Source organism: Pistacia vera, unplaced genomic scaffold (assembly GCF_008641045.1).
Source record: "Pistacia vera cultivar Batoury unplaced genomic scaffold, PisVer_v2 Contig11, whole genome shotgun sequence".
Lineage (NCBI taxonomy): Eukaryota > Viridiplantae > Streptophyta > Magnoliopsida > Sapindales > Anacardiaceae > Pistacia > Pistacia vera.
This window is the reverse complement of record NW_022195137.1, coordinates 696,571-834,802: the sequence shown is the minus strand read 5'-3', so window position 1 is coordinate 834,802 and position 138,232 is coordinate 696,571. Positions and strand designations below refer to the sequence as shown.

Genomic DNA, 138,232 nt, shown 5'->3' with positions numbered 1-138,232 from the left:
CATCGCTTAAGCGATTTTATTTTTTATTTTTTAATTTATATGGATTATTTGACAAACCCATATTAAGTAACGTTAATGTTAACTTGGGACGTTCACAACATCACAAGATTCCAGAGAAAAGAAGCAAATTAGCCTTAATTGCTTAAGTGACATCGGTTATTAACACATATTAAAGCCAATTAAGAAGGATTATTTGACAACCTAATTCCATCAACACATAAGCCGTGATTGCTTATGAGATAGTCTATGTTGCTACCAATTTTCTTTATACTTGACTATTCCTTCTCAAATTCAAGATCGCTTAAGCGATGTCAGTTCTCTCTTAAGCAGTCTTGTACAGATAAGCCTTGATCACTTAAGCGATAGCCCACATTGCTTAAGCGATAAGGTTAATTTTTGTCTAAATAATCCTCAAATACACGATCATTTAAGCGATATAGCTTTCTCTTAAGCAATCCAACATATATAAGCCTTGATAGCTTAAGCAATAGCCCACATTGTTTAAGCGATTAAGGCTAATTTGTGTCTAAATAATCCTCAAGTACACGATCGCTTAAGCGATGTCAGCTCTTGCTTAAGCAATCCAATATAGATAAGCCTTAATTACTTAAGCAATAGCCCATATTGCTTAAGCGACCAAAGCTAATTTGATAATCTCATATAAAATACTCATCAAAACCATTAAAATTGTTTTCTAATTCACTAGTAAGTGTTGAACAAATTAAGGGGAAAACTGATAAAAGAATAGCCTAAAAATCTGTCAACCAAAATCCTCACTCACCAAACAATCAATTAAGAGAAAAAGTGCGAAAATTATATTGATTATCAGGAAGCAAATTCAATAAAGAAATATGGAAAATGATAGTTCCAGCAGTTCCCAAAATAACAACGGATCAAAACATGCATTTTGTCTCAACTAAATACACTTTCAGTCCCTACTCTAAAGATTCTATGGATCGTGCCAACCCTTTCTAACTAAATACACTTTCTGCTAAAAAAACACAGCTAAATCTATTCCATGCTTTTGTATCTCCATTAGCTTCAGATGCCTTCTTTTCTTTCTACCTTCGTTGCTTCAAAGTTGGTTCTGATTACTGATAAATTATTTACACTTTTAACTCATTAATCATTCAAGCAATCAGTCACCACTGCATCATGGAATGACTTTACATTACTAAATGCTGGTTTCATCTACTAAGTAAAACATAAATCGGTAAAACCTCTCTCCCAGGGGAAACTAGTGCCCCAAAACCTAAACTGGGTACATTTGCTTGTTTCTTCTGTTTCAACACCTACATAACAAAATGAATGTGAATGTAATGAAATTTGAAAACACATAATATTCATGATTTAACACATGCAAATAGTAGAGATACTACAGCAACGTCAGTTCATGATGAATAAGGATGCCTTTGCAATGAATCAGAGAGAAAGAGGGGTACCTTATGAGCTGAAAACATAACACATGAAGATTCCCCATAAGGCGTTGTTTCCTCAATAACATCAGGAACTTGGTGCTGCAACTCAGCTGACCTATTAGAGAAATGGGGAGGTGAAGATGTGGGCAAAGATGAACCTGAAGAGAATGCCACAAGCTGTAGAGTTGCAGGAGATGTCCAAAAAGGCACAGCAGCAGGCCTAACTGGTGAAGTAAAGACAGGAGGGCCAGGAGAGAAGGAGGAGCATGTCGCCTATGCATCCCACCATGATCTTCATTAATTATCTGTCAAAACCGCAATCCCTTTAACTATGGCCTTACCAATGTAATATGTAAAAACATTCTTTGGAAAAGAACAAACTATATACCCTTTGCATGACCGTATCAAAGGATGAAAATAAGCGACGGGATCGCTCTGGGCAAGTCTTTGCAAAAAAGTGTGTAGCACATTGTTGCAATTGATTGTACCTGTTAAGATTCAAGAATAAAATTGATAACAAAGTAACTAACGAGGCTTCAACCGATATTACTGGCAATGTAGAGAAAAAGGAAAAAGAACATGATATGAAGTATTTTAGTCAATTATATAGACAGTATAAGAAAGCACGCAGAGACCAGATGCAGGTCTCCAAACATTTTGGGAAAAAAAAAGAAGGAAAATGAAATTTCCAACCAAAACACCTCACTCATTGCATCAGCAACACAACACCTAATAAAATCTTCGTATAGATCAGCAGATCGCTTTATTTCTGGAGCATCAGGCCAATGTTCTAATATCAACAGGGCATATTCACAACACCTGCAATCCAAAAAAAGATGATTTGAACAATAGCATAAAATTGCATCATCAATTCAAAGAAGAGTAGTCATACCTTGCACGGAGCACTGCATTACGATCATTCTTTGCACAATCAGCTATGCGAGGAAGTACATGAGCAACTTTGCAATTATGTAACATCTGGAAGAGAGAGAGAGTTTCAAAACATTTCAAATAGGAAAAATCAAAAGACTTGTATAAAAGGGACAAACTGTTTGAGTATTAAAGAAAAAAATTTACTGTCTTTATGCAATTATCTGCAGACTCTACAATTACAAGTACAGTAATCACAACCAACTTGAAAAGAAAACACAATTAAACTGAAAAAGAAGGGTGGAGGAAGAAGAAGATGTAGAGGAGAAGGAGAAGCTTCGGTTTTGCTAAGAACAAACAGCAACATGGGGCGCTGTTCCGATGGTAATGGCAGGAGGGAGGGGAGCAATTTCTTTGATTTGGGTTTGTGTTAAAATGCATCAATTTTAGGTTTTTTTGGGACCAAATTAATTTTTGAAATATTACTCAATCCCTTCATTAATCCAAATTAAGTAATGATTATTGTTTAATTGTTATTAATTTGTCTTAATAAAAAATAAAACTATTTAATAAAGACTGAAAAACTTATGACCTTCTGTTTAAATTCAAGGCCATTATACCTTTTAATCATTTACCCCAGAGTTTGAAATGATTATAATTGTTATAACTTGTTCATTAGTATGTCTCCAGCGTAGAACCTTTCTCTCTATATATATATATATATTAATTATTTTTAATTAAATTTTCTTAAAATATATTAAATAATTTTTAAATTTAGAATTTTAATAATTTTGAATATTTATTTGAATCACTTTTAAATTCCAAAAGACAAAATAAATCATTTTCAAATTTCAAAAACATTATCAATAACAATATTGGAATGTAAAATTACTTTTTGATCCCAAAGTGACAGATATTCTCAAATCTCAAACATAATTAATTTGGGGGAAGTTATTAAAAAGACATTTGAAGTTTACATTTAATTAAAAGGCTATCAAGTTTTNAGCATTTCTAAGATAATGGATTGTCAGAATTATTTCAAAATAGTCTTTGGGGGGTGTTTGATTCAGGAATGTTAGATTTCTGGGAATGTTGGATTATTAGAAAGGTAGATTACTTTGGAAGTTTATTGGGAATTTTTAGGAAAATGTGTTTGGTTAGTTGGTGGATATGTTATATTAATATGTTTGGTTATGAGGAATAAATTGGTGGGTATGTTATTTAAATTACTAAATTGTTCCCTTTTCAAATATTAATATAATATTATTTTTATTATTAATTTTTGAATAATTTCTTTTAACCTCCAATATTTCAGATTTAGTTAAAACACCCCCCGCTTATATAAAACTTTAATTTATTACAAAATCACCTCCACCTCCTGCCGCCATCGCAAACCACCGCCAGAAGTCTCCGAAAGTCCCCGTGAGAAGCTCACCGTGACCAAGCAGCTCCGATATGGCCCTGGATATATTGATGGTCGAAATCGGTCATATCAAGCCAGATCTGGCCGGAAATGGCCAGATCTGGCCCAGAATAGATCTGGTCGTGAATGGCCAGGGATCTAGCCGTTAACGGCCAGATCTGGCCTTTTTCGACCATAAATATGGCCGGAAAAGGCCATATCGAAGCCTCCCGGAGCCTCCCACCGAATCTCGTTCCTTTTAGGGACTCCGACGACTTTTCAGCGGCAATCCGTGGTGGTTGGCCGCTGTTGGCAGTGGTCGCTGGGTGGCATTGGTGGTGGTGGCTGAGTAACAATGGTGGTCTGTAAATTATTTTAAATATAAAAACATTATTGTCCAAAATTTTAGTTAAATATGGGTAAAATTGAAACAGGATATTAATGTAAATTTATTTTAAAATGAGGGCATTATTGTCCAAAACTTTTATTAATAAGGGATAAAATTGTAACAAAAAAAGATAACTCTGGTAATCTTAAAATACCTAAGAAAATGGAGATAATCAGATTACCTCCAATATTACCAATAGTAACTACTATGGTATTTGAAGATTACCGAAATCTTATATTACTTGACAACCAAACGTGGTAATCAAGTAATATAAGATGACATTACCCCAATAATCTCACATTACTGCCAACCAAACGCCCCCTTAAAGAATTTGATATCTAAACAGATGAATACGTACTTTGATATTTTGCTGAATATTTTAAATAAATAATTCGTGAATATTTCTCAAACTTTTTTATTTGGGTCATTCAATGGAGCTTGTAGGGCCTTTAATAGATCTTAAAAATTAGTTAAAATGCACGTAAGTTAGTCAGAATACTCCAATTTTCAAAAAAAAAAAAATAATAATAATAAATAAAGCACTTTTTAACTTACTAATTGCTAGGGAAGAAGTAATTTTAGAAGGTTAACAAAATGAGGAAATTAGATTTCACTTATGTTACTACTATTACAAACTTGTTTTGTGTGTTGCTCGGAGGAACAAAACAATTCACGATGTTGTCTTCTTGGTGTACTCAGCGTCCAAATTGGTTAATTGGATGTCATAGCCTTGATATTACAATACTGAGTGAGGTAACATTACCTCATAAGATAGAGAAACCCATTTTCGTATCGACTAATTTTCATTAATGTTACTCAACGCTAAACAAACTTAGGCTCCAAAAATTTAGACTCATATAACTTTGCATAAGGTATAGGGAATTGGGTTATAAACAACCACTGAAAGCAATCAATGACATCCTGCTCAAAATTTCCAATTTAAAAATACGGGGGAACGACTTACACCTACTCAGAGTTTGCTTTAAGGACAAATTAATACCCAAAAGGTTTTGAAATGACAAATGTCCACTTTCCGTCCAAATCAGTTAGTAAATCTGTTAACTAAAATGGTATTATCGATATTCTATTATTTTTGTGGGGGTAATTTTGACTTTTTGTGTTTTAAGGTTTGTGAATAAAAAAAAGTTAAAAAAACTGCATTAATAAAAATATTAAAAAAATTTGCCCAAATCTCTTATCCTTCGTCTTCTTCTCCCCTTTCTCTCTCTTATCTTTCTCTGATTATCTCCCTTCTCTTTCTTCCCTTCATTCTCCCTCTTTTCCTCCAGTCACTAAGCAAGAACCCGACACCGGAATATGGGTAGATTGAAAGCCTCTCTCCTCTCTCTCTTCCCGTCTTCATCTTCTTCACCTCTCTCATAAAAGGGCAAAAAAATGGGGTCATTTGCAAAGCTGTCGCACTTCCCCACCCATTTTCTGGAAGCCCCGTCACCGAAAACCTTTCCTCTCCCCGCCAATCGTCTTTTCGGTGTGCCCTCTCCAAAACCCCCATTTTCACCGTCGTCGTTTGCTCACATTTCAGCTCCCATTGAATTCCTAGGGTTTTTGTTGTTTATTGAATTGGGATTGATTGATGTTTTTCGGAGTTTTTAATAGATGGTCGGAGATTAATTGGGAGTGTTTTTTTTGTGTTTTTGTTTGATTTTTGGGGATTTCTGATCAATTTTGGCATTGATGATTGATTTTCCAAGTTTTGGCATAGCACTTGTTTGAGGTTTTGCCCCAAACCTTCTACGCCTTGCGTGTTTTGGTTCTTTTGAGTGTTTGAGAGTGATTCTTTAGGATTTTTTGCGTTGAATCTTTTGGTGATTTGAGTGAGGTTTTTTTGGGGCTTTGGTCGTTTTTGCTGTTGGTTGTCCTGTGGTTTTGGCGAGAGATGAAGAAGATGAAGACAAGATTTTAATTAAAATTAATTATAAAAATAAAATAATTAAAATTAAGAAGAATTATTTTTATAAAATTTATATTAAAGAGAGAAATTGGGCAGAATGATATATTTTTTTGTTGGATATAAAATTACCATATTATCCTTTTTTTAACTAACTTTACTAACAGAGTTGGACGGAAGGTAGGTAATTGACGTTTTCAAACTGTTTGGGTACCACATTGTCTTTATAGCAAACTATGGGTGGGTGCATGTCGTTCGGCCTAAAATACAGGAACAATTATTAAACATTGAGTAAACAACATATTCCCACCCAAGGTTTAGCTAAAACCTAAGTTAATACTCCCTGTTTCATTTATTCCAAACACCCACCCTTAAATTAACATAGTTAGTGACTATTGGGTCCTGATGAATGTTATTATTAAACTGCCCTTCACCCCATTCCAAACCACCATTGCACCACTATAGCCAGCCAAACCGCCACCAGAACCCATTCCAAACCAACCCATCCCAAACCACCACCATAGCCATCCAAACTACCCCATTCCAAATCCCACAGCCGGCCAAACCACCACCACCACATCGCATTCCAAACCACCCCATCCCAAAACCACCACAGCGTCCAAACCACCACCACAATCGGCCAAATCATCCCATTCCAAACCCAATAGCAACCACAAAAAATAACACCATTTCAACAAGAAAAACAAAATACAAAAGAAAAAGCAAAAGCAAAAAACAAAATAGAAACCCTAGGGAGAGGGGGTTTAAATCGGTGTTGAAAGGTGAGAAATCGAGGATGGAAATCATGGGGTTATTGGAGAGGGCTCTTTGATGAGTTAAATGGTGGGTTTGATGAAGATTTTTGGTGATGGGGCTGCCGGAAAGAAGTCGGCAGAATGCGACACTTGAGGTGAAGGGTGACGGCGAAAAGGGGAGTCAAGGTGGTTGAGGGTGTGGTGGGTTGGGATGGTGAGGCGCCGGGGAGGAGGAGGTGTGGAGGGAAAAAGAAGAAGATGGGAGGAGGAGGCGTGCTGGGGAAGACATGGGAAGGGGAGAGGGGTAAAATGAAAAAAAAAAAAAAAGAGAAAGACCAATTTGCCCCTTCACTGTTAAAATAAAGGAAATGGTGTTAATTTAAGGGTGGGTATGTGGAATAAATGAAACCAATGGTATTACATTAGGATTTCGCTCAACCTTGGGTGGGAACATGTTGTTTAGTCTTAAACATTATATGGAGTTTGAAGGTGCAACGAGAGCCACGGGGAGCTTAACATTTAATGAAGGTGGTACTATATTTCCAAGAACAATACCCATTTACCATACAATATAATGCCAATTCTTGCCGTTGGTGGAATTGATTCAACAAATGCATGCAAAGAGCTCTGTAGATGCTGGAGGTGATGTTCTCTAAGCATTCATCTATTACAAGAATAATGGGTGCAGACATTCTGGAATCAGAAACAGGAACAAACTGGGCCTATTGTCCCAGTTTGAACATAATCAACCATAGGCGATGACAGTTCGGAAAATTACGAAGTTCTTCCTGCTAGAAGCCCAATTCACCTTCACTTCCATTCAGATTATGGCAAACTACACACTGCCACTGGCCCGATCCAAGTATTATTTGCAATAGATGTTTGCATATGCTCCGCAATTATGGCAGCGATGAGGATCACGTTGTATTATTGAGGACCTGGAGAAACCTTCTCCCAGGAGAAACTAGTGCCCCAAAACCTAAACTGGGTACATTTGCTTGTCTTTCTGTTTCAACACCTACATAAACAAAATGAATGTGAATGTAATGAAATATGAAAACACGTAACATTCATGATTTAACACATGCAAATGGTAGAGATACTACAGCAACGTCAGTTCATGATGAATAAGGGTGCCTTTGCAATGAATCAGAGGAAAGAGGGTACCTTACGAGCTGAAAACAGAACACATGAAGATTCCCATAAGGTGATGTCTCCTCAATAACATCTGGAACTTGTGTGCTGCAACTCAGCTGACCCATTAGAGAAATGGGGAGGTGAAGATGTGGGCAAAGATGAACCTGAAGAGAAAGCGACAGGCTGCGGAGTTGCAGGAGATGTCGGAAAGGACAGCAGCGGGCCTAACTGGTGAAGTAAAGACAGGAGGGCCAGGAGGAGTGCTTAAATGAGGAATTGGGCTTCCACTGTTGACCCCATTTGCAGGTGACAACATATTTGGGGTTCTAATTGAAGGGGAAGCGATTGGGTCATGTTGTAATTTTGGTGGAGGAAATCTGGGGGTGCAGATGAAATTGGAGGACGAGGGATAGGGGTTTTTCTCTGTTTGAGGTGATGTGTATCTGGGTTTGGCGATGTGGCAGTAAAAGAGTATCCAACGGAAGGTTGAGTTGGATTGCCATTAAAATTCAAATCTTTCTTTATTAAGTAACAACAATCTCAAAACTGAGAATCGAGTACCAGAATTAAAGAATGATTTAAATCTAAAAGGGAAATTCGGTACGAATTTAATTTAGATATGATGATAAACACAAATTCCTGAAGAACAGAATTGCAGAGAGAGTAAGATATCTTATGTCTTTGATTAACAACCTTAACAAATCTAAACCCCAGAGACAACAAATAAAAAGAGGCTTTTGATTGAAACAAAGTTCAAGAAGTGCCCGGATAATCAAGACATAAAGAGCACCAAAAAATCAGCTTCCAAGATCAAATAGTCCAGTTGACGACATTTAAAGTCTACTATTCCCCATCTCCACACAATTGTGGCGTTGGTAAAAACTCCTTCTCTAACAATTAAATCTAAGAAAAAGAAAGAAAAAGAATAGCCCTTAGAGGAAATAAGGATCTGTGATTAGAATGAAATAATAAAAATTTGGGTAGAATTGAAAGATCACATACCTGAAAGAGACGGAAACGGATGATGAGAAACAGGGGAATTTTCAGACCCAAAATGAGTGTCATGCGACTCTTTTAACGAGTTTTCTCTCGACTCTTAACTCTGTAATTTTGGCGATCTATGGACCGTAAGTTGCACATGCGGTAACCATCAGTTTTGCGGTTTCGTCTTTTTTTCACTCAGTTGGACCTGCTTTGCTGGCACGCTCTCCACTTTTGATTGGCAATTTATGATGTTGCCAACACAATATTTCTGACGTGGACAGCTGATCAATCACACTGCCAGTGCCAAAGTTTTTTTTCCTTCTTCTTCTAACTATTCATAGATTTTTCATTTTTCCATTTCAGGAATAGAGGATTTTAACTCCATCAATAATAATAATAGCATTTCTAAGATAATGGATTGTCAGAATTATTTCAAAATAGTCTTTGGGGGGTGTTGATTCAGGAATGTTAGATTTCTGGGAATGTTGGATTTTAGAAAGGTAGATTACTTTGGAAGTTTATTGGGAATTTTTAGGAAAATGTGTTGGTTAGTTGGTGGATATGTATATTAATATGTTTGGTTATGAGGAAAATTGGGGGTTGTTATTTAAATTACTAAATTGTTCCCTTTTCAAATATTAATATAATTATTTTTATTATTTTTTGAATATTTCTTTTAACCTCCAATATTTCAGATTAGTTAAAAACACCCCCCCCGTTATATAAAACTTTAATTTATTACAAAATCACCTCCACCTCCTGCCGCCATCGCAAACCACCGCCAGAAGTCTCCGAAGTCCCCGTGAGAAGCTCACCGTGACCAAGCAGCTCCGATATGGCCCTGGATATATTGATGGTCGAAATCGGTCATATCAAGCAGATCTGGCCGGAAATGGCCAGATCTGGCCCAGAATAGACTGGTCGTGAATGGCCAGGGATCTAGACCGTTAACGGCCAGATCTGGCCTTTTTCGACCTAATATGGCCGGAAAAGGCCATATCGAAGCCTCCCGGAGCCTCCCACCGAATCTCGTTCCTTTTAGGGACTCCGACGACTTTTCAGCGGCAATCCGTGGTGGTTGGCCGCTGTTGGCAGTGGTCGCTGGTGGCATTGTGGTGGTGGCTGAGTAACAATGGTGGTCTGTAATTATTTTAAATATAAAAACATTATTGTCCAAAATTTTAGTTAAATATGGGTAAAATGAAACAGGATATAATGTAAATTTATTTAAAATGAGGGCATTATTGTCCAAAACTTTTATTAATAGGGATAAAATTGAACAAAAAAAGATAACCTCGTAATCTTAAAATACCTAAGAAATGGAGTAATCAGATTACCTCCAATATTACCAATAGTAACTACTATGGTATTTGAAGATTACCGAAATCTTATATTACTGACAACCAAACGTGGTAATCAAGTAATATAAGTGACATTACCCCAATAATCTCAATTACTCGCAACCAAACGCCCCCTTAAGAATTTGATATCTAAACGATGAATACGTACTTTAATTTTGCTGAATATTTAAATAAATAATTCGTGAATATTCTCAAACTTTTTTATTTGGGTCATTCAATGGAGCTTGTAGGGCCTTTAATAGATCTTAAAATTAGTTAAAATGCACGTAAGTTAGTCAGAATACTCCAATTTTCAAAAAAAAAAAATAATAATAATAAATAAAGCACTTTTTAACTTACTAATTGCTAGGGAAGAAGTAATTTAGAAGGTAACAAAATGAGGAATTAGATCACTTATGTTACTACTATTACAAACTTGTTTTGTGTGTTGCTCGGAGGAACAAAACAATTCACGATGTTGTTCTTCTTGTGTACTCAGCGTCCAATTGGTTAATGGGAATGTCCCTAGCTTGCTATATAAAATTGAACTAGAGCCACTTCTGCTATTTTACAATTACACCCTCGATTGCATTTGCACCAATCTGACTAGATAAGGAGAAGAAAACAATTCACTGACGCTGGGCTTGGAAGATCTTATTGCTGTGCTAAAGCACTTCAACTAAGAAACAATATGTGATGAACCAATTTCAAACTTTTTGAGTTATGGTCAGTATATAAATGTTCTTTAAAAAAATCGAAGAGAAAGAAAAAGGTGAGATGATATCCATAGACGTCATCAAAATTACATTCTCTTTACCAGGGGACAAAAAAAAGGAAAGAACAGGAGACAACAGATTTGCATCGTCATTGTAATGCAGCTCCCACAATTCCTTCTTGCAGGAACATCAGCCACTAAAATTTACACCCTTAGCTTGGTTCTGGTGGCACCAGTCTCAAACTTCGCATCCACTCACAGAAGCTAGGATCATCAAAAAAAAGAAAACTGCTTTTCAGCTTTGTCCGCTGTTCCGTCGTTAAAGATCGAAGCTGTGGAAACCTTGCCTCCTACAATGAAGTAATGTGTTTTGTGTTGAGCAAACAGCTAATGTAGCCAGCAAGTAACAACTGAAATTAAAATCAGAGTACAAAACAAGATGTCCCTATTATCAATACTTTTAAGTTTTTCCCCTACTCACCTGCTCATACGGAGGATCCTTGTGTGCTGGAATCAGCCGAGATACAAAATACCGAGCCTGGGAACTCCCTTCCTGCTCAAAATCCAGACCATTAATCTCTCTAATAACCTTTGATGACAACCAAATGATGGAGGAAAATTCATAGTAATAGGACTGTGAAGGAAAAAAACCTTGAATGCAAGGATTCGAGGAGCTGGAAACCTAGATTCAGTTAGTTCTTCAGCCAATGTTCTGCAAGCTGCTAAAGCGGCTGCACTTCTTCCCTCATCAGCAGCAAGTTCTGCACCCTGAATCACCAATAAATGGGTCGATGTTCATTAGAAAGTGAAAGTAGTAAAGAGAAAAGCAAGGAAAAAGATAAAGAGAAACTTTTCCAACCAGGGAGACGCACAACCAGGAAACACAGGAAATTGAGGATTTTGATAAACAAATAGCAGATATAAAGAAAAAATGATTCTAAGAAAGCAAGAAAATTGAGTTAAGCGACATACCAACCAAATAAAGACATCTGTGCCATGGTCAAGAACTACTGCTTTGTCAGATTGCATAGCTAGGTCATGAGCCGGAAGCTCCTCAAAAGTGCCTCCTTCCCGGTGCATTAAACAGCGAGGTGCGACCATACGAAGTGACAGCTCAAAAGATGCATTCAGAAACAAACTTCGTAATACAGACCTCTCATCTTCATGTCCAATAATGCTTCCTAAAAGTGGGCCCCTTCTTAGATGAAATAAGATCTCTGATAGAGCAGAAAGTTCTTTTGGGAACCGATAAAGCTTTGACTTTGGTACTTGGGATCCAAATTTTAGAGCTACGTCTTTAACTCTTTCATCAATTGTCGTTCGCATATCAATTGCATCAGAGTGATTTTTGGCTCGCAAGAGGGTCCTCTTGGCAATGAGGACCGCAACCACTTCATCTTGAACACTCTCAAGATATGCTGAAACATTATCCACAGTGGGTAATCTGACAGTAACAACTCTTGAAATATCAGCTTGATAAACATTTGAATATTGAATAGCAAACTGGAAAAATACATGATCACTCTTGATGTCTCCTTTATTTTCCATGGATACAGCAAAGCTTTGCGTTTCTTCAACACTTAGCATTTGAATAGAAAGAGCAGTATCATTTTTAAAGGTTTCATGAGTGTCTAAATGTGCCTCTTCACCAGGACCCACAACTTGAGTTACGAGAATATCATCAGAACAACGAATCTCCAGCAAACCATGAGAACCTGCAGCCCTTGTGGATGCCCTTTGCAAGTTCACACCAAAGGCTTCTCCAAAGTCATCATGAAGAACCAACACACCCCCTGAAGCTTTTGCAAGAGGCTGCAACACAGGAACTCTAACAGGGCAAGTTCCAGCACATAGAATGTCAATCACTGTATTGTGTCGATGAGCCTCACGACCCAGAAGCTCCATCCATTTCAATGCTGTCTTTTCCATATGAGGATAATTTGGGTGAGTAAAAGAATGAGGAACTGATCCAGGGCCATATGTATTAGGTCCACCAGCACACACAATAATTCTGCTGTTACCTCCTGCCCTTTTAACTACCCCCCGAGACATTTCTGCTGTTGGCCCCTGAATAATAGAAAGGGCAACCTCAACTGCTGTACCCAGGCAACGATCTCTTGAAGCTTCTGGGATGTTTAACTTGTATGGCCTTAGTGATGAGAATATGTCATGTGCTACCTGTTTTGAAGCATGCATTGGTGATAGATAAACACCAGCTCCATAAAGCAATGCTTTCAACGACTCCTGAGTTGGTGATTTGTCACCAGGAAGCACATCAGCAGATGCTATTGAATCCTCTGAATAATCATAAACTGATACTGTCCTACCATACAATATAATGCCAATTCTTGCCGTTGGTGGAATTGATTCAACAAATGCGTGCAAAGAGCTCTGTAGATGCTGGAGGTGAGGTTCGTCTAAGCATTCATCTATTACAAGAATAATGGGTGCAGACATTCTGGAATCAGAAACAGGAACATAACTGGGCCTATTGTTCCCAGTTTGAACATAATCAACCATAGGCGATGACAATTCCGGAAAATTACGAAGTTCTTCCTTGCTAGAAGCCACATATTCACCTTCACTTCCATTCAGATTATGGCAAACTACACACTGCCACTGGCCAGATCCAAGTATTATCTTGCAATAGATGTTTGCATATGCTCCGCAATTATGGCAGCGATGAGGATCACGTTGTATTATTTGAGGACCTGGAGAAACCTCTCTCCCAGGAGAAACTAGTGCCCCAAAACCTAAACTGGGTACATTTGCTTGTTTCTTCTGTTTCAACACCTACATAACAAAATGAATGTGAATGTAATGAAATATGAAAACACGTAACATTCATGATTTAACACATGCAAATGGTAGAGATACTACAGCAACGTCAGTTCATGATGAATAAGGGTGCCTTTGCAATGAATCAGAGAGAAAGAGGGGTACCTTACGAGCTGAAATCAGAACACATGAAGATTTCCCATAAGGTGATGTCTCCTCAATAACATCTGGAACTTGGTGCTGCAACTCAGCTGACCCATTAGAGAAATGGGGAGGTGAAGATGTGGGCAAAGATGAACCTGAAGAGAAAGCGACAGGCTGCGGAGTTGCAGGAGATGTCCGGAAAGGCACAGCAGCGGGCCTAACTGGTGAAGTAAAGACAGGAGGGCCAGGAGGAGTGCTTAAATGAGGAATTGGGCTTCCACTGTTGACCCCATTTGCAGGTGACAACATATTTGGGGTTCTAATTGAAGGGGAAGCGATTGGGTCATGTTGTAATTTTGGTGGAGGAAATCTGGGGGGTGCAGATGAAATTGGAGGACGAGGGATAGGGGTTTTCTCTGTTTGAGGTGATGGTGTATCTGGGTTTGGCGATGTGGCAGTAAAAGAGTATCCAACGGAAGGTTGAGTTGGATTGGCCATTAAAATTCAAATCTTTCTTTATTAAGTAATAACAATTCTCAAGAACTGAGAATCGAGTACCAGAATTAAAGAATGAGTTTAAATCTAAAAGGGAAATTTCGGTACGAATTTAATTTAGTTATGATGATAAACAACAAATTCCTGAAGAACAAGAATTGCAGAGAGAGTAAGATATCTTACGTCTTTGATTAACCAAACCCTTAACAAACTCTAAACGCCAGAGACAACAAAATAAAAGGAATGGCTTTTGATTGAAACAAAGTTCAAGAAGTGCCCGGAATAATCAAGAACTCCATAAAGAGCACCAAAAAATCAGCTTCTAAGATCAAATTTAGTCCCAGTTGACGACATTTAAAGTCTCACCTATCTCTCCATCTCCACACAATTGTGGCGTTGGTAAAAACTCCTTCTCTAACAATTAAATCTAAGAAAAAGAAAAGGAAAAAGAATAGCACTTAGGAATGAATAAAGGATCTGTGATTAGAATGAATAAATAATAAAAATTTGGGTAGAATTGAAAGATCACATACCTGAAAGAGACGGAAACGGATGATTGAGAAACAGGGGAATTTTCAGACCCAAAATGAGTGTCATGCGACTCTTTTAACGAGGTTTCTCTCTTGACTCTTAACTCTGTAATTTTGGACCTTTGGTGTCTATGGACCGTAAGTTGCACATGCGGTAACACCTCAAGTTTTGCGGTTCGTCTTTTGTTTCACTCAGTTGGACCTGCTTTGCTGGCACGCTCTCCACTTTTGATTGGCAATTTATGATGTTGCCAACACAATATTTCTGACGTGGACAGCTGAATCAATCACACTGCCAGTGCCAAAGTTTTTTTTTTTCCTTCTTCTTCTAACTATTCATAGATTTTTCATTTTTCCATTTCAGGAATAAGAGGATTTTAACTCCATCAATAATAAATAATAGCATTTCTAAGATAATGGATTGTCAGAATTATTTCAAAATAGTCTTAAAGAATTTGATATCTAAACAGATAAATACCTAATTTGATATTTTGCTGAATATTTTAAATAAATAATTCATGAATATTTCTCAAACTTTTTTATTTGGGTCATTCAATGGAGTTTGTAGAGTTTTTAATGGGTTTCGAAAATTAATTGAAATACACGTAAATTAGTCGAAACGTTCTAATTATAAAAAAAAAACTAATAATAATAAATAAAGCACTTTTAACTTACTAATTACTGGGGAAGAAGTAATTTTAGAAGGTTAACAAAATGAGGAAATTAGATTTCACTTATGTTACTACTATTACAAACTTTTTTGTGTGCAGCTCGGAGGAGCAAAACAATTCACGATGTTGTCTTCTTGGTGTACTCAGTGTCCAAATTGGTTAATTGGATGTCATAGCCTTGATATTACAATACTGAGTGAGGTAACATTACCTCATAAGATAGAGAAACCCATTTTCGTAGCGACTAATTTTCATAAATGTTACTCAACGCTGAACAAACTTAAGCTCCAAAAATTTGGACTCATATAACTTTGCATAAGGTATAGGGAATTGGGTTATAAACAACTACTGAAAGCGATCAATGACATCCTGCTCAAAATTTCCAACTTAAAAATACAGGAACAATTATTAAACATTATATGGAGTTTGAAGGTGCAACGAGAGCCACGGGGAGCTTAACGTTTTATTAATGGTGGTATTATATTTCCAAGAACAATACCCATTGCTAGTGCTATCTTCAACTCACATGAGATGCAGGTAATGCTTTTCGCAGCCTGATGATACAGAAAAAAACTAGTAATTAACCATATCTGCATGCAAGTTACAGAAGAACAGAGTTTTTTTCATTCACTTTAAAATTCAAACATAAATATCATAGTTTTTAGTGTCAAAATCATACATCAATTAAGAGACGGGGGGTTTTGATCATTTATATATCACAAAGATACCCTCACCGCTTAGAAATATTTTTTCAAGATAAAATCGTGCAAACTCCAAACCTAAAACATGAGTGCATTTCTATTTCAAATAGTCATATAAAAAACTCCACTTATAAAGCCATCATAAGTGCATTTCTATTTCAAATAGTCATATAAAACTCCACTTATAAAGCTATAACATTCACACGCTAACAAGAGACTGATCTTTTGATGTAGTGTAAATAGTGTTAAATTAGGATTTAATTTTGTTTCTCTTTCTTTATTTGATTAGGGTTTCATATTAGAAATACAAGTGGTTTTTTATTTTAATTAGGAGTTTAGTTGATTTAGGAAGTTTTAATTTAGTTAAATTTTACTTTCTTATTTTATAATTAGTCAACAGTTGAGATTTCTTGTTTTAATTAGTTTTGGTGTTTAAGTAAAATTTTATTCCTTGTTTAATTAGAGTCTTGTTAGGGTTGACGGTAACCACCATATATAAATATATCATTCATTTCTTTTGAAGATATAAAATATAAAATGAATCATTCAGATTTTATTTCGGATTTTAAGGTTTAAGTTTTTGTAATTTAGACTTATTATCAATTCTAAAGGTGTAGTTGAGTGCTAGCCTTGTTTATTTACGCTAACTCGCTGCGTCAGTTGATATCAGAGTAGGCAAAATTAGTCTGACTAATGGCATGTGATGAAGTTGTAGGTGGTGCCAGTTCTCATGGTGAAGATCAGGGAACTTAGACATCGCAAGGGGTGGCGTTGACAACTTTGGAGCAATGAATGGATCTCAAATTCTAGCATTTGGCACGACGCTTTGAAGAAATTGCAGATCGACTTGATGCTTTGAGCGAAGATGCCAACAGAAATCGAAATGACGAGAGGCAACATACCGGAGATGATGTGGCTCATGGACAACCTGTCGGCAGACTAGTTTTTGCAAATAGGCATAGATAGCAAGTCTACGTGAAAAATTCGGATGAAAAAGATGATTACTTTGTAGGTTTTGGGAGGCACGCTGGATATGGACGAAATGATTGTGGGGATAGAGATACCAATGAATTCAAATTAAACGTAGATATTCTTTGCTTTAATGGTAATTTAAATATTGAAGATTTTCTGGATTGGGTTACGGAAATAGACAGGTTTTTCGAATATATGGAGATTCCAGAAGGAAGAAGGGTGAGACTCGTTGCGTGCAAATTGAAGGGTGGAGCTTCTGTATGGTGGGAAAGATTACAATCCATAAGATTTCGCAAGGGGAAAACACCAATTAAAACCTGGTACAGGATGACACAGTTGTTACAAAAGGATTTTCTTCCTCTTGATTATGAGCGGATCTTGTTCCAATAGTATTAGGTCAGAGATCTGTCTGAAAATATATTGCTGAATATCGATGGTTGTTACTCCACCTTTGACTATAATGAACATCTATATAGAGTTGCTTTAAGATTCTTTAATGGGTTGAATGTAAACATAAAGCTCACATTGATTTACGACCTGACCATACATTTCTTGATGTTCTTCAATTAGCCTTTGACATAGAATCATAATTAAGAATTAAAAAAAAAAAAAATCTTTTTCAGAGAATACATGCGTCACCAATTATGGAAGAAAACAAGAAGCATAAAGCACTTCCTAAAGAAATTCTTAATGCCAACGAAGACCATGAGATGTTACAAATTAAGGATCACACATCAAAGGAGATTGAACATGAAGTAAACGTTGAAGTTGAACGAGTTCTCCAAGAAGAGAAGATTGAAGCTTGAGCAAAAACAGATTGTCCTAAAGGATAAGCCGGAGCAAAAGCAAGTTGTCCTAAAGGAGAAACTTGAGCAAAGAATAACACATTTAAGTTAAGGATCAAAAGGATGAAACATCGACGACATTCGATTTCAACTCGAAGACTATAGTGTGTGACAACTTTCCTAGGAAGATCAATGACAAAGGATATTTATTTGCTCCGAATGAGGACTTATTACTCAACTTCACGTATCACCCACTAGATTGAAACTCGAGTGCGAGTTTATTTTTAAGAGGGGGCGTATAATGTAGGGAAAATAGTGTTAAATTAAAAAGTTTAGTTGATTTAGGAAGTTTTAATTTAGTTAAATTTTATTTTCTTATTTTATAATTAGTAAACAGTTGAGATTTCTTATTTTAATTAGTTTTCATGTTTAAGTAAGATTTTATTTTATTGTTTAATTACAGTTATATTAGGTTGACTGTAACCACCCTATACAAACATATTATTTGTTTTTTTCGAAGATATAAAATACTCAATAAATTATTCAAATTTTATTTTAGATTTTAAGGTTTAAGTTTCGGTGAAACTTGATATCAGTTTTAAAGTATAGTCTGAGTGTTAATTTTGTTTTATTGTGTTAACCGCTGTATCATCTTTAATTATCCCGAGGAGATGGAGCCTTAGCAATCAATTAGATTGAAGTAATACACAATAAGAAGTGGCATGACCATCAAAAGCAATCAAATAGTTCCTTAAAGTCAATTCATACACTGTCCACTGTAAACTAAACATTAACTGAATTTTCAAATCAAACCATACAAAAACATTAAAGAAAATTTCTCAATTAGGGTTTTGTTGAGAAAATTTGAGTTTAGTGACAGAGGTAGACAATAATTTTTCAATAAAATGTAAAATACATATCTATGATTCTCTTGATTTTTTTATTTTTTAGAAAATCCAAAACCATTATAATTTTTTTTTTTTTAAATCATCAAAATATTTAGATGTCACGAACGCTATATAAACTCTTAACAATCTAAACACACAGTTTAATAATTGGTAGTTTTATATTTAATGGGAAAAACACATTCAGTATAAAGACGTCACTTTGTCTAAAGTAATCACGATACACGGTGTAATTTTATCCCTCCTACTAAATCCGACGTTTGTAATAAAATGATGTATACAAGTACCATCTCCAGCCAACGATAACGATGCATTTCACTCACTCCAACACACACGCACAGCGCCACTGCAGATAATTATCCCTAGACTGTGAAATCATGCTTTCCTGGTTTCAAAAACCCTAACTGGTTACAATTCAGATATGGACCAAGAAGAATCTCGAAACGGTGATTTCGCTCACTACAACGACCACCACGTCTCCAAGAAACCCAAACTCACCCGCTTCATATCCGAACCCGAAATCCGCGACGAATTCTCGCACCACCGGTCCGGCATCGCCCGTATTAACAACGGCAGCTTCGGGAGCTGTCCCAAGTCCGTGCTAGCCGCGCAGCAAAATTGGCAACTGAAGTTCCTCCAACAGCCTGATGATTTCTACTTCAACACTCTCCGCAAGGGAATATTACACTCCCGTACCCTCATCAAAGACCTCGTTAACGCTGATGACGTGGATGAAATCTCCCTTGTCGATAATGCTACTACCGCTGCCGCCATCGTCCTCCAACAAATTGGACGCGGCTTTGGTGAAGGGAAGTTCAATGGAAACGACACCGTTGTAATGCTCCACTGCGCATTCCAGGCCGTCAAGAAATCTATCCAAGCTTATGTCACGCGTGCTGGTGGCTCAGTTATCGAAGTTCAGTTACCATTTCCGCTGATTTCGGAGGAAGAAATTATCAGAGAATTTAAGAAAGGGTTAGAAAAGGGTAAAGAGAACGGTAAAAAAGTTCGGTTAGCGATAATTGATCATATTACGTCAATGCCATGTGTTGTGATTCCTGTTAGTAAATTGGTTAAAATTTGTAGAGAGGAAGGTGTTGAACAGGTTTTTGTAGATGCGGCACATGCTATAGGTAGTGTTAAAATTGATGTTAAAGAAATTGGAGCTGACTTTTATGTTAGTAACTTGCACAAATGGTTTTTCTGCCCACCATCGGTTGCTTTTTTGTATTGTAGAAAATCGAATGTATCCCCTGATATGCACCACCCTGTGGTTTCTCATGAGTTTGGCAATGGGTTGCCAATAGAGAGCGCATGGATTGGTACTAGAGATTACAGTGCCCAGCTTTTAGTACCTTCAGTTATGGAGTTTGTGAGTAGGTTTGAAGGGGGAATTGATGGAATTATGACAAGAAACCACGAGCAAGTACTGAAGATGGGGAGAATGTTGGCAGAGTCATGGGGAACAAATATTGGCTCGCCGCCTGAACTCTGTGCAGGGATGATAATGGTTGGCTTACCTTCAAGGTTAAGAGTTTGGAGTGAGGAGGATGCTTTGAGGTTGAGGGAGCATTTGAGGGTCCATTTTGGGGTTGAGGTCCCGATTTATTATCAGCCACCGAAGGATGATAGTGAGGGTCATGCTAGGGATAAGGATGGGGTTATAACGGGGTATGCCAGGATTTCTTATCAGGTTTATAATGCATTGGAGGATTATGAGAAGTTTATGAATGCAATAAATATCCTTGTCGACAAGAAAAAAATTTGCAAAATGCTTATTTCAGAGTAAAATGATGAGGTATGATCTTCATCCTACCATGGAGTTGTGTGTAAAATATATAAGCATAATCAGTTAGTATGCTCTGATTTTTTCATTGGTTCCACTCTTCTTGTGTAGATTTAAATTTATGTCTCTCGGGACTTATCTAGTTGCAAATAATTTCTTGGCGAAATTGCATTAGAGGTTAATGAAGCAACATTGAATACTTTAGTTCTCGTTTGTTCTGCATTTTTACAAAGAAATCTCTGCTTTTCATATTTGATATAGCCAATAAACTTGACACATTGTTGTGCAAACCTACTCTACATGCCATATTGTTACTAACTCAAATAGCTTGGACTTCATTGAACTGAAGTCCATCTCAAATATACTGGACTTCATTGAGCTGAATACCATTTCCAGTAGCTAGGACTTCTTTTTTCTTATTGGATGCAGAATAAGTCATATGAGATTTATCTTGATTCATGACAAGAGGTATAAATGGTTAAGAACCATTTAATATTTTAAATCCATTATGCCCTTTCTTGGTTTTGAACAAATTAGAAGAATTCTATAAACAATCAAACCTCAAGTTATGTTGTGGAGGATCTTTGAATAATCGTCTTATGAGAGTGTTTGACTGCATTTGTCATGTGTGTAGATTTGTATGTGTGTCTAAGGTGCAATTTACTGACTGTATGTGGTAATCGATCTAAAGTATCTTTCCTGATTTTCTATATTTTTTGGCAGTTGGATGTAAACAGATGGGCAGCATATTGGGGACTAACATCTGTTTCACCAGTTATTTTGCCCTGTCTTGGTTTTCTAGTGACAGAACTTTGAACCCTCCACAGTCCACACCCTGGCTAAGTGAGGCTGTTTTATGTGCTCATCCTAAACTTAGAAGTTATCCTGCAAACCTTCCTACACTGATCCAATGTGCAACTTGGTGTAGCTTTGTTATTCCGTCTCTGTATTTCATGACAATAAATGTACGCAGGCTGGCATTTTAAGTAGTTCAGTTGCCTTTGCACGAATTTATTATTATATGGACATCTATCAGAGAGCTCCGTTCTGTGTTATTTGGTTGTTTTTGCAGGGTTGCTTCATGGGCATTTTAGAAGGTGTTTCAACGTAATTTTTTATCAATTTATAATAATTGTTCCATAGTTTTCAGCAAGGAATTGCTTTTGAGAAACTGTATTTATGAGATAAATTTATATGACCTGCACTGATGGTAACATCGTAAAATTGATATAAATCTTGTCAATATGACCGCAAATCAGGGGTATTGTTTGTAATATGATGCTACTAAGTTCTCCTTTTCACCCCCAAAATGATAGATGTGAAGATAAATAAGGCAAAAAAAGAAAAGTAATTGTTCACACCAATATTTTGACTAACAGATCAGTGAAATTTGAAATCCCTTCATAGATATAAATTACCATTGGGACAGTGAACTAACCTACAAAGGAGGAAAATCTTAACTGCGATACTTCTAAGTGAATATTCGAATTTAATATTGTATTACTAAATCTAAATGTACAAAGAGCATTCAACTCAGAGTTGACATTTTTGGCCAACTAAAAAATTTTAAAAAAAATCAAAATAGTGAATTCTTCTTATGCAAAGGACAAAATTTGAATGTTAGAAGCATTATACATCAACAATCCGGAGACAGTAAAACTATTCTGAAAGCTTATATGAACAGCTCCGATTCAGTGAAAAGGTATTGTCAAGAAAGAGCCATCCCATACTTGTTACTCTTGTCTTTGCCCAGAATATCTGCAAGAATAATGTCCACATCTTCCAAACCAACGCCAATGCATAAAGAATTGATTGAAGGTATAAGCATCCTCGTAGCTTGATCTCCATTGGGAGTATCTACAACTCTTAGATTAGGACCATCCTTGCATTTTCCCATGCATTTGCACCCGGACACAGCAAACTCTGCGCCAAGCTTACCTCCAAATTCTTGCAACAAAGCCTCAGCTCCTAACTTTTTGCATTTGCCACCCATACAAATCTCTATTTTCTTGGCCGATGTTCCCTCTGCAATGCTTTCTGTTTGCTCCTTATTGCAGCCATTAGAGCTGCTGCATTCACCCCCACTTCTATAATTTTGAGAACTCATATCTCCAATTCCCAGCGTTTCCTCTGATTTCTCTTGTTGAACCAGTGAGGCACGTGTACCTGACGTTGCTACTTTTATCTTTTGTTCTGCTTCACTGTTTTTTGATTGTTCGAGAACATTACTTCTCAAGCGGATCATGTCAATAACCTCTCCATTTTCACTGCCGCTGGACTCGGATGATGAACTCGATGATGAGCTAGATGATGACTCAGATTTTTGCTTTCCTTTTTTTTGTCTCAAGGTATTCTTAATTTGGGCTTTCTTCTCTTTCATCGTTCTCTTCAATTCCTTTTGCTCTGTTCTCAATTGTTGCACCTGTGCTTGCAGAACCTCTACCGCTCCCTGCATTGAAGATAGATGATTACATTATTTATTTGTATGTTGTACATATTATTGGTCGAGCACAAAGTAGATTTGATCTAGTAGGTGATTCTCCCATTGAGCAGATACGAAAGATTATACTCCCAAAAAAATACAATACTAGACTTTATATTTGCTACAGATGAGCATAATAATACGTTATCTACTATAATCAAAACTTAATCCCATAGATTTAGGTATAGTCGATGAAAAATATGCCCAAAAAAATAAAGAATAACGAAGAAGCTAAAGCACCAAAACTCAAAAGGAAGCAAGTTCACTTTCGTACCGAAATCTTTTCTTCATTCACCAAACTATTTCCATTCTCAATGCCGGAGGTCTCAAGCGAAAACAAGGACAAGTCTTTTGACATTTTTTTTATAAACTTCAATTTCTTCTTGACTAGCTTAATTTCAGAATTGTTTTCCTTCTCTTTCTTCTTGAATTGTTTGATCGGCGACACATAGTACTGTTGATGTTCAGAATCAGAAAACTGAGTATTCAATCGTGCCAAAAGTTTTCTGGGTCTCTCTGAAACTTTGAAATCTCCAATACCCACGTGGCACTTGGTCGTAAACCGGTTACTGATATCGGAAGGAAAACGTAGAAGCGAGTGTTGAACAGTCCTCGTCGTCTCCATTGCTTGGTTCAAAAGCCGTCCACCCCGTGTCGACATGACGTAATATTAGTAGCAGTTCCTTACTTCCTTAACCGATTCGGAACGAAAGAGAGGGAGATTGAAACTAACTGAAAGATTAACGTGGCAATAGCTTATTGGTGCAAGAAGAGGTAAGGCTGACGTGTAACTGCTTTTGTCTAGAACCTGCGCACTCGTGATAGTTTCAGTTCGCCACACTCCTTTCCGGTTTTGACATGCTTTTTAATATAATATAAGCGGTACGATTATCACCCTTAATATGGACGGTTCAGATTGACCCACCGTGGCTGCCAGCTGGCGGATCATTTTAATTTCAAAAAGATCAAAGCATTAAATTTCGGGGTTAATTAAATTGAAGCGACTTAACCAATTGTAGATTTGTAGGCCCTTAATTTGAAGGAGCCCGGCCCGCGCATGGTCTGAAAGCACGCATCTTCGACCACGTGGCAAAGAAACTCTCAGCTACCAAATCAGACGGACATCATTCATGGAGGTGTATTCACCTGATACAGCTTGAAGCGCATGCAGCACCGAATGCATACTCTACTTGTTAATTCTGAACCTTGAAGCTTCGAAGCTGTTATTGATCGGGAGCTAGTTAATTGAATTAATCTGATTTTCAAAATGGCCGAAGAATCGACCCCTCCGATCAGGTTGATGAATTTTGTATCCGAGGATCAGGTACTTCGGATTTTAATTAAATTAATTTATTACTCCTCTGTAAACCCTAATTATCATTTTTCTCGATTGTTAATCATGCGTTTGGTGGATTAACTGTGACAGTTGGATCAAGCAAAAAAAGCAAGGGGTGAACGAGTCGAGGATGGTACTGCCCAGAGAGATAGACCTCTCTTCGAGGTTTGTTCACTTCATTTTTGCATAAAAACTTCCTCTTTCATGCTAATATGTTTTATTTTGATTCTGTTTAAGCACTTTTGTTCTTCAATATATGTCAGTTTGCTACACTTGCTCAATATTTTATCATTTTAGACAAGTGTTAATTATTGGGGATTTTTGGATTCTAAAGAATTGCTGATTGCATTACAACATTGACTCATTAATTTTCATTGGAGAAATGCGCCTTTTGATTTATAATGGTATTTTTTTTTTTTTTTTTTCACTTGATATAGATTTTGAAGGAGAACAAAGACAAAAAGGATGCAGAATTTAATGAACGCTTCAAGCATAGTAAGTGTTAAAGAGTCTATCATTTGAGCTACAGTTGGTCTTCTTTGTTAATGGTCAATTAAATAGAGTGTGCAAGTTTTTACTTGGAGGGATACCTCTGTGTGTGTTATATTGCTAGTCAAAGTCAGTTTTTGCATGTCTTTATATATTGTTCTACATGTCATTTCTGTGCTCAGGTGTGTTGAGGGTGCTTGTTTGTAAGGAACATGTAATTTGAAGACCATGTTTTTGGATAACCCTATGAATGGGTTGTGGTTGAGTAGTCTAGCTACATTACTGCTAAGCAAATAGAATTATGCATGGTTTACAGATCTCGAACATTAACTTGCAAGATGGAATGAAGACTAATCACTTAACTTATTGCAGGACCACCCAAAGCCTTGGATGAAGACGAAACTGAGTTCCTTGATAAATGGGAGATGGTGAGACTATTTTAAGATAATTGGTTATATAATTCTTCTAGAAATGCAACGAGTGTTTTTCCTTTCAGAGAGTTTTTGCTGTTCACCATGTCTGCTAATACCCAGTAAGACATGTTGTCATGTTTGGTTGACATTTGGACCATAATTGTTCATTATTTTAGGTTCTTACAAGTGATATGCCAAGCTGAATGTTTTAAAAGATATAAAGTTAGAAGTAATTTTCTTTCTTGCTCAACAATTTCTTGTTAGACAAACATCCAAACTCATCTATGCTTCTTTAACTTTAGTATTTATATTTTTATCTTGCAGTCTAGGAGGGAATACGAGCAACAAGTGGCAGATGAAGAGACCCAACAACTGCGGAGTTTCCAAGTAATTTTCTAACAAATCTGAATTCTTAGCAATTAGTGATTTAAACTGATATTGCTAAGAATTTTATGATGCATTCTGCTATATGTTCCTATGTGGATGCATAATTTGTTAGGTTGGGTATTGTATGTTCAATCCATAAAAAATTAGAACTGGCTAATATATGTAGCCTTGGTCTCTGTTTATTGTGTACTGGATTAAAACCATCCTGTTTGTCTTCCAATATAAATGTGCTCTTCAGCAGTGTGTGAATACTAATCCTAATATTTTCAATGGCCACAAGCAGCTGCATGATTTATGTCCAGGATTAATGTTCACCTGATCCTTCATTTTAGACAGTTTTCCGATTGTTTCTTTTTCAGGCAGCAGTTGCAGCACAGTCTACTATTGTACAGGAACTGAAGGAAACAGCCCCTGCTCCTGTGGTCCAGGTTTGTATTCTAATGTTTGTGTTATTTTTCTTGACAACTTCTTAGTGTGCTTGTTCATGTAATGATTGACTTACCTTCCAGGAAATGTAGCAATTAATAACTGAGGCAGAATTAGCTTCTACAAGTTAAATAATTTGGTAGAGCCTTATGTTTGTCGGGATGACTTGGTCCTGTGATGTAGAATTGTTTAGCTACTGACCTGGATACATATCTATCTGATGGTATTGTCAGAGGTTTAGTGTTGATTCTTTTCTCATTGCATCTTAATTCTGATTCCAGGAACAGAAACCAACTGGGAGGAAAAATCCGCCCACTCGTCCGTTAGGCATGATAATAAAAGTCAAGCCACAAGCAAAGAAAGCGAAGATAGATCATGGAAGTGTTGAAGAACATTCAGATATGGTGAAAAAACCTGATGTTAATACAGAAAAATCACCAGATCCTATGAAAACATCTAATGGTGATACTGCTAACTCTAACGATGTAGCAAAAACATGTCTAGTTACATACAGTGATGAAAGTGAAGATGATGATTAGTAGTTCAGTTTTCCTATATGAGGACAGTAGTGAGTTCTTTAGTTAATTTTTTCAAAATCATATACCTTAGGTATTGAACCATTCAAAGTTGGAAACATCTAGCATTCTTGGTAATCCAACTTCCACGGTTCAAGCAGTCAGTTCATAACCTCACAAGAGCCATTAAAATGAAGGATATATGCAAGCGATATGGTGTATTTTGCAGATTCAGGTAAAGAAATTCATAGGAAAAACTCGTAGTTGAAGTGCTACTGCCTTGAACTGTTGCTTAGGAGGTATAAACCCATGTTTAGTGTTGGTCAAAATATCATGCTTTCATTTCTCTTCTAGGCAATCACGTCTGCTTCCTTGATTGTGTATAAACGATGAGATACCACCGCTGTAATTCGGGGATTTATCACTTGGTCTAGTTTATTCAAGAAAAATGCTACGAACATCGACATTTTGCACATAATTTTTACATTGAACGACGTGTCCATTGAATCAGACAAACCACTTATCACGTTAACAAATATTTTGCGAATGAACGGCCGTCCATTAAATATAGATGACTGTCCATTGTTATTGGACGATCGTCCATATTTTATGGACGGCCGTCCATCTAGAATGGATGCTTGTTCATAGTTTAAACTAAAAAAAAATTGGCATAAATTGTTTATAGACGCCCGTCCTCTTATGAGGACGATCGTCCATAATTATGGACGGGCGTCCACACTGTAAAGTTCAAAAAAAAAATTAAAAAAATTTATGGATGCCCGTCCATTGGACAGTGGATGGGCGTCCCTCACTGCTTAAATGGACTACAAAATCTGCTTAAATGGTCCCTCACTGCTTAAATGGACTACAAAATCTGCTTAAATGGTCATTGCATAAACATGTTTGTTCAGTTTGGAATCTGCTTATGACCCACCTACTAAATGGACTACAGAATTTGCACTGCAATTAATCAATTTTCATCTTTCTTCTAACCATTTTCATTAATTCTGCTACAATTACATATCCAATAATGTTTATCCTATGCATATATAACATACATGGCGATAAAATTTGCAGCATGAACTTTTAATACACATGACACTGCCATTGAGAGTGTCTTGTAACAACTGAGAAATCTTCATATATAATTTTGAGCTACTTTTGAAAATCAAGAAGCTCAAAAATCATTGATCCAGTTAAGGCTGTGGACATAAGTTATGAGCCATATGGAGCTGATGTTGCTACCTTCTGTGACCTAGAAATGTCATGATTGCCAGCAGGTTTGTTGGCCAATCAACGTTTGTAGCGTTTGAGAACATATGCCAGATTCTCTTTTCCCTTTGGGAAAGCCACATCACCAACAGCAGTGCCTGTTCGTCCCTTTCAACAAGATATAGCAGTTTCTACGTCCTTAATGATGTCTAGAAGCATCGTTGCAGTTGTGCATTTCCCTCTTCCTGGTTTTGCAGTAAGAGGCAACATGTTTGTTCAGTTTGGAACAAACGAGCTCCCATCCCTCATTGCAGTGCAGATCCTCTTGAGGTACTCTGTTTTAATCAGTTTTGTTTGCTTTTGAATATATTTGTGTGGAAACTTATAAAGCAATGAACATGTTTGTTTAAATGTTTGACTGAATTCTTTTAGGTGCATAGATACGTTATTTGGATTATTTATTTTAAAAAACTGTCATAAATTTAATGAAATTTTAATAATGGACGCCCGTCCATTGAACACCTGTCCATACAATATGAATGAGAATCTATTAAATATGGATAAGCGTCCATAAATGTTGAACGATCGTTCATTCACTAAAGACTTTAGTGTGGTCGCGTCTGACTGGTTGCCATATCCTCCGATATAAAAATTCGGTGTAAAATTTTGGTGTCCGTAGTATTACTCTATTTTCAATCGCCTGATCGGCTTCACGCATATCTTTGGATTTTGAAGTTTGAACAACAGCTTCTAATGCTGATACAGTGATACTGATAAGCTCCGCCTGTAGGGTTGGGAGTTGGGACATAACAATGCAGCCCTTTATGATTCTGGCAATTGGGCTGGACCTGTAGTCACTACACACACAGCCCACAATATCCTCATTCGGCATTGCATTGTGGTAATTGGTAAAGATGGAAGAAAAGTAAGTTACTATTAAGCCCACCTACAATTGGTGGGGAAGGTAATCAGAATAAATATTAATCTTAACATCTCCGAATTTTCTCCACATATTAATGTTTCAAAGCCGGACACTTTGAAGCACTTTTGGACATGTTTATCAAATCGTGTATCGTATTATATATCAAAAACTTAATTTTTTAAATTATGTATCGCGTATCGTATCGTAAGATACACTTTTTTCAAAAAAAATCAATAAAATAATAAAATTTTCTAAAAATTAATATTATCCCCAAACTTAATTAAAGAATTGTGTGATATTATTGGCTTTAAATTATAGTATTACATAATCAAAATTAATCTCAAAATTAATAATCTATATCATTTTCTCTCAACCATTCATATCATTTCTAAAATCAATGTCAATATTTATATCTCTACTTGTATTATTATCATCATGCAAAATGGGTAAAACATGTTCCTCTTCACTTTCTTTATGCAAAATAGGTAAATTTAGGTAGGTTTTAGTGAACCAAGTTGGGTGACTTGGATCCGACCCGGTTTTTTTTTAGACCTCAGGCCCAATTTAATAAAGTCGTATAGATTTGTATCAATATTTTTAAGAATACGAATGGATATGTATCATAAGATACATATTAACATATTGAAAAGTTTATGATACACTCTCTAATACATATTATTAGCGACTCGTATCGAATCATATCGGAAGATACTAATAACTATGTTTTTGGTAACTCAACAATCGCCAATAAGCACTCTTAACATTAATACACGCCTTGACAGAAAGGATCCATTAGCCATTAGGTTGAAGTCTTGAAGGTTAATATTTTATACAAGTTACTTGGGAATATTTTAGAATTTATTTTCATTGACTTCTTGCAAAACCAAATTGTAGGTCTCCAACAATAATCTTACCTGAAGGTGTAAGAAATTGATATTTATTAGCCGTTTTGACTAGATATGCAATGCCATATTTGTTAAGTATCATCAATAAAAAATAAAAACAAATGAGAGTACACGGTTTTGCTCATCATTCCATTGGATAAACCGAATTATAAAGAGAGAGAAATAAGAAAACTTTCGAGTAGTGAAAGTGAAACAAATTAAAAATTAGGACAAGGAGAAGTTTCCCCTTAACCAAGATCAATGATATTCATTATTTTAGTAATTTCATGAATTTGTAACTTAAATTAAAAATTAGGACAAGGAGAAGTTTCCCCTTAACCAAGATCAATGATATTCATTATTTTAGTAATTTCATGAATTTGTAACTTAAATACGTATCTTATTGTCTGCACGCAGGAAGATACATTGGGATTCAGACAGGTGAGGTGGTTGTAATTATTGAATATTTCATTATAGTTGTGGAGGGAAACTTGTGCCGAAATCTATTCTGTTATCGTCATCCGTGACGTTTCTTCCCTACCAATCGCCCTTTAATTATTCGCTTCTTGATATTGTAAATGCAAATCCTACGTCCCACCCATACTGAATACCACTAGAATTTCTAGAAAACACGCCACCGTCACTGCTACGAAGAAGAGTTAATAATACGTACACTAACTAATTTTGAAAAGAAAAACTTTTAAATTTTTAATATTAATATTTAGATTAATATAAATTGGTTAGTATACATAATATTATTTTATTAAGAATGACTCCTTATTTAATAGTGCAACCCAATTTGTTTGTATGCTAACAAATACGAAAAAGAGAGAAATTATGTTAGGTAACTTTCTTGGCCTTTTTATTCAATTCATTTCCAATAAAATACATTGGATATAATAAGACCCTAGAACAACAATATAGGAAACAGAAGATAATTTTAAGCTATACAGTCCCTTCAAAGTGGAAAACAGAAGACAGTAAATGTCCACCAAAATTGTAAATATTAGAAGAGACTTATATGTAAAGCTTATGAAGTTGAAGCACTAGTGTGAAGTGCTACTAAAGAGGCATAACATCCATCTTCAATANACTCAGCTCAAGCTGCATATTTTTACCTTTGAAACCGCATCAACCACGTTGCCGTTATTCTGGTTTTGTCCAAAAGAATCAGTCAAGTCACCAACTAGTATTGCCATTACGGGCGTACATAGGCCATTTCCTATAGCTCCAATTGAGCCAATGCTCATCAGCATTATATCAGTAAAATCTGCAAATGCGAACAACTTGGGAAATGGAACCTTGTTAGCTTTCTCTTTTTCCTTGCTCTTCTCCAACTCTTGTTGGTCGCCATTCATGTTGGAGCCTTTATTCGTCTCTCCTTTGCTTCTTGACGTGGTGGCCTCATTAGAGCTGGTATCACCATTCTCAAAGGCCATTCTACCGGCTCCAAGACACTAGCTCAGTCGACGACTACTATAAGAATATTTTAACTTCAAGCAAGCTGCATCACACCATTAATACTCGAGTATCAGCAACATGAAACCCAAATAGCTGGAAAAATGGTCAGATTTGGACTATTGATAATCAAGGACTAGATAATTAGAAAAAGACGAAAATATGATGGACACATTTTGAGTTCGAAAGGGTTGAAACATATTGGCAGCGAAAAAATCCAGAAGAACAATTTTGACAAAATATTCCTTAAATTCTACAGAAGTATTAACATATAAAAATTTGAAAGTAAAGCAGACAACAGTAATCAACCGTAGTTAATATATGACAAAAGGGAGAAAAAAAAAATGATCTTTTTCCAACAAAAAAGGCAGCACATAAACAAGAAGATCCAATTCCAATAATAATTTACAAAGTTAACAATTTTAGTATGTTAATTAGTTTAAAAAGTAAAAACACACTATTGATCAAATCCAAAATATAAGAAAACTGATCTTGCAAGTATTTTAACAAACTAGTAATAAGAACAGGGATCTCAAAAACAGCATGTTTGTTTCATTATTTGATTTTCCTTGATAGAATTTGAGATGGGCCTGACTCCTCACCCAATAAGACCTTATTGAATGGGAGGATTACCCTCTCTTATAAACTAGTAGGCTTGAGCGTGCCTAGTTGGTGTGGAGCTCCAACACTCCCCCTCACAGACAAGTCCATATGTTGGGTTATGCCTGTTATTGGAGGTAATTGTCGGCTCTAATTCCTCATCCACTGGTCAAACACTCAGTTCAACTGAACCTGACTCTGATATCATGGTAGAATTTGAGATGGGTCTGACTCCTCATCCAATAAAGCCTTATTGAATTGGAGGATTACCCTCTCTTATAAACAAGTAGGTTTGAGCGTGTTTAGTGGTATGGGACTCCAACATTCCTCTCTCCAGTAACACTTGAGTCTCGGAAAATAAGGAAAGAAGAGAGAGAATGTAAAACCTGAAATCTAAAACAAGGTTTGCCCATCATAATATTACACAATGCGTAAATTAAAAAAAAAAAAAAAAAAAAAAGTACGATGCACTGAAAGTTCTGTTCTACTTTCGACAGGAAAAAATCTCTGCAACCTGCGGCACATGTGTAAATACGAACATGTACAGTTGAACTTTTGCTTGACAACCATCATCATTATAATCATAAAAATATAGTAGATGACCTTAGTATCAAAGACATTACATGAACACAAGGCCATCTGGCCAAAAAACGTGGAAAGAAGAAGAAAAGCCAGATTAGCTTTACCTACTACCAAAAGATGACAAATGTTAGTTGAAATGAGCAGTTTCGAGCCGTTTCTTGAACTTAAAACACTTCGAAACTTTTGTGGGTGCTTTGCGTTATGACAGTTCATTACACGTTTATAGATAAATGCCATTTGCTTTTGCTTGAATAACACAGCATATGCATGGGCACTGTCCAAAATTCACCAAAAATATTATTGCACAGCTTGGTGTCAAAGAGTGGGGTTCCATTTTATTTGTCACTATACTATTTTTTTTATTCAATACCGCTGTTGTATTTCATTCGTCTCTGCAAACGTAAAAAGGCATATTAGTTTATTATAATTTATATATACATATATAGAACTTGAGCATATATATTCAGGTTTCAGTTAAGAGAATGAGTACAAATTTATTTTATTTTTGGCCTTTTGTTAATTAATTTCTACTGGTGCAGGTGATTTCAAAAACTTGGTTTCATTTTTTTTTTTTTTTTTTTTTGTTATTTTTTTTTTTTTTTTTTTTTCTTTTGTTGTTCATACTTCTGTTTGTTGGTGTGGTTGGAGAGTGAAAAGAAGACGACAAGTGCTGTAAAAAAACATATTCCCATGAATCACGATAAGTAATTTAGCTAAGCTAAAAACCCTTCTCTCTAGTCTCTATAAACCATATTTAAACGAAAACCAATAAAGGATGAAGGCGTTTATTTGCTTAAGCATAATTCAGAAAAAACAAGTATCACACCCTTTGAATATACCATAAGTACATAATGTGTTTATGAAGAAAATGAAATTAATAATTAAATAGTTGTTAGAAGATTTAACGTTTTCATATATTCAATTGTATTTCAATTTAACATACATTGTTATATTTTTTTAATAGTTTCTAAATTTTCAATCAGCAAGACGCAACGTAAATCTCAGATATCAAATTTTCATCCTTGAAAAAAAACTAGTTTCTGTGATAAACACCGACCACAGTCATACTATAAGAAGGCTACGTATTTATAGTGACCCGTTTGTTTTGTTGCTAACAAATAGGAAAGAAAAGAAAGAGATAAATGTGAAGGTAATCAAAAAGTATAAATTATTTCTTGGATCCTTTTCTATGCTATTAATTCTCAATAAAATACAGTGGATGTATATAGATAATTAAAACCCTATAGAACAACATATAGGAAAGAAGAAGATAATTTTAAGCTATACATTCCTGTTAATGGAAGATTAGGGAATAAACAGAAGACAGTAAATGTCCACCAAATTGTAAATATTAGAAGAGACTGAGAAAGGAGAACATATGTAAGCTTATAGTGGAAATGTGGGAAGCAATAGTGTGAGAGTGCTACTAAAGAGGCATACATCCAAGCTTTCAATATTAATAAAGTATTGTGAAAATTCGAGAGAGACTTATATGTAAAGCTTATGAACGTTGAAAGCACTAGTGTGAAGTGTACATAAAGAGCAAGTAAATCCACCTTCAATATTAATCAAAGTATCAATGCTTTCCTTTCTTATATTACTCATTTTTAACACTGGCTATCAATCTGCATTCTTAATTGTGAAATAATTTTAAAAAAATAAACGATGAGCCACCACACACTGGTGTTCGTTCTTCAGACTCGGGTCTAATGCATCTGGAACTACACGTTCGATTCAGCATCCAGGTGCACTAGTAGTCTAAAAGTAATATCTTTGGGATCTTTACCAAGGCAACGTCAGAATGTTATATGGTGAACCCTCGATGTATGATATCGTGGCTCACCCTTGGCAATGGATCCTCGACTCTCCCAACCACGTATCATAGCCCTGTGTTTTGCAGTGATAATAATAAAATATCCGACTGAATGAAGCATGTTTACACAATTTGATCAAACACGGATTAATGGGTTTAATGATTGCTTTAACCTTTTGTAAACTGCTGTATGAATTGTGGGCATTGGCCAATTGCTGAGGCAGCGTTAAAAATTTCGTCTTCAGTTGCGATCCCCCTTTCCGTATGCCAAACAATGTTGGCACGGGTTCATTAAACAAAGCTGGTTATTGGCTCAACTAGTCCTCATCTGCTGTCTTAGCCATTTGTCAAATTGAGCTTTTGGAATTTCAACCCACATCAGTGTTAATGTCCTGCATCACGGTCATAGACAACTTGGTAACAAGGACGATCATGTGGATCCCACATCCACTCTCTACAACCCGAGACAAACATGTCTGAGGAAATTAATGAACAAAATTACATACCAATATATAATTGGATGTTTTTTAAAAGGGGGTGGTTTGCCCCCGCTGTTCAGTTCTAGAGAAAGCCGGTTGGATTTGGCCACATTACGCCATGAGAAGTGAAATTTATAAAAATATAAATATTATTCTGAGTACCTGGCACAGAGAATGGCCATAGTGAGTGACTTATTCGGAGAATCTGAACATCTGGCCTTAAAGTTGATATAAAGCCTGATGAGAGCTCTAATATCCCCTTGACGTTTCTATGTGTATGTCCAGACAATAACTAGAGTCATTTTGGACTGGTCGGTCTATAATGCAATATATTGAGCGCGCAGCCCTAGCTAGCTTGTGGTGGGACTCCGGGAAGCAAAGGAGCTGGGGTTGAGAACATTCCCAAGACTGCCATGGTCAAAGCAAAAAAAAGACCTGCAACACGGACATAGCTAAGCTTCGTATGTTGGAAAAAAACTCGGTGGTTACAAATGGAGTTGTAGCTTTGGAAAATAGGCGTTTATTATGAATGTATACATACTCTAAACACAGCTAGAAATGTTGTTTTGCCAGCCAACAAGTCGACCCCAGCGAATCTAGAAATGGTGCATAGGACAGAAAAAAGCAAGAAGAAAGATAGTCCAAATCTTGTCTCCAGTGGTCAACCCTTCGCCTATTATTCCCAGTTCCCGCCATATGGACGCCGACAGTTCTTGTTAATAGTTGCATCCTTCTCCCCAGCACAGAAAGGAAGCGCAACTGGTTTCTTATATGTCCAACTGCATATGGACAACTTGGCTTGTGCTTCCTCGTACTTCTTCTGCAAATGAATTACATTAAAAGGACCTAATATTAATAAAACTATAGTATATTAGTTTACATTAACCATATAGGTAATTTAGCAGTGCTGCCACAATAAAAATATTTAAATTAGAAAGGATACCTTGCATCTGCCGACTGAATCCTTGTCAGGGAAACTTCCCTGACAAGTACCAGGTGATCTCTATTAGAGGATTGATGGCAAGGATGATAAAGGCTAACTGCCAACGTTGCAGTAAAAGCAATGACCAAACCTGCCAGCTGAGATGCCACGTTTTGAACAAGCTGAGACAGTGACTCCAAATAGACGCGCGCACTGAGTGCTGCATCTGCTGATAGCACTTGCCCCAATGGTTCCATTGAGTGCTCAGCTGACAAAACGAACATTACCTCCATTGTGAACCAAGTTACAAAACCTTTGACTTCGATCCGTTGGACTTAAATGATCCAGCAACAGAAAAGAAGTATGTTTGGGTGGCGGATTGGCTGATTAATGCGCGACTCCCGCAAACCACAACCGACTATTATTGACGACAGAAGATTGTATCCTTTATCAGTTCATCACGGTGGTTTGTAAAAGTTTCAATTAATACGGAGAAAAATTAGTATACCAAAAAGTGATTATCATTAAACATGACATGCAATAGAAGATATGGATCCAAGTAGAAGAAAGGATAATGGGATTATCGGCTTTGAGATGGCAAGCAACATGGCGTCGAATATGGAGTCGGAGGTTCTGTTGGCCTTAGTGGACGGATCTTCGGATCTGCCATGGCCAGTATCAGCCACATGTGTCCAAACGGAGGTTAGTACCAAGATGACGAGGACCGAAGTGAGTGGCGACTGATTCCAATGCGAGGAACCGAGATTATGGAACGTCCCAGGGACATCTTTGACTAGACACTCCTAAAGGTATCCGTTCGAATTGTCTAATTTGGTTGTGCCACATCTATAACCTGTCGCTGCATCCTTTTACTTGCCTGTACGTTAAGCAGTAAAGCTTAGAGCCTATCCAGGATCTCGGTGAGTAGCTGGAATGTGGGGCCTGAATAATGATGAAAATATAAGGACTTTGGGTCTTACACGGTGGAGTCAAACTTCAAAAGCCCAGATGAATTAGCTTCTGCATAATTCTGCCTGCCAACAGGAATAGAAACACACTACTATTCACGTATTATTAAAAAATGTTCAAAATAAGCAGTGATATATACTGTGAAGTTCATACGGAAATCATAGGCATATGGCTATAAGGTGGATAGTTTGAAAAAGAAAAGAGAAATGAATTATGTGACAATAATAGTCATATAGCTTCCTGTGTAAATGAGTTAAATAGGTAATAAGCTACAGCTACATTTTAAGTTACTTTTTCAACCCATTTTCTCGATGAATGCAGCAAATCGTATCAGCATTGCTCACAGTCCTAAAGACGGCTGGGCAACTATGAAGTAGTCACGATTGACCATTATCCTGGGTTCTAGTGCCTCTTTGACCACATCGGCCTCTCAGGATCGCATCAAGTGCACTCGTAGCTTCATCTAACAGTAACATCGAGGATCTTTAGAATTGCTATGCTATTGCAACTTCTCTGTGTCGTCCCCAGACAACTTGCGTTACATGCTCACACAACATAGTAGTTGTGAGTCCACTGTATATAAAGTGGAAAACTAGGGTATCAGGAGGGAAATCAAGTCCACTAAAGCTACGACGATTTCATTGAAAACAATAACTCAGTAAGTAAAACCTGAGGTAGTTATCAAATGAACTGGACAGATCAGTTGCGAGTTTTCAGGTGCTGTTGTTATCTTTCAATGTGTTGCACAGTCCTTCAATACGCAGATGTATACTTAATGCTCCCGTAAACAAACCACGGGCTTCATGGCTGACAAGACCAATTTCTCCCTAATCATTGAAGGGAAATTCTCTAAGGTAAGACATCTATAAGAATCTTCACCAGCTTGGGAGTCATAAAATCTTCCTATCAGATAACAACTGTGTGACTTCCCATTCCACTTTGTACCAACGAAGAGCAGCAGTAGTCCCACTTGCGGAATATAAAAGGGAGAATCCACTAAAATTGGCTCATTGGTGTGGCAGGAGAACGAAAATAAACATCCCGCAGTAGATATCTACGAATGTATCATATACTTTCACTTGTGCATAGCATATATCTCGTTCTATTTTTATGCTCAAACTCTTAAATGCTGCAGCTTGAACAGCAGCAAACGCACTCAGACTGGATTGATAGAGCCCCCTGCCCTGAGGGACATGGATTATCATAATTGTCAATCACAACAAGCAAACATAGCCCAAAGCCGCAAACAAGTGTATTAGATACGGCCAGGAGTGGAAAATCATAGCGAAAACGGAAGAAGAAGCTCACACAGTTGAATCGGGACCATGACATTGAACCAGTCAAGTACAACATATCAATAAAGTTAGTACTCGCCACCCTGATCCTCAGTCGGTTCAATATAGCACACCTGCCACCCATAACAGACCAAAAGCCAAAGCATAACTGCCAGTACTATTGCTTATAGAGACCAAAGCGAGACCTAGTCTGCAGCAGACGTCGTCATGAAACAACTTGATCTTGAATAAAGAGGTAAACAAGAAACTCTGTGTAATTAGCTTTATGGGCTTGTTTGCTCACCAGTAGAATGTCAACACTGAAAAAAATCAAAAATTATTAGATATCTTGTAAACCAAATACAAAACAAAAGTTTATTGAAAAAACGAGGAAGTTACCAAGTTGAAAACAATATATCGGTTGTTTCGGCTAATACATACAATGTAGGATGGAGCCAATTGTCGTCGACTACACTTGCTGCTTGCATAGGCATTTTGTCCACGGGATGACATTTGGATACCATGACTGCCATGATGTCCACCAGTTATTAACAAGAGGAGAATAGCGCTCAACATTACAGGGGTGAGAACCAGCACCTTTTATAATGCTATCGTAAAACCTCAATAAATGTGATAAGAGCTGTAGGAATTACAACCTGAAAAAATAAGAAGACTTAGCTTTGGAGATATCACGTGAATAAAACTCAATGTGCTTTTTCTTGCTCAATGCAGCACCATACCTTCCACCCATTGCATCTTGTAGTAAGAACAGTGTCACCAGAACTCCTCGGACATACCTCGCCTGTGTTGGTTCCTTATCAAAGAAGAAATATCTTGTCTCAGTATATTTTCAGATACAAGCTATTATTCTTGCAGACGTCTTTCCCCTGTAACATCCAGCAAGCCACCTCTGACAAACAAATAAACGGAGCTTTTAGTTCTCGTCTCATATAGATTAATACTTCTCAATGAATTTAAAATTGGTACTGATCTCGAGTATGTGGTCACTTACGCATGAATGCCGTATTCCAGCACCATTGCCAAGTACACAAACTTTAGAGAGACCTAAGAGTTTGCAGGAGATTAATAGTAAATGTGCTCATAAAAATTAGGCTTTCAGAATAACAAAGACAGAGTTCAAAACATCCCCATTAATACATGTTGCGGCCTAACTCGTCATTTATATCCATATTTAGAACAAACAAAGTTTACTGGGGGAAAGTAAGTGAAAGTGACAAATAAGTTCAAAAATCATTAACTCCACTCAAGCTGCATATTTTACCTTTGAAACCGCATCAACCACGTCGCCGTTATTATGGTTTTGTCCAAAAGAATCAGTCAAGGACACCAAATCGTATTGCCATTAGGGCATCACACGCCATTTCCTATAGCTCCAATTGAGCCAATGTCCAAGCATTATATCAGTAAAATCTGCAAATGCGAACAACTTGCAATGGAACCTTGTAGCTTTCTCTTTCCTGCTCTTCTCCAACTCTTGGGTCGCATTCAGTTGGCGCCTTATTCGCCTCTTCTTTTGCTTGTTGAAGTGGTGGCCTCATTAGAACTGGTATCACCATCTCAGAAGGCCATTCTACTGGATCCAAGACACTAGCTCAGTCAGACGACTACTATCAGAATATTTAACTTCAAGCAAGCGCATCCACACCATTAATACTCGGGGTAGCGACATGAAACCCAAATAGCTGGAAAAATGGTCAGATTGGACTATATAATATTCAGACTAGATTAATAGAAAAAGACGAAAATTATTGGATACATTTTGAGTTTGAAGGGGGTTGAAACATATTGGCAGCGAAAAAATCCAGACGAGAACAATTTTGACAAAATATTCCTTAAATTTAAGAAGTATAACATAAAAATTCGAAAGTAAAGAAGAAACCACAGTAATCAACCGTATTAATATTGACAAAAGGAGAAAAAAAAATGATCTTTTTCCAACAAAAAAGCAGCACATAAAACAAGAAGATCCAATTCCAATAATAATTACAAAGTTAACAATTTTAGTATGTTAATTAGTTTAAAAGAAAAAACACACTATTGATCAAATCCCAAATATAGAAAAACTGATCTTGCAAGTATTTCAAAAACTGGTAATAAAAACAGAGATCTCAAAACAGAGTGTTGTGTTTTCCTCTCTCCAGTAACATTGAACGTCGGACAATAAGGAAATAGACAGAGAATGTAAAACCAGAAATCAACAGGTTGCCCATCATATATACACAATGCGAAAATTAAAAAAAAAAATAAAAGAAGACGATGCACTGAAAGTTCTGTCTACTTTCGACAGAAAAATCCTCTGCAACCGCGGCCATGTGTAAATACGAACGTGTTAGTTGAACTTTTTTCGGATGCAAACCAGCATAGTTATAATCATCAACATATAAGTAGATGACCCTATATATCAAAGACATTACATGAACACAAGCATCTGCCAAAAAGTGGAAACAGAGAAGAAAAGCCATTGATTAGCTTACCTATACCAAAAGATGAACAATGTTAGTTGAAATGAGCAGTTTCAGAGCTCTGCTTTTATGAACTTAAAACACTTGAAACTTTTGTGGGTGCTTGCGTTTATGACAGTTCATTACCGTTTATATACAAATGCCATTTGCTTTTGCTTGAATAAAAAGCATTAGCTTGGGCAACATGCTCCGATTATTCACCAATAATATTATTGCACAAGTTGGTCAAAGCGGGGTTCCATTTTATTTGTCAACTATACTTATTTTTATTTCAATACGCACTGTTGATTTTCATACGTCTCTGCAAAACGTAAAAAGGCCATAGTTTATATAATTTTAATACCTATATAGACCTTGAGAACAATATTTAGTTTCAGTTAAAGAGACTGAGTACCAAATTTTTTTTTTTTTTTTTTGTTTTTTGCCTTTTGTAATTTAACTTTCTATGGTGCAGGTATTTCAAAACAAAAGAATGTATTAACATTATTGTTTCAAAACTCATGACGTGACATATGTTACATAACATAAATTTTTAATATTTTAAATTTTTAATAATATATAAAATTATTATTAGTAAAATAGATATGATGTGATGAAATTGGTTTAATGATGGTGTAAATGTAACATTATTGATTTCAAAACTTGGTTTTTTTTTTTTTTTTCGGGTATCCTCCATTTTTTTATTTTGGTTGTTCATCTCTTATTTGGTTTGGTGTGAGAGTGAAAAAGAAGACGACAAAGTGCTGTAAAAAAAATATATTCCCACGGAATCACGATAATATTGTATTAGCTAAGCTAAATCAACCTTTCTCTCTAGTCTCTGCCAACAATATTGAAAACGAAAACCAATAAAGGATGAAAGGCTTTTTGTTTGCTTAAGCAATAATTCAGAAAAACAAGTAATCACAACCCTTTTGAATATACATACCAGTAAAAGTAATGTGTTTATGAATGAAAATGAAATTACTTAATTAATTAGCTGTTAGGAGATTTTAACGTTTTCATATATTCAATTAGTATTTCAATTTACAATCATTTGTTACATTTTTAAGATAAGTTCTAAATTTTCACATCAGCAAGCCTTAAATCCTGAATAATCAAATTTTCATCCTTGAAAAAAGACAGGTTTATTGGGTACAGATAGAGCTGAGATGTTTCAAAAAGATCAATTAAAAAAAAAAAAAAATCCTCTACAAGCTGACGAAGTCTTAGTCTGGCTACAGCCTACGGTATTAATGGGACAGGATAACATTATATAAGAAAATAATAATTTAAAATCTGACGTTATATTACCATATTTATAAGTAGAAAATCAGCTGGATTTTGTCTCGATGGTTTGAAAATTGAGGGTTTTAAAAAAAAGAGGAGCTTATAGTTATATGATACTCGCTCTAGGATTGGTCAGGTAATATGTATAAAAGGCCTAGGCTGGGACAGCGTGTGGAATGCCTTCAAACACAATATAAAAGTTGGGTTCTGGATTCTCAGGTCCTCAAATGGAAGTAAAATAGAAAAATAATATTTGATTATTTAAAAGGCAAAAGAGAGAAAATTTGGGAGGGGTAGGGCCGTGGGGCTATGACCGTGATCATGATCATGATCGGAGTCTCTCATGGTTGTTTCCACGAGGTTGCTTTGGCCCTTGAAGGCTTAGCTATTAAGTTTTAATTTGTTTAATTTAAGAGTAAACAACATGTTCCCACCCAAGGTTTGCCGAATCTGCAACTCTCACCTTGATTTCATAAATTCCAAAATTTCATCCTAAAATTAACAAAAAATGGTTTAATATAATGGTCAAAGGATAAATTGGTCATTTTCATTGTATTAAATTTGAAATAAAAATAAAAAATTTAAAATAACCCACCACATCTCAAGTTCAAAATATGACAATCGCACCCCTATGATGGAAACACGACTTGGCAACTTGTGGTTGGCAAATGGCGAGTGGGAAAGGCCAGCGGAGGTGTGGGTTTTGTTGAGGAGAAAATAGGGGTTTGAATGGTTGTGAAAAGTAGTATTTTCGGTGTCAAAAACCACTTGGAATCTGATCGTAAACTTGGAGAATCGTGCGAGATTGCAAGAGCTATCGGCCAATGATTTGTGGGTGCATCAGGGTGGGAGTGTGAGAGGTTTTGGTGATTGTGGCATGGGGGTTCTAATGGTGGTGATTTAGGGGGGTGGGGGTGTGATCAAGCGAGGGTGAGAGGTGTCGCTTCTTTGGTCGATCTATAGTGGCTGGGGTTTGCCCAACTTGTAGGGGTGTGAAGGACAAGCTTCCATCTTTCAGGAAGGTTTTTGATATTTAGCCGTCACAATTAAAAATAAAAGTTAAAGGGTAATTTAGTAACAACATATTTTATACTGTGTCAAACCCTAACATGTTAATCTAAGAGTGGGAACATGGAATTTAAATAGCAGAAACTTGTAGATTTACCAAATCTTGGGTGGGAACACGTCCTTTACACTTAATGTAATGCCCACGGCCACGAGGCTGTGGGTCTTGCTCGCTCGGTAGTCAAACGAATTTTTCTTTACATTACAATAGAAAATTCCCCCGGAAATTACGTGGATTGTGAGTATCATTTTCGGAATAGTAACTGTTGATTTTTTCTTCTTCTTCTTCCCTTTTAAAAAAAAAAAAAAAAAAAGGAATTTATCGGATGCTTCTTTATGTCCCCATCCACTGAGAAATTCCACCACTCCCATTGCTTAAATATTAAAATACGTGGTATATATAAACTCCATTAAATAGGGACAAAACCAAAAGCTTAATTGATAAANAGTCTCTCATGGTTGTTTCCACGAGGTTGCTTTGGCCCTTGAAGGCTTGGCTATTAAGTTTTAGTTTGTTTAATTTAAGAGTAAACAACATGTTCCCATCCAAGGTTTGTCGAATCTGCAACTCTCATTGATTTCATAAATTCCAGATTTTCGTCCTTAAATTAACAAAAAATAGTTTAATATAATGGTTAAAAGGTAAATTGATCATTTTTATTGTATTAAATTTGAAATAAAAATAAAAATTTTAAAATAACCCACCCAATCTCAAGTTTAAAATATGACGATCGCACCCCTATGATAGAAACACGACTTGGCAACTCATTGTTGGCAAACAGCGAGTGGGAGAGGCCATTGGAGGTGTGGGTTTTTGTTGAGGAGAAGATAGAGGTTTGAATGGTTTTGAAAAGTGGTATTTTCGGTGTCAAAAACCACCTGGAATCTGGTCGTAAACTTGGAGAATCATGCGAGATTGCAAGGGCTATCAGCTAGTGATTTGTGGGTGCATCGGGGTGGGATTGTGAGGGGTTTTGGTGATTGTGGCATGAGAGTTCTAATGGTGTTTGGGGGGGGTGTGCGCACCCCAAGCAAGGGTGAGAGGTGTCGCTTCTGGTCTCTTTCGTGCCTCTGCTGTCGTAGCTTTGGTCGATCTATGGTGGCTAGGGTTTGCAGAACTTGTAAGGGTGCGAAGGACAAGCTTCCATCTTTCAGGAAAGTTTTCGATATTTAGCCGTCTCAATTAAAAGTAAAAGTTAAAGGGTAATTTGGTAATAACATATTATATATTGTGTCAAACCCTAAAATGTTAATCTAAGAGTGGGAACATGAAATTTATAAAACCAATGACAGAAACTTGTAGATTCACCAAATCTTGGGTGGGTACATGTCATTTACTCTAAATTTAATGCCCACAAGGCTGTGGGTCTTGCTCGCTCGGTAGTCAAACGAATTGTTCTTTACATTACAATAGAAAATTCCCCCGGAAATTACGTGGATTGTGAGTAGTCATTTTCGGAATAGTAACTGTGATTTTTTCTCTTCTTCTTCCCTTTAAAAAAAAAAAAAAAAAGGAATTATCGGATGCTTCTTTATGTCCCATCCACTAAGAAATTCCACACTCCCATTGCTTAATTATTAAATACGTGGTATATATAAACTCCATTAAATAGGGACAAAACCAAAAGCTTAATTGATAAATAAGCTACAGTTGGCCATATAAATGCAAAAATTTACATATATCTAGTATTGGTTGATTTAATTAACTAAATGTTAGGAAAATAAAACATGAAAGCCTAGGAAAAAAAAGAAAAAAAAAAAAAAAAAAAAACACTGCGTTTTCTAAACGGAGCAGTCGGCCGGCGGGGCCAGCGCAGCCCTTCACTTGAGTAAATTTCTAGCACAACGGAAAAAGGGGACGAAGATGTACAACTTTTTGTGACTGCTGAAGATTTAAATGGTCAATGTTGGGATCATGAATCTGTTAAGTGTAAGCCACAATAATGTAGAAAAGCAGATAGGTTGTGGATATTCATTTATAACCTAAAATAATTTTTCACAAGCATTCTCAGTGCCAATCACAAATTCACAATTGCAATACTGCATCTTCCCAAAAGGTCAAAAACCAGAGTTAAATTCTTTTATTGTTATTATCATTAATATTATTATTATTAACATACTGTACACTAGGAGTGTCCGGACCAACTTAATTCACGTAAACTAATCTATCGGGATCCTAGAACTGTCGATCGGATAAAAACCTCAGTAGTTATCCCTATTAGTGCTTAGGGGATCTCAAACACAAGAGCTCATAAAATCTCTTATTGTTTTTTCATTATCAGGTCACCCAATAGTAGTTTTGTTAGGAAATTTTACACAAACCTAACCAAGTATCTGTCCCGCCAAAAAAGAAAAATGACTCTTTGTTTGACTACCGAATCAACATTAAATCCACTGAGCTGTTGCTTGCTAATTTGGAGCAATCAAAGTTATATAATTCTCCTGAAGCAATGGAGTTGGAGGATGACTTTGTACCTAAATATTGTGTTTCATTATAATTCAATTATTATTTATTTTGTCTCATCTCAGTCCATCTTGTTTTACCCTTTTGGTGTTGGTGAGGTGTGGGAAGTATGGGAGGCACCGACCTTAACATCTGTTCATGCGTCCAATTGTCATCCCTATAATTCAACTCGCTTCCAGTGCGTTTCTATAATGAATTCAAAGCTCTGCTCCTCCAGCCAAGCAGCAGTGTTTTGATCAATTCTTATCTATTATTTAAACATGTTCATTCTTGTCATTTTCTCCCAATAACTCATCAACAGATTCCTGTATGACTAAACACGCCTGACGAATAATTTTTCTTCTTGTTTGTATGCTTCTTTCACGAATTAAATTTATGACAATTATGTTCTAACTCCTCGTTGTCTCTGAGCTTTTCAGCTGTAATTACCCAACTTTGTCTTCTAGAAGGGTAATTAATGCTGATTTTCTGTCTTCCCAATTAATACAAAAGACGTGTAAATACAAAATATAAACGGAGGAGCAGACCCACTGAGGATATTTGCCTACCCACCGTTGTCCACATCTTAATTAAGGGCTTCTACTTAGGCCCAAAAACTAGAACAAAGAACCAGAGTAACCACAAACTGGGCTCAGCTATAACGGACCCAAAATTTGGGCTGTTCCATAGGACCATATTCATAGGTGACTTATTTGATCCAAGATCATGTCTTATCGGCTCGGCCTGATTGTTGTGCCTCCACCGGACTGCTGCAACCACTAGTTGATAAACTAAACGCCTCAAAACTCGAGTAAAAATATTGAAGCTCCGGTCTTGAACCTCGAACAATGTTTTTGAACTATGAAAGTGACTGAGCTTTTAATAGTTTCTCATAGTTTTAAAGACTGATAAAAAATTTAATTAAAAAAAAAAAAGTGATATTAAAAAAGGACGGAATGTGAATGCCTCCACTTTTGGTCCAATATTTTTTGGCGGTGAAACTCTATGACTGTAGGCGAAAGTCCCGAAATTATCGCTAAAGCTGCTTCATGGGAATGCGAAATGTTCCCTTCTATTTATTAATCAGATTCAGACAGCATTCATCCAATCATCTCTGATTTATTTTTGGGCCTGTATGAACCAGTCAGAAAAACTCAGAAATTATTTGTTAATTGGCACTTGTTTATTACATTTCGACTCTCTTGATGAAGATGGTAGTTATTGTAATTCATAATATCAAACCAACAATTAAAAAGAAAGTAAATTAAAAATACAATCAAATCGGTGTGGTCATGAGGTGGATGAAGGGCTGGAGATGGGCCTCTTCAACGCTCCACGTCATCAAACGGATGCCCATATCAGGCAAAGGCAGTGACCCCACTATCCCAACAGGTATGACGCTAGAGCCTTGAATTGGTACCACGTGTACAGGTGGTCCCCATCCATAGTCAATCTGATTGAATCCAAGTCGACCCCACTCTGATATAAACAATGTGGTGTAACTTAGTGGTGGTGCAAATGGGTCCTCACCGTTCCTTGTATAATCTCCATTCATATTTTTAACAAACTCAAAAGGTAGCTTAGTCTTTGCTTCTTGAATCAGTTTTACCACATCAACATTTGTTGCTTGTGCAAGCCATTCACTTGAATTTGTAATAGTCACGGGGAAGAAACAATTGCCGTAGAAACCTCTAGGCAAAGGAGGGTCCAAGAGTTGGCGGCAATTTGCAAAGAAAACAAGCTTCACTTCAGTTTTCTTCTCAAAGTTTATTGCTCGTGTTCTATGTCTCCAAAAAGTGGCAGCTACAACTTCGAAGGCAGAGCAAGTTAGGCCTGTTGACTCATGAAATTGACGCTTCAGCTGGTTGATGTGATTCATGGAAATGTCTATGTTGGCATGCTCTAGCCGGTAACTTGGCATTGGTGGTGGTAAATTTGGCAATTGAGTGGCATCTTCTAGCTGAGGTTGTGATGGAGAAAAATCCCTGTGCCACACGGGTGCTATGCTGGGATGCTCAAGGCCTCTTGCCATCTCCCCAACAGCATTTAGGAATTGTGCAGCTCCTAGGCCATCACATATAGCATGGCAGAATGTGAGACCAATCACAAACCCACCACATGCGAATTGTGTCACCTGAAAAGAGAATCGAGTTTAAAAATATTTTTCTAAGATACTGTTCTTATGCTAATGGTTGTTAGTTGCTTTTAGAAAAACCATTCGTGAATATTTTATTGAGGTCTTCACATTGAGTTAATAAATAGGAATAAATTAAATTTGTTTTATAGTAGTAAATTATTATGAATTGGTTGTTCATATGGTACCTGCATTTGAACAAGTGGTTCCATGCCCTCGGTTTTTGGAACAGAATCAGAAAGTAGTTCATCATACGGGATGGATGAAACATCATTGTAGTAATTGACAGAATCCAGGGTACAACTAGCAGATGCCTCAACAAACCATGCTCCTTCTCCACAACATTCAATTTGAAGTAGACCTTGGCTCGACTCCTTTAGCCTTCCTGCAAGCGGATAGTAAGGAACCAATGCCCTGGACAAAGCTCCTCTTATCACTTGAGCTGCTTCAGGGCCATGTCTAAACACATGTAACGTTCGAGCATTGCATCTTAGAACTGGAATTCTATCGATGGCTGATAGTTCTAATATTCCAAATGGTGTTTTTTCAGCCGGCTTAACGAGGCTTCGATTTGATCTGATTACACACAGAGTCATGGTGTGGATAGAGTATAATAAGAAAAGCTAGGATGGAAGCACATTGTTATAACATGACTTGAATCATCTTTTATATACATAAGACTAGGAAGTTTATATTTTAAAACAAGTTGGAACTTTGCTTGGAAGTCTAACTTTGGTTTGGTAACCCGGACTGGATAACTTAGTCTTGCTTTCTGTATATTATATTCGTTAGTTACTTTTTTTTACGACTTGATATAGAAATTATTGTTGAGGAATAACATCACATTTTCGTATGGCTGGGTCTTGCTTTCTGTATATTATGTGTTAGTTGCTTTTTTATGACTTGATATAGTTAGGAGTTGAGATATTACATAATTCAGTTGAAATAGTTATAGTTGTAGAATGTAGTTCAGGGACTCCCAACTTTTTGAAATTTCAATATGGTGCCTGTAATTTGTTTGGAGAAACTTTAGAAGTTTCTTCAACTTAGTGAATAATTAATGTTTAAAGTGGAGCGTCTATAGAAACATGGCGCATCCTGACGGGAATGGAACTGCTAGGTTTTTGTGTGTATTGCAGCAATTGTTACTCAATTAGCGTGATTGCCTTCTAAGGAAAGTGCGGAGAAGGGGTTGTTTGAGACATCAGAGTTTCAAGTTAATTGATTCATAATGCCTCAATCAATAGCCCAGCCCGTGTGCTAAAAGGATCTGTGAAATGCAATAAAACGTAGACATTAATTAATTTAAATGAGTTTGCAGTTTGCCATCGCACTTTGACCTGACTCACCTCTTCCAGTATTTACTCAAAAACTTTTATAATAGTGTTTGCATAGAAAAAATTGATGTATTTGAGGTGGAGACAATGGTATAGGGGGCTCATAACATGTGTTATGCCTAAATAATGCTGATGTCATCTCCACCCATCAAGGTTCAAAAAACTTCTCCATCAATGAGCACTCCATCAATCAACTCTCAGCATGTATCTCCACCAACCGGGATTCCAAGCGCTTGAAGGCAAAAAATAATACTTGTTTGATCCTTAAATCGACTCAAAGGGATATTTTGTGGAGCTATTTGCCAGAATTTCAAAATTTAAGGGTGTGGATAGCTCTCAATGAATAGAATGAAGGAAGATCTTTACTAAATCAAGGTAACTTGTAAAAGCATTTATTACTTTGAGCTGAAAATAGTATAAATAGGTAACTTTACTCTTCAAAACGGGATTGAAGGGATCGATTTTATATACGTACTTTACAAAAAAAATAACAAAGACACACTACTAGAAAGAGACTAGCTAATTATTCTCTTAGAACACTTCAAACACTTGTAACTACCAAAGATCGCTCTCTTTGTAATCATCACTAACAATCACAAAAGAAACTATAATATAATTACAATGGACGTTCTACTTGCTCATAACATCTGAATCACTTTAAAAATCTCTCTTATCAATTTGTTATTTACATATTAATAAACAAACATCATCATTACATTATAAACACATCTCACAATTATCTCACGTGTAATTTTATAATACTTTATATTATATAATTATTGGTATCAAAATCACACATTAATAATATAAAATTAATAAAATATTTTTTCCCTTGTTTTAGGTGGATTGTATATACCTTCTAAGATGTCTTGCTATCCACAACGTGGTTTTGTTTTTTCTTTCTTTCTTGGGTTGCCATATGAACACAATCACAGGACCAGAATCAATTAATCGATGTGTATCGATTTTCGCCAAGAGAAAATATGAAGTAAATAAAAATAATTTGGAAGGGGGAAATAAAAGGAAGGATCCAGATCGCAGAGTACACACAATTATTTCTCCAGCGCTGTCCTATGTTACACTTTATAGATCGAGTTATTGAATCCCTGCTTGCTTTTGTTTTAGGACACTTGTCGGTTGGTCCCTCTTCCGTACAACATACTAATCTCATGTTTAGTGTGGCCACCAACAGCCGAATGGCTGCTTTTATCTAATTAATTGCCATCGAAATATTATCTTTAACATAGCTTAATTTGGCGACAACCTACAGCGAATGTTTTGAGTTTTTCTGTAATAAAAAATTTAACCATTTAAATAAGACATACTTATTTAATACCTTTTGACTTTACACGTGGATTTAGCCCATTCTCCTCCTCCTCTTTTTTACGTCACAAAGTGATCACCATCACCATGGATTCATTATTATTGCGAAGGAAATAACACTAATTAGAGTTTAAGGTCTCTAATCTCTATCAGTGGGTCCAAGCTAGCCTATGATAGGCTGGCCACTGGAGTATGTGAACAGGCAAAACAGCCAATCAGACACAACACTCCAACAACCGCAGGTCCAGAAGCATAAGCCATCTCGTTCCACAAATCCAAAATATTTTCTTTTCTTTCCTATGCATTTTCTTTTCCGCAGATGGAGAAAGAGCCTTTTCTTGACTCCCAAACAAAACCCCAACATCTCGGTGTTATTCTAGAAGAACATGACCGTGACTTCTCATTCCCAATTCAACAATCTCTCTCTAGTCCTTATATCTTCAATGAAATCCAAGACCATCCACAACAACAAATGCCGCAGTCTTCAACAACTGATCTTGAGAACCGAACCAAGAAACCGGGTTCACTTCACAGATGCAAAACTGCTCCAGCCATGGTCGTCTTTTGTGATACTAAACATAAAACACACCAAGTTCCTAAACCACAATCAGAGTCCAGCTCCATAATCAGACAAGCTGTGTTTTTGCTTACTTTATACCTTTTACTTGGTGTTACCATATATTCTTTTAACACGGAAAATTTCTCAGGTGTAGAAACTCACCCAGTTGTTGATGCTCTCTACTTCTGTATTGTCACCATGTGCACTATTGGCTACGGTGACATCGCTCCTTTAACGCCAGCAACAAAAGTTTTTGCTTGTGTTTTCGTCTTGGTGGGCTTTGGATTTATAGATATTTTACTAAGTGGGCTGGTGAATTATGTTCTTGATCTTCAAGAAAACATGATATTAACTGGCATACAAATGGGTAAAGCAGAACAAGGATTTTCTGCAAGAAATTACATTGTTGACGTGGCCAAAGGAAGGATGAGGATAAGATTGAAAGTTGGTTTGGCACTTGGTGTAGTGGTTTTGTGTATTGGTGTCGGAGCTTTAATCTTGTTCTTCGTGGAGGATCTTGATTTGCTTGATTCGGTTTATTTATCGGTTATGTCGGTGACTACGGTTGGATATGGAGACAAGGCATTTAAGACCTTGCCTGGACGGTTATTCGCGGCAGTTTGGCTTTTGTTTTCGACCTTGATGGTGGCGCGGGCGTTTTTGTACTTGACTGAGGCAAGAATTGATAAGAGGCACAGGAGGATTGCTAAGTGGGTGTTGCACAGAGATATCACTGTTGAGGATTTGCTTGCTGCTGATATCAACAACAATGGCTTCATTAGGTGAGGTTCTATATCTTCTTTGCTCAGATTTGACTCTTGATTTGCTGTTGGAGTTACTTTATTCGATTTTTATCGGGGAAAGTAGTGGATTTATGGTGAATATTGAATATAACTTGTTCATTTCAGTAGATTTATGCTTAGTTTTTCAACAATGAATGCATGCAGATTGAACTAGGTGAGAATTGTTAATAGTTTGAAATACATCTACAGGTTGACGAGTTGTTAGATTAATGAGTTTTCAAGCTTTAGTTATTATGTCAAAATTAGGTTAATAGTAAAACAATAATTGATGGGATTCCTTTTGATTAACTAAGGGTGAGAATTGTTTTAATTGAGATGTTAGCACTTCTTATATATCTTAAAAGGAGATTGTGCAACACATTTGATTCATTTTAGAGCAAGTAAAAATCGCAGAACTAATATCAGGATCAGGAAGACTCTGCTATTGTTAGGTACTCTGAGCCTGAGGTGTAAAATTTCCATGATGTCTTGTCAGTTGTCAATGATAACATAAATATCAATTCTTTGTTTTTTAGAACAAATTAAATCAAATGCAATCTCAGGTCCATTGTTTTTAAACCTTTTGTTTTCAGCAAATCAGAATATGTTATCTACAAGCTAAAGGAGATGGGAAAGATTGGAGAGAAAGATATAATGCAGATTTGCAACCAGTTTAGCAAGCTTGATCCTAGCAACTTTGGGAAAATAACATTGCCTCGTCTTTTGGAGGATAGCTTTTGACAGTAAAAGAATGATTTATATTCATGTTATTTCAATAGAGGATTCAGGGTTTATCATCTTATTACGGAAGTGACATAAATACACAGAGAAATATTTGGTAATCTGAGGCTCTGAGCATTTTCATGCCAAGGAAAATGAAAAATATAAGTGTGGAGTCTTAAGAAATACCGTAGTTGGTCGATGATGAATTGCAAATTTGCATGCATCATTCACTTAAGTGCATAAACTGTATTATATTAGTTTTAGATGGTACATTCTTGGAAGAAAAAAGGAAGTGGTAGAAAGAGGAGATGATGAGATGGTTGTTCTCTTGAGAACCCAAACTAGAGAGTTTTAATCTCATAGAGGCTCTTAAATATGATTTTATGATGTATATATGTATTGACTTTGCTGAGAAATGTAATGAAAAAATTTTAACTTTATGCATTCTTTTCTTTTGTGTGGGTCTGTAGATCAGTTAGGATTAGGTCATTCAATATTTAAAATTTCCAGGCGGAGAAGTCACACCCTAATCGATTATTTATCTTCAAAATGATTTTGCCAAGTATGATTTTTTTATTAATGATTTGCATATAGGAATGTCCAGGAGGATGAGATAAGAGACCTTTATGTATTTTAATTTTTATCCGCTTCTTAAATGATATTCTGGTAAGAAATTTGATTGGTTATAGAAAAGTAATGCTTGCCTTCGTTTGTCAACTGGTTAATCAGCCTATACATCATTATCTGACCTCTAACAATGATAAAACGTCTTTATTTTAGTATTATTTTAGTATTAACCAATTGAGGGTGAGGAGGGTATTTTTGTGATAATGGGGAGGGTTGTCGACGTCGGCGGTTGTAAGATCTGGTTGAAATTGATCTACGCTGGTGTTGGTTAGATCTAGATAGATTTTCTAGGAGATGGGTTAAGAGATGATTGAGATTGTATTTGGTGTGTCATCATAACCAACCAATTGACGATCCATTTATATTTGGAGTGTGTTTGTTAAATTTTAAAATTTTTGATACTTTGTCTGATGGGCCAATTAAACCAGTCAACCCGGATCTGACAACTTTTATGGGTTTCTCCCCATGTTGGATATTAAAACATTGCCTATGATAATACCTCCCTGTGTATGATAAGTTTTGGGCCCTTACTACAAACCCAGCTAATTAAGACGAGAAGACAGCCTACCAAATTGCAGTAATGAATAGATTATTGACAACACAATGACAATGATGGATGATTTGCAAGATTAGAATGTAAGAGATGTGATATTTGCCAAAATTGCAAGGATAGCATGTGATGTGCTTTAGCAATTTGCATGATGAGTCAAGAGAGGGCCCAATCTCCTTTTTGAATGGTTTGCTTCTCAACCAAACTCGGCCCGTTTCTTTAGGCGGAGTGAGAGCATCACATGTAATCCACATGTAAATGGCCCAGTTCTGATTCTACTAATGGGCATATCTGCCTAATCATATTAGCTGAACAAAGCAATAATTTCGGAATCTTTACTTTGAACGGTTAAAATACAATTGAAAGAGTTCCCTCAGAGCTGCTCTCTTTTATCGATAATTCCACATGGAACCCCACAAGATTTGGTAAGGAACAAGACACCCCCTTTTTCCTTTTTGGTGATGTGTGAATCAATGATTCAATTGGTTATAATTATGAGCTATTGAATGCTATTTCCTTATCACTTGCATTGCCCTGCCGCACAACTAGCCCAGAAACTATTATTGTTTACTACTTGTGATAAAGTATGCGTCTTTATCCATCAAACTGTTGTCCTTGTCCATATGTGATGTGAAAATGAAGTTGAAAGAATTGTTTGTTTTGAGAAGAAGATGTGGAACGAAACGTTTTGGCATGTAAAGTCAGGGAAACCATCATAAAATGAAGACTTGGCGTATAAAGAACAAAATAGATTTCACAATGATGGTTGCAGGTTTGATAGATCTCCTAACTGAACCTACTCTCCATCCATTGATTGATATTTTAATGCAAGTCCAAAGGACACGGCTTCATTTATTGAAAATTTTCAGATTTAAGAGAAAAAAAAAATGTGATTAAGTATAACAGATTCACTTTGAATCTTGACATTGGCTATGGAACAAAAAAGTAATTAAAAATATTCAATTCACTTTAGTATCTTTCTTCTTGGTATTCTTTGTTAGTTGAGAGAACCTTTCTTTGGTCAATTTATTACTAACACACACAACAATTCAAAAGAAGATGAGTCTGAAAACAACGCGCAATGTTTCAAGTTTAAAAAATTTGAGATATTCCCGGTTATCTACTTCATAGAGGGGGAAGTGGAAACTGTTAAAGAATACAAAACGGATGAGGCAATGAGTCGGGGTTGCAACAGTGAACACCATTTTTTATAGAAGTCAGTGTCTGTAAGCATGTGTCAGCCAAGCTTCTTTTTTGAGTACCTAATACGTAACACCAGTTCCTTTCATCCCCAATAGATGATCCATTCTCGCCTCATTTATATATATACATATATCTTCATTAGTTAGTTTGTGCTTTTCAATTATGTGCATGCATGACAAGTGGATTAAGTGAATAATTAGTTGACAAAACCCACCAATTAGTTGCCCACGTCATTTTTTTATATAAATAAATTCACAAGGAGAGTAAAGAAGCATTAAGCACCATCACCATGGATTCATTATTATTGCGAAGGAAATAACACTAATTAGAGTTTAAGGTCTCTAATCTCTATCAGTGGGTCCAAGCTAGCCTATGATAGGCTGGCCACTGGAGTATGTGAACAGGCAAAACAGCCAATCAGACACAACACTCCAACAACCGCAGGTCCAGAAGCATAAGCCATCTCGTTCCACAAATCCAAAATATTTTCTTTTCTTTCCTATGCATTTTCTTTTCCGCAGATGGAGAAAGAGCCTTTTCTTGACTCCCAAACAAAACCCCAACATCTCGGTGTTATTCTAGAAGAACATGACCGTGACTTCTCATTCCCAATTCAACAATCTCTCTCTAGTCCTTATATCTTCAATGAAATCCAAGACCATCCACAACAACAAATGCCGCAGTCTTCAACAACTGATCTTGAGAACCGAACCAAGAAACCGGGTTCACTTCACAGATGCAAAACTGCTCCAGCCATGGTCGTCTTTTGTGATACTAAACATAAAACACACCAAGTTCCTAAACCACAATCAGAGTCCAGCTCCATAATCAGACAAGCTGTGTTTTTGCTTACTTTATACCTTTTACTTGGTGTTACCATATATTCTTTTAACACGGAAAATTTCTCAGGTGTAGAAACTCACCCAGTTGTTGATGCTCTCTACTTCTGTATTGTCACCATGTGCACTATTGGCTACGGTGACATCGCTCCTTTAACGCCAGCAACAAAAGTTTTTGCTTGTGTTTTCGTCTTGGTGGGCTTTGGATTTATAGATATTTTACTAAGTGGGCTGGTGAATTATGTTCTTGATCTTCAAGAAAACATGATATTAACTGGCATACAAATGGGTAAAGCAGAACAAGGATTTTCTGCAAGAAATTACATTGTTGACGTGGCCAAAGGAAGGATGAGGATAAGATTGAAAGTTGGTTTGGCACTTGGTGTAGTGGTTTTGTGTATTGGTGTCGGAGCTTTAATCTTGTTCTTCGTGGAGGATCTTGATTTGCTTGATTCGGTTTATTTATCGGTTATGTCGGTGACTACGGTTGGATATGGAGACAAGGCATTTAAGACCTTGCCTGGACGGTTATTCGCGGCAGTTTGGCTTTTGTTTTCGACCTTGATGGTGGCGCGGGCGTTTTTGTACTTGACTGAGGCAAGAATTGATAAGAGGCACAGGAGGATTGCTAAGTGGGTGTTGCACAGAGATATCACTGTTGAGGATTTGCTTGCTGCTGATATCAACAACAATGGCTTCATTAGGTGAGGTTCTATATCTTCTTTGCTCAGATTTGACTCTTGATTTGCTGTTGGAGTTACTTTATTCGATTTTTATCGGGGAAAATAGTGGATTTATGGTGAATATTGAATATAACTTGTTCATTTCAGTAGATTTATGCTTAGTTTTTCAACAATGAATGCATGCAGATTGAACTAGGTGAGAATTGTTAATAGTTTGAAATACATCTACAGGTTGACGAGTTCTTAGATTAATGCGTTTTCAAGCTTTAGTTATTATGTCAAAATTAGGTTAATAGTAAAACAATAATTGATAGGATTCCTTTTGATTAACTAAGGGCGAGAATTGTTTTAATTGAGATGTTAGCACTTCTTATATATCTTAAAAGGAGATTGTGCAACACATTTGATTCATTTTAGAGCAAGTAAAAATTGCAGAACCAATATCATGATCAGGAAGACTCTGCTATTGTTAGGTACTCTGAGGTGTAAAATTTCCATGATGTCTTGTCAGTTGTCAATGATAACATAAATATCAATTCTTTGTTTTTTAGAACAAATTAAATCAAACGCAATCTCAGGTCCATTGTTTTTAAACCTTTTGTTTTCAGCAAATCAGAATATGTTATCTACAAGCTTAAGGAGATGGGAAAGATTGGGGAGAAAGATATAATGCAGATTTGCAACCAGTTTAGCAAGCTTGATCCTAGCAACTTTGGGAAAATAACATTGCCTCGTCTTTTGGAGGATAGCTTTTGACAGTAAAAGAATGATTTATATTCATGTTATTTCAATAGAGGATTCAGGGTTTATCATCTTATTACGGAAGTGACATAAATACACAGAGAAATATTTGGTAATCTGAGGCTCTGAGCATTTTCATGCCAAGGAAAATGAAAAATATAAGTGTGGAGTCTTAAGAAATACCGTAGTTGGTCGATGATGAATTGCAAATTTGCATGCATCATTCACTTAAGTGCATAAACTGTATTATATTAGTTTTAGATGGTACATTCTTGGAAGAAAAAAGGAAGTGGTAGAAAGAGGAGATGATGAGATGGTTGTTCTCTTGAGAACCCAAACTAGAGAGTTTTAATCTCATAGAGGCTCTTAAATATGATTTTATGATGTATATATGTATTGACTTTGCTGAGAAATGTAGTGAAAAAAATTTAACTTTATGCATTCTTTTCTTTTGTGTGGGTCTGTAGATCAGTTAGGATTAGGACATTGAATATTTAAAATTTCCAGGCGGAGAAGTCACACCCTAATCGATTATTTATCTTCGAAAGGATTTTGCCAAGTATGATTTTTTTATTAATGATTTGCATATAGGAATGCCCAGGATGATGAGATAAGAGACCTTTATGTATTTTAATTTTTATCGGCTTCTTTAATGATAGTCTGGTAAGAAATTTGATTGGTTATAGAAAAGCCGTGTTTGCCTTCGTTTGTCAACTGGTTAATCGTCCTATACATCATTTTCTGACCTCTAACAATGATAAAACGTCTTTATTTTAGTATTAATCAATCGAACGAGGTGAACGGGGATAGGGTGAGATGAATTTTGATGAACGAGGTGAACGGGGATAGGGTGAGATGAATTTTGATCAAGAGGCTGAGGGGAGTTTTTTTGTGGTGATAGGGAGGGTTGTTGACGCCGTCGGTTGTGAGATCTGGCTATAATCGATCTACGTTGACGTTGGTTAGATTTGACCTAAATCAGTTGATTTCAGCCAAATCTTGGATAGATTTTCTAGGGCATGGGCTCAAGGGATGATTGAAATTGTATTTGGTGTGTCGTCGATTTGTATTTGGGGTGTGTTTGTTAAATTTCAAACCTGTAGGGACAAAACAATGGTGTGCGTGTATTTGGTAAATTTTTAACACTTGGCAACCCGGACCTGACAACTTTTATGGTTGCTCCACATGTTGGTTATTAAAACATTGCCTGTGATAATACCTCTCTGTGTATGAATAAGTTTTGGGCCCTTGCTACAAACCCAGTTAATTAAGACGACAAGATAGCCTACCAAATTACCGTAATGAATAGATTATTGACAACACAATGACAATGATGGATGATTTGCAAGATTAGAATGTAAGAGATGTGATATTTGCCAAAATTGCAAGGATTATCCAGCCGAAAAAAGGATGACAAGAGACAAAGTTGTATATATGTATATATAAAAAAAAAAAAAAAATTTGTTCATCGGAGAAAGTGGAGGAATATTTTTCACAATAGTAATGATATACTCACGAACCATAGTATAGCATGTGATGTGCTTTAGCAATTTGCATGATGAGTCATTGGGTGAGAGGGCCCAATCTCCTTTTTGAATGGTTTGCTTCTCAACCAAACTCGGCCCGTTTCTTTAGGCGGAGTGAGAGCATCACATGGAATCCACATGTAAATGGCCCAGTTCTGATTCTACTAGTGGGCATATATGCCTAATCATATTAGCTGAACAAAGCAATAATTTCGGAATCTTTACTTTGAACGGTTAAAATACAATTGAAAGAGTTCCCTCAGAGCTGCTCTCTTTTATCGATAATTCCACATGGAACCCCACAAGATTTGGTAAGGAACAAGACACCCCCTTTTTCCTTTTTGGTGATGTGTGAATCAATGATTCAATTGGTTATAATTATGAGCTATTGAATGCTATTTCCTTATCACTTGCATTGCCCTGCCGCACAACTAGCCCAGAAACTATTATTGTTTACTACTTGTGATAAAGTATGCGTCTTTATCCATCAAACTGTTGTCCTTGTCCATATGTGATGTGAAAATGAAGTTGAAAGAATTGTTTGTTTTGAGAAGAAGATGTGGAACGAAACGTTTTGGCATGTAAAGTCAGGGAAACCATCATAAAATGAAGACTTGGCGTATAAAGAACAAAATAGATTTCACAATGATGGTTGCAGGTTTGATAGATCTCCTAACTGAACCTACTCTCCATCCATTGATTGATATTTTAATGCAAGTCCAAAGGACACGGCTTCATTTATTGAAAATTTTCAGATTTAAGAGAAAAAAAAAATGTGATTAAGTATAACAGATTCACTTTGAATCTTGACATTGGCTATGGAACAAAAAAGTAATTAAAAATATTCAATTCACTCTAGTATCTTTCTTCTTGGTATTCTTTGTTAGTTGAGAGAACCTTTCTTTGGTCAATTTATTACTAACACACACAACAATTCAAAAGAAGATGAGTCTGAAAACAACGCGCAATGTTTCAAGTTTAAAAAATTTGAGATATTCCCGGTTATCTACTTCATAGAGGGGGAAGTGGAAACTGTTAAAGAATACAAAACAGATGAGGCAATGAGTCGGGGTTGCAACAGATGAACACCATTTTTTATAGAAGTCAGTGTCTGTAAGCATGTGTCAGCCAAGCTTCTTTTTTGAGTACCTAATACGTAACACCAGTTCCTTTCATCCCCATTAGATGATCCATTCTCGCCTCATTTATATATATACATATATCATAATTAGTTAGTCTGTGCTTTTCAATTATGTGCATGCATGACAATTAGATTAAGTGAATAATTAGTTGACAAAACCCACCAATTAGTTGCCCACTTCATTTTTTTATATAAATAAATTCACAAGGAGAGTAAAGAAGCATTAACTGGAGGGCACAACGGCACAGGATGAAGGAACAATTGTTTCACTGGATAGCGGCGGCAAGATAAGATAACATGTCACCGAATCCGCATATCCCTAGCTGCATCTCGCTTAACCGAACCTGGAGCTACGTAATACTAAAATAATAAGGCGGCACTTTGTAGTTAAATATATACTAATATTCAATAGAACTTTTTTATAATTATAATCTTAGGATAAATTAAATTTATTAGTATAAACAAGTTATAATTTGATAGATGTGTAATTATAAGAATTATTGTTTAGATTTTATCTTTTATTTTAAACCTTTAATGTAATATGATATATATTTTTTGTAATATAAATATAATTATTACTATATAAAAACAAGTTTTTTAAGACAAGACTTTAAGAAATTATAACTTATTACAGTATAAAATTTATTTTTATTTATACATTGTCAAAGTTGGGATTAGAAATTTGTCTACTGTATCAAGTCACTCTAGCTAACATTGGGTAGAATTTATAATGAACGAATGAATTAATGAACTTGGCATTGTTACAATTGCGTTATACTCATGTGATAATATTTGATGATTTAAATCCACTACTGTGATAGTTGTTGAAACGAATTTATCTCTTTCTTATTTATGAATCTTATTTGCCTATTTTAAAGAAAAATCCAGGATGGCATTTCATCTTTAATGAGCAGGATACCACCTATTACAAGTAGAGTGGACCAATGAAACCCACCTAACACTGTTTGCTTTTAGCGGAAGTCAAAAAATCAAACCGAACTACTTTCCATGAAAATCTCAAAATGCCATTAATCACTTCTTTTCATTAGCTTCCACTTAAAAAGCCTGTAAAGAGATCTAAAACTAGGGAAATATGGGTTATAACGACAAAACATATTCTGTTTTATTGTACTCTAAACATAGTTTTAATTTAATACCGAATAAATAATTTAAAAAAAAAAAATAAATTAAAATGTAATGAAAGGGCAACAACGCTTGCAAACTCAGACCCACACACAGAGTTTTCATATATAAGCACGTATCTGTATGATACCACTCCTCATCTGCTTTGCTTTTGAAACAGAGCAACATGAAAATAGGCATGGCGGGACAGCTGCATGTGATGTTTTTCTTGGTAAATGTGTATGTGCTCATAGTGTTGAGTGTTGTTTCTAGTGTTGGAGCAAAAGATTACATCTCGGCTGTGGGTGACCCTGGAATGAGAAGAGATGGTTTGAGACTTGGATTTGAAGCTTGGAACTTCTGTAATGAAGTCGGCGAAGAAGCTCCAGGCATGGGCAGCCCAAGAGCTGCTGATTGTTTTGATCTATCCACTAAGGTCACCAAATATCGGAAACGCAAGATTTCAACGCAGAGTGTGTCTCTCTTTCTACATTTTCATTTCATTTATTTATTTCTTTTTCCTCAAGCGTTTGAATCAGTTTCTGGATCTTTGAAAAAAATGGGTGTGTTTTATCAGCGAATGTTCTAGATGCATGCGCTTGTTGGAGCTGTTGTAAACTAATGAATGGGATTACTTTCTAATGACGTAAGAAATGGGGTGGATTCTCACTTTTTCCTTCTCTTTTACTTTACTAATTTTTCACCTATTGTGGAGCAGGTTCTTCTCTTGAACACAAGGTGTCGGAAGCCGTTAACAAACTTGGGGTGGGCACATCATTTCCTGGGCTGAAACCAATAGCTGTGAACAACACAGACCTTTATGCAGCGGAGAAGGAAAAATACTTGGGTTCTTTATGCGAAGTTGAAGACACCCCAAGTCCATGGCAGTTTTGGATGGTTATGCTTAAAAATGGAAACTATGACACAACGTCTGGTTTGTGTCCTAAAAATGGGAAAAAGGTACCACCTTTTAAACCAGGAAGGTTTCCTTGCTTTGGACATGGATGTATGAATCAACCCATATTAAGCCATCAGCCAACTCAATTATTGAATGATGGTACAATGAAAGGAAGTTTTAGAGGTACTTATGATTTGGGAGCTGATTTTAGCGGTGGACTTGATGGGATTTCTTTCTATGAGGTAGCTTGGGAGAAGAAATTAGGTGCTGGTGGTTGGGCCTTTAGACATAAGCTCAAGACTTCCAAAAAGTATCCATGGTTGATGCTCTACCTCAGAGCTGATGCTACCCAAGGATTCTCTGGAGGTTACCATTACGATACCAGAGGAATGCTCAAGACTGTAAGTAGATACACTTCTGGAATCTTTTTTTTTTTTTCCTCCATTCATTTCAAACAACATTACAAATTTGGGGTCTTAATTGAGTTAATTCTATAATTGGTTTATTCCTATTTAATTTCAATATTTATAATTGCTTTACTTAAATGGGAATATTATGAGGTAAGTTGGGTCTTATTTTATTGCTGCTTGTGATAATAAAATGTATGTATTCCTTGAATTGGTTGGTAGTGATGTTGTTTTCTTGGTGGTTTTGAAAATGAATCATTTGTTTAATAAGTAAAAGAAACATATAATTGGAAAGCTACGTACTTAAATGTGAGCCTGCGTTGTTTACTAATCCTGATTTCAAATCAGGTGTAACTTTGAAGCTGGGGCAAGGCAGAAATAATTAATCTGTCATTTTCCTTTTTGCCAGTAGATCATAAAATCTGCTCTTCCTGAATTAAAAGTTAGATAACTAATTTGGAAAGATGATGTTCTTTCTTAATTAATTCCTTGACTTGGTTCAACAAGTACTCTGTCTACAGATTTTGAATTAGTTTCAGTCAAAGTCACAATGCCGTAATATTGATGCTGGTGCCTGGTAGTGGTAGTGGTAGGAAAAAGGAGCCCTATAGATACAATTTGTGAGTGCGTGCTTATGTTAAGCTTTTTGAGACCCAGCAGCGCGACCTTCGTGTCACAGGTTACCAACTAATCTGACAAAAAACTATTTATATAAAGAATCAATCATCCCTTCAAATTTACGTTTCTTTAAACCTTAAAATATGTCAAACTAGTATATTATTTTAGATGCAGTCAGAGAAGATACTGTTTAAGATGCTCACCTGGATACTAGATTACAGATTGAACTGATTCCAGCTTTATTTTCTGACATTCATTTTGTGCTCATTGCTTAGCTTTGTTTTCTAGTGTATAAAATGGTTTTAGCAATTTGATAGGGATAAATGAACCTCTCCGTTAATTGTCTTCTCTGTGCTGCAATATTTCCTGATGACACGAAATTAACAAGGTTAGTTGTATTGTAGCTTCCAGAGTCACCTAATTTCAAGGTCAAATTGACTTTAGACATCAAAAGTGGGGGAGGACCACAGAGCCAGTTCTACCTATCAGATATTGGCAGCTGCTGGAAGAATGACGGTCGTGCCTGTGATGGAGATGTACTAACAGATGTAACCAGATACAGCGAGATGATCATAAACCCCGAAACTCAAGCTTGGTGCAGCCCTTCATCTGTGACGAATTGCCCGCCATATCATATTACTCCTAACAATATAAAGATTTACCGGAATGATACCCACAACTTCCCATACGGAGCTTACCATTACTACTGTGCTCCTGGGAATGCTCGGCATTTGCTGGAACAAGTAGACAGATGTGATCCTTACAGTAATCCTCAGGCACAGGAGATAGTTCAGTTGTTGCCTCACCCTATATGGGCTGAATATGGCTATCCAACTAAAAAAGGAGAGGGTTGGGTAGGCGATGCAAGAACTTGGGAGCTTGATGTTGGTGGTCTATCCAAAAGATTATACTTCTATCAGGTTAGTATTTTAAAATAACTCATTCTAATTATCTGCTAGAAATTTATCGGATTCACAGTTTGTGACTTCATATGGCTCTGTTTTATTTTAGGATCCAGGTAGCCATCCTGCTAGAAGAATATGGACATCAATAGACACGGGTACCGAAATTTTTGTTAGTAACAAAGATGAAGTGGCAGAGTGGATACTTAGTGACTTCGATGTTCTTCTCACATAGTTAAGGATTCGAGTTTTAAGTTTTACCTTTGAAGACCAAAGTTATAAGAGGATATATCCGTATATGTGATATTTCAGATAAAGGAGTGGGATTGAGGCACACAAGCTCAACAAGGGCAGGGCGTCCTCATCCTGGAATTTTTAGTCATTACGTTACGTTATCCAACCCAATTCAGGTTGTCATTAGCAGATCAAAGGATCTTATAATTGAAATTTTCAGTTTTCACATTGAAAACGAAAAAAAAAATGATCTTTTTAAGTTTTTTTTTTTTTTGTCCTTCTCTTCAAATGAAATGATAGCTAAAGACAATGGTAGCAATCAAGATTGGTTTTATGTCAATACTGCACCGACTAAAGGACAAGAGAAGAGGGGGTAGTGTGTGTTCGCGTTTAGACAAAGTTTGATTTAGTTCAAAAGTCTCCATATTATAACTTATAAAAATATGTTTGTGTAATAGTGTCCCTACCATGTGAATATGTGATTGCGCATCTACCGTATACCAGATTAATTTTGTAATGTCAAACAAAGAGCCAAGGCCATTCACGGGCCAAATTAATGTTGGTAACTTATAAAGACTTAAAGCACAATATGTCATTGCTTTCCAGCCAAGCACTTTGCATATTTCCTGTGTGACATCCATATGCACGGACACTTGCTACTCAATTGGGAATTCCATCTTTCTTGAGAAATCAGATTTTGCTTGCCGACACAAAAATAAAAACAAAAAAAAAACCATTTCACAAGGGGGAATAACGCTGTGACAACCTTGGGCTTGGGCTGTGACTGTGACTGCTGTGAGAGCCTAAGGCCCTAAGCGTTAGAACACCGCGTCTGCTCAACTATAAAAAATGTCAATGAGGGGGATTATTATTGACAAAAAAATATGATAGGATAAAAATATTTGTATTTATTTTATATTTCAGTTATTTAACTATCAATTTAAATAGTTATTTCAAAATAAATATATATTGAACATAAAATTGGATTGAAAATATAAATGATTTAATAATGAAGGGAAGTGATTTTTAGTCCCCATCTAATTGATCTTCATCCCCTATGGCTAAGTATACATCTTCTATAATTAAAATAAAAAATCTCTTTAAACTTCATTGAATATTGAAAATAACCTTTCAAGCTTAATTAGGTTTATTTTTCCCCACTTCAAACTTAATTAGGTTTTGTTGTTCTACATCATGTTTTCCTAAATTAAACTTAATTAGGTTTTTTCTTTACATATTTTTCCCCCAATTTCTTAATTTTAACTTATTTTTTCTTCTTCATATTTAGATTCATTTTGATATGTTTTCTATAGTTTTAGTGTTATATTTTTATCAAACAAAAGGTTTTAATGATTATGAAAATTTAGGATTAGGTTATGAAAACTTAGGGTTAAAGTTTATGTAAAATTAAATATTAAAAATTAAAACAAAAATATAAAATAGAACTTGATTGTATTTGAAAATTATAATTTTATTTTTAGTAATTCAAATTAATATTAAATTTTTTAAAATAAAAAATAAATTTAATAAATAGATGATGAAGATCAATTTAGACTATAATAATGGGCTATGGTCTCCACTCTCCATGGCGATGTGAGCAAAGTGAAGTTTAATTAGAGAAACCCAACCCTCAAGGGAAATTACGGAAGAATCGGCCTGAAAAAGTTTACTGGGCCGAGTGTTGGATTTTATGGGCTCAATTTTTTAGGCAGAAAAAATATTGGGTCTGTCAAATCATGTATTCAAATGAGACTGGAGACTGGACTGATTTCACTTATGAGTGTACTTAGAATCTGACAGCTAATGCTTTGTGTGTGTTCAGAATTATTTTAATACGTTTGCTTCTAGCTTTTAAATTCAATTATTTCTTAAAAATACCTGAAAATCATTTTAAAAATATCATATTCATACCCAATATTATTTAAGTAAGTACTGTAATTAGTAATTACTTTTCACCTAAACCAATAATTATGATAATTTTTTTTTTCAAATATTAAAACAACGAATAAATTTAATAAAATCAACTCAAATTTGAATTCCCAAACTGTTAATTTTTTTCTTCATAAAATACCATCTTAATTATCTTAATTTTATGATTAAATGTGCCCTAAAATGCGTATGGGATACGCTATATGGTAGAGAAGAATTTCAAAATTCTAAATCTAGTATATTCCAGTTTCAATAATAAAAAAAAGGTACATACTAAAAAGACTCTTCAAAGTCTATTTCAATTAAAAACAAAAATCATTAAATTATATTTTAAAATAAAAACTAAAATATATTAAATTGAATAATTGGACATAAAAATCGTGCAGTTATTATAACACATCAAAATATGATGTGTTAACAATTTAGAGCATGTTTAATATAACATTTAAATGCAGTTTCTCTCTTTTTGAAAATAGTAGATATAATAAACACATTTTTTTACCAACAATTTTTAGATATAACTAATTTTAAAATTTGTATATAATAATCAATTGAAAGAATTCTCAATTTCTGTAACTATTTTTGAATAAAATTTTAATTGTTGAAAATCAAGCCATTCTTCTCTGAGCAATACATCAAAGTCAAAAAGATGTATATGAATAAGACAAAATTTGACATACCAAAAACATTAATCAAAATTAATTAATCTTAATCCAATTACCCAATTATCAGTTTTCCCGTAAATATATTTTCTTATTATGGTAACAAGGTTCCGTACCCATTTACCACAGCGTAAAATAACCACAGGGATATAATCGTCTAAAAAAAGTTGAAAATTATAATTTTAAACCCTCGGTTAACATGCTTTTCGGATTTGGTTTCCCTGAACCTGAAATACTCTGAGCAGCCAAAATCGAGCAACAAAATTTTAAATAATAGACTTTTGAGATCCAGATCTATTTTCGATTAATCGGGGAAATTTATTTTCGATATTAGCCCTTCCTGTCAACCTCCAAATTTCAGCAATTGGAAGTTTGAGACTTGTATCGAGTTAGGGTTTCTGGGTAAGGTTTCTCACTGTTAGTTTTGACTTTTATATTTTCTTTCTGTTGTTCTCTTTTACAGTTTGTTTTCGCATGTTGGCGGANATGTTATTTTTAGTAATTCAAATTAATATTAAATTTTTTAAAATAAAAAATAAATTTAATAAATAGATGATGAAGATCAATTTAGACTATAATAATGGGTTATGGTCTCCAGTCTCCATGGCGATGTGAGCAAAGTGAAGTTTAATTAGAGAAACCCAACCCTCAAGGGAAATTACGGAAGAATCGGCCAGAAAAAGTTTACTGGGCCGAGTGTTGGATTTTATGGGCTCAATTTTTTAGGCAGAAAAAATATTGGGTCTGTCAAATCATGTATTCAAATGAGACTGGAGACTGGACTGATTTCACTTATGAGTGTACTTAGAATCTGACAGCTAATGCTTTGTGTGTGTTCAGAATTATTTTAATACGTTTGCTTCTAGCTTTTAAATTCAATTATTTCTTAAAAATACCTGAAAATCATTTTAAAAATATCATATTCATACCCAATATTATTTAAGTAAGTACTGTAATTAGTAATTACTTTTCACCTAAACCAATAATTATGATAATTTTTTTTTTCAAATATTAAAACAACGAATAAATTTAATAAAATCAACTCAAATTTGAATTCCCAAACTGTTAATTTTTTTCTTCATAAAATACCATCTTAATTATCTTAATTTTATGATTAAATGTGCCCTAAAATGCGTATGGGATACGCTATATGGTAGAGAAGAATTTCAAAATTCTAAATGTAGTATATTCCAGTTTCAATAATAAAAAAAAGGTACATACTAAAAAGACTCTTCAAAGTCTATTTCAATTAAAAACAAAAATCATTAAATTATATTTTAAAATAAAAACTAAAATATATTAAATTGAATAATTGGACATAAAAATCGTCCAGTTATTATAAGACATCAAAATATGACGTGTTAACAATTTAGAGCATGTTTAATATAACATTTAGATGCAGTTTCTCTCTTTTTGAAAATAGTAGATATAATAAACACATTTTTTTACCAACAATTTTTAGATATAACTAATTTTAAAATTTGTATATAATAATCAATTGAAAGAATTCTCAATTTCTGTAACTATTTTTGAATAAAATTTTAATTGTTGAAAATCAAGCCATTCTTCTCTGAGCAATACATCAAAGTCAAAAAGATGTATATGAATAAGACAAAATTTGACATACCAAAAACATTAATCAAAATTAATTAATCTTAATCCAATTACCCAATTATCAGTTTTCCCGTAAATATATTTTCTTATTATGGTAACAAGGTTCCGTACCCATTTACCACAGCGTAAAATAACCACAGGGATATAATCGTCTAAAAAAAGTTGAAAATTATAATTTTAAACCCTCGGTTAACATGCTTTTCGGATTTGGTTTCCCTGAACCTGAAATACTCTGAGCAGCCAAAATCGAGCAACAAAATTTTAAATAAAAGACTTTTGAGATCCAGATCTATTTTCGATTAATCGGGGAAATTTATTTTCGATATTAGCCCTTCCTGTCAACCTCCAAATTTCAGCAATTGGAAGTTTGAGACTTGTATCGAGTTAGGGTTTCTGGGTAAGGTTTCTCACTGTTAGTTTTGACTTTTATATTTTCTTTCTGTTGTTCTCTTTTACAGTTTGTTTTCGCATGTTGGCGGAATCTTTGTAACAATGCAACCTGTGGAAGAAATTTGCATAGATGAAGAAAACTCTTTTGATTCGTGTATACCGTATGGTTTATCTTTTAATTGTTGGTTGATATTCGTACTTTCTTTGGGGGTTTAAGAGAATAGTGTTCAAGTTTAGGGTTTTTGATGAAATTATTACCTTTCGAAACCCTAGCTTTTTTTATTTTTTTTTTTTATTGTGGGTTTCGATTCCGTTAACCTTTCTTTGAACCGAATGTTTTATTTTCTGTGGTAATTTGATATTCTAGTTACGTTATTATGAAAACATTCAACAGAAGAGAACTGGATTAGCTGCATGTGGATTATAGACTTGAAGTGCAAAAGGTTGATTTGTTTGTGAATTTTAATTCTTAGATATTGAAGGCTGTAAACTAGGAAGGTGTTACACCAAGTGTAATTTGGTTTGGCTTTTGCAGATCAAATATCACCAGCACTCTCTATATGAATTTTGCATGGATTTGATTGTTAAGTCAATTCACATAAACACTCGGTGTACATGCAAAAATATCACATGAATCAAATATCTAATATGGTATGTTTGTGTGTGATAAACTTTTGCTTTTGAACGCAATCTCCATCAAGTAACCCCATGTTTCTGATAAATTTGAAATTTAGTGAACACAGTAAGTATGTCGAGAGCATGCAATGTAATGGTTGGTTTTACAAATCATATACACTGTATTGTAATATTGACTCTTGTAAATTATGTAAGGTTTTCACTAATTGTATTTTATTCTTTTGATATAAATGGTTATTTTATTTTCTTTAAACAGTTATCGGCACTTCCCTGGAAACCATGGTAAAGAGAAAGCTTGTTGTTATATGTCAATCGGGTGGTAAGTTTACCACATCCAGTGATGGTTCATTGTTATATAACGGTGGGGAGGCTCATGCTATCACTGTAAGCACTGAAAGTAAATTTGATGAATTGAAGTCAGAGATGGCAGATATGTGGAAGTATGATCCCAATGCCTTGACTATGAAATACTTTCTCCCAAATAACAAGAAGACGCTCATCACCATATCGAGCAACAAAGATATACAACGGATGATTGATTTTCATGAAGATTCTGCAACCGTTGATATATATGTGATGAAAGATGACAATCCAACAACTGATGTCACACCTAGGCCTCGCAATAGGTAGTATGCGCAATTTTAAGTCTGGATAAGGAAGAATTGCTCTCTTTTTATTTTTAATTTTTTTGGGTTATGTTGAAATTATCTTCTGTCTAATTTTCATGAGCCACCTATGTGTACGTAGGATTCGTGGTCAGAGTTTAGATGAGCATTTATTACACTAACTGTTGCATGACATCTCATTGACCTTTGTTATTTCAGGTCCAGAAAGACAACTGTTGCTGAGTCCGTTACCCCTCGCAATAATGCAATTGTTGATGCTTCTGTTTCTGGAGAAACTGGGCCAATCAGCACCGTGACTCCACCACCTTCTAATGCTGGGAACTTTCTGTTATTCAATAACTTAAATCTGGAAGTTTCTAATGTTGGGGATGCTGAGCAGCAGGAACTACTCAAAGTATGGAAGAATGGCATAACTGGTCTGCACCAGCAGTTCAATAGTGTTCATGACTTCCGTGATGCTTTAAGTAAATATTCAATTGCTCATGGCTTCACATACTCTTATAAGAAAAATGAAGGTAGGCGTGTAACTGTTAATTGCAAAGCTGAAGGTTGTCCTTGGAGGATTCATGCATCAAGAGTGGCAACCACACAGTTATTCCGAATTAAAAAAATAACTGAAACGCATACATGTGGAGTGGGTACTGACGCAGCAAATCGTCCACAGGCGTCGAGGAAATTGCTGGCATCCATTGTTAAGGAAAAGTTGCTGGAAACACCTAATTCTAAACCAAGAGAAATTGCTGAAGAAATTCGTCGGGATTTTGGAATTGAATTAAGATATTGTCAAGCATGGCGTGGGATAGAGACTGCCAGGAAGGAGCTTCAAGGATCATGCAAAGATTCATACAATCAGTTACCTTGGTTATGTCAGAAGATAGTGGAAACAAATCCAGGTAGTGTAGTCACTCTCAATACAAGGGAGGACTTAAGCTTCCACCAATTCTTTGTGGCCTTTCATGCCTCATTAGTCGGTTTCCAGAATGGTTGCCGCCCCCTTATTTTCCTTGATACTATGACCATTAGATCAAAGTTTCAGTCAGAGCTACTTACTGCTACAGCATTGGACGGGAATGATGGATTCTTTCCTGTTGCTTTTGCTGTAGTAGATGTTGTGAATGATGCTGCTTGGCAATGGTTCTTGATGCAACTAAAATCTGCGGTGGCAACCTGCCAACCAATAACATTTGTGGCAGATAGACAGATGGGGCTAAGGCAGTCTATTCCCTTGATTTTTGAGAATTCTTTCCATGGTTATTGCGTTGATCATCTAATAGAGGAGTTGAAGCAGCAGTTTGATGGAACATATACTCAGGAAGTGGTACCTGTCGTTATAGCTCATATGCAAGATGCAGCCCAGGCTGCCTCGCTTGACGGATTTAGAAAAAGCATTCAGAGCATTAAAAATATCTCTCCTGAGGCATGTGATTGGATTTTGCGAACTGAACCTGAACATTGGGCAAATGCACTTTTTGAAGGTTCACGATACAACCACAACGTGTGTGACTTTGCGAAGTCATTTTATAGTTGGGTGAGTGAGCTTCCTGTATTACCAATACTACATGTCATTGATACTATTCGCTGTAAGATTATGGAGATGATGTACAATTGCAGGGTGGAGTCAAATCAGTGGCTGACAAGATTGACTCCATCTTTGGAAGATAAATTACAAAAAGAGATTCTCAAAGCACAGTCTCTTCAAGTTTTATTAGGACTGAGTAATACTTTTGAGGTTCACGATAGTCTGGGTACAGTGCAGTTTGTGAATGTTGATCTGTGGGACTGTAGTTGCAGAGAATGGCAACTGAATGGTTACCCATGTTCCCATGCTGTGGCTGTCCTTCAACATATTGGCAAGGATTTGTATGATTATTGCTCCAAATATTATACAACTGAAGCTTTTCGGTTAACATATTCAGAATCAATTAATCCTATTCCAACCGCTGATAAGCCTATGCCTAAAGAATCTACACCTGCTCAAGTACACCCTCCTCCTCTCCTCCGACTATCTGGCCCTCCCAAGAAGAGAAGAATACGGTCAAGAGGTGTTGTGAAGAGACCACTTCGATGCAGCAAGTGCAACGGAGTGGGGCACAACAGAGCAACATGCCATGTATATTCATAGGTGCTATGTACTATGTCGCGATGCAGGCTAATTGTACAGCACCTGATTTTGGTCAATATGGAGCTAGGGTCCTGAGACCAATGGATGGAGTAGATGGACAATTGAGTTTTAACTTTAATGTAAGGATATGGAAAACTTGTTTTAAGGTGGGTTGTGAATGCTAAATTTATTTTTAGCGACTTTGTTTCTTTTGTTGCCTACTATCAACTGGCAGAACTGCTCATCTTTTTTATTTGTTGTAGGCCTTATATGTTTTTGATTAGGTTGTATTCGTCGTCACCTCTAGGTTTTTATTATGTTGTGTTAACTGACTGGTGTAATATTTTATTTTAGCTCTGAACTTCCTGAATTTGTTCTTTTATTGGTTAAATCAAATTTAGGGAAGTAGTTAGGTACATGTTTGCTCAAAGATCAGTTGTCGAAAATCCAATGGGGTTGATTTGATTGTCTTAGGGTAGCATAACCTCAATTTATGGAATGCGTGAGGAGACGAGAAAAAGGGAAAAAAAAAAAAAAAAAAAAGAGAGAAGGAATTCATCTTTCTTTCCACAGTACTTAACTATATTTTTATCTTCTCCAAAGTGAACTACTGAGAAGCAGCGTTTGGTGGTCCAAGTTTCCATTATGAGGATTCCATAAGCAGGCATGACATAAGTTAGTTAGGCATTCTATTCTACAGTTCAAAATATTTGTTACTTCATCTCTATATTCTATAAATGGAGCAGATATATTATTTATTACTCTTTTGGAATGAGGAAACTCACAACAGTACCATAATAATAATTGACCAGTAGTACAAGAAAGTGTAGTACATGTAATCCTGAAACTCAAATTTGAAATTGGAAAGTGGGTAGTAGTAGTACATGGTAAACTGGTTGAAACAGAATTTGATAGTACATGTGTGTACTTCCTTTGTGGCTATAAAGGCCCAATAGACAGCATACACCCAACCAAGAAGCTCCCAGTTTGGCTTGCAGAATGAACCTGACGATGCTTATGTTATGTAGCTCACACGTTGACGGGGACAATTTAAGGTAAAGTGAAAATTGGAAGGAGAAGCAAGAGACAAAGACGGGGAACAGGCAGAGCATGGATGGAACTATTAACCGATTACCTGTTTTAGCTCCACCCATGCACTGCCTCTTCCCTGGCTCTGGCTTCTTTTTCTCTTCTTTCTTCTCTTTTATTTTATTACACCAAAACTTACATCATACTGTACTGCAATTCATTTTAACTATCATTTTGTTTTTTAAAATAAGCATAAAATCTTATGATTTTCCTTGGCATCATTTGTGATTTTCTTTTGTAATCTATAATGGATTGGTTCCAGTTCCAGAGGAGGAAATTGTAGATCAAGCAGAGAATGTGGCTGTTGCTTTCATTCAATCAACAATTCATTTCGGTTTCTGTAATGGTTGTAACTATTTAAGCTGTGGAGTATAAGTTTAGTTATGTTATTTAGCCAAGCTTTTGGTATGGTTGCTCCATGTTGGTCACCAACGCACCACAGAAATTGTGTGGGTAAACTTGTAACCATTTCAAAATTGAATGCAATTACAGCTAATTGATGTTGAGGTTTCCCGGCATTGATGGTCCCACTTTAACAGAAATTAGGCCTCAAAATCACCATCATTGTGATAACAACTTCTATCAGATCTTTTGTGACCTTTCACCATTTCTCTTACCCACTTTGTTTCCACCCTATGGATACAACAACATCAATTAACACAATGATCATGGCCATTGAATCACCCACTTACTTGAACCATTCTTTCTTATATGATTTTGATTTCATAATCCATTCTACATTTAACTTATTCTTGTTAAATGTACATCTGAAAATTGTGATACATTTCATTCTAGGATCTCTATATCTGATGTCTAGGCTACTTTGTGGTCAGAGCTAGAATGAAGCCACCAGCATGGTATAATTGGACCATGATTCTGGCCGGCCAGCTTTTGAAATTCTGAAAATAAAAAAATTCCAGTTATAATCAGCTAACAAACCAAACGGGAAACCATAGACTAACATATATTACTACTCAAAAGTTCAAAAACCATTTAATTACAGTTTGGAAGGTCAATTCTAACATTTCATGACAACTTCCTGTTTACAAAGTAGGGATAGATTAAACTTAACGAACGATTGACAAAACTCCAGAATTGATGCAGTTAAACCCAATTCATTAGCTTTGTTCATTCTTTAAATGCTAACTAGGCCTGAGCTTTCGTACAAATCAATCTGCTTTAATGAATTGTTGTTGGCTCTGGCGATCAATTTACGTTCAATTGAAACAGCAAGCTGTAAACAGAGATATCATAAAAATCAGAAATTATAATGGCAGAACATAAGTCTCAATAATGAATCAATGCTACTACCTGAACACTACATGTTTTCATTTATAACTTGCTATTAGACATGCATACACATCTGTTAGTGTCTTTAACTTTCAAGGATTTCATTCCCGAGTGTCCTTGAGAGTGGAGTATGAGCAGAGTGCCAAGCAGTAAAAAGATTTTGAGAAGTTATTATAGAAGATAAATGAGGACTGTAACATCATTCAATCACTAATAAATTTGTAACTTGATGAGATGAGCAGATGAGCACTTAAAACTGAAGTAGAACACCACATTAGAAGTTAACTATATCTCTGGTATGCAACAACATTCGTAAAACCTAAATTACAGTCAGACAACACAAAACTACTACATATCATTGATGCATTCCTATGAAATAATAGAAACCTGTCAGACAATTTGATATATACGACAAAATTATTATGAGCCTGAGCAGATGAGATTTTAGCTCTGCTGGGTTGTAAATCTTTGTACATTCTGTGCGCAAAATACAAAGTCCCTTTTGTACTTTATTTAATTTCTTCTATGAATATCCCCAATTTATTTTGTTAAGAGGTAGCGTAGACATTACAAATGAACTGGGAGGCTGCTCTTCATTTTCTTACTTTGTAGAACACTATTTTGGGGTTCTGACTTTCAGAAGTTGGTGTCCTGTGGCCTAAAGTGTTAGATATTAGCCGTGAGACCATATTTCCAGGAAGAATAATGAGAAACATTTTCTCTAAAATTGCTCCTACAATAAAAGAAAAGCTAGGGAAGACTGCCAATTTCAAACTCTGTTGAGTACATTAGACCCAGATTTTACCACGCATGTGCTAATGACTTGATAATAATTAAAGACCAGGAAATTGAAGATGAAGGAAATTAATAATATTTGTTGAAGAATTAAAGTAAATCCTCCTATAGCTATAGTCTTATGGCTCTCAAAATGTTGTATGATACATCAATAAAGCCCAGATACAGAAGTGAATGATTGAAGATGATGGACAAGAATAAAGAGTAGCCAAAGAAGAAAAGGTTTTTAGTTACAAAGAGAGGTTAGGTTACATACTTGTTATCTTCGTCGGTCCAGCACACAGACTGAGTGCAGTCAACCTGACTACAAGGCTGAGTTTCACCAAGTTTGTGGTCCAATTTACCAGACTCTATAAACTGCAAATCCTCCAGAAGGATCACATAATGTTTCTTAACATCCTCCACACTTTTCTTCCCTCCAACCATGGCTGCAACCACTTCCCAGCGATCTGGGTCTTCTTCATCAACTACTGCTAAAGCCAGCTCAAACAACTTGTTCTCCTCCCAACTCCACCCACATAATACTCTTGGAAACTCATCCATCTGACAAAACACACTTTGCTTCTGAGAATAATAAGAATCACCAGTTGCTTTTTTTTTTTTTTTTTTTCTTTTTTACATTCTAGTACTCATCGAAGAAGCAAAATTAACGGGGGGTGAGAATCTTTTTATGTACCTTGTTTGAATACTCTTGAACACCCCTGAGTTTGGGGAGAGTCAGATGTATGTGTTGAGGTCTGCAAATCTTCTCTTTTTGTCTGTTTTTAAGGTGTTTTTGTGTCAGAGACAAATAGCCCACCTTACTCTAGATCTAACCACAAAAGTAAAATATAATTATAAACTGTGTATAGAATAATAGAAGTTTGATCCTCTTGGTCCAAAACAGGAAATCAATGATCAAAAACGGACAAAACCAAAATACTACATCTACCATTTCTTGCAAGAACCAGAATGTCTTTATTTTTTTTATTTTTTTTTGTAAACCAATTCTAGCATTGGATTCCAATTGGATCCGGAAATATTGCATCACATGTTAAACCAATTATGGAACAAAAAAATAGACATATATTATATTAAACTTAACCCAATCACCTTATTCCAAATTTTCTACCTTGCCAGAAACGAAAGAGACTTTTGTGGGTAGTATTACAGGTTAGCTGATTTTTATTTATTTTTCCTAGCAATCGCAATTTGCTAAAGGGTCATTTTCGAGGACTTTTTCATGGGTAGAAAGACTTGGTTGTGAGAGAATTCCAAGCAAAAGAAGCACCACAAAGATAGACTTGTAGTTGTTGCCTTGCCTTATCTATGATACGATATCTTGGCAGGTGAAAAACACTCACACAAATACCACTTTTTTTTGCTTTTCCTTATGTCAAACTTTCTTCGGGTAGCGTAGGCTTTTTGTTAGATATGCTCACCTTTCTCCTTCAGTCCAGTCGTCCAGACACTTTTGGGACCCAGTGGAAACGCACCACCATATCTTCCGCCTTTGTGTTAAGTTGTTAATGAGAGAATTTATTATTTAAAATACATATATATTTATTTATTTTGTAAGTGAAATTTTCTACCGCAGGAAAAGTTGCAACATTTTCTACGTCAACTTGGTAGCCCCCAGACTCATCCAAAACCCCACATGTATGAATTTTTTCCCTCTTCTAAAAGCATTATATGATTATGTACTATAATTTTATCATCTTTTAATCACGATTTTTATCATCTATACTTTTTGGGGGTCTATCACTCATCATTTATATTATCAACTTGGATGTGTGGGGCAACTCTAAACGATTCTCTTGATGAGATCTGGATGACGATTTGAACTCTCAATTTCAATTTCAGTTATAGTTTTGTGAGTCATGTCAATTGAAAAGTTTGCAGTTGGACAACCTTAAACAATAAAAACATCTTTGTCAACCACATTTCACAGCTTTTGAAAGCCTGTTGCCTGCCTCTGCTTATCTGTAATTCATGTCATGTATACATTTTAGCAAGCTGCTCCAGAAAATGGTACCAAACAATTACTCGGGTCATTACAGTAATATTCCTCTGCATATAGATTATCTCAAGTAACTTTCCCTTTTTAACAACAATGAGAAAACTTCCGCAAATCCTTCAACTTATGGAAGTAATAAGCAAGGTATATTGTTACACAAAAACTCCCAATTATGAGGCTAAACTATGGAAAATTTTAAAAATAAATAATCTACTTAAATCTTAACACCATTCAATAATATGATCAAGAACAGGTCCAGGGTAAAGACCTTCACTAGCATCACTGACTAGAACTGAATGAGGCAACTGCATCCATTTCCTGCTGTAAAAGAAGGGCGTCTATGAAGATATCTAGATTTTCTCCCAGCATCACATCATTTATTGCATGATGGGTAATGCTAACACGATGGTCAGTGACACGCCCTTGAGGGAAGTTGTAAGTACGGATACGCTCTGATCTATCACCACTACCAATCTGTTTACAACGATAAGAATCCTTCAACGTTCTGGAAAATAAGAAACAAAAAACAATAGTAAACTTGCTCATCTTCATCTCACAGTCACTTTTACCTGCTCTAATCGAAGTTTTGATCGATTCATCTGAACTCTTAACCTTTCTATTTCATACAGCTTCGCACAAAGCACCTTAAGTGCTTTAGCTTTGTTCTGTTATAAAGATCAAAAAGGCAAAAGAACAACCATAAGAGAAGAACCAAAACGGATGATGCAAAGTACCCAGCCCACGGATTTCTATATATTGCTTACTTAATACTGAGGGATGATACTGTAACGCAGCTATACCACGGATTTGATATTAATAAATTGCACATGAATGGAATGTAATAGTTCAAGATCCATTGCCTGTGAAACTACATTGTGGATAATTTAGATAGATACAACACCAACCTGTATGTGCTAAGGCTCAATTCTCATTTTCCCCCCTTTTATGATGCATAGATGTAGCTCAGTTCATGCCAACTTAACGAAAAAACGAAAAAAAGGGGTCATTGGACAAGTTTATATCATTAGGACTATGTATTTCAATATTTATAATCAACAAGTCATCTTTCTATATATTCCATAAGAAGGCAATGAAAATTGAAGGAAACCTGGCACTTGTACATAGGCCTTACTATAACATGTTATGAAGGAATGGTGCATATTTTAATTGATTATTCAGGAATGTTGGTAAAAAATCTTTACCATATGTTGAGATCGTTCATCTTGGATGGACACAGTCATCCCAGTTGGAATATGAGTTATTCGGACAGCACTATTGGTGGTATTTGCATGCTGACCACCTGAACCACCAGATCTATAAGTATCAATCCTCAAATCTTCATTCCTCAACTGGACATCTACCTGCAAAGCCCCAAAACAAAAAGATCAATGAGATTGAGCATCATAAAACATTATAATACTTCCAATACTACAATGGTGACAGTTATAAAGAAAAATGACCATGAAAGTGTGGCACCATAACAACTATTATCATTCAATCAACTTCAATTTGTTTAGCACCTCATCAGCCTGAGGAAGGATAGCAACAGAGACAGCACTGGTATGAACTCGTCCAGACTTCTCTGTCACAGGAACACGCTGCAAAATGACAACTGTTTGTAATTTCTGCTATGAATCATACATTGTAAGTCAAATAGGTAGTAGTGAAACCTGAACCCTATGAATTCCACTCTCAAATTTAAGTTTCCCATAGACATCAACTCCTGAGATTGCCGCACTAGCTTCCTGGTTAGTAAAAGGACGAACCAAAGATTTATAAAACAGTTACGAGGTAATTCCATATTTTGTAAAACAAAAAAGGTATTAATTGGAAAACATTATAATTTGTAACCCATACCTAACAACTGAACAATACCCATCTAATAAAAAGAGGCTAATGAAAATTCACAGGATGGAAGACATACCTTGTATCCTCTCAGATCAGACTCTGTTACGTCTACAACATCAAACTTCCAACCTTTCTTCTGTGAGTATTTCTCATACCTGGGTAATTCAAACAAGGTTGCAATTCTTCAAAAGGTCCTCGATATGCAAGAATTATGACTAAAGATGCTAACCAGGTCAGGTTGTAGAAACTTACATCTTAAATATGTCCATTGCAAACAAAGAGGCCTCTTCCCCGCCCGTTCCTGATTAAAACTTTATCAAAAACAATAAAGAAGGGGAAAAACATAAAGAGAGGGAGAGATAGAAATGCCTGAAAAACAGGGGGCACAGATTGACACCAAAAGGCAATAAAATTTGCATTGAGCTGCCCATCTACATGGTCGTCACTTACCAGCTCTCACCTCCAAAATGCAGTCCCTCTCATCGGCATCATCCTTAGGAAGTAAAGACTTGAGCAGCAAACTCTGTAATTTTTTCTCTTCTTCTACAGCTGGATTCAATTCCTCTGTTGCCATATCAAGCATGTCTTTATCCTCGGGACATTCAGCCATCAGTGACTTCAACCCATCAATCTCCTACATAATTTCATTTTTTCAAAAATAAGAAATTTACCCAAGGGAAAAAAAAAATTCATCTTTTCATGGGCATATCACATTTCCCTAAATGGATGAACGACTTCAAGGTGTTACAGCAGTTCACCTTCTGTTTGGTCCTCAATTCATTTATAAGTTCCATTGAACCCCTGATTTTCCGAAGCTCTTTATTAGCCCTAGAATACTCTGTTGGCGAGGCTTCCGGCTGTCTTCCCAAATAGAAACAGAACTTAAATAACCATTTAAAGCCTCCAACTAAAGGAATACAAACACTACAAAATGCATTATAATCATTGCGTTGAAACCCAAACGAAAATATACCCGATTTATGATATTCTCAAGTAAAGCACTCCTGCGCTCTATAGCCAATAGCTTTTGTTCCATTATTTTGATAAGTTCATTCGATAGTTGAGGTTGCATTTCTGCCATCATCCCCACCAAACAATTCAAACAGTATCAACACCCAAAATTCTTAAACACAATACCCAACATAGTCACTGTAACAACTTAATCCGTAAAAATAAGAAATTACGGGACAAAAAGCGGAAAAAAGCTAGGGTCTGTGGGTTTAAGAACCCTTATTTTACTTAATAAGCGTTAATAGGATAAGTAATTGAAACTCACCGGTTGAGTAAAAACGAAGAATGGAGAGTGAAGTGATAGCGATTGCTGATCTTTGATTCAGATGACTTGTATTTGAAATTGATGAAACAGATTGTAACTCCTTTAATGCCAAAAACATATTCTTCCAAATGAATCCTGCATTCGCTTTTCTCATCTTCTTAGCTCTTCCGAGTTCGTAAGTCCACAATAAGAATTTCGACGGCAAATATTCAACTCAAACCAAACCAAACCAAACCAACTTTAACCGTTGTTACTTCTACACTAGTAAACCTTTTTCTTGTCTTGTAAACGTTTAAAACGCTGCGTAAACGCAGTCTCTGTCACCCCGCTCTCCGCAGCCTCCGCTTAATATGAGGTAAGACCCTCCCCTCTGCCACCCCCAATTTTCTCGGTTATTGAATGGTACTTAAGAGGATTTTGTAATTTGATGATATATCTATTTTATCAAAAGATTTTTATTAAAGGGTTTTAATAATTTTAAGGATTTTTTTTATATATCTATAAAGAATCTAATTCTTTAGGGTTCTATCACTCTGCGACAATAATTCAAAGCAATTCTTGAATCGGCAAGATGAAATACTTTGAAGCACTAAACATATATGTCTTATAACTACTTTTGGATGCCTCAGTATGTTGACAATGTAATTCTCCACTAGTCCTAAATTTGAGTTGCTGAGTATTAATACGGATAACAATTAAAACTATCAGCGATCGATTTTTAGAGTCTTGAAGAATTAATTGAGATATGTATAAACTAATAGAATATTACAATAAAAAGAAAAAAAAACATATATGCCTCATTGTATTTAGATTACTAGATTGCATATTGGAATATAAAAAAAAAAAAGAAAAAAACCAATGTAAATGAATGAATTTACTATCATTATTTTTTTGATTGGAAAACAAAAAAACCCAAATTGAGGACGACATTAATTGAAAACAATCCAAACTCCGATCCTTGTGGTCTCAATCACACTATTATCATGGGTATGTATTTCAGTAGATGAGTCCGGCGTGAGGAATTCCAACGTCATCCAAAAATTGGTCACTCTTCAATAACTTCGAAACAGTGTATGCTTGAGCCTGAGCCTTGCTCATTCCTTTAGCACCAGACCACTTGACCCTCTTGCCTCTATTGGAACCAGGGCCGTGATTGCCATACTCATAGTATATACAGGTGTCTTGAGCAAAATTTTCCTTGAAACTAATAAATCCTTCTGGATCAATGAAATCGCCCATGGTATTTTCCAGGAAAATAGTTGAGGCATGGTCTTTCCATGGCCTACCTAAGTATACTTGGGCCTTTAACCTGTCGTGGAAGAGCCTTTTATCGGGGACAATGGTACAATTGTGGATAACCATTTTAGTGGTTTGTTGTCTTATGCTTCTTCCTTGAGCTGTCACCGTGTACTTTTCATCGTTATTATTGGACTTCCTAACGATGAGAGTCGAACTTTGAATAATGATGGTGGCATCACCAAAGATGAAATCAACAATGCCAGAAATTATACAGTTACGGTAAACTATCGGTAAGCATGGGCGTACAAAGAGGTTTGGTAACCATCAATCTTGCAGTTGAAGATAGCTGAATAGTCGGATGCGACACGGAGAGCCACGACGTGGCGTCCATCAGAGCCGGCTGTGTTCATGAATCCCATACTCTTCGCAATGAACCCCGTTCCTATCGCCGCTGCATTATTAGTACTATACACCAAATTAGTCCAAAAGAATAAAAATCTACACATTCTAATTAAGTTGCAAGGGTCTTACAGGTTTGGAAACTTACTGAATATGGCAGTCTTCCAGGTTTTGAGGCCTAAGCTCTTGCTCTTGCTACCCGTAACAATGGTCTTGCTATTTCCGTCACCATATTTCAGACACTGTAACGCTTTCATTGTAGGTTCCTTCCTTAACGTATACGACATATCGGCCTTGTAAGTCCTTTGGGTAGGCATCAATAGCTTCCTGAATGCTACTGTAATCTCTACTGCTATCCTTAGCCACTACAGCGTGTGCTGTATCATTGTCCATAGCCACAGATTCCAAAAGCTTACGATCTGAAGCCGAGAACCAGGAGGGATACTTATCATTGTCAACTTTAAGAAGGCGGCGATTATTAGTTGGCTTGAGATTGGAATCAATGCATACAAGTATTTTGGACCATTCATGTAAAATAAACAAAGCATTGCTCGTCATTTTGGTAGAATCTAACGTATTATCCTTCACGAAATCCTTGAAAGTGTTAGGTTCACTGTCAAAGCCATCGAGGCATGTTTGTTGGTATGTGTTATGCCTGGGAAACCGAGAGCTGACGTGGAGTCGCGTGGCGAAACGTGGCCTGCTCTCGTCAGAACGGTAAGCACACGTCAAGCCTGTCAAGCGCCCTGGAGCCTCCACGTGTCCGCTCCCCTGCTCCAATTCGCGTGAAATCAGCTTGGGAAATGGGCACTGAGACGCAAAATCAGATTAGGTCCTGACATACACACCAACCCAATGATTCAATGATGATTACACGCATTCAACTGGGTATAAGAAGAGGAAGACCCCTTCATTAAGGGGATTCGATCAATTTTATATTGGAACTCTCCCTCTGTAAAAGCTTTGCAATTACTGTTCAATCATTTGTAAGTCAGTCCGCTTTAGCGACCTGACCCACCATATCAATACACATCAGTGGACGTAGGACTTGCTACCTTAGCATCTGAACCACTTTAAAAGCTTTCATTGCATTTATCCCTTATTCCTAATTGATATTCACGTGTGTTCCTTGCCCAAACAGCACTACACACGTGTCGATTAGTTGGTGCCTAAATCTTGCATCAACAGTTTGGCGCTAGAAGGAGGGCTGATTTAGTGTCAACCCTTCATCAGGAGAATCTTTGACCTACTGGTCCTACAACAGCAAATTGCCCACCAATCTGAGCCAGAGCAAGCTAATCAGCGCGCTGAAGAAATCCCCTCTAGGGTACTTCCAGTTTCGCAAAATGCTGCGGGGGATATCCCGGCAGCTTCACAACTTGACCCCGCCATCAGAAACTACCTGGAGAGGTTCGACAATACTCTCCAGACGGTCAACCAAAGGTTGGACCATTTGGACCAAGGCATGTCATCTACAACAGCTGGGGCGGTGCAACCGCCAAAGACGCTTGCAGGTCGCGTGAAAGCGCGGCAAAGGGCAATAGCCCGTGCCACGAGCACTGCAGCGCGTAGACATAAGGGCAAACAAGTGGCAAAAGGTCAGCCTACGGGCTCCCAGGGACCAGCGAGCACAAATCGTGCCCCGAGCAGGGTGCCGGTAAAGCTGAGACTCGGCCAAAAAGTGAATCCTGAGCAGTCCCATGCCACGTCGCAGGCGAACCCAAGCAAAAATACCGCGTGCGATGATTCTTATCGCCGCCGGCAAAACGATCCTGATCGTTATCATGCGGGTGGTCCCCACACCTCGCAGGGCGGTTCGTACTACCGCAAGGGTCGTGAAAATGCCCCGCACAATCCATCGCCTTCACACGCCTCCAGCCAGCGTGTGTCAAGTGCAGCCGGAAATGCCGACCGAGGCGAAGAGGAATCCGACCTACGGACCCTCCTGAACCGTAATCGTGAAGGCCGGACTCGCATGGGTGAAAGCAACCCCCAATTGGCTCCGTTGCCACAAATTGAGGAGCTACAGCGAGCTCTGGACAGGTTAAGGGAGCAGCAAAACGAACAGGCGCATGTCGCCTCTACATCCCCGTTCTCTCCCAAAGTGCTAGCTGCTCCACTCCCACCGGGGTTCAGAATGCCCGATATGCGGCCGTTTGATGGGAACCATGATCTGCAGGATCATTTATATGAGTTCAACGACCTAATGGAGCTCCACCAGGTTTCGGATCTTGCAAAATGCCGTTGTTTGACCGTGACGCTGACTTCTCACGCCAAGTGGTGGTTGAGGTCGCTCCCAGTGGGATCGATCAGTTCGTGGCCTCAGATGAGCACGACATTCCTTCGGCACTTCCAAGCTAATCGGAAGTTTTCGATGCCTTTGAGCTACCTCAGTAACATAAGGCAAGAAAGAGACGAATCCCTACAATCCTACATCGACCGTTTCCACAGGGAACTTAACAAGGTTGCTCACGCTCCAGAAGAGTCCATCCGAATACTCATAATAGCTGGAGTTCGGCCGCAAACCGACCTGTGGAAAGAACTGCAGGCTGAGGACGCTGTTTCCCTCACCGGATTTTACAACCTTGCAGAAAAGTATCTCCGAATAGAGAATTCGTTGGTGGCACTTCGCCGTCGCGACCACGGCACTTCTAGCAGTATGTCTGGTCGGGGAGAAAACAGGAGAGCTGATCGCAAAGGAGATATTGATGATCAGCGAAAAGGGAAGAAACCCCGTTACGAGCACAAAAAGTCATATGCTCCCGTTCCTCGTCGTGACCGCGACAAAGCTCAATACACTCCGCTGAATGTGTCCATATCTGCCATTCTTGACAAATTCGAGGAGGCCAGCCTGCTCGGTGAGCCGGAACCAATGAAAACTCCTGCTACGGCTAGAAACAACAAAAAATACTGCCGTTACCACCGGGATAACGAGCATCACACTGATGAATGCCGAGCTCTAAAGCAGGCTATCGAAGAGCTCATCAAGAAAGGGCACTTCAAGGAGTACATTGATGACTCTCCAAAAGAGAACCAAGGGGAGCAAAAGAAAAAGCGTCGTAATCGCAGCGGATATAGCAATGTTAACATAATCTTCGGAGGTCCGCACCTCGCTGGAAACACGCGAGGAGCGCAGGAAAGGTACGCTCGTGAAGCATATCACGACCCGATCAGGGTAATGAACACTTCGCAGCGACCTCAAAAAGATAGAAAGGAGGAACCGATCGCCTTCTGCGAGAAGGAAGCAGCTCGCTTGCACCATCCTCATGAGGACGCTCTGGTGATCACGCCCCTAATAGGGTGCCATAATGTCTGCAGAATGCTTGTAGACAACGGAAGCGCTGTGAACATCCTGTTCAAGACCGCTTTCGATCGAATGAACCTAGGCGAGGCTGACCTGAAGCCAGCCTCAATGCCTCTTTACGGTTTTATGGGGGATCACCTGATCCCCAAAGGAACGATCCCAAAGGAACGATCCAGCTACCAGTCACGCTCGGCGACTACGACGAGGTGACTAGGGTTACCAAATTTTTGGTCGTGGACTGCCCATCGGCCTTTAATGGAATCTTGGGGCGACCTCTATTGAGAACCTTCAAGGCAGTTACTTCCATTTATCACCTCAAGATGAAGTTCCCCACTCCAACGGGGATCGGGGAAGTAAGCGGATCGCAAAGCGCATCTCGCGAATGCTATATAAAAGCGGTGTAGATGGCAGACAAGGGAAAGGGCATTTCGCGATGTGTGCCCTGCCAAGCTATGGCGATCAGCCGGATCGAGCCACAGCCTGGTCCAGCGGAGGATAACATAGATCCGCGAATCCAAGAAATCCCCCCCAGCGGCCCAGTTGAGGATCTGTCCAAAATTTCGGTTGATCCAAAAGAGCTGAGCCGAATGTTAAGGATTGGAAGCTGTCTCAACCCTCAGCTCGCTTCCGAACTGGTAAGCTTCTTAAAAGAAAACATTGACGTGTTCGCCTGGTCGCATGCAGATATCGTCGGGATCAGCCCGAATACTATTTGCCATGCCTTAAACGTCAGCAGTGAAGCCAAACCGGTTCGCCAGAAAAGAAGAGCGATGGATTCGGAGCGGTACGCCGCACTAAAATCAGAAGTGGAGAACCTTCTCCGAAATAGATCCATTCGTAAGGCTCTCTACCTGACCTGGGTTGCCAACCCGGTCCTGGTAAAGAAGCCAAATGGTAAGTGGCGGACCTGCGTCGACTTCCGTGACCTCAACAAGGCTTGCTCGAAAGACAGCTTCCCTTTGCCAAGAATCGATCAGCTCGTTGATGCCACCTCGGAGCACGAGCTGTTAAGCTTTATGGATGCGTACTCGGGATACAATCAGATCCCGATGTATGGGCCAGACGAGGAGCATACGTCCTTCATTACGGACCGGGGGCTATACTATTACAAAGTCATGCCTTTCGGCCTCAAGAATGCGGGCGCGACCTATCAGAGGTTGGTCAACCGAATGTTCTCCGACCAGATAGGGAGGACAATGGAGGTCTATGTGGACGACATGCTGGTCAAATCCCAGGTCGCCTCAGAACATATCACGTATCTCGCTGAGATGTTTGACGTACTCTGACTCTACAGAATGAAGCTAAACCCTCTCAAGTGTTCGTTCGGGGTATCGTCGGGAAAGTTCTTGGGGTATATGGTTAATCAGCGGGGCATAGAAATAAACCCCGAGAAGATTCAAGCTCTGCTTGATATGGAGAGCCCGACCAGCAAAAAGCTAGTTATGAGTCTAAATGGGCGGATAGCGGCACTTAGTCGCTTCATATCGAGATTAACAGACCGCTGCTTGCCATTTTTCAATGTCCTGAAGGCCAATAAAAAATTCGAATGGACTCCCGAATGAGAACAGGCGTTCCAGAGTATAAAAGAACACCTTGGGAAGCCACCTCTCCTCTCTAAGCCTTTTCCACAGGAAATCCTGCTCATCTACCTGTCCGTATCCCCATTCGCGATTAGTGCAGCTCTGGTACGGGAAGAGGAAAAGACGCAATGGCCAGTGTACTACGCGAGCAAGCACCTGTCGGATGCCGAGATGCGGTATCCAGAAATGGAGCGACTAGCCCTTGCTCTGCTGATCGCGTCCAGAAAGCTGCGACCTTACTTTCATGCCCATACAATCAACGTAATGACTAATTACCCCCTCAGGCAGGTTCTCCAGAAACCAGAAGCCTCGGGCAAGCCGCTCAAATGGGCAATGGAATTAAGCCAATTCGACCTGAAGTACAAGCCCAGATCGACCATTAAAGGGCAGGCTGTTGCAGACTTCATCTCGAAATTTTCCTATTTTCCTATTTTCGGAGCGAGCAACAGCCTAGCGAGGTCGTGCAAGAAAGTATTCAGAACCTGTCAACCTAGAACCTCTACGTCGATGGGTCATCAAACAGGAAAAGAGCCGATGCGGGTCTTCTCCTTGTAAGCCCCGAGGGAGCTCGAATTCATGGTATTCTGCGGTTTGAGTTTAAGGCGACCAATAATGAGGCAGAGTATGAAGCCCTGCTCGCCGGGTTGCGGCTTGCCAAAGAAATGGGTGCAACCGCAATCAGCATTTATAGCGACTCTATGCTGGTCGTCAACCAAATTCTAGGGGAATACCAAGCCAAGGAAGAGAACATGGTCCGCTACCTGAAAGAGGCTAAGACCGCTTTGGGGTCGTTTAAGCACTTTGAAATCTCTCAGATCCCAAGAGATAGCAACTCTATAGCGGACGCCTTGGCAAAGATAGCCTCGTCGTTGGACTCAAAGGCTCCAGACAACATTCCTATTCGTTTCGTCGATGCTCCAACTATCAGCTCGACCGAACAGGCCGTAAACATGACCCAACCAGATTTCTGGATGACTCCCATTATTCAGTACCTCAAGGATGGGACCTTGCCAAGTGACAAGGTCGAGGCCAGGGTCTGCGAGCAAGATCTGCTCGTTACACACTCATCGGGGACCAGTTTTATAGGAGAGGATTCAGTGCCCCTCTCCTCCGATGTGTAGCCAGTGAAGAAACAGACTACATCATGAGGGAAATTCACGAAGGAATCTGCGGTAATCACGCAGTCGCTCGATCTCTTGCGAACAAGGTTGTTCGTCAGGGATATTATTGGCCCCGGATCTAGGAAGATACGCACAATTTTGTCAAAAAATGTGACAAGTGCCAGCGGTTCGCGAATATTCCGCGAGCCCCCTTGCACGAGCTGATAACAATGTCTAGCCCCTGGCCATTTTCCATGTGGGGGATCGACCTTATCGGTCCCATGCCGGTTGGAAAGGGAGGGGTCAAGTATGCCGTGGTCGCGGTAGATTATTTCACGAAATGGGTGGAAGCCGAATCGCTGGCCCCGATCACGACCAGAAAGCTGAAAGATTTCGTTTTCAAAAACATAGTGTGCCGCTACGGAATTCCCCACGCCCTCATCTCGGACAATGGAAAGCAATTTGACAACGAGGAGTTCAAACAATTCTGCGACGAGCTGGGCATCCATAAAAAATTCGCCTCAGTCGCCAGACCGTAAGCAAATGGCCAAGTTGAAGCAGTCAACAAGACCATCAAGCAACTCTAAAGGCCAAGCTCGGGGCGGCCAAAGGAAATTGGGCTGACGATCTCCCCGAAGTCTTACGGGCGTACAGGACAACTCCAAGAACTTCCACCTCAGAGACCCCTTTTTCGCTAGCCTATGGCTGCGAAGCGATGATCCCTGTAGAGGTGGGAACTGGTTCTCTTCGGAGAGACTTGTACGACGAGGTAGAAAACGAAGCACTTATGAGGGTAAGTTTGGATCTCGTTGAAGAGCATCGCAGCAAGGCTTCGCTAAGGATAGCAGCCTACCAGCAGCGAGCAAAAAGGTTTTTCGATTCAAAGGTTAAGCGAAGAGACTTCCAGGTCAGGGACCTTGTGCTAAAGGAAGTCCTCCTTGGGACCAGAGAGCCGAGTGCGGGGGTACTAGGACCTAACTGGGAAGGACCGTACCGGATTGACAAGGTGATCAGACCGGGGACTTACCATCTCAAAAGATTGAACGATTCCAAAGTACCCCGAGCTTGGAATGCCGAACACCTCCGGCCATACTATCAGTAATCCCAAACTCAGCTCTCAAATCAGTTTTTGTTCGTTTCCTTTTTAATGTAAAGCATAATTTTGTTCGCTGGAAACAGTTCGCATGTGTTCTGTTCGCGTGTAAGAATTCACATGTAATGCTACCTATGTAACACTGAACTGTAAATTGAACTTATGTATGTAAAAGCGAATTGCAATTGAAAACAAAATGTATCTTCATTTATGTACTAGCAAAAGTTGCACCCAATTACAATAGAGTCAAGACTCATTACACTACGGCTGGTCGGGGGGATCCTTCGAAGCAGAACCAAAACCCCCTGCCTGGTCGGATCGTCGAGTGGCCGCTGCTGCCTGATCGTCTTCCTCCGCCATAATCCGTAAAGTCTCTCGCCACCCCTCCGGGAGGTTGGAAATGTCCATATCTGGGTTCCTTAATCGGAGGGAATAAATAGACCTAATCGCCCAGTCGGCGGCCTTTTCCTCCAGCTCCTCTGACTGATTCCGCATTTCTTCAGTCAGTGAAGTGATCTTTTCCCGACTCTCCTGGAGTTCGGCCTCAAGAGCTTGCTTCTCCGCTCGGAGGCCTCCCTTTCCTATTCAGCTTGCTGGGCCCATATGGAGGTCGTCTAGATCTCCAGGTCCTTCTCTCCGACCTCTTTGGAGAGCCTGGCGGTCGTCCTTTGAAGTTCCTTCACTTCCTCCGCATGTCGCTCAAGCTCCACCTGTTGGAAGTCCACAGTTCGTAAAGCAGCATCCTTCTAGCTCAGATACTTGTTCGCCGCTTCGAATGCTTGTGTTCTTTCAGCTTCGACGGACTCCAGGCTTTTCTTGAGCTTCGCGACCTCCTCCTTTAGGTCGCTGGACCCTTTCGTGGCCCCCAACCGAGTCTTCTCCATAGACATCCTCATCGCAAGCAAAGCCTGCGAGCAAGAAATGATCAGAAATGAACTAGAATGAAATTTTGAGAACAGCTCGTTTACCTTGCTTAGATGTTGGAACGACGTGGTCATCAGGTTGTCGCCCGTGTTAGCGAACTCATCATAAGACTCCGATAGTCCACACTCGAGCAGAGAATAGACTATCGGCTGCAGGTACTCGAGCAGGCTCCCCAACGAGTCCAGCACGGGTGCGTCCTTCGCCTTGTCGGCAGTGATCACCTCACTTGCGGGTTCCTTGCCCGACCTCCTTGAATCCCTTCGTGACCTCAAGGGCTCTTCCTCGGATTCGGTCTCAGACTCGACCTGAACCTGTTTCCTCTTCTTCGACCTTTGGGCCGGAGCCTTCCGCCTTAGGCGAGCCAGTGGTGCCTGAGCAACCTGTTCTGCCCTGGTCGCTTCTTGCACAGGGGGTTGTGAAGGCGCGGCAGTTCACACCGGTTGCGCTGGAATAGGACGAGCAGCTTCAGCCGCTCGCTCTCTCCTCGATCGAGGGAAGACGAACGGTGCTCGGCGGGGCTGCTCGGACTCCTTCGGGGGCATAGTTTCTGCATGCAAGTGCGTTAGTAAACAAAACTGCTCCGCGACCAGGACGGAAATCAATGTAACTTACCTTCCAAGGGTTCTAAAGATGCGTTGCTGCTGATAAAACCATACTTCCACAAATTCGCGATTGTTACGAGCTTCCTTGCGTCCTGGCTTTCCTCGTCAAGTACTCCAAAAGACACGAGCCTATCCGGGTCGTCAAGCAGGTCTTGGCTGGTCATTTTATTAACTGCAAAATAAGAAAGCAGGTCGTTATTATCAAGCCTGCGAACAGACAATGAACCTAGCAAAAAGGAACCTACTTGGTTTCTGAAAGCGGCAGTGTACCGTCGTAGCAGAAAAAGAAGAATTTTGTTTCGTAGGCCCCCGTATTACTGCCTTACTGGGATAGCTATGTATCCCCTCGGCAATAGTAGGTCACCGGGACAAGTAATACGAATCCTTGTCCCTACTCTTTTTAAGGTAATAGGCGACATCGAGCTCCACCGCCGTTGGCTCGCCCAGGCCATTCTCGTAGCACGCGATGTACATCGCGACGGCGATGACATACTCTTTTGGCATCAACTGCATCGGCGTGATCCCGAAGTGATCTAGGACCGAGCTGATAAAAGGATGGAAGGGAATCGTCCCTCCACCTTTGAAGATCTCTTCGGAGATCACAGCGAGGCCGTCAGAGGGACGCCGTGACGGCCTGGTGTGGTCGAGGAACACCTCTACGCGGACATCAAATTGCTTTTTTATCCTATTGAACTCCTCATGGGTGAGAACCGAGAAGACATCAAGAGATGCATCCTCGGAAACATCCCGCGAGGACGAGCTGGCCGCTTCCTCGGGTCTGGACGTTGACGGCTCCATTCCAGAGTCTGCAACACTGATAGACACGGTCATTTTAGCCTTCGCATTTTGTCCCGTGCGACGGCATGGGACAAATCCCTTAAACCCTAACAGTAACTCGAGCCGCCACCCACGGCTCGAGTCTGGCAACAGCGGCACACCTCTTGTGAAACACCAGGAGACCCAACGCCGTTGCCCACCAGTCAAACAAAAAAAGAAAGAGAGAGGAAGAAAAAGGTTCCTACCTTCGGGGATGCGTGACCAAGGCCGAAACCTGTTTCAGATGCCTGAGAAGCGCCAATCGGAAAAGGAGAACTTCCGGTTTGCAAAGGCTTATCACTGGAAACGAAAGGGATTTTGGTGGCCTCATCTGAAAAATGTGAGTTTTTATATGGACTGCGAATCGACGGTTACTACCTCTCGGAACCGAAACGACAACCTTCTCTCTTTCCCCGCATTTAATGCGCCCCACATCACATTAAATGCCGTAATGAGGGTCGTCGTTTCATATGCGTCGCGCAGTTAAGGCTGTCAAAACGACGTCTGGTCAGCACACCACGCATTTAATGCACCTGACACACTGCAGCACGTGCAGAGCGTTTGACAGCGTGTATGCGGGTTCATTGAATCTCTCCAAGGCGTGGAAAAGAGCGTCCGACTAATCCAGGTTGCTAAAATGACGATTGTCAGGTCGTTTGGGTAAGACTTGTACGAGATCGTGTTCGCAAAAGGTCCTGTCCCGAGCTCCTTCCATTCAGACCGAAACTACTAGGACCTCAAATCGCGGCATGACTTAGTTTCCAAGGTTCGATTCTCAAACCTTAAAAACTAGGGGACTTCTGTTATGCCTGGGAAACCGAGAGCTAATGTGGAGTCGCGTGGCGAAACGTGGCCTGCTCCCGTCAGAACGGTAAGCGCACGTCAAGCCTGTCAAGCACCCTGGAGCCTCCACGTGTCCTCTCCCCTGCTCCAAATCGCGTGAAATCAGCTTGAGAAATGGGCACTGAGACGCAAAATCAGATTAGGTCCTGACATACACACCAACCCAAGGATTCAATGATGATTACACGCATTCAACTGGGTATAAGAAGAGGAAGACCCCTTCATTAAGGGGATTCGATCAATTTTATATTGGAACTCTCCCTCTGTAAAAGCTTTGCAATTACTGTTCAATCATTTGTAAGTCAGTCCACTTTAGCAACCTGACCCACCATATCAATACACATCAGTGGACGTAGGACTTGCTACCTTAGCATCCGAACCACTTTAAAAGCTTTCATTGCATTTATCCCTTATTCCTAATTGATATTCACGTGTGTTCCTTGCCCAAACAGCACTACACACGTGTCAATTAGTTGGTGCCTAAATCTTGCATCAACAGTATGTGATAACAGCGTTCAACAAAGTCGTGATATGGTCAGTGCATTTATTTATGTCGAGCAATTGGGTATTTTCCACCATCAATAACATTTTTTTAAGATCCTCCATGGCGAACTGCAGCAATTCCTTACAGTCCTCTAAGGCGATTTTCGAACTATTATCAGTGGAGGCATCCGCGATCAACCGGTCGGACAAGTCTGACAATTTCTGCACGGAATCCTGGGATTTTAGAATAGTGGCCTTGAGGAGTTCCTTGGGATCTTGTGTTTTTGCATCGTCAAAGGTGGTTATGCAAACGTCCTTGTATTCAGTACGTCCACAGAATTGGGAAACAACCTTCTTTTGGTGTGAAAGTCCATCTTTATAGTCGCCGCGATTGGTAGCAACGAACCCGATGACAACACCAGCGACAAGTAGGAGGGAAAACAAGGTGATAATCGTTTTGGCGTTCATTTTTTCTTGGTTTTTTTTATTTTCTTTCAAATCTTCCCCCTCCGATACACCGGTCCTGAAAGGATAATATCTTGGACCGGAGTCCGGAGAGAAACAAAGACGTATCTTTGCGGAGCTTTCGTTCAAGATGGGTTTCACAGTGGCGGGTTATATCCATTGTGTGCTCTGATAAAATTAGCTAATGTTTGCACGAGATGCACATTAACTTTCGTTGAGTTATTTGATGAGATGGACATTTTAAAAATAGTTCAATACAGTTTTATATTTTTGCTACGATTAATTAATCAAGTGAGGAGAAAAAAAAAAAGCACCATAATTAGTTGTGAGCAGTTACGTATTCAGTGACAATTTAATGGTAAATCCTCCTGTGTCCATTTTAACATGCTTTTTCAAGTTCGGACACGTTATTTTTGGAAGAGTAAATGATGTATTCCTATACGACGGTTGCCGAAATCTAAAGTTGATACCTCTAATTATATTTATTATAAATTCACACCTTTAAGTTAACACTATTAGTAATGGTTGGAGATGGTTGAAAATAGTGAGTAAGGTTGGTAAATGAAGGTATGAGTTTTGTAGAAAAAGTTGTGAGGAGTCCAATGATAGTCTTAGAAGTAATTTTAGACTTTTGAATGAGTTGAAAAAAGTAAAAAACTATCAATTTTGACTCTGCTAAAGTGAGCCAGTTTTTGCAAATAGGAGCTTATCCTCTATCAAATAAAGTATCGACATACTTTAATATGCTGACGTGTGTTACATTACAGTAAAAAGTTAAAAATCTATTAAAATAAAAAAAATTTAAAAGTAAACATTTAAAATAAATGTAACTACCAACTTAAAAATTTCGATATACCTAGGTGGGAATATGTCGTTTGCTGTTTTTGGATCCCATTTGCTCATCCCATCATTCAGCTCATAAAGTTAATTTTCAAATTCAAATGAATACTTTTACGGGAAATATTATCATAACTGTAAAATAAATATGAGAAGCCATAATTAATTCCAATTTCGTATCTTTTATGATTCACACGGTACACATGGGTTCAGCTACAACATACACGTTGAATGCCCAGTTGATTTGCTGACGTCCAACCAGCACATGGAGCTTGTGGGGCTTTTGATAAACAAAGTCAAACTCATCCAAATTAAACCCAACCACTTGATGAGAGCCATACAATTTCATCTACCTACTCACAAATCACCACCTCTACAAGTATTCAGACTGAAAGCTTTCCCAATATATTTTCAATATAAAATAAGTGTAAACTAAAGACATGGGGCTTGACATAACCCACAAGATATTACAGAAATGCACGGCGATGAAGCGAGGGTGTTGCTAGGCTTCCCTCCCAATTATCGCCCCACACTGTCTCAGGTATCTTTTCTTTTTGTCTCTTGATCGTTTTTGTTTTTTCAACTTTAGCTTTATATTATACTATATTTCATGAATTTAGGGTTACAGTTTGAAATTCAATTAATTTTTACGGTCAAATGAATCAAATTGACTTTACTTGTGGCGGACTCTCACTTCTGATTTGAGGTTTCTTCTTGATGCAACAGTTGAATTTCTTACTTCGAATCGAATGGATTAATTTTTTCGAGTTTGATACTGATGCGACTGAGCGTGCTATTTAGTTGTTATAAGATTCATGAATTTGAAAATATTTTACATTATTTTAGTGTTTTTATTGTTGGTTGTGTGGTAGGTTAAAGCAGCTTATCGAAGGAAGGTATGGGAGTCTCATCCTGACCTCTTTCCGCTTGACAAAAAACCTCATGCTGAGTCCAAGTTCAAATTGGTAAGTGATAAGTTGCTTAAACATTTTTTACGGTTTCCAGTTTCTTGTTTCAAGCTTGATGTTGGCCCAAGGGAGCATTGTTTTAAAAATCAAGAGATGATCTGGACTTTGTCTGAGTTCACACGGAGTAATTTTTAACATCACGACATGCTCTGGACTTTGTCAGAGTTTAACAAGGAGTTTATCCCTTTTGTTGAATTGTTTGGTTGATCAAATCCTTTTACAAGTTATTTGCACTTTAAGTGTTTGTTCACTTAGAGACGGACAAAAAATACACTCTATCCATGTATATTAGATTGGGGAATAGCGAACCACGGATTGGGAAGTAAAAACCTACTTGATTGAGAAGACTTCTAGACTGATTTTATTACTGTAACACCTTTTCATTTGATAGCCAAGTTTAAGTTCAGAGATATGCGGATGGCTGCTTCAAGTAGCAGCAAATATGTTGATTCTACATCTTGGCTATATTTAATTCTGTTATTTTCTTTTCTTTTCTTTTTATATAAGTCATGCTCAAGTTTAATACGATAAGTTTCTATACTAAGAATGTATCACTCGAATATGCCTGACCATGATGTGTGCATTTGCCACAGATTTCAGAAGCGTACACTTGCCTGCTCTCTGGTAATTTTCATGTCTTCATATGCTCTATTACAAGAAAGATTGAAAGAGTATTCCAAACAATCATGGTTTGCAAACTCCCAAATGAACTTCAAAAGTTATTGTATAAACTGGTCACACTCCATTAACATTGTCATGACGTTGAATGATGGAGTCTAGCCGTTATTGAATTTTCTATCTGATTTTAGAAGTTGTGACTCTATGCTGTTTTTTCATAGATGTTAAAATTACATTTGTTTTGTTAATCCTCTGTATCATTTTCTGTTTAAGTGTTGTTTGTTTCTTGTGCAATTATGGGCTTTGAGTTCTCAACTTACCAGTCAATGTAGTTTTGATAACTAGATCAGGCTTCATTTGATGCTTTTGAGGTATATATACGAGCCAGCTCAACCTTTGCAAGCCATGCAACAGATGATTTGCACCTTTCCAGCTTGTCAAACAGGAAAATTCATTGTACGACTAAAAGTTCTTTATTCTCCTTTCTGCTGGTGAATGCTGATAAATGGTTTTTTCTTTTTCCTCTGAGCATCTTCTGGGAACCGTTGCTGCAAAATATTTGATTTCATTATTTGCCAGAATCCTGATACGCTGGTTCATTTGGTTAGAATTTTTTGCAGTTCTAAGTTTTGTGTTATTATTTTTTTCATTTTGTGATTCTTGTACCCCTTTTTTGGAAAGTAATGAAATTAATTTACACTTATTTATTGAATGTTTGGAAGAATTCACATCACTTAGGAATCTGTTTAAGTTTGAAATACGGCTTCAAAATCATGAAAAAATAATGAGTAATACTACACTTATCATCTCATCATTTAAGTATTTTGAAAAATCAACCATCACTTCACTTGGATACTTATTTTTTAAGATCTCCATTATAGTGAAAACTGTATTTATTCTACTTTTAAATGATTTTATATCTGAAACATGTGGTATCATTAAATCTTAGTTTGTATCAAGATTCAAGATAGTAACAGAGGTGTTAAAACCCAACTTTGTTCAATATATCTGTATTTTGTTCATTGTTCTGCCATGGTTTTCTATGTTCTATTCAAACTAATTATAGTGTTGAGTGCTATGTCAGGAATTTTTCATTATTTGGGATAAGTGGTTGCTGTATACTTTGTATAATTTCTTTGTTCCTGCAGTTATTTTGTTGCAAAGATAAAGTTTTCTCATGTGTGTGTGTCTCTCTCTCTTTTTATTTTTTATAATTTCCTTTCTAACAAGAGGCACTTTAGGTTGCTTAAAATTTTGATACTTGGGACCACCTTCACATTTTCCATTTCTCATGCCTGTTTATTTATTCTAATACTCATTTCAATCATATTACAGCCAAATAAATAAAGTTTCTGTTGCAAGCCACTTGTCATATGGTTGAAGGGATGGCCCCACTTCGGTCTACAGGATATGTTGATCCTGGATGGGAGCATGGCATTGCTCAAGATGAAAGGAAAAAGAAGGTTAAATGCAACTACTGTGGGAAAATCGTTAGTGGTGGGATATTCAGATTGAAGCAGCATTTAGCTAGAATTTCTGGGGAAGTTACTCACTGTGAAAGGGTTCCAGATGAAGTATGCTTGAGCATGAGAAAAAACCTGGAAGGGTGTCGTTCTGGTAGGAAACGAAGGCAATCTGAATATGAACAGCCATCTTTTAGTTGCCATTCTAGTGATTATAATGACATAGAAGATACGCTTGCTGATTATAAACACAAAGGCAAGAAAGTGATGGGTGATAAGAACTTGGTTATAAGATTCGCGCCTCTTCGGTCATTAGGATATGTGGACCCTGGATGGGAACATTGTGTTGCTCAAGATGATAAGAAGAAAAGAGTAAAGTGCAATTATTGCGAAAAGATAATTAGTGGAGGCATAAATCGTTTTAAACAACATCTGGCTAGGATCCCTGGAGAAGTTGCATATTGTGAGAAGGCACCTGAGGATGTGTATCTTAAAATTAAGGAGAACATGAAATGGCACCGTACAGGCAGAAGGCACCGGAAACCTGATACCAAGGAGATATCTGCTTTCTACATGCATTCAGATAATGAGGATGAAGAGGAAGAGCAGGATGGTAGGTTCTTACAATGTGTGGGTAAAGACATAGTGGCTATTGATGATAATGTTTCTGATAGTGACATTAGATACAATGTCAAGGGTAGGTCCCCTAGTAGCAGTGGCAATGGTGCTGAACCACTAATGAGAAGATCAAGATTGGATTCTGTATTTCTGAAGACACTCAGAAACCAGACATCACCACACCGCAAGCAAGTGAAAGCAAAGACAGGTTTCGAGAAGAGAACTCGCAAGGAAGTGATATCAGCAATTTGCAAGTTTTTTTACCATGCTGGAATTCCTTCAAATGCAGCAAACTCCCCATATTTCCACAAAATGCTGGAGCTAGTTGGTCAATATGGTCAAGGTTTTCAAGGTCCTTCCAGTCGATTGATATCTGGTCGATTCCTCCAAGATGAAATTGCTACAATTAAAGAGAACTTGGCAGGGCTTAAGGCCTCTTGGTCACATACTGGTTGTTCTGTCATGGCTGATAGTTGGAATGATGTGCAGGGTAGGACATTAATAAACTTTTTGGTTTCTTGCCCTCGTGGTCTTTATTTTGTGTCTTCTGTTGATGCCACTGATACAAAAGAAGATGCTGCAAGCATTTTCAAGTTGTTGGACAAAGTGGTTGAAGAGATTGGTGAGGAGAATGTTGTCCAGGTGGTTAAACTCTTTTTGTTTTTTTGTCTTTCTCCACTGCATGCTTTTATATCACTTGATTAACCACTTCCTAAGCTGTTTCCTTTTAACTTCCATCACAGGTGATCACTAAGAGCACTGCTAGTTTCAAAACTGCTGGAAAAATGCTTGAAGAAAAAAGAAGAAATTTATTTTGGACACCATGTGCTGTCTATTGCATTGATCGAATGCTTGAGGATATTCTGAGTATAAAATGGGTAGGAGACTGCTTAGATAAAGCGAAAAAAATTACAAGGCTCATTTATAACAGCACATGGTTGTTGAGCTTTATGAAGAAGGAATTTACAAAGGGACAGGAACTCCTTAGGCCTGCTACCACTAAGTTTGCCACTAATTTCTTAACTTTAGAGAGTTTGTTGGAGCAAAGGACTGGTCTTAAGAGAATGTTCCAATCGAACAAATGGCTTTCTTCCCGTTTTGCCAAGTCTGATGAAGGTAAAGATATGGTGAAAAATGTCTTAAATGCAACATTTTGGAAAAAGATGCAATATGTGAAGAAAAGTCTAGAACCAGTTGCAGAAGTTCTCCAGAAAATAGATAGTGATGCAAGCAGGTCGATTTCTTGTATATATAATGACATGTGTAGAGCTAAGTTTGCTATTAAAGCAATTCATGGTGATGATGTACGAAAATATGGACCATTCTGGAATGTGATTGACAACCAGTGGAACTTATTGTTCCACCATCCTCTTCATGTGGCTGCTTACTTTTTCAATCCATCCTATCGTTGTCTTCCTGATTTTATTATGGTATGGAATTAGTTTAATATAACAGCTTATTACGATTCTGTGTTCTTGCAAATACTAATTTTGTACTACTTTATGTAATTGTAGAATCCTGAGATAATTCGTGGTTTAAATGAATGTATCGTTCGACTAGAACCTGATAATGGGAAAAGGATTTCTGCGTCCATGCAGGTAATGGCTTCTTATATGCTTTTGTGTTTTACCTATGATATGGTGTTTAGTGAGGTCTAGAGCTACATTCAATTCGGTTAATTCCTTGGTATTTCAAGGTTAAAATGTCTTTTGAGCACCATTAGAACTATGTCAATATCTCTGGTGATGTTTTCCCATTGTTGTTTTGATTCATGTTTGATCATATTTTCTCAGATTCCTGATTTTGTATCTTCTAGAGCTGATTTTGGTACTGATTTGGGTATAAGTACGAGAACAGAGCTTGATCCAGGTGATTCAGCTGGGATGTCATTCAATTAATATATTGAAGAATCTGTATTCATTAATGTAATTGTCTGTGGTGGACACCAAATTTATGGTGATAAATTTTACTTCATTGTTGTTTTACTAGCTGCATGGTGGCAACAACATGGGATAAGTTGCTTGGAGCTACAGCGAATTGCCATACGTATACTAAGCCAGACATGCTCATCTATAGGATGTGAACATACTTGGAGTACTTATGATCAAATTCACTGCAAAAGGCGCAATTGTCTGTCTCGGAAGAGATGGAATGACCTCACCTATGTTCACTACAATGTGCGACTTAGAGAACACCAAATGGGAAGAAAATTTGATGATGTGATCTCTTTTGACAATACCATGCTGGAAAACATACTGGATGACTGGCTAGTGGAGTCAGAGAAGCAATCTGTTCAAGAAGATGAGGTATATTCCATTCCTACTGGCTTCTTTTGTTCTCCCTTGAAGTTTTTCTTCTTTTGCTTCTTTTGTTCTAATTAAAATGATTAGGATCTGGAGTGGAATTGCTAATTTCTTTGTTTTCTTTTAGGAGATCCTTTATAATGAGATGGAACAATTTTATGGAGATGAAATAGATGAGAATGAAAATGAAGAAAGGAGACCGGCAGAAATGGTTACACTGGCTGGTTTGGTTGAACCTTTGGAGATTAATCCTGCTGCGGGAGGTGTTACCACTGATGATGATGTTCTTGATTTTTTTGATGATGATTTGACAGATTAGTTGATTGAAATATGGCCCATCAAACTTGGAGTAAGCTGTGACATTTCCCATATACAGTAAATAATTATTGATAGGAAGTAATCTGATGTTATCAAGGATCAATTCTTATGTTGTAAATCCATTGTGTTTTACGTCTTTCTTAAGTTACTTATATGCTGCCCATTGATCCTGACCTTTGTATTTCCTGTTTTAATGCCCATCATTCAGTAGTTAAGAAATTGTTCCAATTGTCTCGAATCCATCCCATCTTTTCTGTAGTTCTATACTTCTCACTGGAAAACATCCAACCCATACTTCCTATGGCGTTCTGAGTCCACTGAATTGTTTTTAAAATTAGCTTTTGATTTGTTAGTTTGCTGCTTGGATTAAACTTTAGTATCTTCTATGTCGACAATATAATTTGATGCTGTGTGCTAACCATTCTCCTTCATTGAGAGTTGGTTATATGCTTTCCAATCTAATATCCGAGTTCATTTGGATTTGAGTTTGCAAACCATGAGAGGAATGCTAATCATATTCTCTGATGAGGTTTATGAGTATTAAAATGATAATATTGATTTGACATGCTCCATGTACCATCATCACAGGTGCAAGAGGAGAAGGTCCAACATCAGGTAACTCTTATGGATTTCGATTGGAATTTCTTCTTTTGGCTATATTTTTCTTTGTTCATACATTAGACATGATTTTTTCTCTTGGTTAGCTACAAATGTGCGAGTTGTCAGAACGGGAGTACCGATGACAAATAGGGGGAGAGGAAACCATGCTTTAATTCGGATTCCTTTTCTTCTAATTATTTTGGGAACTGTTGGAGTTGGGGGATTAAATGCAGCCAGGTGGTTAGCATTATCAATTCATTATTTGTTTGGAAATTTTATTTTAGCGGGTGTAAATGGTGATACGTTTTTCCTCTATATTCTTCTCAGGGCATATAGAAAGCAAAAAGAGGCGTATCCTTCTCACAATCCATTCCTTCCGTGATCAAAATTATGGGTCAAGCATGAGCCTATGTTTGTTTCATTCAATAACTGCTTCAAATTGTACTTGTTATAGAGTGTATCTGCAGTAAGGCAAAGTAAGTCATGCACCGAATCGGGATTATTAATTTATAAACTGTTGAAGCGTTTGTAAATTTTCTTACTTGCCTAATCAAATATTTACTGATCTCTTGTTTTTCCCAAGCATATTTGATTACCACGAGGTTAGTGTGAGATCAGTTAGGGCTCAAATATCTCAACCGACAGAAATTTGTTTTAACATTAAGAGTTGTCTTTTGATTTCCTGTACTGAGAAAATGAAAAATATGCATGGTGTAATGATACCACTACCAAATAGAGATAGATAATGCGTTGTGTACTGGTACTTTCACATTTCCCACTTTTTGTCAAATTTGGTTCATCAATGGTTTACCTGGACTGGTATCACTATTAAATGGACTCCTAAATGATGCAGGCAGCATCACCTCATTGGTATAAGTTTTGTTGTGTATTCCTTGTCCTTGAAACTGAAATATATGCTTTAAGAGAGATCCATTAGCAAAAAACGGAAATAGAACCATTAATTGTCCAATGCCAATTTTTTGCGAACTTAAAAATACAACATAATTTCAATTAGATAACTGGTTGTTGACCTCGGGATGACCAGGTAGGCTGATTGGTCCTAACACCGTTGCTTAATTAATGTTAAACATTAGAATAATACTATACTTATAAAATCTTCGTATATATTGTTAAATATTAGAATAATACTATATTTATAAAGTTTTCATGCAAAAATATATGTATAAAATAGAAGAGTAAATTTGTAAAATCAACTTTTTAAATAAAGTTAAATTTACTTCACACACACACACATATTTACTTTTATATATATATATATATATATATGTGTGTGTGTGTGTGTGTGTGTGTGTGTGTGTGTGTTAAAATATTACTATATTTATAAATTCTTCGTGCAAAAATATATGTATAAAATAGAAGAGTAATTTATAAAATCAACTTTTTAAAGTCAAATTCACTTTTCACACACACACACATTTTAAATAAAGTCAAATTCACTTTTCACACACACATATATATATATATATATATATAAACAAAACTGATTGTTTATATGCATAGTTATCGGCGTACACATCTAGTCGTTGGTGTGCACCTTGAGTACCTAAATCAACTCCATACGCTTAATTCAAAGTTAAAAAACCATTCTGTCGTCTTCCTAGAGTCCAAGCATGTAGTCAACTCTCTCACGGAGTGATGCAGTGCATGTATTGTGCATCAAGATTCACCTACTCTTATCGCATCGATTTTGACACCATCATTTTGGAATCCATGACCATCAATCACGCCTAAAACTTAACAGTCGGTACTAGTATACTATTTCTTTTTCCAAACCGACAATGCCAACCCAATTCACTTTCTCTCATACAAAACTCGAAAAGTAATATTATACAAAGACACTTTTTAGTAACTTTCTCTATTTTTCAGTTCACATAAATCTCACTTATCTAATAATAAATCACGATCTCACTTATCTAATAATAAATCACGTCTGACCAAACCAATCACAAACTCCAACATAAAATTAAAGGGTTTGTTAGGTTAGTATTATTGAAACCAAATTAAATTGATTCCCTCTAAGATTGTTATTAAGGAATTTACTGCCTTAACATCTTGCTTTCATGGTAAGAGATGTGATTAACAATGAACTAAACCATCCCTTCAAGTATCAATACTAGTCTTCAATAAACAATAGTCTCTAATTTGCGTTACCACTTCCTAACGAGGGTAATATGACACAAGTAAAGCATGGGCTACAACTCTCTAACCTCAACAAGCTAACCATCGGTAATCTCCTGATGCATATACCATTTTCGGTTGTGAACAAATTGACTCGAGGACACTTCTAATTGAGTTTCTGTGTCTGCGGAGGTGGTCACCTGCGAAGTTCATATAACATATCCTGACAAATGCCTGACAAGTGCAAGACAAATTGACATAAAAGAAACAAGAAAAAGATGCTCCATGAAAATGAGCCAGCACCAATTCAACCTAATAAACACATAAACAAACTGAGGCAAACAAATATGAAGACAAGCAAACTCAAATTACAAAACAAACAGTTCATATTTATAATATCTGCAGTCACTCAGGAATTTTTTTATTTACCCTTAGATTAAGGATACAGCCAATTGAAATCAAGCAGAAATATCAATATGAAGTTTCAGCTAACATCTTCCACTACTACAGTAGGAATTTAGTAATGACATTTGCCTCCATGACCCAGAAATCAAGCATGTACTTTGCATAAATAGCAATGGATAACACACTCAGTCATATATCTTCAACAGGCATCACCAAGAGGTAGGTTGATTGAAATAGAACATCTTTCTCCCATGAGCATACTTCAAGAGCTTCACTAATATCATCGTAGGCTTGCTTCAATCTTTTCCACTGTTAACTTTGTTCCCATACACCAAATGAACCGTCAAGTATCCATAAGTCTCAGTTTTGAACCGTCTTCAACAAAATTTGTATCCATGCAAGTTGTTTCACATATCAATACAGCAAAACATAATAATGTTTTGCCACACCGCAGATGGTACATAATTCGAACTAACCATGGTAACAGTGGCTGCATCATTTCCTTCTAAATATAAGAGTTCAAACAGAAGATCTCCAACATTTACTAGCAGTAATATTCTTAACACAAGCTACTGTGGAAAAATAAGGCTTTAGCTTAATTCTTTTTATGCAATTTCCACAAATGTAAAATGAAGGGCCATAATGGATAAACTCCACGTAATGCAACTTACTACTGCAAACTCTGCCACAGAAAAATTCAATACTGGATTATACTTGTCCAAACCCATAAGCGGCTTTCCTTCTATCCACATACGCCCATCAGAGTTTCCCACCAAACAAGATTTAAAAAAGAAAAGAAAAAGAGAGAGGGAGAGAGAGAGGGGGAGAGAGGGAGAGAATAACCTAAAACTACTTACTTGATTCATGATCTACACGTTCCCATTCACCATGACTTTTAGACACTTATGATTGTAATTCTAAGTGGCCCATGCCCATGTCTCGAATTTAGTATGTAGCAACTATGACCACTTACTTGGGCCACTTCTCAGTACCAAACTGATTTTAGTTTGATCAAGCACTGGTTTCACTACCAGTTTCACTTTTTGTCTCGGGAAGGGTAATAGTAATTGGTAACCATCCAGAATGATGATGAACAATCCATTTTTTCATGGTTATTACCATATTCAAGATCTGAAGCACATCACCAAGAGCAAGTTCTTCCAAGCATGCTGTTTTAAGGGACAAAGCTGCTTCATACCTGTAAAGTTAGATGAAACTGGGTAGGCAAATAATTTTCTCAAAAAGATTAGAATGCAAGTTAAAGGAGCCAAACAACCACTAGAATTACCTGCATTGAGAAGCCATCATTGCCGATCTTCCAGCTGAGGAAGATAAGAACTTTTGTATTCCATCCCATGTTTCTTTTGGGTATTGATTAGGATTACCACTTATAGGGTTCACACACTTCCATAGTTTGTCATTTTTACGAACATACAACTGCAATTGACCTATGTTCTGTTTCACTACCATATTTTGCTCCATTGCACTATTCAAAGCTTTTCTTACATCGGTATTGCGGTGTTTTGGATCGCCATAACGAATGCAATCAGTTATGTTTCCTTCCGTAGGCATAATTTTCTCAGTTTTCAGGGTGTTTAAGGCAAGTAAGATAACCCCAATAAGGCCTTGAACATATTCAGGTGGTGCACGTCCTTGAGTTCCCCAGGTACCATTACTAGAAGCAGGAGTAGTAATTGAGGATGATGATAAAGATGGAACTTCAGGACCATGGGGATACCTATTGTTTAGAGTATCACGATGAATCGACTGGCCACTTTGCACAACATGGCTTTTCAGTGGTACACTAAGGCCTGGTGGATTTGGAGATTCAACATAGCTAGTTTTAAATTCTTCTCCACTTTGAGGACGGAAATTAGGATGATTTTGAGCATAGTTGGGGTATTCAGACACACTCAATTTACCAATATCAGGCACATTTGTGAGTGGAGCTGTAGGGAACCTAGGGCCATTAGAGCCAGGAGGCACAGCACGAAAACCATGATTTTGAGAAATAGGAGGTAGAAAATTATCCTGCGCAAAAGGTGGTTGCATAGGGAAGTTATTTGGTCTCAAAGAGTGAGGATAATGGTTCTGAAAATTGCCTATGAAATTATTTCCATTACTCCCTGAAGGATCGGGATTGCTAGGGAAAAAATTGGGAGTAGACCTACTTGCAGAGACAACAGGTTCACCGGTGCCACCAAAGAACTCATGTGGGGCTTTCTTAAACTGCTTTGCTTGTGTATGTTCCAACTGATAAGAGTAATCATTGTTCTTACTTTCTTGAATCATGACTGGCACACTTGAGGTTCGTGATACACTAGGCTGATTTGGGGTCTTGCGCACAAACTTCCCCTTATATTTTGCTTCACCAACCCTTGATGTATTTGAGCTAAAAGCCATCGGTTGGGTCACTTGAGCTGGTTCAGAAACCGGGGTGTACGGTGTTTCAGGGTTAAAGGTACTAAAACCATTAGCAAGTAGTGAAGATTCACCATTTGAAAGAGGAGAACCTCCCGCTAAAAGGCTTGTCCAAAGCCATACACTCTTCGCTGCTGCAATTAATGGCGCTGATGCCTTCTGTGGCTGCGCTAAGAGAATATTATACCTCCTCATTCGCAACTGATGGAGAGCATTAGAAAAATCTCTATCCCCCGAAATCAGCAGGTAATTCGAGGGAGCAGGGTTGTCCACTGCCCAAAACAGCATGTCTACTAAAATCTTCTTGTCACTCGCATCTTTAACACCTGTTTTGTTCATTACTTAAAAATGTCATTTATAACATTCAACAACCACATATTTCCATTTCTTGCCCTCTACAACATATTTTACATCATATTTACATACAAGAGGATATGACAAAAAATTAACACAGTACAGATAAGGTCTAAAAAGCGAAAAGACTGACTAAAATTAAATGCTATAAAGGCTAAAAAAAAAAAAAAATTAAAACAAAAAGAAATTCGTTTATCGATCGATGGATCAAGAAATCAAATCTTTAGTAGAAAATATACACATCAAAGTTAAAATTCAGCGAAAAATAAAAAATATATCTGCATGAAAAGAAAAGGTTTAGGGTATCAAAAGTTTGAGAGAGTTATAAATAAAAGTACCGGCAGGAACGTGATTGAGAGCGATGCCAGTGCTGGAGAGCGCGTGCTGGACAGACGCGGGGATGCGATTAGTGTCACCGTAGGCGGAGATAGAGACGGGTCCACAGTAGTTCATCTTAACTAAGGCCGAACTTATGTTCTGCGCGATCGTGTGCGGATCGCAGTTCTTTGGGACCTGACAGTTCTCTATGTCCCACCACACCGACGTCTTAGCAGTGACGTACTGTGGCTCCGCCAACGACGGAGTTGGCGCCGCCGCTGCGGTGCCGGAAGTTCCGTTCACATCTCCTCCCATCTGTTTGGCGCACGATAGTGGTGCTTACGCGTAAGATAGCATGAACTTGGGTATGCTTTTTTGTTTCTTGGTTTTGGACTTTTAGGATGTGTTTATTGCTTCAACTACTCTGAGAGCGTGTGATTTCGTCGGAGGCTGCTTATATGTAGAAGTGGAAAGGATATTGTCTGAGTTACAATTTTAACCCTCGATATGTTTTAGTATTCTTTGAAAAACAGGGGTATTTTGGAACACTAAGAATGATTGTAGTGTTGTGTACTGTATACCGTATAGAACAAGAGTAATTTAAACGTGCGGAGTGGGCTAGGATGGGAGACTATACTTGACCTCATTTCATTGGTTTTTCATTTTCGAAAATATCATTTTACACCTTAACTTGTTGATCAAGCCCACTTCAAATTAGGCTTCATATGGAGTTTTACTTCCTCTATATATTGTATTTTTATTTTTATTTTTATTATTAAAGAAAATCATACAATAATTATAAGGATATAATTTTAATCTCCTTCAATCAAACCATTGGATTAGAATACATAATGATTAATTAATTAGAAATTAATCTTGTTTTGTAAATACGCGTATGTATATGGAAGATATTTGCTTTCCTGACTCTGCGTCTGCGCTTTAAAAATTGCCCATTCAACTTCAACCTTTTTATAAAGTATTGGAGGTGACTAAAAGAAAATACTGTAACATAGAATAAAGCTAATAATAATTTTTACTGCTAAACGTTTTCAAGCACTTTTGACATTGTCCATATTAACCTTTCCATCTGTAAAGTAATCTTTGTTGGTCAGGGAATTTCTATAATGGATAAACTCCACGTAATGCAACTTACTACTGCAAACTCTGCCACAGAAAAATTCAATACTGGATTATACTTGTCCAAACCCATAAGCGGCTTTCCTTCTATCCACATACGCCCATCAGAGTTTCCCACCAAACAAGATTTAAAAAAGAAAAGAAAAAGAGATAGGGAGAGAGAGAGGGGGAGAGAGGGAGAGAATAACCTAAAACTACTTACTTGATTCATGATCTACACGTTCCCATTCACCATGACTTTTAGACACTTATGATTGTAATTCTAAGTGGCCCATGCCCATGTCTCGAATTTAGTATGTAGCAACTATGACCACTTACTTGGGCCACTTCTCAGTACCAAACTGATTTTAGTTTGATCAAGCACTGGTTTCACTACCAGTTTCACTTTTTGTCTCGGGAAGGGTAATAGTAATTGGTAACCATCCAGAATGATGATGAACAATCCATTTTTTCATGGTTATTACCATATTCAAGATCTGAAGCACATCACCAAGAGCAAGTTCTTCCAAGCATGCTGTTTTAAGGGACAAAGCTGCTTCATACCTGTAAAGTTAGATGAAACTGGGTAGGCAAATAATTTTCTCAAAAAGATTAGAATGCAAGTTAAAGGAGCCAAACAACCACTAGAATTACCTGCATTGAGAAGCCATCATTGCCGATCTTCCAGCTGAGGAAGATAAGAACTTTTGTATTCCATCCCATGTTTCTTTTGGGTATTGATTAGGATTACCACTTATAGGGTTCACACACTTCCATAGTTTGTCATTTTTACGAACATACAACTGCAATTGACCTATGTTCTGTTTCACTACCATATTTTGCTCCATTGCACTATTCAAAGCTTTTCTTACATCGGTATTGCGGTGTTTTGGATCGCCATAACGAATGCAATCAGTTATGTTTCCTTCCGTAGGCATAATTTTCTCAGTTTTCAGGGTGTTTAAGGCAAGTAAGATAACCCCAATAAGGCCTTGAACATATTCAGGTGGTGCACGTCCTTGAGTTCCCCAGGTACCATTACTAGAAGCAGGAGTAGTAATTGAGGATGATGATAAAGATGGAACTTCAGGACCATGGGGATACCTATTGTTTAGAGTATCACGATGAATCGACTGGCCACTTTGCACAACATGGCTTTTCAGTGGTACACTAAGGCCTGGTGGATTTGGAGATTCAACATAGCTAGTTTTAAATTCTTCTCCACTTTGAGGACGGAAATTAGGATGATTTTGAGCATAGTTGGGGTATTCAGACACACTCAATTTACCAATATCAGGCACATTTGTGAGTGGAGCTGTAGGGAACCTAGGGCCATTAGAGCCAGGAGGCACAGCACGAAAACCATGATTTTGAGAAATAGGAGGTAGAAAATTATCCTGCGCAAAAGGTGGTTGCATAGGGAAGTTATTTGGTCTCAAAGAGTGAGGATAATGGTTCTGAAAATTGCCTATGAAATTATTTCCATTACTCCCTGAAGGATCGGGATTGCTAGGGAAAAAATTGGGAGTAGACCTACTTGCAGAGACAACAGGTTCACCGGTGCCACCAAAGAACTCATGTGGGGCTTTCTTAAACTGCTTTGCTTGTGTATGTTCCAACTGATAAGAGTAATCATTGTTCTTACTTTCTTGAATCATGACTGGCACACTTGAGGTTCGTGATACACTAGGCTGATTTGGGGTCTTGCGCACAAACTTCCCCTTATATTTTGCTTCACCAACCCTTGATGTATTTGAGCTAAAAGCCATCGGTTGGGTCACTTGAGCTGGTTCAGAAACCGGGGTGTACGGTGTTTCAGGGTTAAAGGTACTAAAACCATTAGCAAGTAGTGAAGATTCACCATTTGAAAGAGGAGAACCTCCCGCTAAAAGGCTTGTCCAAAGCCATACACTCTTCGCTGCTGCAATTAATGGCGCTGATGCCTTCTGTGGCTGCGCTAAGAGAATATTATACCTCCTCATTCGCAACTGATGGAGAGCATTAGAAAAATCTCTATCCCCCGAAATCAGCAGGTAATTCGAGGGAGCAGGGTTGTCCACTGCCCAAAACAGCATTTCTACTAAAATCTTCTTGTCACTCGCATCTTTAACACCTGTTTTGTTCATTACTTAAAAATGTCATTTATAACATTCAACAACCACATATTTCCATTTCTTGCCCTCTACAACATATTTTACATCATATTTACATACAAGAGGATATGACAAAAAATTAACACAGTACAGATAAGGTCTAAAAAGCGAAAAGACTGACTAAAATTAAATGCTATAAAGGCTAAAAAAAAAAAAAAATTAAAACAAAAAGAAATTCGTTTATCGATCGATGGATCAAGAAATCAAATCTTTAGTAGAAAATATACACATCAAAGTTAAAATTCAGCGAAAAATAAAAAATATATCTGCATGAAAAGAAAAGGTTTAGGGTATCAAAAGTTTGAGAGAGTTATAAATAAAAGTACCGGCAGGAACGTGATTGAGAGCGATGCCAGTGCTGGAGAGCGCGTGCTGGACAGACGCGGGGATGCGATTAGTGTCACCGTAGGCGGAGATAGAGACGGGTCCACAGTAGTTCATCTTAACTAAGGCCGAACTTATGTTCTGCGCGATCGTGTGCGGATCTCAGTTCTTTGGGACCTGACAGTTCTCTATGTCCCACCACACCGACGTCTTAGCAGTGACGTACTGTGGCTCCGCCAACGACGGAGTTGGCGCCGCCGCTGCGGTGCCGGAAGTTCCGTTCACATCTCCTCCCATCTGTTTGGCGCACGATAGTGGTGCTTACGCGTAAGATAGCATGAACTTGGGTATGCTTTTTTGTTTCTTGGTTTTGGACTTTTAGGATGTGTTTATTGCTTCAACTACTGGGAGCGTGTGATTTCGTCGGAGGCTGCTTATATGTAGAAGTGGAAAGGATATTGTTTGAGTTACAATTTTAACCCTCGATATGTTTTAGTATTCTTTGAAAAACAGGGGTATTTTGGAACACTAAGAATGATTGTAGTGTTGTGTACTGTATACCGTATAGAACAAGAGTAATTTAAACGTGCGGAGTGGGCTAGGATGGGAGACTATACTTGACCTCATTTCATTGGTTTTTCATTTTCGAAAATATCATTTTACACCTCAACTTGTTGATCAAGCCCGCTTCAAATTAGGCTTCATATGGAATTTTACTTCCTCTATATATTGTATTTTTATTTTTATTTTTATTATTAAAGAAAATCATACAATAATTATAAGGATATAATTTTAATCTCCTTCAATCAAACCATTGGATTAGAATACATAATGATTAATTAATTAGAAATTAATCTTGTTTTGTAAATACGCGTATGTATATGGAAGATATTTGCTTTCCTGACTCTGCGTCTGCGCTTTAAAAATTGCCCATTCAACTTCAACCTTTTTATAAAGTATTGGAGGTGACTAAAAGAAAATACTGTAACATAGAATAAAGCTAATAATAATTTTTACTGCTAAACGTTTTCAAGCACTTTTGACATTGTCCATATTAACCTTTCCATCTGTAAAGTAATCTTTGTTGGTCAGGGAATTTCTTCCTAAGCAAGAAAAAAAAAAAAAAAACAAAACAAAGAGGTAGAGAATCCACCAACACTTTGACAAGCATTTCATTGTAAAGATCAACAGTCTTTGAGAAACAAAAACAATCCATCATTCCTCTACGAGTACGGCTACTATTATGTACAATTTTTTAGTCTAAAACTCAGCTTTTCCAATTGAAATCCCTATACACTATAGCTTCTAATACAAAGTTGCTTAACCGAAAAGTTAATACATATATAATACAAGAAAGAATGGGGATACACTCTGTCGTTCTTTACGGATTTGTTTCTTTATAAGCGGAGCCTTCACCCAAGAAGGAACTAGAGATGCTTTCTCATCTCCCTCTTAAGTCAAAAGAAGAACCACCCTTCCATTCTTTCACAGGTATATTCCACAGGAGGGATTCCTATCATTAAGGAAATTGTTTGTTGAAACTGATGGTAATACGACAGGAGAATTGTTCAATTTCTGAGGATGTTTCCTTGCCTCTCTTTTCCAAATTACAATTAATATTCTTTCTTATCAACTTAAAAAGATTAGAAGAAGAATATAACACCTTTGCTGCTCTATCAAGGAAGCCTTTGTGAAGGAATTTGAGATACCCTGGTCATGACATTACAAAATCACATAACCACATAAAGTGAAGAAAGAAGAAACCGATTCTAGCATGTACAATAAAATATCAATTAAACGATTAACAGATTTTATGTACGTATCATGCAGCCACTTACGTTTAGTCCAATAATCGTTGCCTCAGAAAATGTTATAGTTGGAAAGGCAATCAGTATCCAATCTTTTAAAAGAACAGCAATAAGGTTAGGATGGTCATACATTATACTCATACTGCTCCTGTTTGATGAATTAATAAAGTTGAAAATTCAAGGCTAGATCACAGAGAGAATTCGAAAAAGGATATCCAGTTTTTTGTCCTAATCACTGGAACTTCTTTGTTGGGCATTTCCTGGAAGCTACGAATGAGTAGCGACAGGGTCCACAAAGAAAGACTAATTCTCAGGAATCATGTCCTCGGCAATTTTCCTCTGCCCCATGTACCGAAAAAGCACTTTTTGTTTTCGTTTCACCTGTTGTGCGGTTGGATCTCCTCTAGTTTAACATGAAATACTTTAGCCACTGAAAGGATAATCCCTGACCAGCACACAAATTCAGATGCGTGCAAAATCATTCAAAGTGTGAAAATTATAGTTAAATTGGTTATGTTCTTTGACAAACAACTGCTCGTTGAAAAACAAATCACATCTTAATTTGTCAAAGCCACAAGAGACAGCTGTGATGAATGTTGCCTCCAGCACTTGTACAATATAAATTATAGTGTATTCTTAGGTAGTTGTTGATTTTCTAGAGCACAACCTAAGTTGTTGATAGGAACTAGCAAATATATTATAAACTTAAGAGCTTTGAAAGTCCACAAAGATAAGCAAATCAGCAGTATCTCCCAGCCTGCTGTATAAAATCATTATGCTTAAAAGACAAATCTGTCAACCTCAAAGTTGCGTCTTAAATTGTTAGAATATGACATACTGTTCTGAACGAATCAAATAAGAAAACTCAATTCCAGAACATAAATTGTTTACTCTCAAAGCAACATGTTAAGTAATCTACTAAGCCAAGACAATTTTTCATGTGATGTTGGGAAATTTTGTAAGTGCATAAAACGATCTTAATTTTGGCTGAAACCTTAATTAGAATTTAGAAGTACGAGCTGCATCACTTCAAAGGGAAATTTGACAAAAGGCAAAGTAAAGATGATATAAAGAAATAATTGAAAAGGAGATGAAGGCAACCCAAGCAAGTAGGCGTATAAAAAGACGAAAAGTTCCGATAATTGCGGCTCACTCGAAAAACCTATCGGACAAAATTTATGTCAAGATAATAATTACTGTATTTTAAAAGAGAACGTGACTCAGTATTATTCTTTCAGAGTTTACTCACTGTTATACTGAATCAAAGATCATGAAATTTTAAGTATGAAGTCTAGTATAGGCTGTGAATTACCATATCTCACAAGAGTTGCTTCAATGAGCTCCGTTGGCTATTTATTTACATTAACCCTCTGGTTTTTTTTAATTTTATTGGGGATTATTCTGCATGTTATGATGAACCATTAATACCACTTAGTAAAGGAGGACCGGTGGAATTTCCACCGCGTATCTGAAATTACATCCAGTCTCAAGAATTAGAAGTAGCGCTTCAAATTTAACTATTACAAAAAAAATGGAATTTCACGGCTTTTTGCTTCTTTCTTTTTTTCCTCCTTTTTTATGTCAATATATGCTTTTTGCTAGCATCAGGTAAGGATCTTGGAAGAAAATAATGAGAGAAGTGAAATTCAATTCACTTGACAAATCTCATTTCCAACAAAAGACTAGCTTCGGCCAAAAACAAGAAAATCATGAATAATAAATTTACATTAACATGGGATAATTATATGGATAAAGAAAACAATAGAAGCTGAAGCCAAAAATAATAATTAAGAAAAATGCTAGGTAGTGTGAGAAATAAACAAATTCACCCATTATGAACAAATCAAATACACCATATATAATTGAAGCATATAGAACCTCGACAAACAATTTATCACCGCCTCCTTAAACAATCCCTTTGTCATATTTTCCAATCTTGCATTGCATGTGTGCACTCTTGCACACGGACACTAGAAAGAGAGAGAAAGAGTCATTAATGTGCTGATTCACCAGCATGTCCGGGCCGAGCATTTAACAGGGGCTGGAGTGCTTTGACAACAATGCTCATATTTGGCCGAAAATCAGCTTCATATTGCACACACAGGGCAGCAACTGCAGCCATCTGTAACCAGATAAAATAAAAGCATAAATTATTGGATGTTTTACAGGTTAATAACTCTGTCTCACAGCAGCTGAATATATATATATATATATATATATGCACCCTCGACCAAGAAAGGGGAATGAAAAGAAAGAAGCAGAATAAGTACCTTTGCAACTGCCTTTGGAGGGTAATCACCTCCTAGTCTTGCATCAACACACTGCCTAACTTTGTCCTCACTAAGTTTTGGTGTAGCCTAAACATAAACCAAAAAATTTCACTAATCATTAAAGTTCAGAGTGAAAAAGAAAATAGTTGTGTCTCAGAGCTCAGAGCTTGAAACCAGAGCACAACAGCATGAAACAAGATTAAAAAGACATAAATTTAGTACCCATGTCACTAGACTCTGCTGTCCACGTGGCAACGTATGATCAACAGGTTTTCGCCCTGTTAGAAGCTCAAGCAGGACAACACCAAAGCTGTACACATCACTCTTAGCATTCAACTGTCCAGTCATTGCATATCTGTCACCACAAGCACAAGATGATAATTCTCAAGTTAAAACATTCTCACATGAAACTTTTTAAATGATAAGTAATTTTTGTAGTTTAACTTGAGCTCAGTTTGATTCTCAAAGATACTATGGATTAGAGGCTAAGTGGGAGTCTTATGGCATATGTACTTCGGCAGTATGTAAAATTCAAGTTTTGAAAATATCTTAGCAATTAAATAAAGCTTCACTGTATTTAAAGTATTTAGATGCCAAATTGCAATTCCAAACATAATTGGCAAACAAAAGCTCAGACAGTTATCCCATATTATTCGCTCTTAGCCATAAGTTAAACAACAGTTAAGCATAGACATAATATGACTGCCACAAAAGTATTAGATAGCTTACTCAGGTGCATGATAACCAAAAGTTCCAAGAACACGAGTGGAATGAAGGCGTGCTGCCATATCAGGGGCTTGATTGGACAAATCAAAGTCTGCAATCTTCGCAACATCATCATCAAAAATTAGTACATTGCTGGACTTAATATCACGATGGATGATGTGAGGGTCTGCCTTTTCATGTAAGTATTCAAGCCCTTTTGCAGCGCCTACAGCAATTTTTACTCGCTGTTGCCATGACAAAACGGGGCCAGGCTGAGCTCCTTTAACACCTTTCCTTCCTGCAATAAAAAATAAATTAAAATAAAAAAACAGTAATATTAATAATCAAGTACAATTCTTTGTGTTTAAGGGACCAGGGGTGTGGATCATTTAAGTTATTCAAGCATTATGAATTATCTTTGTGCAGTAGTGATATCTCCTAGATCACTTTTGCCACACAGATTGACTGATAAACATGAAACAAATAAGAAAAATTTCAACTGTAGGCAGATTATTTTGAAAGTCACAGTTTGACATCTACAGCACAAACTAAAGACCAATCATATGCCACAAAATTCAAGCTGGAATTGTTTGTCCACAGAACATAATATCTGAATACTTTTACGAAGTTTTGTGAGGCCATGCCATAGTGCAACCCAAATAATAAAAAGTTGTTGCCATATAATCAGAAATTGCAAACATATCAGCCATCAATTTGTCTCACATCATGGATCTGTGTTTATCAGAACTGAGAACTATAACTGATTCTGAGTCATTAAACAACACCAGGAATTTTCCATATTTCTAGCATGTCACTTTTTCTTTCATGAATAAACAATCATTAACCACATCAAGTTAACCAGAGAATCAACCAAGATCTAACAGCAAGAAACATTAAATATCTGATATCCTTTCAACTTGGACAACAGAAGCATCATCGCACATACCATGAAGAATATCATGAAGAGATCCATTAGATGCAAACTCATAGGCAAGTACACGTGAATTTCCATCAACACAGTAACCAAGCAATTGAACAAAGTTTTCATGCTTTAACCTTGATACCATGGAAACCTGTGATTTTATACATCAATTAGTATGTAGTCTGAACAAATAATGTAATACCATGACATATTTAGTAAATATTATTAGTTCCAGTTGCCAACTAAACCTGGGCTAAAAATTCCTCATCAGGTTGCTTGCTGGCATCTAACTTTTTTATTGCTGCTGCTTGCCCACTTTTAAGAACCCCATAATATACTCTTCCATATGAACCTTCTCCAATCAAAGCATTTGTTTCAAAGTTTTCAGTAACTTCCTTCAGTTCCTCCACTGAAATAGCAGGGACTTCTATAGGCTGGACTTTCACAGTTTGAGCACCCCTGGGTGCTGCTTCTGATGCAGGATAACCTCCATCAGTTCCTGTGTATTGAATTGAAATTAAACTAAGATTACACCAATCAAATTGCAAAGGTAATAATATTGCTAATAACAAGCCTTCCCTATTCCCACCAGTGCCTGCCCACCCACCCACAGAAAAACGAAAAGAAAATCTAATTCATTACTTCCAATCAAATATATCATCCTTCAAGTGATCAGGACCACAATATTACCTGCCGAATTTTTTGCCATGTATGGGTTTCCATTGTCAGCAGCTTTATGCATATCATCTTCTTCACAACAGCTGAAGCAACTCATGATTCAATCCCTCAAGAATGCCCCTTTCTGATTCCAAAATAATTAATCTATTTTAGATAAGAAAAAGCCACTATAACTTTTTATCGTATTTAAGTGGTAGAATAAGATAAGACATATTGGACACATAGATATCAACCATTTCACGCTTTTTAAACTAAACTTTCCCACTTCCTCGACCGAAGAGGAACTCGATCATCCAATCAAAATGCATGGAATCAGCAGATCAATATTATAAATTCAAGAAATGCTACCAAGTGAGTCAATGGCTACCATTTGAGTATAGAACAAATTCTCACACAAAATCTTACGGACTCCAAAACAAGCCGTCAAATAAAAAGACTAACATGTCGATATCCATATCAAAATGAAGTTTCGTAAAATCTTAGCAACAGAAATTGTGAATTACACAAATTGCATAAAAGTGGACCGCATCAAGCTAGTGATAGAATAACAAGTGATGGTTAAAAAAAAATTGCACACCAGAGCACTGTTCACGCCCTCAATCTACTTCAATCCATAACGTTCGCCAATCAAATTTCTAGATCGAACCAACAACCACTTAACAAAGCATCTTAAATCAAATAAACGTCAAAATTCACCAATCACAGGCAGTAAAAACTTATAATTCAGTTACAGTCACAAGTGAACAAAACAACATTACATTTCTTTAGAAAAAATAAAATATTATTCACCTAACAATTTAAGCTAAAAATTTTCTGAGATTACTCGTCAATTTAAGATTGATCACATGAATGTTGTTAAAAATAATAGCAAAAATGAAAAAGAAAGAGTTGAGAAGATAGATCCGTACATCAGTTAAAATAAGCAGCAAGCAAGAGCTGTAAAGTTGAATAAATATCTCTCAAGAGAAAGTGAGCAAGTGGATCTACGGGGCCGGCGAGAGGTGCGCAGGATAAGGGGAAGAAGGGTGCGTAGGATGAAGAAATGTATTCAGGCTCTTGACTTTGGTGTTGTTTGACGTTAGTTCCTGAATAGAAATTTATTAAATGGAATTTTGTTACTATTTATATATTTGTTTATTACATTTCTTGTTCAGCTGTGCTTGCCACCAGACTTGACTGCTATCAGTTGGTTTTTGAAATAGAGCTGTAATTGGAGGTGCTGGAGTCCACCGTAGTTGATTAGGTGGCGATGTATTATTGGCTTAGCTACACTAAAGTCATAGAATAAAAAATACTCCTCCCTTTAAAGCAACCTTAATCTAGTAGAGCCAGGTCAGCTCGTGTGCGGTTGAATACGTCCCTTTTTAAAAAAAAAAAATTTACCGTTTACTTTTATTTGTAAATCTTCTATTTCTAGGTAAATTCCAAAATTTGATCTTCTGTATGTATGCACGAGTTCCTGCTGTCCAATTTACTTTTCAGTTGGTAAAGTCTTTTTTTATATTTTTTATTTTATAACTCTTGTTAATTTAACAGATACCCATTAATGTCAATGGAAATCTTTTAGAAACTATTAATTGTGATGATGCGTAGGCAAGTATTAGAATTAAATGTAATTTATTAAAGATGTAAGTTTAACAATCACATTAAATGGGTTTATAAGCAGTGAATATAAATTAATTGATTTTGAGACTTTGAAAGGGTTTAGGTGCGACCAGTTAGATCCTGTATGAGTATGACTCGGTTATTTCATCGCAGACACAAAAATTAGACAATGGTCAAGTCAAAATGTAAGAAAGACCCGATAGACTGGGTCTAGACGTACGACGGAGATGAAATTGGACCACTGTTGGGCTTAAAATTAATGGTACATCTTAATAATAAAACCAAATAGTTATTGTACAGTACGTATAAGATGTCGCATCTCTCGGCCTATATGGATTCTAAAGTCGCATAATTTCTGTGTTTCAAATTCAATCTTACTGGGTATTTGATTTGATATACAACTCCCCTCCATGGGCCAATGTGAACAGTTACGTAGCCCAATAAGAAAAGTTGACATATTCAGTGTTGATGTACCTTAAAATTATTAGAAAATCATCTCTAATAAAATGGTCGATGTGGGTAAAATCATAGGACAGTGAAATTGTGCAATTAACTCTTGATCTTCCAATTCCAAGTGGGTTAATAATTTGTGATCAATAATATCAGAACTGGAGTTTGTATTTGATTGCAACCAACAAAATCTATAAAACATGTTCACAGGAATCATATTGTCTGAGCTAGAATATATTTTAAGTTTCTTGTCTGGGTATATGATTAGTCTTATTAGTTTTGATTATAATGAGAGATGGTTGTCAGGTTGGAGGGGCTCTAAAAGAATTAAAATAAAACTGCAGTTGCAGTGAAAAGAGTGAGCTAACTGTTTTTTAAATGATAAAAGGCTTTCATCAAAACAAATTTCATTTATTACTGTAATTCCAAGTAACTTTAGTTTGTTAACCAAAAAGAGTTGTGGGTTTGAGGGACTCAATGTGGGTGGTTATACACATAACAAAATGGAAATAATAATGGACAGGCTGGAGATAATTAGAGGACGATGCATCTCTTGGTTGGATTTGTGGGCTCATGTGCCCACTACCTACATATAACCCGCCCCTGGGAAAAGGAAAACCGGAAAAAAGTACATTAAGAAAGGAATAAAATTTTATTTTTTTAGCTTTTCATATCACCACTAACTTGTTTGGTACAATGGCCTATCTAGAACTTCAAATTGAACAACCGCAGATGAACTAATACGGCTCTCAAGTGTTGAATTTGAACAGGCAATTCAACATTGAATATGATAAAACAAGTACTAGAAGTAGAAGTTACTTTTTTGGTCAACTATTTAGTTTGATTCAGTAAACAGCCATATAATATTGTGCTTCAACCACTCATTAACGCCATTTTAGTGACAAACTTACCAATCCACATTCTATTAAATAAAATTTCAGCTATCCTTTTTATTGGGTTGTTATTATGCTAACAAAATTAAGTTATGTGTGAAAAAAGTATGCTATAACAAGTAAAATTCCTGATCATTGAAGAACCTCCTCTCCAAAACTGGTATTGTACGAATATACCTTCAATGGAGTAAGCTCTCGAATTCCTCATTTTCTTCAAATTTTCATTCACTTTCTGTTTAGCAAGCCTTGTATTGATATGACAATGAGCTAATATAAGCAAATTTCAGTAGTCATTAACAGTGAGCAATATTTTTATGTGGTCCATGAATGCTAAGGTAGCCTGTTCGGCTGTCCATATATTGTGTCCATGTGATGTGAATATTGAGTTGTCATGCCATTTGCTTCTTTTAGCTTGCTTTTTCCATGAGATTTAGTACAACATTACAAATCCAATTACGCAACCCCGAAATTGGTGCTCTTATTCTTTAATTTTTTTTTTCCTTTGAGATTAGATAAAAGAGTAAATGACATATTCCCACCCAAGATTTGACGAAATCCCAAGTTGGTATCCCAGGTTACATTTATTCCAGATTCCTACCTTTAAAATAACAGTGTTAGCAATTTTTAGGGTTTAGAGGATGCAATTACCATAATGCCCTTAACTCTAAATTAATAGATTATGTTTTAACCCCTAAATTAGTAGAATTATAACTTACCATTTTATTTTTAAATTATGTCAAAAACACCATCGGTCACGACGGCGTCGAACCCCCTGGTCGCCTCCATCACCTTCCCTGTAGTCCGTCGTCCAAAACCCCACTGGTTCCCGACTCATTAGCCTTTCCAATCGCCGGCATCGTTAGGCTTAGGATTCTGTTGTTCTTCGTCGGATTCCGGCTGCGAAAATCCAATTGGACACCACCACTGCGACCACTGTCTCCAAATCTATAAAACCTGACAAGAAACTTAAAATATATTCTAGCTCAGACAATATGATTCCTGTGAACATGTTTTATAGATTTTGTTGGTTGCAATCAAATAAAAACTCCAGATTTGATATTATTGATCACAAATTATTAACCCTAAGCCTAATGACATCGGCGAAGAATAGCGAAACCCTAAGCCTAACAACGTCAGCGATTGGAGGGGCCAATGAGTCAGGAACCAGAGGGGTTTTGGACAACGGACTACGGGGAAGGTGATGGAAATGACCAGGGGGTTCGAAGCTGTCGGAAACAGCCTAGATCAGGTTGTTTCCAATGAGGGTGTGCAGTGACCAAGGGTGCTTTTGACATAATTTGAAAATAAAATGGTAAGTTTATAGTTCTACTAATTTAGGGGTTAAAACATAAATTATTATTTTAGGGTTAAGGGCATTATGATAATTGCACCCTCTAAACCCTAAAAATTGCTAACACTGTTATTTTAAGAGTGAGAATTTAGAATAAATATAATATAGGATACCAACTTGGGGTTTTGTCAAACCTTGGATGAGAATATGTCGTTTACTCTAGATAAAATAACCCGAACTTAGTTTAACCGGGTTAAGAAGATGGGCTACCGGCGGACTGTTTGGGCTGACTAGTAGCTGGGCGTTTATTTGAAACCTCAGAGTCAACAACTTAATTTTGTTTAATTGATCCGGCAGTTTTTCTTTGGTTTAGTTTAGTTTGCTTTCAGACATTATTGGATGGTGGTGCAGAAGCAGTGAATCCATCCACATTTTCTACTCAATCGGTGCAGCAGCAATACTAACAAATCTCCTTTTTCTTTGTTTGTTTCTATATCCCGTCTCTAATTTTAAACGTTTTCTTTTCGGGTTCATTGATGTCATAAATGCACTCTCAAATCAAGACAAAAATTAAATAACTCTCATATTATTAAAAGAATGAATTAAATTTGATTTTAAGGAAACTATTGTCCTAGATTTGAGAAGAGAAAACACAAAAAGAAAGGGTAAAATCCAGTGATCCAAGTAAACCGGTCAGGGTCAGGGAGATTAAGAGTAAGAGTAATAATAGGAAGGATCTGTTATCAGTTATTGCACGTTGGATTTATTTGAGCCAGTTATAATCAACACGAATAATTAAAAAAAGACTAAGGTTATGATTCTCTGTATCTCACTATAGCCTACAGTTTACAAACATTCTTAAACAGCAACCATTATCATGAAGTCAACTATTCCTATACCAGAGATCAGTAATTGATCTACTAATGAAAGTGATTAGTCAACGTCCGCGAAGCAGCGGAAAATAACACTTGGAAGGAAGGAGTTAGGAGTAGAAGGGAGGAAAAAGCGAGGCATCTTTATTTTATCAAGTGTGTGAGAGAGACACGCAGTGTGAAAAGAGGACCCACCATTTGTGTTGGTTGTACTGTGTCGATTAAATTTAATCTGTTAATGTGTACCATAACATTACCATTACCATACAGAATGAAAATACACTCACAAAAAGCTAACACTTTCACATCCCCATAATCCTAACATTTCCTCCTCTTTCCGGCGACATTTTTCTTACTTAACATCCGGGCAAGTTTACTTATTCTGTTTAGTTTTATTTTATTTTCATTTTTTTTTTTTTTTTTTGTTATTATCTTTTGAGGTTGTGTATGAATCTAACAATTGGATGTGGACAGCTCAGTGGTGCAAAGTTGGAATTCAATGATTTGGGAGGTTTTATAGCTGATTTTGAAGGGTTTAGTGGTCAATTTTAATTCACTGTTATGTGGGTTGCTCTTAATTGGAACCATGGATGTGTTGGTGTACTGTTTTTGGACTTTTGGGGAAGAAGTGAAGCTGATTAGATCAAATTAGGGGTTTAGTTTTTGGGGGTTTTGAACTCTGATCTGTCGGTCAAATTGGATTTACTTTTCTGGGGTTTGTACTGATTTTTTCTAATTTCTAAGCTCACTTACTGGATTGGGATCTTTCAATTTATATTATCTGAGTTTCAACATGGAGACTAGATTTAGAGGTGAAAATCATCATTTCTATGGTATGAATTCCATGGATTTGCGGGCAGTAGGTAAAAGAACTCTAGAATGGGACTTGAACGATTGGAAATGGGATGGTGATCTTTTCATTGCCAGCCCATTGAATCCGGTGCCTAATAATAACGTGGGCCGCCAATTTTTCCCACTTGGCACTGGAAATTCATCCAATAGTTCATCGTCATGTTCGGATGAAGGGATTCAAGGAATTGAGAAGGGGAAGAGAGACTTGGAGAAGAAAAGGAGGGTTATTGTAGTTGATGATCATAATTCATACGAGGCGGCAGGTGGACTTAGTTTGAAACTTGGCGGCAATGGTTTTCCGGTCTGTGAGAGGGAGGTGGGCAATTGGGAAGGAGCTAGTGGGAAGAAAACTAAATTTGGTGCAGGTTCTTCGAACCGTGCAGTTTGTCAGGTGGAGGATTGTGGGGCTGATCTGAGCAGTGCCAAGGATTATCATAGGCGGCACAAGGTGTGTGAGATGCATTCCAAGGCCAGCAGGGCGCTTGTGGGGAATGTTATGCAGCGGTTTTGTCAGCAATGTAGTAGGTGAGGACTTACTTCTGAGTTTCTTGTGTCATGAATTATTAGTTTTGTATCATAAACTTCTTATCTTGTCATGGAACTTGTGCTTGTCTAACTCATTGCCTTGGTAATATTTGGAATACAATCCAGCCAATTTAGAGCCTAGAATAAATGAAACATGAACAGAATTTTGTCCATACTTTTGGTTTAAGGTGTGGTAAATGATATTTTGTTGAACTTTTTGGCAGATTTCATGTCCTTCAAGAGTTTGATGAGGGGAAGAGGAGTTGCCGCAGGCGTTTAGCAGGGCATAATAAACGGAGGAGGAAAACCAATCCGGATCCTGTCAGTAATGGAAGCTCACTTAATGATGATCAGACTAGTGGTTATCTGTTGATAAGTCTCTTAAGGATACTTTCCAATATGCATTGTGAGTAACTCTGTGCTTTTCCCATGACAAAAATGAAGCCTGATTTTACCTTAGATTTTTCTTCTTTCTTCCTATACCTTGATTGCACCATTTATGGGCTAATATGGCTGGTGATATCCTACATAAGAAGATACATAAACAATATGTGAAAAGGAAGACATTTTTTCCTGAACTCATTTTCTCTGAATGAAGTGCAGATTTGTACATTGAAATAAAACTTGTTTGTGTTATGCCCTTGATCAGAAAAGATGGAAACAATTTCGTTGTTTGTTTTTTGCTGACCTGTAATAAATTTTACCTTGAACTGCAGCCAATAGATCAGACCAGAAAACAGATCAGGATCTGCTATCTCATCTTCTAAGGAGCCTTGCTGGTCCTGCTGGTGAACATGGAGGAAGAAGCATAGCTGGGCTCTTGCAGGAACCTCAAAGTATGATGAATCATGGCGCTTCTGTTGGGAACTCAGAAGTAGTTTCAGCTATGATTGCAAATGGTCAAGGTCCTCCTAGGCCTTTCCGACAACATCTCAATGTACCTGTATCGGAGATGCCACAGCAAGGGCCAAGTGCTCATAAAACCAGGGGTGCAGAAGTTGAAAATGGTGCTGCTGGGCGGATCAAAATGAATAATTTTGATTTGAATGACATATATGTTGACTCAGATGATGGCACAGAAGATGTAGAGAGATCGCCTGTCCCTGCAAATCCGGGGAGTAGCTCCCTTGATTGTCCTTCATGGGTACAACAAGACTCTCAACAGTCAAGTCCCCCCCAGACTAGTGGGAACTCAGATTCAGCATCGGCCCAGTCACCTTCTAGTTCCAGTGGAGATGCACAGGTATTATGTAGCTGAATGCACATAAGTTAGTTGCCTATCTAAATTATCAACGATAATGCACTGTAATAGAAGACTTGCTGGATTCACATGTGATGCAAGTAAACATGCAACTTAATGTGCAGTCATGTAGATTGGAGTAGAATATAACACCATTAAGTTTTGTGATTTTTGTTGCTTTGCCCATTTCAGAGCCGCACAGATCGGATTGTGTTTAAGCTATTTGGGAAAGAACCAAATGATTTTCCTCGTGTCCTGCGAGCACAGGTACTTCAACTGTAAATGTAGTTGAGTGCAACTCTTCCAAGTTTCCCATCTCAGGAAGTGTTGTTATTTAAAATGTTTCAACTTGCAGATCCTTGACTGGCTCTCTCACAGTCCTACTGATATGGAGAGCTATATTAGGCCTGGTTGTGTCATTCTGACTGTTTATCTTCGTCAGGCTGAAGCTGCTTGGGAGGAAGTAAGCTCTCTTGATGAAATCATTTACATTGAAATGTTTTTTCCTTCTATATCCTTACTTCATTTTTCTTAATATTCTATTTCTGAGGCAACATTACTGATCTTACAACTATTACTTGCGGTTTTTGCAGCTTTGTTGTGATTTGACTTTTAGTTTGAGTAGGCTTCTGGAACTCTCAAATGACTCTTTCTGGACGACTGGATGGGTTTATGTTAGAGTGCAACATCAGATAGCATTCATTTACAATGGTCTATTTATATTTGCTTTTTCAAAGTTTACATGATTAGTATGTTAAAATTGAAAGTTTAGCTACACTTTCATATGGAAGTTTTTTCATTATTAGTACTTTTTTAATGCTGCAGGTCAGGTTGTTGTAGACACATCCTTGCCTCTTAGAAGTAACAACTACAGTCAAATTCTAAGCGTCAAGCCGATTGCAATATCTGCATCAGAGAGGGCACAATTTTTAGTTAAAGGCGTTAACCTGGCTCGGCCAGCCACAAGGTCTCTGTTGTCCAAAATTAGAATTAATTTTTTTTTTTTTGGTGTCATCTTTGACAGTTTGTAAAACTGTGTATGAATTAGATTTGATTTGTGTCCTGTATTTTTATTGTATTTATATATTCTATACAGCCTATTGTATTCCTGAAGCCTCTTTTTTACAGGTTACTCTGTGCAGTGGAAGGGAAGTATATTGTTCAGGAAACTACTGACGAAGTAAGGGATGATGTTGACAGCTTCAAGGAGCATGATGAGCTCCAGTGTGTAAACTTTTCTTGCTCAATCCCTACAGTGACTGGAAGAGGATTTATTGAGGTGCTGTTTTCTTTTGATTCTCATAACATAGGCTGTTGTTGTCATCATATATTATGAGCAATTATCTATGAGTGTGGATCATCTATTCTGTTTATTTGCTTCTGCTGTCAGTGCTGCTCACAATTTTTCTGTTTGACAAACAATATTTTCTTTGTATGGATGAGGAAACCTGGGTACCATGCCTGTGAAATAGATGGTGTGAACTTTGAGTTTGATTTTTCTTTGACTATCCCTTTATTAGTGGAAATGTTTTCATGCTAAATGTCTTACATTGATTTGGACTACTGGAATATGATGTTTGAAGAGCAGTAGCTGCTACCTCAATTTTTTATTGATTTCTTATTGGCAATAATAAATTGTAACAGAAGAAACATTAGAAAAAAGATGAAGATTAATTGCTTCTGATCTTCCTGTTTTATTTTTATTTTCAATCATTCTACTTTTTTCATATAGTACTTAATGCATATACGATACTGTGATTTCTGTCTTAGTTTTCTCCTAATTTGTCCTGTTTGCTAAATAAATATAATTCCTGTGTTGTATGAATGGACATGGTGTTCAGTTTATTCTGGCAATATGCCAAGTTCTATTCTCGTTTGGGTGATTGGTTTTCTGGTAAATGCTAATTCTAAGCTGGTTTGTTTATTATATCATATCTGTGCATATGCTGACTCTTGCTGCCAGTTGTTCAGAGAAGATAGATCATAGTCTAGTTTGTCTGCTGGAAGCTCATTTTATTGTTTGCTTGACCTTGTCCAGATTGAAGATCATGGTTTCAGTAGCAGTTTCTTTCCTTTTATAGTTGCAGAAGAGGATGTTTGTTTGGAGATCCGAATGCTTGAAAATGCATTGGAATTGACTGGGACAGATGCAGATGCTGTGCGGACCGGAAAGCTGGAAGCCAAAAACCAAGCCATGGATTTCGTTAATGAAATTGGTTGGCTTCTTCACAGAAATCAATTAAACTCTAGACTAGGCCACCTGGATCCTAACACAGACCTTTTTCCTTTAAGACGGTTCAAATGGCTCATGGAATTCGCCATGGACCGTGAATGGTGTGCTGTAGTAAAGAAGCTATTAAACATTCTGCTTGATGGAACCGTGGGTTCAGGGGAGCACCCTTCCCTGAACCTTGCATTGTCAGAGTTGGGACTCCTTCACAGGGCCGTGAGGAAAAATTGTCGGCCTCTGGTGGATCTCCTTTTGAGATATGTTCCTGAGAAAGTTTCAGACCGATTAGGATCTGATTACAATCAGCCTGATGGTGATTCTGATGGCTTTCTGTTCAGACCTGATGTCACAGGCCCTGCAGGTTTGACACCTCTTCACATTGCAGCCGGTAAAGATGGCTCTGAGGATGTACTGGATGCACTGACTGATGATCCTGGAATGGTAATTCCTCTAATTTTCTGAACTTGATGAAAAAGAAATATGGTGAACTTGGTATTCCTATATCTTAGCATGACTTTGCAATTTCATACTGCATACTAGTGTCTAAGCCAACTCAATAATTGGAATTTGTATTGACTTGATTCGATCAACTGCATTAATCTCAAACTTTATGTTTTGTGGATGATGCAATGTGTGGACAGAAGCAAGTTTACCATTAGCAGTTAGAAAAAAAAGAAAAAAAGAAAAAAAAAAAAAAAAAAAGAAGCAGCTAATTGTTAGTAAGGTGGACCTGGATTCTTGTTTTGCTCTCCCAAATTAAAACATTATTCAGATTTATCTTGGGGATGGTTAGTGGGTGGCTGTTGGGTGCAGGGTCAGGATACATTTTTTGTCTGTTAATAGCTAATTTTCAACTCAATCCTTGTCTGATCTTAATGTTGAATGTCCTAGCAAGTGCCATGTCCTACATGTAGAGTTCATATAGTGGTTGTCCAGCGTATATCTACTACTATGGAACAGTTAGTTGTTGTTTCTCATATAGAGGGCATGATATCCTTGTTTTTCTGTTTACTTTAAGATATATTATTGGAAATCAAGGGCATCTTTTTTGTTATTAGTCGAAATATTGAAATCAAAGATACCATTGCCTTTAAACATCCAACTTGGTGTCTCTGTATCAGGTGGGAATTCAAGCATGGAAGAAGGCTCATGACAGCACAGGCTCTACACCTGAAGATTATGCACGTTTGCGTGGACACTATTCGTACATCCACCTGGTGCAGAAGAAGATTGTTAAGAGACCAGCTTCTGGCCATGTGGTTGTTGACATGCCTGCCATTGTTGCAGGCTGTAACATAAACCAGAAGCAAAATGATGATTTGAGTGGTACATTTGAGATAGCACGAACTGCAATCAGACCCAACCACGGTGGCTGCAAGCTTTGCCACCAGAAGCCGGGTTATGGAACAGCGGGCAGGTTTCTGGTGTACAGGCCTACAATGCTCTCAATGGTGGCTATTGCTGCAGTGTGTGTGTGTGTGGCTCTACTATTTAAAAGCTGTCCTGAAGTTCTTTACGTGTTCCGTCCATTCAGGTGGGAAATGCTGGACTATGGAACAAGCTGAAGTATATTAACTCCCAACTTGATAATAACCGGTTATAGGTGATCTGTATTTGTATGCATTTCTAGATTGTAAAGTTGAGAGTTGTATAACGGTGTGTGCAGGTGGATTTCAATTTCGGAGTCAGTAATATTATTGACATATTTATTTATTATCGAGTCAACCTTTATCAACATGTAAGTACTAAGTACACCAACTGCATTGCTCTTGACTCGGGTGATTTTACTTTGATTTGAGCAGAGAGAGCATTAGTGAGATCGCTACGCTTGTAACGCTTCTATCTTATAGTTTTATTTTATTTTCACTTTTTTTTTTTTTTTTATTATCTTTTGAGGTTGGGTATGAATCTAACAATTGGATGTGGACAGCTCAGTGGTGCAAAGTTGGAATTCAATGATTTGGGAGGTTTTATAGCTGATTTTGAAGGGTTTGTGGTCAATTTTAATTCACTGTTATGTGGGTTGCTCTTAATTGGAACCATGGATGTGTTGGTGTACTGTTTTTGGACTTTTGGGGAAGAAGTGAAGCTGATTAGTAAATTAGGGGTTTAGTTTTTGGGGTTTTGAACTCTGATCTGTCGTCAAATTGGATTTACTTTTCGGGGGTTTTACTGATTTTTTCTAATTTCTAAGCTCACTTACTGGATTGGGATCTTTCAATTTATTATCTGAGTTTCAACATGGAGACTAGATTTAGAGGTGAAAATCATCATTTCTATGGTATGAATTCCATGGATTTGCGGGCAGTAGGTAAAAGAATCTAGATGGGACTTGAACGATTGAAATGGGATGGTGACTTTTTCATTGCCAGCCCATTGAATCCGGTGCCTAATAATAACGTGGGCCGCCATTTTTTCCCACTTGGCACTGGAAATTCACCAATAGTTCATCGTCATGTTCGGATGAAGGGATTCAAGGAATTGAGAAGGGGAAGAGAGACTTGGAGAAGAAAAGGAGGGTTATTTAGTTGATGATCATAATTCATACGAGGCGGCAGGTGGACTTAGTTTAAAACTTGGCGGCAATGGTTTTCCGGTCTGTGAGAGGGAGGTGGGCAATTGGGAAGGAGCTAGTGGAAAAGAAAACTAATTTGGTGCAGTTCTTCGAACCGTGCAGTTTGTCAGGTGAGGATTGTGGGGCTGATCTGACAGGTCCAAGGATTATCATAGGCGGCAAGGTGTGTGAGATGCATTCCAAGGCCAGCAGGGCGCTTGTGGGGAATGTTATGCAGCGGTTTTGTCAGCAATGTAGTAGGTGAGGACTTACTTCTGAGTTTCTTGTGTCATGAATTATTAGTTTTGTATCATAAACTTCTTATCTTGTCATGGAACTTGTGCTTGTCTAACTCTTGCCTTGGTAATATTGGAATACAATCCAGCCTTTAGAGCCTAGAATAATGAACATGAACAGAATTTTGTCCATACTTTTGGTTTAAGGTGTGGTAAATGATATTTTGTTGAACTTTTTGGCAGATTTCATGTCCTTCAAGAGTTTGTGAGGGAAGAGGAGTTGCCGCAGGCGTTTAGCAGGGCTAATAAACGGAGGAGGAAAACCAATCCGATCCTGTCAGTAATGGAACTCACTTAATGATGATCAGACTAGTGTTTATCTGTTGATAGTCTCTTAAGGATACTTTCCAATATGCATGTGAGTAACTCTGTGCTTTTCCCATGACAAAAATGAAGCCTGATTTTACCTTAGATTTTTCTTCTTCTTCTTCTAACCTTGATTGCACCATTTATGGGCTAATAGGCTGGTGATATCCTACATAGAAGATACATAAACAATAGGTGAAAAGGAGACATTTTTTCCTGAACTCATTTTCTCTGAATGAAGTGCAGATTTATACATTAAAATAAAACTTGTTTGTGTTATGCCGATCAGAAAAGATGGAAACATTTCGTTGTTTGTTTTTTGCTGACCGTTAATAATTTTACCTGACTGCAGCCAATAGATCAGACCGAAAACAGTCAGGATCTGCTATCTCATCTTCTAAGGAGCCTTGCTGTTCCTCCTGGTGAACATGGAGGAGAAGCATAGCTGCTCTTGCAGGAACCTCAAAGTATGATAATCATGGCGCTTCTGTTGGAACTCAGAAGTAGTTTCAGCTATGATGGCAAATGGTCAAGGTCCTCCTAGGCCTTTCCGACAACATCTCAATGTTACCTGTATCGGGATGCCACAGCAAGGGCCAATGGTCATAAAACCAGGGGTGCAGAAGTTGAAAATGGTGCTGCTGGGCGGATAAAAATGAATAAGTTTGATTTGAATGACATATATGTTGACTCAGATGATGGCACAGAAGATGTAGAGAGATCCCCTGTCCCTGCAAATCCGGGAGTAGCTCCCTTGATTCCTTCATGGGTACAACAAGACTCTCAACAGTCAAGTCCCCCCCAGACTAGTGGGAACTCAGATTCAGCATCGCCCAGTCACCTTCTAGTTCCAGTGGGATGCACAGGTATTATGTAGCTGAATGCACATAAGTTAGTTGCCTATCTAAATTATCAACGATAATGCACTGTAATAGAAGACTTGCTGGATTCACATGTGATGCAAGAAACATGCAACTTAATGTGCAGTCATGTAGATTGGAGTAGAATTCCCACATTAAGTTTTGTGATTTTGTTGCTTTGCCCATTTCAGAGCCGCACAGATCGGATTGTGTTTAAGCTATTTGGGAAAGAACACAATGTTTTCCTCGTGTCCTGCGAGCACAGGTACTTCAACTGTAAATGTAGTTAGTGCAACTCTTCCAAGTTTCCCATCTCAGGAAGTGTTGTTATTTAAAATGTTTCAACTTGCGATCCTGACTGCTCTCTCACAGTCCTACTGATATGGAGAGCTATATTAGGCCTGGTTGTGTCATTCTGACTTTTATCTTCGTCAGGCTGAAGCTCTTGGGAGGAAGTAAGCTCTCTTGATGAAATCATTTACATTGAAATGTTTTTTTCCTTCTATATCCTTACTTCATTTTTCTTAATATTCTATTTCGAGGCAACATTACTGATCTTACAACTATTACTTGCGGTTTTTGCAGCTTTGTTGTGATTTGACTTTTAGTTTGAGTAGGCTTCTGGAACTCTCAAATGACTCTTTCTGGACGACTGGATGGGTTTATTTTAGAGTGCAACATCAGATAGCATTCATTTACAATGGTCTATTTATATCTGCTTTTTCAAAGTTTACATGATTAGTATGTTAAATTGAAAGTGTAGCTACACTTTCATAGGAAGTTTTTTCATTATTATTACTTTTTTAATGCTGCAGGTCAGGTTGTTGTAGACACATCCTTGCCTCTTAGATATAACAACACAGTCAAATTCTAAGCGTCAGCCGATTGCAATATCTGCATCAGAGAGGCACAATTTTTAGTTAAAGGCGTTAACCTGGCTCGCCACCCACAAGGTCTCTGTTGTCCAAAATTAGAATTAATTTTTTTTTTTGGTGTCATCTTTGACAGTTTTGTAAACTGTATAGAATTAGATTTGATTGTGTCCTGTATTTTTATTGTATTTATATTCTACAGCCTATTGTATTCCTGAAGCCTCTTTTTTACAGGTTACTCTGTGCAGTGGAAGGGAAGTATATTGTTCAGGAAACTACTGACGAAGTAGGGATGATGTTGACAGCTTCAAGGAGCATGATGACTCCAGTGTGTAAACTTTTCTGCTCAATCCCTAAGTGACTGGAAGGATTTATTGAGGTGCTGTTTTCTTTTGATTCTCATAAATAGGCTGTTGTTGTCATCTATATTATGAGCAATTATCTATGAGTGTGGATCATCTATTCTGTTTATTTGCTTCTGCTGTCAGTGCTGCTCACAATTTTTCTGTTTGACAAACAATATTTTCTTTGTATGATGATAAAACCTGGGTACCATGCTGTGAAATAGATGGTGTGAACTTTAGTTTGATTTTTCTTTACTATCCCTTTATTAGTGGAAATGTTTTCATGCTAAATGTCTTACATTGATTTGACTACTGGAATGATGTTTTAAGAGCAGTACTGCTACCTCTTATGCTAACAAAATTAAGTTATGTGTGAAAAAAGTATGCTATAACAAGTAAAATTCCTGATCATTGAAGAACCTCCTCTCCAAAACTGGTATTGTACGAATATACCTTCAATGGAGTAAGCTCTCGAATTCCTCATTTTCTTCAAATTTTCATTCACTTTCTGTTTAGCAAGCCTTGTATTGATATGACAATGAGCTAATATAAGCAAATTTCAGTAGTCATTAACCGTGAGCAATATTTTTATGTGGTCCATGAATGCTAAGGTAGTCTGTTCGGCTGTCCATATATTATGTCCATGTGATGTGAATATTGAGTTGTCATGCCATTCGCTTCTTTTAGCTTGCTTTCTCCATGAGATTTAGTACAACATTACAAATCCAATTACGCAACCCCGAAATTGGTGCTCTTATTCTTTAATTTTTTTTTTTTTCTTTTGAGATTAGATAAAAGAGTAAACGACATATTCCCATCCAAGGTTTGACAAAATCCCAAGTTGGTATCTCAAATTACATTTATTCTAGATTCTCACCTTTAAAATAACAATATTATCAATTTTTAGGGTTTAAAGGATGCAATTACCATAATACCTTTAACCCAAAATTAATAAATTATGTTTTAACCCCTAAATTAGTAGACTTATAACTTATCATTTTATTTTCAAATTATGTCAAAAACACCCTCGGTTACAACGGCGTCGAACCCCCTGGCACCTCCATCACCCTCCCCGTAGTCCATCGTCTAAAACCCCTCTAGTTCCCAACTCATTGGCCCTTCCAATCGCTGACACCGTTAGGCTTAGGTTTCCGCTGTTCTTCACCAGATTCCGATTGCGAAAATCCAATTGGACACCACCACTGCAACCACTGTCTCCAAATCTATAAAACCAGACAAGAAACTTAATATATATTCTAGCTCAAACAATATGATTATTGTGAACATGTTTTATAGATTTTGTTGGTTGCAATCAAATACAAACTCCAATTATGATATTATTGATCACAAATCATTAACCCTAAGCCTAACGGCGTCTACGAAGAATAGCGGAACCATAAGCCTAACGACGTTGGCGATTGGAGAGGTCAATGAGTCGAGAACCAAAGGGGTTTTGGACGACAGACTACGGGGAAGGTGATGGAAGTGACCAGGGGGTTCGACGCTTTTGGAAACAGCCCAGATCATGCTGTTTCCAACGAGGGTGTGCAGTGACCAAGTGTGTTTTTGACATAATCTGAAAATAAAATGGTAAATTATAATTCTACTAATTTAGGAGTTAAAACATAATTTATTAATTTAGGGTTAAAGGCATTATGGTAATTACACAATCTAAACTCTAAAAATTGCTAATACTATTATTTTAAGAGTGAGAATTGGAATAAATGTAACATGAGGTATCAACTTGGGATTTTATCAAAACTTGGTTGAGAATATGTTCGTTTACTCTAGATAAAATAACCCGAACTTAGTTTAACCGGGTTAAGAAGATGGGCTACCGGCGGACTGTTTGGGCTGACCAATAGCTGGGCGTTTATTTGAAACCTCAGACCCAGAGTCAACAACTTAATTTTGTTTAATTGATCCGGCAGTTTTTCTTTGGTTTAGTTTTGTTTGCTTTCAGACATTATTGGATGGTGGTGCAGAAGCAGTGAATCCATCCACTTTTTCTACTCAATCGGTGCAGCAGCAATACTAACAAATCTCCTTTTTCTTTGTTTGTTTCTATATCCCGTCTCTAATTTTAAACGTTTTCTTTTCGGGTTCATTGATGTCATAAATGCACTCTCAAATCAAGACAAAAATTAAATAACTCTCATATTATTAAAAGAATGAATTAAATTTGATTTTAAGGAAACTATTGTCCTAGATTTGAGAAGAGAAAACACAAAAAGAAAAGGTAAAATCCAGTGATCCAAGTAAACCGGTCAGGGTCAGGGAGATTAAGAGTAAGAGTAATAATAGGAAGGATCTGTTATCAGTTATTGCACGTTGGATTTATTTGAGCCAGTTATAATCAACACGAATAATTAAAAAAAGACTAAGGTTATGATTCTCTGTATCTCACTATACCCTACAGTTTACGAACATTCTTAAACAGCAACCATTATCATGAAGTCAACTATTCCTATACCCGAGATCAGTAATTGATCTACTAATGAAAGTGATTAGTCAACGTCCGCGAAGCAGCGGAAAATAACACTTGGAAGGAAGGAGTTAGGAGTAGAAGGGAGGAAAAAGCGAGGCATCTTTATTTTATCAAGTGTGTGAGAGAGACACGCAGTGTGGAAACTGGACCCACCATTTGTGTTGGTTGTACTGTGTCGATTAAATTTAATCTGTTAATGTATACCATAACATTACCATTACTATACAGAATGAAAATACACTCACAAAAAGCTAACACTTTCACATCCCCATCTTCCTAACATTTCCTCCTCTTTCCGGCGACATTTTTCTTACTTAACATCCGGGCAAGTATACTTATTTCTGTTTAGTTTTATTTTATTTTCATTTTTTTTTTTTTTTTTTGTTATTATCTTTTGAGGTTGTGTATGAATCTAACAATTGGATGTGGAAAGCTCAGTGGTGCAAAGTTGGAATTCAATGATTTGGGAGGTTTTATAGCTGATTTTGAAGGGTTTGGTGGTCAATTTTAATTCACTGTTATGTGGGTTGCTCTTAATTGGAACCATGGATGTGTTGGTGTACTGTTTTTGGACTTTTGGGGAAGAAGTGAAGCTGATTAGATCAAATTAGGGGTTTAGTTTTTGGGGGTTTTGAACTCTGATCTGTCGGTCAAATTGGATTTACTTTTCTGGGGTTTTTACTGATTTTTTCTAATTTCTAAGCTCACTTACTGGATTGGGATCTTTCAATTTATATTATCTGAGTTTCAACATGGAGACTAGATTTAGAGGTGAAAATCATCATTTCTATGGTATGAATTCCATGGATTTGCGGGCAGTAGGTAAAAGAACTCTAGAATGGGACTTGAACGATTGGAAATGGGATGGTGATCTTTTCATTGCCAGCCCATTGAATCCGGTGCCTAATAATAACGTGGGCCGCCAATTTTTCCCACTTGGCACTGGAAATTCATCCAATAGTTCATCGTCATGTTCGGATGAAGGGATTCAAGGAATTGAGAAGGGGAAGAGAGACTTGGAGAAGAAAAGGAGGGTTATTGTAGTTGATGATCATAATTCATACGAGGCGGCAGGTGGACTTAGTTTGAAACTTGGCGGCAATGGTTTTCCGGTCTGTGAGAGGGAGGTGGGCAATTGGGAAGGAGCTAGTGGGAAGAAAACTAAATTTGGTGCAGGTTCTTCGAACCGTGCAGTTTGTCAGGTGGAGGATTGTGGGGCTGATCTGAGCAGTGCCAAGGATTATCATAGGCGGCACAAGGTGTGTGAGATGCATTCCAAGGCCAGCAGGGCGCTTGTGGGGAATGTTATGCAGCGGTTTTGTCAGCAATGTAGTAGGTGAGGACTTACTTCTGAGTTTCTTGTGTCATGAATTATTAGTTTTGTATCATAAACTTCTTATCTTGTCATGGAACTTGTGCTTGTCTAACTCATTGCCTTGGTAATATTTGGAATACAATCCAGCCAATTTAGAGCCTAGAATAAATGAAACATGAACAGAATTTTGTCCATACTTTTGGTTTAAGGTGTGGTAAATGATATTTTGTTGAACTTTTTGGCAGATTTCATGTCCTTCAAGAGTTTGATGAGGGGAAGAGGAGTTGCCGCAGGCGTTTAGCAGGGCATAATAAACGGAGGAGGAAAACCAATCCGGATCCTGTCAGTAATGGAAGCTCACTTAATGATGATCAGACTAGTGGTTATCTGTTGATAAGTCTCTTAAGGATACTTTCCAATATGCATTGTGAGTAACTCTGTGCTTTTCCCATGACAAAAATGAAGCCTGATTTTACCTTAGATTTTTCTTCTTTCTTCCTATACCTTGATTGCACCATTTATGGGCTAATATGGCTGGTGATATCCTACATAAGAAGATACATAAACAATATGTGAAAAGGAAGACATTTTTTCCTGAACTCATTTTCTCTGAATGAAGTGCAGATTTGTACATTGAAATAAAACTTGTTTGTGTTATGCCCTTGATCAGAAAAGATGGAAACAATTTCGTTGTTTGTTTTTTGCTGACCTGTAATAAATTTTACCTTGAACTGCAGCCAATAGATCAGACCAGAAAACAGATCAGGATCTGCTATCTCATCTTCTAAGGAGCCTTGCTGGTCCTGCTGGTGAACATGGAGGAAGAAGCATAGCTGGGCTCTTGCAGGAACCTCAAAGTATGATGAATCATGGCGCTTCTGTTGGGAACTCAGAAGTAGTTTCAGCTATGATTGCAAATGGTCAAGGTCCTCCTAGGCCTTTCCGACAACATCTCAATGTACCTGTATCGGAGATGCCACAGCAAGGGCCAAGTGCTCATAAAACCAGGGGTGCAGAAGTTGAAAATGGTGCTGCTGGGCGGATCAAAATGAATAATTTTGATTTGAATGACATATATGTTGACTCAGATGATGGCACAGAAGATGTAGAGAGATCGCCTGTCCCTGCAAATCCGGGGAGTAGCTCCCTTGATTGTCCTTCATGGGTACAACAAGACTCTCAACAGTCAAGTCCCCCCCAGACTAGTGGGAACTCAGATTCAGCATCGGCCCAGTCACCTTCTAGTTCCAGTGGAGATGCACAGGTATTATGTAGCTGAATGCACATAAGTTAGTTGCCTATCTAAATTATCAACGATAATGCACTGTAATAGAAGACTTGCTGGATTCACATGTGATGCAAGTAAACATGCAACTTAATGTGCAGTCATGTAGATTGGAGTAGAATATAACACCATTAAGTTTTGTGATTTTTGTTGCTTTGCCCATTTCAGAGCCGCACAGATCGGATTGTGTTTAAGCTATTTGGGAAAGAACCAAATGATTTTCCTCGTGTCCTGCGAGCACAGGTACTTCAACTGTAAATGTAGTTGAGTGCAACTCTTCCAAGTTTCCCATCTCAGGAAGTGTTGTTATTTAAAATGTTTCAACTTGCAGATCCTTGACTGGCTCTCTCACAGTCCTACTGATATGGAGAGCTATATTAGGCCTGGTTGTGTCATTCTGACTGTTTATCTTCGTCAGGCTGAAGCTGCTTGGGAGGAAGTAAGCTCTCTTGATGAAATCATTTACATTGAAATGTTTTTTCCTTCTATATCCTTACTTCATTTTTCTTAATATTCTATTTCTGAGGCAACATTACTGATCTTACAACTATTACTTGCGGTTTTTGCAGCTTTGTTGTGATTTGACTTTTAGTTTGAGTAGGCTTCTGGAACTCTCAAATGACTCTTTCTGGACGACTGGATGGGTTTATGTTAGAGTGCAACATCAGATAGCATTCATTTACAATGGTCTATTTATATTTGCTTTTTCAAAGTTTACATGATTAGTATGTTAAAATTGAAAGTTTAGCTACACTTTCATATGGAAGTTTTTTCATTATTAGTACTTTTTTAATGCTGCAGGTCAGGTTGTTGTAGACACATCCTTGCCTCTTAGAAGTAACAACTACAGTCAAATTCTAAGCGTCAAGCCGATTGCAATATCTGCATCAGAGAGGGCACAATTTTTAGTTAAAGGCGTTAACCTGGCTCGGCCAGCCACAAGGTCTCTGTTGTCCAAAATTAGAATTAATTTTTTTTTTTTTGGTGTCATCTTTGACAGTTTGTAAAACTGTGTATGAATTAGATTTGATTTGTGTCCTGTATTTTTATTGTATTTATATATTCTATACAGCCTATTGTATTCCTGAAGCCTCTTTTTTACAGGTTACTCTGTGCAGTGGAAGGGAAGTATATTGTTCAGGAAACTACTGACGAAGTAAGGGATGATGTTGACAGCTTCAAGGAGCATGATGAGCTCCAGTGTGTAAACTTTTCTTGCTCAATCCCTACAGTGACTGGAAGAGGATTTATTGAGGTGCTGTTTTCTTTTGATTCTCATAACATAGGCTGTTGTTGTCATCATATATTATGAGCAATTATCTATGAGTGTGGATCATCTATTCTGTTTATTTGCTTCTGCTGTCAGTGCTGCTCACAATTTTTCTGTTTGACAAACAATATTTTCTTTGTATGGATGAGGAAACCTGGGTACCATGCCTGTGAAATAGATGGTGTGAACTTTGAGTTTGATTTTTCTTTGACTATCCCTTTATTAGTGGAAATGTTTTCATGCTAAATGTCTTACATTGATTTGGACTACTGGAATATGATGTTTGAAGAGCAGTAGCTGCTACCTCAATTTTTTATTGATTTCTTATTGGCAATAATAAATTGTAACAGAAGAAACATTAGAAAAAAGATGAAGATTAATTGCTTCTGATCTTCCTGTTTTATTTTTATTTTCAATCATTCTACTTTTTTCATATAGTACTTAATGCATATACGATACTGTGATTTCTGTCTTAGTTTTCTCCTAATTTGTCCTGTTTGCTAAATAAATATAATTCCTGTGTTGTATGAATGGACATGGTGTTCAGTTTATTCTGGCAATATGCCAAGTTCTATTCTCGTTTGGGTGATTGGTTTTCTGGTAAATGCTAATTCTAAGCTGGTTTGTTTATTATATCATATCTGTGCATATGCTGACTCTTGCTGCCAGTTGTTCAGAGAAGATAGATCATAGTCTAGTTTGTCTGCTGGAAGCTCATTTTATTGTTTGCTTGACCTTGTCCAGATTGAAGATCATGGTTTCAGTAGCAGTTTCTTTCCTTTTATAGTT

General features: G+C 37.4%; 19 protein-coding genes and 1 pseudogene across 37 annotated transcripts in view; 10 read left to right on the top strand and 10 right to left on the bottom strand.

The window, feature by feature from the left end:
• Positions 1-874: 874 nt before the first annotated feature.
• LOC116138113 (CLIP-associated protein-like) lies at positions 875-2,765 on the bottom strand. 2 transcript variants are annotated; one of them, XM_031423857.1, is made up of 6 exons: positions 2,496-2,765; positions 2,311-2,396; positions 2,148-2,237; positions 1,807-1,906; positions 1,443-1,723; positions 875-1,292 (listed from the first exon to the last, which is right to left on the bottom strand). In XM_031423857.1, the coding sequence occupies exons 2-6, from the start codon at positions 2,394-2,396 to the stop codon at positions 1,286-1,288; spliced, it is 564 nt and encodes a 187-aa protein (XP_031279717.1). In that variant the 5' UTR covers positions 2,496-2,765; the 3' UTR covers positions 875-1,285. The 2 variants fall into 2 exon arrangements, 1 of the variants encoding a protein (XP_031279717.1); XR_004129265.1 differs by having other exon boundaries at positions 2,120-2,237; positions 2,311-2,763.
• Positions 2,766-10,744: 7,979 nt separating this feature from the next.
• LOC116138140 (protein transport protein SEC23-like) lies at positions 10,745-14,338 on the bottom strand. The gene is made up of 5 exons (XM_031423888.1): positions 13,862-14,338; positions 11,891-13,711; positions 11,570-11,686; positions 11,400-11,471; positions 10,745-11,268 (listed from the first exon to the last, which is right to left on the bottom strand). Exons 1-5 carry the CDS (start codon positions 14,336-14,338, stop codon positions 11,131-11,133), a joined length of 2,625 nt encoding a protein of 874 aa, XP_031279748.1. The 3' UTR covers positions 10,745-11,130.
• Positions 14,339-19,186: 4,848 nt separating this feature from the next.
• LOC116138149 (L-cysteine desulfhydrase-like) lies at positions 19,187-21,511 on the top strand. Its single transcript, XM_031423896.1, has 2 exons — positions 19,187-20,697; positions 21,409-21,511. The coding sequence occupies exon 1, from the start codon at positions 19,321-19,323 to the stop codon at positions 20,686-20,688; it is 1,368 nt and encodes a 455-aa protein (XP_031279756.1). The 5' UTR covers positions 19,187-19,320; the 3' UTR covers positions 20,689-20,697; positions 21,409-21,511.
• Positions 21,512-22,170: 659 nt separating this feature from the next.
• On the bottom strand, positions 22,171-23,882 carry LOC116139072 (diacylglycerol O-acyltransferase 3-like). The gene is made up of 2 exons (XM_031424749.1): positions 23,442-23,882; positions 22,171-23,134 (listed from the first exon to the last, which is right to left on the bottom strand). Exons 1-2 carry the CDS (start codon positions 23,826-23,828, stop codon positions 22,394-22,396), a joined length of 1,128 nt encoding a protein of 375 aa, XP_031280609.1. The 5' UTR covers positions 23,829-23,882; the 3' UTR covers positions 22,171-22,393.
• Positions 23,883-24,199: 317 nt separating this feature from the next.
• Positions 24,200-26,810, top strand: LOC116139193 (PSME3-interacting protein-like). The gene is made up of 7 exons (XM_031424857.1): positions 24,200-24,491; positions 24,594-24,668; positions 24,941-24,998; positions 25,365-25,420; positions 25,730-25,792; positions 26,152-26,220; positions 26,500-26,810. The coding sequence occupies exons 1-7, from the start codon at positions 24,435-24,437 to the stop codon at positions 26,755-26,757; spliced, it is 636 nt and encodes a 211-aa protein (XP_031280717.1). The 5' UTR covers positions 24,200-24,434; the 3' UTR covers positions 26,758-26,810.
• A 19,434-nt stretch (positions 26,811-46,244) lies between these two features.
• LOC116139338 (acyl transferase 4) lies at positions 46,245-47,864 on the bottom strand. The gene is made up of 2 exons (XM_031425021.1): positions 47,431-47,864; positions 46,245-47,242 (listed from the first exon to the last, which is right to left on the bottom strand). The coding sequence occupies exons 1-2, from the start codon at positions 47,836-47,838 to the stop codon at positions 46,385-46,387; spliced, it is 1,266 nt and encodes a 421-aa protein (XP_031280881.1). The 5' UTR covers positions 47,839-47,864; the 3' UTR covers positions 46,245-46,384.
• A 2,271-nt stretch (positions 47,865-50,135) lies between these two features.
• On the top strand, positions 50,136-52,406 carry LOC116138800 (two-pore potassium channel 5-like). Its single transcript, XM_031424471.1, has 2 exons — positions 50,136-51,243; positions 51,837-52,406. The coding sequence occupies exons 1-2, from the start codon at positions 50,222-50,224 to the stop codon at positions 51,982-51,984; spliced, it is 1,170 nt and encodes a 389-aa protein (XP_031280331.1). The 5' UTR covers positions 50,136-50,221; the 3' UTR covers positions 51,985-52,406.
• Positions 52,407-54,781: 2,375 nt separating this feature from the next.
• Positions 54,782-57,017, top strand: LOC116138881 (two-pore potassium channel 5-like). Its single transcript, XM_031424560.1, has 2 exons — positions 54,782-55,889; positions 56,477-57,017. The coding sequence occupies exons 1-2, from the start codon at positions 54,868-54,870 to the stop codon at positions 56,622-56,624; spliced, it is 1,170 nt and encodes a 389-aa protein (XP_031280420.1). The 5' UTR covers positions 54,782-54,867; the 3' UTR covers positions 56,625-57,017.
• Positions 57,018-60,510: 3,493 nt separating this feature from the next.
• On the top strand, positions 60,511-63,719 carry LOC116138912. Its single transcript, XM_031424591.1, has 4 exons — positions 60,511-60,871; positions 61,117-61,697; positions 62,726-63,241; positions 63,333-63,719. The coding sequence occupies exons 1-4, from the start codon at positions 60,586-60,588 to the stop codon at positions 63,456-63,458; spliced, it is 1,509 nt and encodes a 502-aa protein (XP_031280451.1). The 5' UTR covers positions 60,511-60,585; the 3' UTR covers positions 63,459-63,719.
• Positions 63,720-66,252: 2,533 nt separating this feature from the next.
• On the top strand, positions 66,253-71,785 carry LOC116138689. Of its 4 annotated transcripts, none has more exons than XM_031424394.1 (4): positions 67,862-68,059; positions 68,588-68,703; positions 68,945-69,314; positions 69,513-71,785. In XM_031424394.1, the coding sequence occupies exons 3-4, from the start codon at positions 68,968-68,970 to the stop codon at positions 71,434-71,436; spliced, it is 2,271 nt and encodes a 756-aa protein (XP_031280254.1). In that variant the 5' UTR covers positions 67,862-68,059; positions 68,588-68,703; positions 68,945-68,967; the 3' UTR covers positions 71,437-71,785. The 4 variants fall into 4 exon arrangements, with proteins under 4 accessions (XP_031280247.1, XP_031280254.1, XP_031280237.1 ...); XM_031424377.1 differs by having other exon boundaries at positions 68,588-68,794; XM_031424387.1 differs by lacking the exons at positions 67,862-68,059; positions 68,588-68,703 and adding an exon at positions 66,253-66,450.
• Positions 71,786-73,427: 1,642 nt separating this feature from the next.
• LOC116138810 (protein RADIALIS-like 4) lies at positions 73,428-75,580 on the bottom strand. The gene is made up of 2 exons (XM_031424477.1): positions 74,846-75,580; positions 73,428-73,738 (listed from the first exon to the last, which is right to left on the bottom strand). The coding sequence occupies exons 1-2, from the start codon at positions 75,130-75,132 to the stop codon at positions 73,711-73,713; spliced, it is 315 nt and encodes a 104-aa protein (XP_031280337.1). The 5' UTR covers positions 75,133-75,580; the 3' UTR covers positions 73,428-73,710.
• A 1,002-nt stretch (positions 75,581-76,582) lies between these two features.
• Positions 76,583-80,249, bottom strand: LOC116138869 (peptide chain release factor 1-like). Of its 2 annotated transcripts, XM_031424539.1 has the most exons (11): positions 79,710-80,248; positions 79,407-79,507; positions 79,192-79,290; positions 78,884-79,067; positions 78,686-78,734; positions 78,510-78,588; positions 78,256-78,330; positions 78,106-78,183; positions 77,788-77,946; positions 77,155-77,250; positions 76,583-77,059 (listed from the first exon to the last, which is right to left on the bottom strand). In XM_031424539.1, exons 1-11 carry the CDS (start codon positions 79,861-79,863, stop codon positions 76,865-76,867), a joined length of 1,269 nt encoding a protein of 422 aa, XP_031280399.1. In that variant the 5' UTR covers positions 79,864-80,248; the 3' UTR covers positions 76,583-76,864. The 2 variants fall into 2 exon arrangements, with proteins under 2 accessions (XP_031280399.1, XP_031280407.1); XM_031424547.1 differs by lacking the exons at positions 76,583-77,059; positions 77,155-77,250 and adding an exon at positions 77,491-77,562 and having other exon boundaries at positions 79,710-80,249.
• A 456-nt stretch (positions 80,250-80,705) lies between these two features.
• Positions 80,706-88,919, bottom strand: LOC116138413 (putative pectinesterase/pectinesterase inhibitor 45). Its single transcript, XM_031424128.1, has 4 exons — positions 88,734-88,919; positions 81,577-82,157; positions 81,255-81,413; positions 80,706-81,144 (listed from the first exon to the last, which is right to left on the bottom strand). The coding sequence occupies exons 1-4, from the start codon at positions 88,917-88,919 to the stop codon at positions 80,706-80,708; spliced, it is 1,365 nt and encodes a 454-aa protein (XP_031279988.1).
• Positions 88,920-93,733: 4,814 nt separating this feature from the next.
• On the top strand, positions 93,734-100,867 carry LOC116139240 (protein CAJ1-like). Of its 13 annotated transcripts, none has more exons than XR_004129428.1 (9): positions 94,267-94,359; positions 96,316-97,703; positions 97,805-98,491; positions 98,576-98,659; positions 98,855-98,930; positions 99,051-99,367; positions 99,492-99,713; positions 100,271-100,297; positions 100,387-100,501. XR_004129428.1 is itself a non-coding variant. In XM_031424914.1 (7 exons), exons 2-7 carry the CDS (start codon positions 96,354-96,356, stop codon positions 99,681-99,683), a joined length of 2,706 nt encoding a protein of 901 aa, XP_031280774.1. In that variant the 5' UTR covers positions 94,267-94,359; positions 96,316-96,353; the 3' UTR covers positions 99,684-100,019. The 13 variants fall into 13 exon arrangements, 8 of the variants coding, with proteins under 8 accessions (XP_031280791.1, XP_031280808.1, XP_031280812.1 ...); XR_004129427.1 differs by having other exon boundaries at positions 99,492-99,720; XM_031424914.1 differs by lacking the exons at positions 100,271-100,297; positions 100,387-100,501 and having other exon boundaries at positions 99,492-100,019.
• A 1,922-nt stretch (positions 100,868-102,789) lies between these two features.
• LOC116139202 lies at positions 102,790-106,350 on the bottom strand. Its single transcript, XM_031424885.1, has 3 exons — positions 105,940-106,350; positions 104,115-105,573; positions 102,790-104,024 (listed from the first exon to the last, which is right to left on the bottom strand). Exons 1-3 carry the CDS (start codon positions 106,232-106,234, stop codon positions 103,838-103,840), a joined length of 1,941 nt encoding a protein of 646 aa, XP_031280745.1. The 5' UTR covers positions 106,235-106,350; the 3' UTR covers positions 102,790-103,837.
• Positions 106,351-107,046: 696 nt separating this feature from the next.
• LOC116139210 lies at positions 107,047-109,912 on the bottom strand. The gene is made up of 3 exons (XM_031424892.1): positions 109,515-109,912; positions 107,690-109,148; positions 107,047-107,599 (listed from the first exon to the last, which is right to left on the bottom strand). The coding sequence occupies exons 1-3, from the start codon at positions 109,627-109,629 to the stop codon at positions 107,413-107,415; spliced, it is 1,761 nt and encodes a 586-aa protein (XP_031280752.1). The 5' UTR covers positions 109,630-109,912; the 3' UTR covers positions 107,047-107,412.
• Positions 109,913-113,030: 3,118 nt separating this feature from the next.
• Positions 113,031-117,001, bottom strand: LOC116138788 (pto-interacting protein 1-like). 2 transcript variants are annotated; one of them, XM_031424465.1, is made up of 8 exons: positions 116,685-116,703; positions 115,908-116,019; positions 115,466-115,716; positions 115,242-115,368; positions 114,320-114,593; positions 113,813-113,945; positions 113,591-113,677; positions 113,031-113,442 (listed from the first exon to the last, which is right to left on the bottom strand). In XM_031424465.1, the coding sequence occupies exons 2-8, from the start codon at positions 115,990-115,992 to the stop codon at positions 113,314-113,316; spliced, it is 1,086 nt and encodes a 361-aa protein (XP_031280325.1). In that variant the 5' UTR covers positions 115,993-116,019; positions 116,685-116,703; the 3' UTR covers positions 113,031-113,313. The 2 variants fall into 2 exon arrangements, with proteins under 2 accessions (XP_031280325.1, XP_031280320.1); XM_031424460.1 differs by lacking the exon at positions 116,685-116,703 and adding an exon at positions 116,804-117,001 and having other exon boundaries at positions 113,083-113,442.
• Positions 117,002-121,485: 4,484 nt separating this feature from the next.
• On the top strand, positions 121,486-127,700 carry LOC116138190 (squamosa promoter-binding-like protein 1). Its single transcript, XM_031423919.1, has 10 exons — positions 121,486-122,383; positions 122,608-122,789; positions 123,100-123,626; positions 123,816-123,890; positions 123,979-124,086; positions 124,217-124,334; positions 124,449-124,590; positions 124,752-124,902; positions 125,662-126,294; positions 126,975-127,700. Exons 1-10 carry the CDS (start codon positions 121,800-121,802, stop codon positions 127,416-127,418), a joined length of 2,964 nt encoding a protein of 987 aa, XP_031279779.1. The 5' UTR covers positions 121,486-121,799; the 3' UTR covers positions 127,419-127,700.
• Positions 127,701-128,094: 394 nt separating this feature from the next.
• On the top strand, positions 128,095-131,102 carry LOC116138404 (annotated as a pseudogene).
• Positions 131,103-134,061: 2,959 nt separating this feature from the next.
• Positions 134,062-138,232, top strand: part of LOC116138199 (squamosa promoter-binding-like protein 1) — a 6,190-nt gene continuing 2,019 nt past the window's right edge. Inside the window, exons 1-9 of the mRNA XM_031423925.1 lie at positions 134,062-134,909; positions 135,134-135,315; positions 135,626-136,152; positions 136,342-136,416; positions 136,505-136,612; positions 136,743-136,860; positions 136,975-137,116; positions 137,278-137,428; positions 138,188-138,232. The exon at positions 138,188-138,232 is cut by the window's right edge and continues 588 nt beyond it. Of these exons, the coding sequence (XP_031279785.1) occupies positions 134,326-134,909; positions 135,134-135,315; positions 135,626-136,152; positions 136,342-136,416; positions 136,505-136,612; positions 136,743-136,860; positions 136,975-137,116; positions 137,278-137,428; positions 138,188-138,232 (1,932 nt within the window). The 5' untranslated portion in view covers positions 134,062-134,325. The remainder of the gene's footprint in view (positions 134,910-135,133; positions 135,316-135,625; positions 136,153-136,341; positions 136,417-136,504; positions 136,613-136,742; positions 136,861-136,974; positions 137,117-137,277; positions 137,429-138,187) is intronic.

Coding starts and splice junctions, on each gene's coding strand:
- LOC116138788 (XM_031424460.1), bottom strand. CDS start 115,992: ATGAGTTGCTTCAGCTGTTGTGAAGAAGATGATATGCATAAAGCTGCT. Junction 113,946..114,319: donor TTTGGTTATCATGCACCTGA/GTAAGCTATCTA, acceptor TTGTGGTGACAG/ATATGCAATGACTGGACAGT. Junction 113,443..113,590: donor CTCCAAAGGCAGTTGCAAAG/GTACTTATTCTG, acceptor ATCTGGTTACAG/ATGGCTGCAGTTGCTGCCCT.
- LOC116138869 (XM_031424539.1), bottom strand. CDS start 79,863: ATGAGAAAAGCGAATGCAGGATTCATTTGGAAGAATATGTTTTTGGCA. Junction 79,291..79,406: donor TTGAGAATATCATAAATCGG/GTATATTTTCGT, acceptor TTGGGAAGACAG/CCGGAAGCCTCGCCAACAGA. Junction 78,735..78,883: donor CATTTTGGAGGTGAGAGCTG/GTAAGTGACGAC, acceptor AGTTTTAATCAG/GAACGGGCGGGGAAGAGGCC.
- LOC116138113 (XM_031423857.1), bottom strand. CDS start 2,396: ATGTTACATAATTGCAAAGTTGCTCATGTACTTCCTCGCATAGCTGAT. Junction 2,238..2,310: donor AATGCAGTGCTCCGTGCAAG/GTATGACTACTC, acceptor TTTGGATTGCAG/GTGTTGTGAATATGCCCTGT. Junction 1,724..1,806: donor TTGATACGGTCATGCAAAGG/GTATATAGTTTG, acceptor CGGTTTTGACAG/ATAATTAATGAAGATCATGG.
- LOC116138190 (XM_031423919.1), top strand. CDS start 121,800: ATGGAGACTAGATTTAGAGGTGAAAATCATCATTTCTATGGTATGAAT. Junction 123,627..123,815: donor GTTCCAGTGGAGATGCACAG/GTATTATGTAGC, acceptor TGCCCATTTCAG/AGCCGCACAGATCGGATTGT. Junction 126,295..126,974: donor TGACTGATGATCCTGGAATG/GTAATTCCTCTA, acceptor TCTCTGTATCAG/GTGGGAATTCAAGCATGGAA.
- LOC116138413 (XM_031424128.1), bottom strand. CDS start 88,919: ATGCGGAATCAGTCAGAGGAGCTGGAGGAAAAGGCCGCCGACTGGGCG. Junction 82,158..88,733: donor CCACTCGACGATCCGACCAG/GCAGGGGGTTTT, acceptor TTTGCGTCTCAG/TGCCCATTTCCCAAGCTGAT. Junction 81,145..81,254: donor GATGGTTACCAAACCTCTTT/GTACGCCCATGC, acceptor TCTCATCGTTAG/GAAGTCCAATAATAACGATG.
- LOC116139338 (XM_031425021.1), bottom strand. CDS start 47,838: ATGACTCTGTGTGTAATCAGATCAAATCGAAGCCTCGTTAAGCCGGCT. Junction 47,243..47,430: donor AACCACTTGTTCAAATGCAG/GTACCATATGAA, acceptor TTCTCTTTTCAG/GTGACACAATTCGCATGTGG.
- LOC116138881 (XM_031424560.1), top strand. CDS start 54,868: ATGGAGAAAGAGCCTTTTCTTGACTCCCAAACAAAACCCCAACATCTC. Junction 55,890..56,476: donor AACAACAATGGCTTCATTAG/GTGAGGTTCTAT, acceptor TTTTGTTTTCAG/CAAATCAGAATATGTTATCT.
- LOC116138912 (XM_031424591.1), top strand. CDS start 60,586: ATGAAAATAGGCATGGCGGGACAGCTGCATGTGATGTTTTTCTTGGTA. Junction 60,872..61,116: donor ACGCAAGATTTCAACGCAGA/GTGTGTCTCTCT, acceptor ATTGTGGAGCAG/GTTCTTCTCTTGAACACAAG. Junction 63,242..63,332: donor AAAGATTATACTTCTATCAG/GTTAGTATTTTA, acceptor GTTTTATTTTAG/GATCCAGGTAGCCATCCTGC.
- LOC116138810 (XM_031424477.1), bottom strand. CDS start 75,132: ATGGATGAGTTTCCAAGAGTATTATGTGGGTGGAGTTGGGAGGAGAAC. Junction 73,739..74,845: donor TGGACCGACGAAGATAACAA/GTATGTAACCTA, acceptor CTCTGTTTACAG/CTTGCTGTTTCAATTGAACG.
- LOC116139240 (XM_031424914.1), top strand. CDS start 96,354: ATGGTTGAAGGGATGGCCCCACTTCGGTCTACAGGATATGTTGATCCT. Junction 97,704..97,804: donor GTGAGGAGAATGTTGTCCAG/GTGGTTAAACTC, acceptor CTTCCATCACAG/GTGATCACTAAGAGCACTGC. Junction 99,368..99,491: donor AATCTGTTCAAGAAGATGAG/GTATATTCCATT, acceptor GTTTTCTTTTAG/GAGATCCTTTATAATGAGAT.
- LOC116138800 (XM_031424471.1), top strand. CDS start 50,222: ATGGAGAAAGAGCCTTTTCTTGACTCCCAAACAAAACCCCAACATCTC. Junction 51,244..51,836: donor AACAACAATGGCTTCATTAG/GTGAGGTTCTAT, acceptor TTTTGTTTTCAG/CAAATCAGAATATGTTATCT.
- LOC116138149 (XM_031423896.1), top strand. CDS start 19,321: ATGGACCAAGAAGAATCTCGAAACGGTGATTTCGCTCACTACAACGAC.
- LOC116139072 (XM_031424749.1), bottom strand. CDS start 23,828: ATGTCGACACGGGGTGGACGGCTTTTGAACCAAGCAATGGAGACGACG. Junction 23,135..23,441: donor TGAATGAAGAAAAGATTTCG/GTACGAAAGTGA, acceptor TCTTCAATGCAG/GGAGCGGTAGAGGTTCTGCA.
- LOC116139202 (XM_031424885.1), bottom strand. CDS start 106,234: ATGGGAGGAGATGTGAACGGAACTTCCGGCACCGCAGCGGCGGCGCCA. Junction 105,574..105,939: donor TCTCAATCACGTTCCTGCCG/GTACTTTTATTT, acceptor TGAACAAAACAG/GTGTTAAAGATGCGAGTGAC. Junction 104,025..104,114: donor ATGATGGCTTCTCAATGCAG/GTAATTCTAGTG, acceptor CTAACTTTACAG/GTATGAAGCAGCTTTGTCCC.
- LOC116138140 (XM_031423888.1), bottom strand. CDS start 14,338: ATGGCCAATCCAACTCAACCTTCCGTTGGATACTCTTTTACTGCCACA. Junction 13,712..13,861: donor TTCTGATTTCAGCTCGTAAG/GTACCCCTCTTT, acceptor TTTGTTATGTAG/GTGTTGAAACAGAAGAAACA. Junction 11,687..11,890: donor CAGATGTCTTTATTTGGTTG/GTATGTCGCTTA, acceptor TTGGTGATTCAG/GGTGCAGAACTTGCTGCTGA.
- LOC116138689 (XM_031424377.1), top strand. CDS start 68,761: ATGTTTCTGATAAATTTGAAATTTAGTGAACACA. Junction 68,795..68,944: donor TTTGAAATTTAGTGAACACA/GTAAGTATGTCG, acceptor TTCTTTAAACAG/TTATCGGCACTTCCCTGGAA. Junction 69,315..69,512: donor ACACCTAGGCCTCGCAATAG/GTAGTATGCGCA, acceptor TTGTTATTTCAG/GTCCAGAAAGACAACTGTTG.
- LOC116139193 (XM_031424857.1), top strand. CDS start 24,435: ATGGCCGAAGAATCGACCCCTCCGATCAGGTTGATGAATTTTGTATCC. Junction 24,999..25,364: donor TAATGAACGCTTCAAGCATA/GTAAGTGTTAAA, acceptor AACTTATTGCAG/GACCACCCAAAGCCTTGGAT. Junction 26,221..26,499: donor CCCCTGCTCCTGTGGTCCAG/GTTTGTATTCTA, acceptor TTCTGATTCCAG/GAACAGAAACCAACTGGGAG.
- LOC116139210 (XM_031424892.1), bottom strand. CDS start 109,629: ATGAACTACTGTGGACCCGTCTCTATCTCCGCCTACGGTGACACTAAT. Junction 109,149..109,514: donor TCTCAATCACGTTCCTGCCG/GTACTTTTATTT, acceptor TGAACAAAACAG/GTGTTAAAGATGCGAGTGAC. Junction 107,600..107,689: donor ATGATGGCTTCTCAATGCAG/GTAATTCTAGTG, acceptor CTAACTTTACAG/GTATGAAGCAGCTTTGTCCC.